The sequence below is a fragment of the Erythranthe guttata genome, chromosome 4 (assembly GCF_056151865.1).
Source record: "Erythranthe guttata isolate IM_541 chromosome 4, IM_541, whole genome shotgun sequence".
Lineage (NCBI taxonomy): Eukaryota > Viridiplantae > Streptophyta > Magnoliopsida > Lamiales > Phrymaceae > Erythranthe > Erythranthe guttata.
In genome coordinates this window covers 16,293,321-16,433,493 of record NC_142536.1, presented here as the reverse complement: position 1 = coordinate 16,433,493, position 140,173 = coordinate 16,293,321, and the positions used below count along the sequence as shown (strand labels likewise).

Here is a 140,173-nt window from a genome sequence, read left to right as displayed (position 1 = left end):
ATAAAAAAATTGAAAAACTAAAAATAATAAATAAATAACTATTTTTTAAAGTAGAAATAAAAAATAAACAATTTTTATTTAAATGAATCGAAAGAAAAAAACTGAACGTGGGTGTTTGCATATATTAATCTAATTGATATTAATTTTTAATATTTTTTATGAATATAATAGGGCTAAATAAGGTATTATGCTAAGTGGGGGTTATCCCTAATAGTAAATTTAAAAATGGATTTAAACCTCTAAGGGAATTGCATAAGGGGGTTATCTCATATAACCCCTTGTATTTTTTGAATTTTAATTTTGTATTTCAAATAAATAAAGGATGGAGATTGGATTGGTGTAAAGTCTTCCTCGATTTATCAAAAAAAAAAAGTCTTCCTCTTTCCTCTTCGTTTCTTGATTCCACCGCCATAGATTTAAATCTAGTGGAAAATCGGAGGGTTTCATCGCATAGCTCCTACAAGGCTACAAGTACTAATAATACTTCTCATCCAACATCACAGAGAAACCATGAAAAAGTCAGCTATGTTCAGTGTATTTTTAGAAAATTGCAAATTAGTCTCTGACTTAGAAAGAAAAGGACTTTTCTGAAACTTAAAGGGACTGAATTGAAAAAATTGAAAACTTTATTTGGGTCTTATTTTTTAAATTTATAATGTAAAGGGTATTTGGGTCTTTTCAAGTCAAAAAATCGAACCCCAGCCGCATATTTGGCGAGTGTATTCTCACGACCAACTCGTAGGGGTCATAATATCGTTGACTATGTAACACGGGGTATGTGCTAATTGTTTTAACAGAGAGAATTTTTTAACCATTAGAAATTAACACAAGGGTGCGGGATGCTAAAACCTCTAGAAATAAAGCCAACCTACTTTGCAGGGTCGAAAACTAGTTCAAATCCGTATTTGTATCTAAGATATGGTAGTAAGCTCTTTCTTGAATAATTTCGTAGACACCAAAACCATCGCCAGTTATTAAAAGTGTTTCCTTTCAATTTATTAAATTAAAGTGCATGATACATAATGAAAGTACACACGCCTAAAGTATTATAAATAGAAAGTATCGTACATACACACATAGATGTAATAAGACACAAGAGGACGAGAGTTCGCCATAAGTAGTTGAAAAGTGTGGGTACATAATATATATTAATACAATACGACGATGATTATTAAGACTCGATCGAAAGAGTTACGTAACGTTTCACATTTGGCAATCTCGCTTGTAAGGAATAGCAACAAGCGGCCTTCTTTTCCTCATGACAATACCATACTCCGCCGACATGTCAATCTCTCGGCCGGCAGGTAATTGCCACTGGAACGAATGAACGAGCGTAGCAAGTAAAAACATGACCATTTTCTCGCCGAGGGGAAGGCCGGGGCACGCCCTTCTCCCCGATCCAAACGGGAGATACTCAAAGTTGTGCCCGATATAACTAAACTTTTTTCCATCTTCATTATTCAGAAACCTATCGGGCCGAAATTCGAAAGGAGTGTCCCACACATTGGGGTCCGTGTAGACGGACCACATGTTCAAGAAGATTCTAGAGCCTTTTGGGATTGTGTATCCTCCGATAGTGCAAGACTCGGCCGGACACCTTGGTACGAGGTGAGGAAGCGGAGGATGCAGGCGGAAAGTTTCCTTTACGGCAGCTTCGAGATAGTGGAGTTTGGGCAAGTGGGATTCTTCGACAACGTTGTTCGCTCCTACGACGTCTGTTAGTTCTCGCTGCACCTTTTTCATTACGTCGGGATTGCGCAAAAGCTCGGTCATCACCCATTCAGCAATTGTTGTTGTGGTGTCGGTGCCCCCAAGAATAACATCCTGTATTGCATGGTGATGGATAGAGTTTTGGTTCTTGAGTTAAATAAATAAATAATGACAATTTTCTTCAAAAAATTAGCAAAAATCCCCATGTATTTATTAGTAAAAGCGATGTTCCTCATTTTTATTGTGTGAAATGACATAATTGCCCTCAACTTCTTTTTTTCATTTTTTGCATTTTCTTTGATTCAAATTTATTAAGTTATAAATATTTAAAAAGCAATATTTGGTACTTATAAAAATATGAAATAACGAAATACATACTATTTCATAAATATTATGTATTTTTCATAAACTTACGATTCAGTCCCTTGACTTATTTGATTAAGTTTTTCAAAACTTCAATTTGGTCCCCTAATTTTTTGCAGAAACCCCCAGCGTAGTTTGGTCCTTTTACAACCGGTCAATGGAGAAAACGTAAATGGGTCAAGTATGCTGTCTAAATCTAAATACAAGGTTTTTTTTGGGTAATTTGACAAGGGAAAAACGCTCAGTTGTAATTTCACAGGGGTAGTAAATGTAATAAGCTCTAAAAAGGTTTTGTAAGAAACTAGATAAATTACCAGTAAGATGGACCTTATTTGAGTTGGACCAAATAACGAGTTTCCCCCAATTTTCTGGTCCTTGAGCTCTAAAAGAATTCCCACAAAGTCCTTTCTTCTTTGATCTTCTTCACCACCTCCACATGCAGCCATGGTCTTGATTCTTTCATCTATAATAGAATCAAGAATCTGTTCCAACGCCGACACAACATCCCTCATCTCTCTAGCGATCCCCTGAACATCAAACTTTGCCAAACCTGGAAAAAAATCGGAGATATTAGGTTTTCCGAACAAATCCACGACTTTCGCCACCGCTTCTTGAATCTCAGCTCCCATGTATTTCCCACCACCCGAAATCAACCTCAGTATCACACGAGACTCTGTCCGGAATATCAATTCGCCGATCTCAACAGGCTGGCCGATCATAGTGCTCAGACTCTCGACAGCCTTCGCCACCTCCTCCCTGCGGAGCCAGGACGAAGCGAGGAGGTTGCCGGCGCTCAGCAGCTCCCTCACGAACAGCTTCCGCATGTCGTGCCAGTAGGGCCCGCTGGGGGCCCACAGAATGTCGAGCCCGCCCGTTGCGACCAGGGCCGCAATGGGCGGGTCCCGGTTCGCGAACACCGTGTCGTGGTCGCGGACCACCTGCTTTATCAGCGAGGGGCAAGTGACCACGATGTAGAGCTTGCTGCCGAGCCAGAGCCTGTAAATGGGGCCGTACTTGTGCGCCAGTTCTGTGAACTGGAGGTGCAAGTCGGCCTTCATAAATGGGAGGTACCCCACGATCGGGAGCCCACGTGGCCCTGGTGGAAGTGGCGGCGGCGGCGGCATTGAGTTTTTAAACACCCATGAATACCAAAAGATAGACGCGGCAAGAAAGAAGACGGCCGTGAGAGCAAAAAGTACAAGATCATTATTCATTTTGGTTTGGTAGCTAAAGATAGATAGATGCATGCAAATTGTATTTCATGAAAGCTCCCGAAAGCTGCTTTATATATACGTGCAGGCAGTGGCGGATCTAGCTATGGTCTAGGGTGTGCAGTTGCACACCCTTGATGTTAAACAAATAATACAGTTATACATAAGTTGACAAGAAAAGCTGTTGGTTGAGTTGGCAAGGATGTTCCTTCTTTTGTCAATAGGTCCCGGGTTCGAACCCCAGCCTCTAAAAATTTGATTTTTTTTCAAATCTTTACATTTTTCACCCTTTTTCTCTTTAAATATTTACACAATTCACCTAAAATTTTTATTTTTCACCCTTTTTCTCTTTAAATATTTACACAATTCACCTAAAATTTTTAAATTGTAAATTTTTGGTCCACTATTTTTATAAAGTGATAATTAATTTTTTTATTCTACAATTTAGCACCCCCTTGGCAAAAATCCTGGATCCGCCACTGCGTGCAGGGGAAATTTTATGCTACAATCGGTTATTTAGACCCGATAATGTTTAATTGTAGATCGACACATAATCACACACACTCGTCTGTATGTGTGTAGTGTGCTTAGTGAGAGGCTATTTAACTCCATCCATGGTTAACAATCATCCAGTGTAAATAACCCGATGTAGTATCTACCTTCCCATACGTGCAGGATGAAGACCACAAGATTGATACCAAAAAACGTGGGGGAGATATATGTCCTTTTCTTTTCTTATTATTATGTGGCGTAGGAAGTTGATTATAGATTAAATTTTACATCAAAAAATAAGACAAGGTTCTTTATACCTCGTGTTCATGTCCACCTAACTGTGCCGATTCCGAGATAGGCGAAGTAGGCGACTGTCTAGGACCACCAGAATTATATATATATATATATATATATATATATATATATATATATATATATATATATATATATATATATATATATATATATATATATATATATATATATATATATATATATATATATATATATATAAATTATTGTTTAAAATACATATAATATCAACTATTGTTACTTCCTTTTAGAATTTCTCTCTAATCATAAGGCACCTATGCTGCACGTACACTTCTAAAAGGTGAAGAGTCCCCGTATCCGATACCTGGATACCCGGACACATCCAGACACTTTTCGGACACCCGTGTCGGGCCGTGTCGTAATTTCGCTAAAAGTAGGACACCCGTGTCGGGCAGTATCCACAATTTAAAAAAAGTTAGGACACTTCTCTGACGTTTTAAGAGATAACCCTAATAAAAAAATGCGCATTTTCTTTTCTCTGTAATACACATTTCCTCTATTTTCTTTGTAAGTTCACCCAAAACTCCAAAAGTCTAGCATGCGACGGCGACCAAGAACACGAGCATCAAGGGCGAGCGGTTCTCTTATGCGATGACGACTTATACATATTTTCTACAATTTATAAATGTACCCCTATATTTTTATTATTTATAAATATATCCTTATATTTTTTATATTTACGCGTATCCCCCGCGTGTCCGTATCCTAATTTTTTGGAAATGCCGTATCACCGTGTCCGTATCCTCGTATCGCCGTGTCCACGTATCCGTGTCCGTGTAGCATAGTAAGGCACTTATAATTATTAAATTTATAATGTGTCAGTTAGTTATTTGAATTCCTAAAATAAAAATCTCAATTCATTAATTAGTGTTTCACGAGAATTTTGATCATCCGAATCTGGCATGAAAAAAATGATTATACTAATTTCATAAGTAGATATCAAGAAGAGTGATTAGTTAGTGTTTCAATTAGGGGTGGTGAACGAGTCGAGCTGACTCGTGAGCTCGATGAGTCGGTTCAAAAAAAGTTCGAATTCGAACTCGAACTCGAGTTTTTCGAGCTCGAGATCGAGCTTTATGACGAGCCGAGCTCGAGCCATTTTTAGTTGTTCATGAGCCCATGAGCCAGCTCGCGATCCTTTTTTATTAATTTTTTTAATTAATTTTCTATATATTATTTTCTATTTAAATAATGTATAATAATATGAACATATTATATAAATAAATATAAATAAAATATAAATAAAAAATATATATAAACAATTTATTGTTTATTTATTATTTTTTTTTGAATAAATTTTAATAATAGTAAAATAATAACTAAAAAAATATTAAAAACAAAAAAAAACAAAATGAGCTTGGGCTCGAGCTCGACAAAATGGCACGAGCTAGAGCTCGAGCCAAAAAAGAACGAGCTCGACGAGCTCGAGCCTCCCAAAAAAGGCGAGCTCGCCACATTCACACGCCAAGTTTCAATGATCGAATGTGTATATATTTAAAGTTCAGATTCCAAATTATAATAAGAACTAAATTAAAAATATACACATTAAAGTTCAGATTCCAAATAATAAATCCACGGTCCACCTAATCTATCTGGGTCCATTTGGATGGAGGGATTTGGGGAGGGATTTGATTTGGGGAATGGATTTGAAATGACTCCAACACTATTGCTCCAAAACCAACTAAAAAGGAGGGGTGGGGATTTGAAATCCATCTCCAAATCCCTCAATCCAAACAAGTCCGAGGGATTTGTTATTATGGATTTGAAATCCCTCCCCCAAATCCCTCCATCCAAATGCACCCTCTAATTTTTCACATCCATATACACCTACATTAAATTTTTAATCCATTATAAAAAAAAAAATCATACTAATATTGTGAAATCATACTAAAAAATGTTTTGGAGATGGTCCCTAGGACTATGCTGGCTCCGCCACAAGGCACTGCCCCTGAACCTTCGTTAACTTTTAGCAATCCTCATACTAAAGCCTAATTCCCTTAGTGGTTATATTATTATTTTACGAAAATAAACTAACATATAGTTTGTCATATTTTTTGATAGAGTTTTATTGTAAAAAGACCCATTTTTTAAGCGTCTTCAAATCTCGCCTAGAACCTCTAAAATTTCACCAACCTATCTGCTACCTAATTCTAATAAATTAAAAAATCCACCAAATAGGTTGATATGAGTATGGACCATTTTGGTAAGTATCAATCCATATCGTTGATGACCATTTTCTGAAAATCACCAGCCAACACAAAGCTACACCACTTATATATCTAACTTAAATAGTTAGCCTAGTATAGAAATGACCATCGATTCGATTAGAACTGGAACCAGAACACAAAACGAATTGGGGTCCATGTTTTTTTAACTGAATCGGAACCGGTTTGACCGGAACCGGAACCGGAAAAATTGGTTCGGTTTCGGTTCCCCATTTTTATCACCACTAACCGCCGGCTAAAACCGGTCTAACCGGGTTTTTTTTTTACATTAAATATTAATTATAACTACAGCTAATTCTTTTCTTATCCTTTTTTAAACCCTTTTAATTTCTTTCCTTTTTTTAATTTTTAAAATTACAACTAATTCTTTCAAATTTTCTAAAAGTACAAAAATATATTTTTAAGTATTTAAAACAAATAAGTATTTTTGAAAAAACTTAACATATTATTTTAAAAAAAAATTAAGTTTTTTAAGTATCTTTTCCACTGTTTTTTTTTATTAACTATTTTTTAAAATACTTTTAAGTTAAATATAATAATAAAAAAATAGTAAATAACATTTTTTTAAGATCCGGCCGGTTCTATGGTTAGAATCGGGAACCATCTGGAACCGAGTCGTAAGGAACCGGAAATATTCGGTTCGGTTTCTGTTCCTTCAAAATTGGAACCCGGTGGTTTAGTACCGGAACTGAAACCGAACCGAACCGTGGTCATGTATAGCCTGTGATTTATGTCTCGTGTATGATTTGCAAACTATTATATAAGAGTGTAGGTTTACCCAATGCACCTACATAGTTGGCTGCGGTTCATTAATTCAAAAGGAAAAAAGAAAAAAAAAATACTTCATACCAAGGGCATGACCACTAAATGCTTGAATCCAGAACTCGAATTCAAATTTATTTATCTAACGTTTTCTAAATAGAAGCCGTCACACATAATTATGTCTAATAAAATTTAACACTTATACTTGATTGCAGGTTGCTTTGTTACAAAAAAACTAAAAATAAAAAATAAATAACCATTTTTTTTTTTTGAGCTAGACTTGAAACGTGAGATTGAATAAGAATCGGCTATTTATGCATGCATTATTTGGTTGATAGTGGATTTGGCCATGCTCGTCAAAATAATCTCATAGGATATCAGAGACTACTGTTCCAGTTCCATTGCAATACCGCGCGGAGATCTTGTGGAAAAAACAGTTAGTTAAAACAAACGCTAATATCATTTAGAATTCGTTGGAAAATACATTATATATAGTAGAATCACAGGACAATTATAATGCGCAAAATATCATTATAATTACAAAAATGTAATACTGTGTTATTATTATCTAAAGATATGTTTATCACACGCATCCGTTCAAGATTTATATATCCTAGATTTTTTCCTAGAACAAGGGCGCGATAATGCAACTGTCGTTCTGGCCGATTTCGTATCCTATACGATCATACATATCCTAGAGAAATAAATTGGCACTCCTAGAAAATCACGATCGAATTGCAAATCATATAATTAATTAGCTGGAGTTTGCTAACTTAAATGAGATGATACAGATTAAACCAATCCAATTAAAGTTGTTTCGGCTGATTCCCTTGTATAGAATTAAGATTCTGTCAACTTATTTTGATCATAGAATATCGAAAATTAGCTTCGAGTCCTATTTTCCATGTTCTTTTTTTTTTTCTTTTTTTTTTTTTATCATCTTCTCCAGGGCCACAAGTTTCAGGATTGCCTCTCATTGTCTCAGACAATTACGTTGTAGACAAGTATGGCATTGACAGAGTGTTATTTGGTGTATGTTGTCACACAGAGAGAGAGAGAGAGAGAGAGAGAGAGAGACCACCTAACATATTTTGTAATGAACATGTATGCTATTTTCATAAATAGGCAAATGCCGGAATTCCAGTCTCAGGTTTTCAACATTTTCTTGCAAGGAGATGAAACGAGAGGTTAATAACCAATCAACTACTTTATGTTAGGAATTTTACCACAAAATATTTGTCCTAATAATTAATATGTATATATATATTAGGTAGATGTTGTTGTTAGGAAAATGGCTACTTCATATGATCATGGCTCAATGTAGACACGGCCACGGGCCGGTTCCGGGTCGGTTCATACCTGTTCACGGTTCAATTTTTCCAGAACCGGAACCGGCCCGTAATATGCATGGTTTGGCGGGCCGGGTCGGCCCGCCGGTTCAATCCGGTTCCGGGCCATTCCGGGCCGGTTCACGGGTCTGCCCGGAAAATTTGATTTACATATATATATTTAAAAAAAAAATACTTAATGGATAAATAAATTAAAATAATTACTTTTAAATAGGAAAAAAACAAAAGGAAATAAATAAAATGACTTTAACTTAATTTTATAGGAAAAAATGGGGTGTAAGGGTATTCATAATAAAAAATGGGGGGAAAAAATTCAAAAAATAGCAAATAACGACCGGGTTCACCGGCCATTTTTTGTTTTTTTTTTTTGATTTTTTTTTAAATTTGGGTGAACCGCCGGGCCGGCCCGGCGGTTCACGGTTCACCAATTCATAGAACCGGGCCCGTCCCGGGACGACGGGCCAGTTCACGGGTCCCGAGCCAGTTCACCGGTCAACGGGTTGGGCCGGTTCGTCAACGGGCCGGTTCGGGCCCAAAATCGGCCCGTGGCCATGTCTAGCTCAATGTTTATGTATAAGTTTGTTCAAATATAAGAACATGATTACCATTAATTAATAGATATTCCTAGAACTAAAACACATTCTTTTGTTTTGATTTAGGGTAAACAACATTTAACCCCATATGGTTTACAATTAATCTTTCGCAAATGACTCCATCGTGCTCGTAATATCAGTACATAACTTCCTTGTGGTTTATGGAGAAAGTAGTTTCTATTAGTTTTCCGCTAAACTTAAGCGCGTGTATCAAACTTAAATTGGGTCATTTGCAAAAATAGAAGGGAAAATGAAGGCATACGAGGTCATCTGCAAAAAAACACTTTGACGTTTAATACATGGGATTAAGTTTAACGGAAAAATTAACGGAAGCTACCGCGTAAACCACAAGGAGTTATTTGCTCATATTGCAAACACAAATGAGTCATCTACAAAACCTTGTATAAGTGCTATATATTTACCCTTTGATTTACTTAAAAAAATCGTTAGTTAATAGATATATGTTAACAAATCTTTTATTTTTGACAAAATGATCACCATTAATCCTGTCAACACATAATCTTATATGTTTAACTGGTTAACCGTTAATTACCATCGAGCGACGCGAATCGATCGTCTGACTACTGTTGATCATTGTTGATCGCACTAGTAAAAAAATAACTTTTTACTACAATTTTTTTGTTACAGTAAAAAGCCGTAACAAAACGTACCTTATAGAATGGGACAATCATGGAGTTGTAGTAAATACTAGGATTTACCGTAGTAACAAGGTATTTGCTACGGTCATTTACTGTAGCAAAGTTTCTATCACACCCGTATATGCTACGGAACAAATTCTTAGCAAATGCATAGCAAAAGTCTTTTTAGCACAAATTTGATACATTTTATCACGAATAATGGTCGTAGAAAACCAATTTTCAACTACTAGTGCCGACCATTTGACCTATCGACATTGACCAGTAGGTGTGGTGTAGTATTGTTTGGGTTGGTTGCGGTTTTGACTTTCGACAATAAAATTACGTATTCTTACCACATGTTTTATGTTTATCGCATACTTCCTATCACATTGGTTGAGTGACAATTTGAACCAGGATAACATTATAATTAGTAACAACACTCCAAAATTTTCATTATAAATGCATATGGTCCAGACAAAAAATAGTTTTGCAAATAAACTCATCCTCATATCTTTTATTTAAAATCTCCCTCATAATATATTTTTTATCAATTCCATCCATTATATTCTAACTTCATCAATATTGTACATTGACCCGGATTTGAACAAATATATCACATTAACACACAATTTCATAATTTTTGAAAAATAAGATTCCATCATTGACCGCGGCGCATCTCCATCATTGACTTTTTTTTAACTTTTTTTTCCTCTCTAAATTACTATGTTAACAACAAAATTATTGTCTAAGACAATAATATTGAATGCCAAAACAGTAATATTAATAATATCATTGTCCCGAACAGTAATACTACTAATATCTCAAATAGTAATATTACTGCAGAAGACAGTAATATTACGGTTGAAGGAAAGAAAATTGCAGGCCAGGACGATAACATTAATTAATACAGTGAAATTGATGTCCATGACAGCTGAAGTACTATATTTACTGCAGTATTACTGTTTGAGACGGTAATATTGCAGGCCAAGACAGTAATATTAATGAAAATAGTTTTTTTTTTAAAGAAAAAGTAAAAACAAAACAAAACAAAAAGTCAATGCCGGAGAGACCGACGATCAACAACGGCAAACCTGCTCGAAAAAAAAAGCAGAAAAAAAAGTTTTCAAAAAAAAAAAGTCAATGTCTGAGATCGGCAGTCAACGACGGCTGACCGGCAGTCAAAATTGGTTAGTTGGTGAAATTAGCCTAAAATGGGATGTAAATCATGAAATCGGAGTTGAATTAGGGTTTCCAGGGATTGGGAGTAATTTGGATATATACACAATAGTTTTCCTTATTTGCAAATAAGTTTAAATGATGTGGATTTATTTGCAAGACAAAAAAGTAGGATATCCTATTTTTAAATAAGTGCTTTTGTCATGTGCCTATTTGCCATTTGCTCTTATAAATTCTAGATGACGATTGCGAAAAATAAGATCTAAACTCACATAAGGATTCATATATTCTCTCTTTTCTCCAATGTTTTCAGAACCGGACCGGCTATAGAATCGGACGACTATTTGGGTCATGGGTTTATGGGGTCGAACCGGTTCAACACGGTTTTTGATGTTTTTTATTATACCATTATTTTATTAATTTTAATTTATTATTATTTTTATTAATCTCCCACTTATTAATTATTTTCACTTTTATCTACTTCACCTCACCTTTTACTATATATACTCTATATTTTTTCATTTTTTATTCTTTAAATCCGGCAATCGGCTACCCCTATTCGATCACTCATGATCATATCCGACAATCTTTCGACCACTTATGACTAGATCCGACCGCCCACTACTAAGCCTGTGAAGGTTCGTTCAAATCTAGCTACAACTAGCCAACTCAACGGTGATCGAGACGTTTTAGCCAAAAATCGGGTTATTTGACTGACTCGTCGGTTCTCGAGTTTTACCCGATCGAACCGGATTTTGGTCATTTGACCCCAATTTTAGATTTTTCCGGTTTTAGATGTTAGACCGGACAACTTTATTGACAGGTCAACATCGAACCAGTCCGGTTCTAACAACATTGCTTTTCTCGGTGAATTTCGAATATTTATTTGTTCTACGAAATTCATTCAAGATGACTAATCCTTTCGTACACCAATCGTATTTGAGTCCAAAACCAAAAAAAAAAAAAAAAATTATCTCTAGGAACAAAACTCATAAGAAAAATCAAAAGTTTAATTATCCCACCAAAAAGTGTAATTACAATTTACACAAACCATAAAACATCTCTTCTTGGCAATTCATACCGGATTCCCAAATTTACCCTTTCTTGTTTCTCTTATACAATCTAAAATTGTGTATTAATGTTTTCACTATATATGATTTACGGTAAATTACGGCCAACTCCCGAGGAAAGGTCAAATTATGAAAAAAATCTTTTTTGTCTGAATAAATACAACAACCACTCAATTATGTATTTTGACACGTTAACCTTTACAGTGTCGAATTTACCAATTGAATGAGAGGTTTTTCGTAAAAAATACATAGTTAAAGGGGATAGTTATAATTACCCAAACATGAGGGGGTGTTTTGTAATTTAACCTCACCTCAGGAGTTGATTGTAATTTACCCTATGATATATGCATAAGAAGGTAGGAAGATTGGCGGCTACTTCGACCCGACACCCGATAATAAACATCGAGTGGGCCTTCTGATGACATGTACGTATACTTCTCAGTATTTTTCTAAAATCGCTACATATTAACCCAAATGGAAATATATAATAAATAATTAAATATAACACGTGTGAATAGAAGACCCACCCAGTATTTATGATTGAAAGAACCGAAGTTTGGCATACACTAAGAGGATATAAATTCTCAAAGAAACTGATCACTCTCCATTCATCCCATTTCATTTTTATACATAATTATAATTTATAATATTGGCTGATATTATATCTGCACGTGCGATGTATAACAACTCCGCCGCCGTGCTCGCCGTTGCATGGGTTATGCTGCTATTATTCATAGTCAAGAAATCATATAGAAGAAAGAATATTCCGGCATTGCCACCAGGTCCAAGGGGGTGGCCCCTCGTCGGAAACCTCCTCTCCCTCGACACCGAACTCCACACTTACTTGGCAACCCTCGCACAAAAATACGGCCCGATTTACAAACTAAAACTCGGCCGGAAAACCGGCATCGTCATCAGCTCCCCTTCCATCGCAAAGGAAGTGCTCAAGGATCAAGACACCACCTTCGCCAATCGCGACGTGCCGGTGGCCGGCAAAGAAGCCTTCTACGGCGGCGTCAACATCGTCTGGAACCCGTACGGCGCCGAGTGGCGGATGCTGCGTAAAGTCGCCGTCCGGGAGATGCTGGGCGGCGCCACTTTGGACTCCATGTACCAACTCCGGCGAAGGGAGCTCCGGCGGACGGTTAGGTACCTGTACGGCAAGGCGGGGTCCCCGGTGGACGTGGGCGAGCAGATGTTCGTGACTGTGCTGAACGTGATCACGAGCATGCTGTGGGGCGGTACGGTGGTGGCCGCCGCCGGGGATGGCGGCGACGGCGGCCGACTTGGAATGGAGTTCAAGGAGGTGGTGGGTGAGATGACGGAGTTGATGGGGGTGCCGAATATCTCCGATTTCTATCCGGGTTTGGAGAGATTCGATTTGCAGGGAATCGGGAAGAAGATGAAACGGCTGGCTCGCAGATTCGACAGGATTTTCGAGACAATTATTCATCAAAGATTGAAAATGAATGCAGAAGATACAGTAAATGAAAGCAAGGAAGATTTTCTGCAGTTTCTATTGCAGATGAAAGAAGATGGAGGAGATGCCAAGACTCCTTTTAACAAGTCCCATCTCAAAGCTCTACTCATGGTATGTATTTCATATATAACACCCGGTTAACTCCGGGTCAAAATCCCGTTCACCGGCCCGTTGACAATGGGCCGGTTTCGGGTATGGGTCCGACTCCGGCCTGTGTCTAGTATGCCCATCATGGACTATTGGAAATTGCCCGGAGTTTCGATCGGAAATTTTTTCTTCCCATTTTGCAATTATATTTTCGTTCCAACTTTTCGACTTTTTTTTAATAGATTCTTTTTGTCGAAATTGGGGTACATATGAGATTTCAATTTTTGATCTGATTTTAATTTTCATTTTTGAAATAATATTTTCCATTCTGAAGCCCAGAATTTCCGTTATTTTTTTTTTTTCCTGAAATTTTGTGGGTCTTAATTGGGGTACATATGAGATTCCAATTTTCAATTTGATTTTACTTTCTGAAAATAAATCCGAAAGTTTCAAAAAAAAATTTATTATTATTATTATTATTATTATTATTATTATTATTATTATTATTATTATTATTATTATTATTATTATTATTATTATTATTATTATTATTATTATTATTATTATTATTATTATTATTATTATTATTATGCATTCTACATACACGTGAATAAATAAATGAAATATATACGATCTTCGCCTGCGATCCGAAAATTTTCAATTCAGGAACAAATTTTTTCATCCCAAATTACGAAATTCCAATTTCCCGGTTTTGTAAAACTTTTTGAAACAAAATTGTAATTAGTTATTGACTTCCGAAATGTATGGATTTTTTTTCGAAAGTGCTATTCCAATCCGACATGTTCAATTTCCACCCCTCTATATATAAAATTCATCATATGAAAAAAAAAATGTGTTGCTAATTTCTGTACCCAGGATATGGTGGTCGGTGGAACCGAGACGACAGCCAACATGGTGGAATATGCTTTGTCGGAGATGATGAACAAGCCCGAAATCCTCATCAAAGCACAGAATGAACTGGAGACAATAGTAGGCAAAGACAACATAGTAGAGGAATCCCACATGAAAAAGCTCCCGTATTTACACACCGTCATGAAAGAGGTGTTGCGTTTGCACCCGGCACTTCCACTTCTCGTCCCCCACTGCCCCAGCGCCACGTGCAATGTGGCCGGATACACGATTCCCAAAGGGGCCCGCATTTTCGTCAACGTGTGGGCCATCCACCGGGACCCGTCCGTGTGGGAAAATCCACTGGATTTTCGCCCGGAGAGGTTTTCGGATGGGGAATGGGATTATAGTGGGAACGACTTCAATTATTTCCCGTTCGGTTCCGGGAGGAGGATGTGCGCCGCGGTAGGTATGGCCGAGAGGATGTTTATGTATTCACTTGCTTCTTTGGTTCACTCTTTCGATTGGAGTTTGTGCGTCGGAGATAATTTGGACTTGTCCGAAAAGTACGGGATTGTAATGAAGAAGAGAGTACCGCTAGTTGCGATTCCAACTCCAAGGTTATCTAATCCAGGTCTCTACGAGTAACATTGCTCAATGATTGTTCGTTCGTGCTATATAAAATAATATTGTATTTCAATAGTTGTGGTTTTTACAAGAAATTATATATAATCAAAATAAATGTAAAATATAAGTCAATATTTATGGAGATTTATATGTAAATAGAAACAATGTTACTATTTGCACACCATCTATAGATAAATTGCTTTTTTTTTTTTGGAAAAACAACAACACCTTCATTGATAATTTGATACTATTGAGAGTCAGACATTACAATATCCAAAATAGCAGCAAGAAAAACATTTGTTGAGAAAGTAAACATAGATGATAATCTAGCGATCTCATGAGTGCCACAATTACCTTCCCTTTTAACATGATAAACTTTAAATTTCTCGAATTGAGCAACTAACATTTTGATGTCAGCTATGAGATTTCCATACATGGTTATCAGATCGTAAAAATATCTCGTATTGTTTTGCTCCACATCTCATACCGTATCGTTATCGTATCGTAAGATATTTAACCAACTATTAAAATAGTAAAAAATATATATCTATATTATAAAAATATTACAAACATGTAAAATGTAATATAACTACTTATTTCGAAATAGATATAAACTCGAGTTTCAACATCATATTATAAAATATGACAAAAATATAATTATTTATCAAATAACATCATCTAAGAGGGTGTTTGGCTAGGCTTATAAGATGTTAGCAATAACTTATAAGATGTTTAAGAGCTTATAAGCGATTCTAGTGTATTAGGTAATTTTTTTTTTAAAATGTCTTAAAAATTCAAAATATTATAAGCTGGTGGAGATCAAATATTTTCTTTTTAAAGGTACATTTACCCCATCTGTTTATTTAAGATTTTATAATGAGTAAAAATAATTTGTAAGATCATTATCCAAACACTTGAAAAAAATAATTTTAAAAGTAAGATGTAACAACTTATCAGCTCTTAAAACAGCTTATCAGATGTAAGAGCTTATCATTTGTTCAAAAGAAACTTAGCCAAATGGGCCCTAAGTACAAATTCAAATAACTAATTTCTAAAATATTCTATCTCTCATAATTTTGAAGATCAATGTCACTTAAATCATCCTCATCTACCAATTTTAAATGATTCATCATCATCAATCGCAAAACCCAGTAAAAGAGTCTTAAATTGGTCTTGATTCATCATCATCAATCGCAAAACCTAGTAAAAGAGTCTTGAATTGGTTTTGAATTGTAAGTATCCATATATATTGAATAAGGGATGTGATATTATGAAGATTGGTGAAGAAATTTGAAGAGAAAAGTGTGACATATGATTGAGATATTGAAGAAATTTATTCAAAACCGTTTTTTAGAGAAGTTGATTGCGTTTTTTTTTAATTGTCGACTAATATCGTATCATATTGATACGGCGATACGTTACGATATCTCGCGATATTTGACGGTATTTATAATCAATAAGCGATACAGAACCCGAGTTGTATCGTTTTGATTGGAACCATACCGTATCGCAATATATATCGCGGTATATCGCGAGATTAACTACCATGTTTCCATACACTATAAGAAAAATGACTTTTAACAATATCCCTTTAACAATGTTCAGTAAAAGCGTGTTGTGCTACTACGTATTTGACAACATGCTATTAATGAGCGTTGTCGTTTGTGTCCGGTAAAATTATTTTACAACACTCGTATTTTGCGCCTTATTATATATGTATACCACAACATGCGGATACATCTTGTAACTGTGTCGTTTGAAAACGTTAGACGACAACACTCTGTTCCCTGTGGTAAAACATAGTTGCACAAGCCTCTCAGCGTGTGGTCAATAAGGTTACCTATAACAACTTACACTGAATGTTGTTACATGATATTAAGAAAATAAAATATGCGCGAAATTATGTTTCCTTCTTTACAGCTATTTTTTTGTGACGTTTCATATTTTCTCTCATTCTTCTCAATTTTGTTTTCTCTCTGTCCCGATTCTTCTTTCATCTCCCATAGTGGGAGTTGTCTCGTCGCGGGGTAATAGAGTTGATCGAGTTATCTCCTCGTGGGAGTTGTTATTTATTGACACTGTCAATGATTTGACGCGTTACTTGTATGTGTTTACATATAACCTTGTGCGTGATATATATATATATATATATATATATATATATATATATATATATATATATATATATATATATATATATATATATATATATATATATATATATATATATATATATATATATATATATATATATATATATATCTATCTTATTAATAAAAGTAAGGTTGTTCTGGTGAAACCCTAGGGTTTTTTTTCCCGCTCATTTTATGGTTATATTTGTTATTTAATTATTTTTTTACTTTTATTTTTGTCATTTAATTATTTTTTACTTTTATTATTTTATTATTACAATTTTCATTTAATTAGTTCTAAGCTTTAATGTGTCTAATATTTTTTGGTTGTTTATTATTTTACCTCTTCTTCCCCATGACTTCCACTTTTCATCTCTCTCCTCTCCACTTCATCTCCTTCACGATTCTCTCCCTCCCACACCCCCCCCCCCTCTTTTTTTTTTTTTTTCTTTACTTCTTTACAAATCTAGCATCTATATCCATATTCTTCATTTTTGTGTAAAATTTTGTTTCCCCCTTTCATTATTTCACAATTTCTTCTTTCCCAAATTTGGCAACCCACCATTCTTATTCCACCACCACCACCGAATCCGGCCAACCCCAACCAACTCCGCCAAAATCTGCGCAAATCCAGCCACACATAACTAATCCCACGGCGATTTGTGCTCCACCCACTCCACTTCATCTTACGGCTCTTCATACTCCGAATTATCCACATCTTTTCTTCACACCGAATCTATGTATCCATCTTCAAGTCAAGTTCTCTTTCTCCAGATTTCTACTCCAAATCTACATCTCTCTAAAATCCTACCCGCCTCTCCTACTTCTTTTCTCATATTTTTCTCCCTAAATCTAACTATGCATACATATTTTGAATCTCTTCAATCTCAAATTTTCTGGATTTAATTCGATCCAATAAATTTCATCCGTTTTTTCTCAATTTTATGTGATTTGTCGAAACGGGGTATGATGAATGTGTTAATGTTTATATATCTGGAGTTTTCCGGAGGTTTGTTTAGTTTTTTATTTTTCTCCATTCTAAAAACAATAGGGGCAGAGATCGTTCCACTGCGCTAGATATCATCTCCATTCGTCGGATAATTTAAATTCAATATTTTTTTAACATTTTTTTGTGTTCTTTATCAGAATACAATTCTTTTTTTTTTAATATTTTTTGCCGGATTAATGTACAATTCCTCTTTCTTTGTTTGATTCTTCCAAAGTATTAGATTAATTCCTTTATATATATATATATATATATATATATATATATATATATATATATATATATATATTGTTTGTGGTCTTTATCACAATTTAATTCCTTTTTTTATATTTTTTTTGTTCTTTATAATAATTCTTTTTATAATAATTTAATTTTTTTTAATCTTATTAATCAAAGTAAGGCTGCTCATGTTAAACCCTAGGAAATTTTTCCCATTGATAGTCATAATTTTCATTTATTTATTTAATTTAATTTAATATAATCAAAGTTAATAAATCCACTATCCACGTATCTTATTAATAAAAGTAAGGTTGCTTCCGCTATAAATTATAATTGTCATTTATTTAATTAACTAATTTTATTGTTTTATTATATTTATTATAATCAAGTATAATAAGTCTGTCAAGACTTGATGGCCCCAAATCTACATATATTTTCTTACTCAAATTATCATTTTACTTAATATTAATTTGATAGAAAAATTATTTAATTGTTTAGATAAACATTTGGTTCTTATTTTATTACTAAAAATAATATTTTCCCACTAAAATTGTCGTTTTACTTAATATTAATTTGATGGGAAAATTATTTATTTTTTTAGAAAAACATTTGGTTCTTACCACTCATTTGATAGTTATAAATTATAATTGTCATTTATTTGATTAATTAATTTTATTGTTATACTATATTTAATATAATCAAGTTTAATAAATCCGTTTAGTATCCAGACTTTTTCGCCCCAATTTTACTTATCTTTTCCCACCAAAATTGTCATTTTTACTTAATATTAATTTGATGGAAAAATTATTTAATTGTTTAGAAAAATATTTGGTTCTTATCTTATTAATAAAAGTAAAATTGCTCCTGATAAACTCTTAAGATTTAATGGCATCATTGATTTACAGTAAATTTACTGAAGCCTATTATGGGTGATGAAGAAGAATATTCGTTAAACTTCAACATTAATTGAGATAAGATAAATATACAACCATATTACATAAAAAATATAAAGTTAAATTAATAAATATGGCAAAAAAAATTTATGGATGGGGAATTATCATGAATATATATAGCAAAATATCAAAATGAATTGAAACTTAATTTTGTCGTTTAAATTGAACTTTACTTTTTATTAATTTTACTTCAATCCCGTGCATCGCACGGGCCAAAAATCTAGTATATATAAAGAGAGATGTATATATTTTCTGTTGGGTTGGTCTTTGTAATTTGTTGACTTTGTAGCTAAAACCTTAAAAGAGTTATTTGTGTATTTTCAGCTTTGTATGTTAAAGTGATTTGTGAGGCTTCGTATTGGTCTTAAAAAATGGACAAAAAATGGCTGAAAATTTACAGGCTAAACTTTCTCATAACTTTGAAGCATGTAATTTTGATTTAAGTTTGATTTTTTTTTTTACTTTAATGCTTATTACTATATACATGGGAAGAAATATCAGGAGGGAGCACATAATTTTGTCAATGAGGCTAGTTCGTGCAAGAGTAGGAGATACATATATGATTGTGTGTCCTTGTTTTAAATGTCGAAACCTACAACACCACCACTTTAATATTGGTTACAACATAGTCATAAAAGGCTTTGATCCTCACTACAAGATTTGGTTTCTTCGCGGCGAAAGACCATCTGACTCAATTTAATATGGTGATATAGAAATGCCTGAGATGCATAGAATGTACAAAGACTTGTATTTTCAAAAAGATGAGGTTTATGAGGAACCAAAGATGAGGTCAAATTGAGGTTAGATTAAATTAAACGATGAAATTTGAGCATATTAAAATGTGAATGACTAGTTTAGTCTTTTACAAACCTCTGGACCATGTGTGGACTTTTTTGTAAAAGAGTTTATTGTCTGGATCCTTTTATGAATAAGTACCCATTGATGGGCATATTTGTAAAGTGACCATATATAAAAGAGTTTTCCTTATATGTGCAAATAAGTTTCAATGAGGTGGATTTATTTGCAATGCAAAAAAGTTGAATGTCCATTTTTTTAATTTATAAGTTCTCTTGTCATGGGCCTATTTGCCATGAGTAAACTGCAAAAAGTACCCCTGTGTAATCTCAAACGTAACTAACAAAAACCCCCGTTATAAATTAGCAAAAACTCCCCTATCAATTTTTTTTAAATAGCAGAATCAACCCATTGTGATTTCAGTAGTTGACCAACGATAAAATGACAAATATACTCTTCAATAAAAAAATATAAATTAGAATAACATCAAAATATAGGCCAAATTGAATAAAATACAAATTTAGGGGTCGAATTACAATTTATGCTAAATTTCTAAAACTTAATTTGAGGACTTGACACCACCAAATTAGTTTTGTCCATAACGAATTTAAACACCCGGTTAGATATATTTGCCTTCTTTTTTCTCTTTTGTTGAGGAAAATAATTGGAGATTATTAGGGTTGCATAGCCATTAGGGGTAGAAGAACATCACCTTCCAAAATGTTCGAAATAGATATCGCAACTAACCTATGACCTAGGCGCGTTGCCTTTCCTTGGCAGACAAGAAAGCAGTCATCAATCTATTCTCCACCACATTTTGTGATCAACTTTGGGTACGTGTTTTTTCTTCAGCCTAATGGGTATAGTAAGAAAGCATGATATTATTTGACCTAATTAGTTTGAATTTTCTTCCAAACGCTCTCTAGATCAAACTCGTCAAAAGTGGTCAGATTAGCATAGTGTAGTTTATTACATCTGGTGCAGTCCGCGTGTTGTTGCATGAAAGTTGAGATTTACCTAGTCCCACTGGCCGAGCTTCTAAGGGGTGGGGGGGGGCTGTTGCGCCCACAAGAAAAAAAAAAAATTTTTTTAGCTATTTTGACCTAATATTTTTTGAATATTACTTTTGACCCCCCCAAAGATTTTGTAAATATGTTTCTTAACCCTTACTTTTTTGTTTATTCTCCATAATTTTATATAAATTATAGATATGTGTCGTAATTTTTTTCGCAGTATAAACCTATTTTTTCAATGTCTTGTGAACCTAAATTTTTTTTCGAGCCGCTGCCCCGAACCCCGAAATTTTAGTTAGCCCCCCCTACTTTCTAATCCTGGTTCCGCCCCTGCCTAGTCCACCTATAAGCTGGTTAATTTATTACATAAAAAGAATGGTTTTTTTTTTTTTTTAAGAAATCCCACATTTGCCTACTATTTGTCTCTACATGTCACTCTCACTCGGGGACTAAAGATCAAAAAAGGAAAGAAAAAACATTAATGCATGCCCACATAATTAAATAAATTCAATTCCACCAAATAGGTTGTTATTCATGAGAGCAACTATGGACCATTTTGGTTAAGTATAGATCCATATCTTTCATGACAGTTTCCTACAAAATCACCTGCCCACACAAATTGCTTGAATCCAAATGACCCGAATTTAAATTCATTTGTTTTACGTTTTCTAAATAGAGGTTGTCACATAAGATTTATGCCTAGTATAACTTATCACTTATACTTGATTGCGGGTTGCTTCGTTATCTAAAGCATGGCATTGAATAAGAATCGGCTATTTATGCAGTATGTTATTTGATTGATAGTGGACTCGGTCATGTTAGGCGGCGGCGGCGGCGGCGGCGGCGGCGGGGAGAAGATTGCTGGAGAAAACAAAGAAAAAAAAGAAGAAAACATAGAAGAGAGAAATCAGAGAAGAAGAGAAGAGAGAAACGAGAAAGCGGCAGGAATGAAAAATAAAAAATAATATTAGGGTTTTGAAAGGGTATAATAGACAATTAAGAATAATTTTGGAATTATGAAAATATCACATGGTGAAATATTAACTAAGGGGGTATTCTCTAATTATTTTTGGGAGGGCACTAGGCCAAAACGCAACGAATTATATCTACTCGCGACGTTTTTTCGTCGCCAAATTAGTCAAAAATCGACGCCAAACGCACCGTTGTAAAGTCAGCGACGAAAATACATTTGCGACGCCAAGTTTGGCGACGAAAACAGAAATTCGTCGCAGAAACCGTATTTTCTGAAAGATTTTATTTTTTTATTGTTCGCGAAGGATAATTCTATTTCGTCGCAAATTGTTGCTACGAAATTGTATATTCCGCCGCAAGTTCTCTGAATTTTTTGGCGACTAAACAGTGTTTTCGTCGCCCGGCTTTAATTATTTTGGCGACGTTAACGGAATTATAATTCGTCTCAAGTATTCGTTTTTGTTTGCGACGATTTGATATTAGTCGCAAACTTTTTTTTAATTAATTAATTTATTTATTTTAATAATTTTCTATTACAAAATTAAATCAGATGTTTAAAAAAATAATATTAAATCAAAAATATTAAAAATTAAATATCAAAATACAACACAAACATCAATTCAAAAATTACATAAAAACTTGAAAGCATAAATGTATTAGTTCAAGAGGCTCACTAACTTCATCTCGTTTTTATACTCCACTATCATTAGGACGAGTCGACGTTGAGGATTGTAATTCTTGTTGTTTAAAACACTCGAGCAAGGTGTTTAAAATATCTCAGGTTTCCTGCAATTGCTCTTCTAATCGATCCACTTTTTCATCTTTAACTTGCATTTGTTCTTGCATTGTTTCTCGGGTTTCCTGCAATTGTTGTTCCAATCGATTCACTTGTTCGTCTTTCATTTGCATTTGTTATTGCATTGACTTCATTTGAATCTCCACGTCTGATGGTGTTGAAGAAAATTTCGACTTTCTAATCCTTGTGCTTGTACTTTTAATTCCAAGGCCTTTAGTCTTTCCCATCACCTTTTCAATTGCAGTCGAGTTGGCCGTGCTTTCGTCACTTCCATCACACATGGTCTCATCATAAACTTGCTCCAAATCAGCCTGAAAATGATTATGGACAAAAATTCGACAGCAGAACATCTAATATGAGCATACCCAAAAAAAATCCTTATCTGTACACAACAACTTGACATATTCAAAAAAAAAATCCATATCCGCACATCTCAACTTCGTACTTAATTAACATATCAAACAATTAACATGATAAACTAAAATATCCATATAATAAACCACAACAGCGTACCCATATTCATAAATAAAAACCACATCCATATCCATATATCCCAACGAAACATATAAAGAATTAACATACTACCGATTGAAGAATATAATTGCATTTTACTTACCGAAATGAGAAGTTGTTCAGGAGTTGTTGTCCCGTTATACGGCTCTGTCTCTCCTTCCTCACAAATAGATGGTCCGGTTTCCCTCAACGCATCAATGCCCATGTAGACTTTCTTATACATATCAAACACCGTAGGATTCTTTCCAAACTTTTTAAACTGAAAAATAGATTATACATTAAGTAGGTATTATATATAGGTGGTGTTTGCAAATGATTATTTAAAAGCAGAAGTTAGTGATTGTGATTTAAGTAAGTTTTAAGTGTTTATTTCTAAAAGTTGGGGGGTGTTTGCAAATATTTCGGAAAATGAACTAAAATTGAAAAAGCAGGGTTAGGGGTGCTTTTAAAAAAATAGCTTAAAGCAGATTATTTTAAGAGAAGCAAAAGCAAAAGTTGATTTTGCAAACACCTAAAAACAGATTATGAGCAAAAAAAACCGCATAATCACTTTCAAAAAGCGTTTGCAAACACCACCATAAACTTAAATAAATTAAAATTATAGATTAAGCCACTTACATGACTATAGGACCAACTATTGATACTTGTTCGACCCCAATGGTGGTCTATCGACACTTTCTTTCTCGAGTCCTTGCATTTAGTTGATTTGGACTGTGAAAAATATTGCACAAATTAATACACATAAATATATGAAAATATAATCATAAATTAAAAGCATAAAATTTACCTTCCCATCATCCCTCGGAGTAGAAATAGAGTGAAACTGATCACATAGCCTTTCCCAAGTTTGAGCGCTAATCCTATTCGGACGATTTGCCTTAGCAGCTGCAAGGTTTGGCGCTTTATCAAAAATCGCCTTCAATCTTTTATTTTTGGCATCTTTCCAACGACAATTGGTCGCCTCGTTGAACCATTTCTCTGTAGCCTCATTTTTCAGGAAGTTTCAAGGTTCCCTAAAAGGCATACAAAAAATTCAATAATTAATTTATAACACAATAATTAAAATAACTAAAATAAATAAATAAAATTAAACTTTCAAATACCTTAAATTATTTTCACAATCCTTCGACACGACCCTCTTTCTTGTGCTTAGGCCATGAAATAGACGGATCAAAATTGCCCCAATGTGTAACATCGTTACTAATTGCGACCGCCAACTTGTACCTCCCGGGTGCAACGGGAATACCCATACCGTCAAACTCCAAATCAACTATATCGGTACTTGTAGACTCAGCACCTATAGGCTCAACAGAAATATCCTCCTCCGACATTGCTCGCTTGAGAAAGAAAATAAGATACACATATACAGAAATGTATACAGAAATATATTCAGAAATATATACATAAATAAATTGAAGACAATAATAAATTATGTCACTAACATAAGTAGATTATAAATATGACAAATAAAATGATAACATTAAAAGAAGTAGATTACAATCCAAACAAGATAATTAACAAGACTTCAAAAAAATAGTTGAGCAACAAATAGAATTAGTCACTCTTCCATATCATCTATAGCATTTATGTCATTATTTATAGGAAGGATCTCATAACATTCATCTTCAACTACATTGAGATCATCAGGAGTCAAAGCAAAGTTGTCTCTTGGTTTAATAACAATAGGAACCATCCATGGCCTATCACGTGGATACTCAACGTAAAAAGCTTGCAATACTGGACATCCCAGAACAAAAGGACTTGCTTTTATATATGGCTTTGTTAAGTTCACAAGTATAAAGCCCAAACCGTCCCTCTTGTTCATGCGAATATTAGCCCAATCACATTCGAATAAAACTACCTTCTTTGTACCTACGACGAATGAAAGTTCAAAATATCTTTTATTAAGCCATTGTACCCTACATGTACTTCTTTCGGAGATTTATCCTTGGAGTTCGCGAAAGTAGTTGTCTTTGTTTTGACAAAAACACCACTATTTTGAGTTGAAAGAGACTCTTCAGATCACTTTGTGCGGAACATAAACCCTTGCACTTCAAATCTCTTGAAAGTCTTCACTCTAAATTGAAGAGAACAAGCTAAAGCTTTGATATCGTCTCTCAGTTCACTCTTTCCTTACACCTATGTAGTCACCAATTATTCATTTTTACGTTTTAAAAATATTTGCAAACTAAGTTCAAGTCAAATCAAACACTTACGTAGGATTGGAACCAATGACGAAATTCTTTGTCTTGTAATTGCTGATTGCGCCACTAGTAAGCAGGGTCACTTGTCGAGATTTTGTTCATAATGGTCTCGAAGTGCTCCCTAAAATAATTTGTGTTTTTTATTGGATGAAAATCAAATGAAAATAGTGGTAGCTTCAAGATTTTATAAGTAACTTACTCAATGTACGGTTGAATTTAATTCGAGTTAAAAAGACAATAGTTGTGAGCCTTTTCCATTTCATCATAAGTAAGGGTTCTGTACTTAGATCACACTTCATTGCCTTGTCTATCATCGACAGAAATGTTTGTAGATGAACTTTATGTGTACAATGAGCAAAATTTCAAGCACTCCTCAGTCATGTAGCATTCAGCAATTGAACCCTCGGGGCACTTTTTATTTCAGACAAATGACTTTAAGTGACCCAAGTATCTGAGATTGAAATAAATATTTATTCAAAATACAATGCAACTATTTCAATACTTTAGATAAAGACATTAGATTTTTAAATAAATTATATACCTCTCTATCGGATACATCCATCTATAATTCACCCAATCCAACAACCATTGCTTCATGAGCTAGATAAACCGGCAAATGCATCATAACAACAAAGAATGCCAGAGGAAACAATTTCTCAAGATCACACAAAATTTTCACAATGTCGGAGTGCAGTTTTCTAAAATCTTCAGTTGAGTTAGTTTTGGAACACAATTCGCGAAAAAAACTGCACAACTGGATTATGTTACTAGCCAACTTTTTTGGTAAGTCCACGTTACGGATTGCCAATGGAACCAACTGTTGCATTAGTACGTGGTAGTCATGGATTTTTAATCCCCCTATTTTGTCTTCACCAAAACAACAGGCTATATTAGATGTATAGCCGTTAGGAACCTTAACATTTGCTATAACATCACAAACGACCTTCTTAGATTGGGAAGACAACTTGTGATACTTTCCTAATTTTGGAACGAGATTGGGAAATCGAGGACCGAACTTGCCTGACGGTGGCTTTTTAATTTTTCCAATGTCCTCCTTAGCATTGTCAAACCCGCCATTTTTGCCAAGAATATTTAATAACCACCTAAGCAATAATTCACCGACATTTTTCTCAATATGCATGACATCAAGATTGTGTCGAATGAGATTATCTTTCCAGTACGGCAATTCAAAGAATATGCTCCGTTTTCTCCATTGGGAAGCTCGAATCACTGTTTGGCCTACGCCAAATGTAACATTTATACCCTCCATTTTTTATAACACCTCATCTCCTGAAGGTGGAGGTGGAGCCCCTTCTTCAGAAAAACGACTATGACCCATATAACACTGTTTGTTAGACTTGTACAAACGTTCAGACACAGTATTTTCGGCACAACTTGGGCAAGCAAGATAGCCACTTGTGCTCCACCCCGACAATTTACCAAGCGCGGGGAAGTCATTGATAGTCCACAAAAGTGCGGCTCGCATATTAAAATATTGATTGGTGTACGCATCAAAAATTGTTATCCTAGAACCCCACAACTCATTAAGCTCGTCAATCAACGGCTGCAGATAAACATCAATGCCATCTTTCGGGCCTTTAGGACCATAAATAAGCAATGACATCATCGCATGCACATATTTGGTGGTAAGTTGTAAACCATTAGAATTACAGGCCATGTGCTATGCTTGCTGCTCAATGAGCCAAAGAGATTAAAACCGTCAGTAGCCAAGCCAAGCCTTACATTTCGAGGGTCCAAAGAGAATGACTCGTGCTTCTTGTCAAACTTTTTCGAACCATCAGAATCAGCAGGGTGCCTGAGAACGCATCGTTACATCGAGACTCAGCGTGCCATCTCATGTTAATTGCTGATTTTTCACATATAAATAGCCGCTTGAGCCTCGGAATCAATGGAAAGTGTCGCAAAACTTTTTCGGTACCCTTTTGCGCTGAGCGGTTGAAGAACTCGGCTGTTTTTCTACTAGATTCTTCCATCTTGAAGCATTACACACTTTGCATGCATTTAAGTTCAAGTCATCCTTCCAAAACAACATGCATTCATTCTCACACGCATCAATCTTCACGTAACCACACCCCAATTTACCGATGAGCTTCTTAACTTCATAAAAAGAGTCGGGTATATTTAAAAAATCAAGTTTTCTCATTAACTGAAGGGTTTCAGTAAATATATTATCACTCATCTTTCCACGAGACTTAATTTTGTAGAACTCCATGATAAAGGAAAGTTTAGGATATACACGGCATCCATCATAAACGGGGATGTACCACTCTTCAATGAGTTTACGAAAATCATTAGTTTCGGGGGTGGGTTCTTCGTGCAGATCTTCTTGATCGTGATGAAGACACACATGCAGTAAGTCTTCCATGTTATCACGTACATCAACAGGTTCATTTAAAATTGCAACTTCGGGAATTTCTGTATGATTAGTATTGTTCATTCCTCGCCACTGTATTCTTCTTCGGACTCTCAATGCAGAGTCCACCGGTGTTGCCCATAAAGTTTATCCCAACCCCTCCAAAGTAAATGTTTATGCAGGAATTCACAATCCCCCCATTTACGACACTTACAGTCTCTACATGGGCATCTTATTTTATTATCAACGCCACATTTAGCGAAGGCAAAATCCATAAATTCCACACAACCATTTTGATATACTTCTAACCGACGATCGTCTAATAAAACCCAACTCCTATATTTTGGCATGCTTTACTTAACAAGTATACGTAGAAATTGGGAAGGGTCACAATTATTGAAATAATAATTATTCTATCAAGTCAAAGTTACATTAATAAACTAAAACTAAATTAAGGTGGTAGTCGCAACGGGAAAGCTTTCAATTTTTTAAGTTGTGTTTGAATTTAATTTGAATTTGGTAAGCCTATCATACTTTAACTAAATCGGACACAAATTAGAGCACAAATCAGAGTTGTTGTCGATTATTTTTATTTTTACAGTTTAACATTTTCTTCTAATCGAACACAAATACGAGTTTGAGCTAAGTATATAAGCGTTTCCATAACACAAATACGAATTTAAGTTTGGTTCGTACTGTTAACAAAGTGAGTTTCAATAATCATTTGAAACTCAGTAGTTCAATAATCATTCGAAACTTAGCTTTGAGGTAATTAAGGTTATATTTTGAAAAAAAAAAAAAAAAAAACCTTGAATATTAACACTCTTGTAAAAATTATTGCAAAATTATATCAATCCTTAAATATTAACACTCTTGTAAAAATTATTAACATACAAAGATTTAAAAAAGAGCAAAATTACCTTGAAATTCTTGACGGAGGAGGAATGGCGGCAGAGGTCTGGCGGCGACGGAAGAGGGCTGACGGCGACGGCAAGGGTTTGCGGCAGACTTCTGACGGTGGAGGGCTGACGGGATCGGCGGTGAACAGAGTGCGATGGAGATTGGGGGCGCGATTAGGATTCACGGAGGAGGGCTAACGCCGGTGGGCTGACGGGGAGCAGCGGGAAGCAGACGGCGGACAACAGACGGTGGTGGGCTGATCGGAGGAAGAGAGAGAGAGAGAGAAATGTAGAGAGAGAGAAGAAAGAGGCAGAAGCAAAGCGAACGAATTAGGGTCTGTGGAAAATAATTAATCTAAACTTTGCGACGCTTCTTAAGTTACGTCGCAACATAAATTAATTTTTTTTTAAAGGAACCTTAGCGACGAATTACGATTTACGTCGCCAATAAATCCAGGAAAAAAAATTGAAAATATCTACTGCGACGGTTTCTATAATCCGTCACAACAAAAGATACTTTTTTTTTAAATAAAACTATGGCGACCTTTTACTTCATTTCGTCGCCATATATTAATTATTATTATTAAATAATTGGGCATGTCTAGCGACGTTTCTACGACACCGTCGCAACGTATATTATTTTTCCTTTTTTAAAAGAATCTTTGCGACGTATTACACTGTGTCGTCGCGAGGTTGCAAATATAAAATTCCAAAATATGTAAATCTTGCGACGAAAGATATTGTTCGTCGCAAAAAAGGTATTTTTCTTTTTTCATACGCGCGACGTTAATAAATGTTGTGTCGCGAGTTAGCGACGATTGCTGAAAATCGTTGCTAGGGTTTTTTACTAAACCGGGGTTTTCCACAGACATCGATGATTTTAGCTCACAAACGTCGCAAACCGGTGACGAATACAAAACCGTCGCGAAAAAAAAAACGTCGTCAGTCTTGCATTTTGGCCTAGTGGGGAGTGTTTCTTTTAACTATATTTCCTAGATGGGGGTGTTCTCTAATTTTCCCTAAATTTAAATGAGTATACTTTAAATTTTCTATTTTGACGTATGTATTAATTAATTAAAGGGTTAATGGCAAAGAAGCCCATGACAATTGCACATAATTAAAAAATGGACATCCAACTTTTTTGTCTATCAAATATTTCAAATTTATTTGCAAATAAGAAAAATCCATTTATATATACCAAAATTACCCTCAATTCCTTGAAACCCAATTCAACTCCAATTTCATGATGATTTACACCCCAATTTAGCCCAATTAACCAATTTTGACCATAATTTCAATTTTGACCCCAATTTTGACCCGCCACCACTGGAGACCGTCGCCGTTGACCGCCGGTCTCTGGTGTTCAGTTTTTTTTTTTGAAAATTTTTTAGTAGGTCAACCATTGTTGACCGCCGGGTCTCCGACGTTGACTTTTTTTTTCTTAAAAAATATTTTAATCAATATTACTATATTGGCTGCTAAATTATTGTCTCCAGCAATTATTTAACTATCGGAGACTGCAGTTTAACTGTTAATTGACTTCTTTTTTTTCTTAAAAACATTATTTTAATTAATATTACTGTCTTGGCTGCTAAATTAATGTCTCCAACAGTACTATTATTGCATTAGACAATAATATTACGGTCGAAGACAGCAAAATTGTAGGCCAAGACGATAAAATTAAATAATACAGTAAAATTAATGTCTCAGGCAGTTAAATTACTATCTCCGGCAGTAATATATAGTATGCTAAGACAATAATATCAATTAAAATATTTTTTTTAAGAAAAGACAAGTTTTTGCAAAAAAGAAAAATTCAAGGCCGAAGACCAGTGGTCATCAACGATTGACCTGCCGGGAAAAAAAAAGTCAACGCCGCATTTTGGTAATTGGTGAAATTGGGCTAAATTGTGGTGTAAATCGTGAAATTGGAGTTGAATTAGGGTTTCAAGTTATTGGGGGTAATTTGGTATGTATGTATATATATATATATATATATATATATATATATATATATATATATATATATATATATATATATATATATATATATATATATTGATGATGCTAAAATATAGCTCACCTTGGGTGGTGTAGAAAATGAACTGGGAGAGCAAAGCAGATCAGTAGCTTGACAACTTGATGATCCTGAGGTCCCTGCAAAATGAGCACACATGAACTAAGCCGGGGGTTGATCCGGCGGAAACCCCTCCGACGCTCAAGTCAGACGTGCTGATCATAGAAATAGTCCAGAGAATACAATTAGTAGTATTTCTCAGATAATAGGACGTACCTTAATAAAATGAGTAAAACCTCTATTTATAGCTTAGTTGAGATTGTCGGGCCCAAACCTTACTTGAAGGTGATTGGGCCTCGATGATAGTGGTCTTCGACATTGGGCTCGTGGCCCAGTAGGTAAATAATTTGTAGGCCCATTGGGTTGGACCAATTAGGCATATCATTAAGCCCCCCACTCTCGAGTCGATGTGGGGGCCATATTGGAATGGGTGACAGATCGTGTCGAGAGTAAAAATTGTAGTGGTCGACGGTGTGCGAAAACGCGTTGGAGCGTGTGTCGGAGGGGCGTGAATGCGCGTTGGCGCGTAGCGCAACAAAGTTGTCGCTATATAAGTTATTTGAGTCGTCGGTGTTGTCCCGCGACGATGTAGTAGCGAATTATCTCCTCGTGGGAGTTGTCTCGCGATAATGGGGTAGCACGGATCAAGTAGTCTCCTCGTGGGAGTTGCCTCGTCGTGGGGTAATAGAGTTGATCGAGTTATCTCCTCGTGGGAGTTGTTTCGGGATAATGTAGTAGCACGGAGCTAGTATTCTCCTCGTGGGAGTTGTTATTTATTGACATTGTCAATGTTTTGACGCGTTGCTTGTATGTGTTTACATATAGCCTTGTGCGTGATGTACTTGAGGAGGGGATCAGGCTCTCAAGAGTTTTTTTATGGGGATCATGCCCCTTGTTAGACCTCGTGGGTCGTAAGTATGTTTGGACCGTGGCCACGTTTTAATGAAGGACGCGTCGAAAACAAGTAGATAAATTTTGAGTAATCAAGCTGGCCAGGCTATATAGATTCTCATAATATCTCTAAGTGTTTCTAGGGTTGTAATCGTGCTAACTTGAGCTTGCGATTATGTAGTGCATTGCGAGCGAGTTGTCTCTTCGAGAGACTTGTCTTGCAGCGAAGTTGTAGGAGCATTGGATGACGCGCGATTGAGGCGCGTGCGGATTGAGGTTGCTCTGAGCGAGTTGTCTCCTCGTGGGAGTTGTTTCGCAGCGAGTTTTATTATCGAGCGAGGTGGTTGCACGTGGGAGTTGCCTTGCAACGGATTTGTAGTATCGAGCGAGTTGGCTCCTCGTGGGAGTTGTCTCACTGCGGGTTGTGGTACCGAGCAAGTTGGCTCCTCGTGGGAGTTGTCTCGCTGCGGGTTTGTAGTACCGAGTGAGTTGGCTCCTCATGGGAGTTTCCTCGCTGCGGGTCGTAGGATGGAGCGAGTGGTCTCCTCGTAGGAGTTATCTCGTTGTGGGTTCGTAGACCCGAGGGAGTTGACTCCTCGTGGGATTTGCCTCGCAACGGGTTATATGACTGAGCGAGTTATCTCCTTGTGGGAGTTGTCTTGCTGCCGGTTGTAGTACCGAGCGAGTTGGCTCCTCGTGGGAGTTGTCTCGCTGCGGGTTGTAGGACAGAGCGAGTTATCTCCTCGTGGGAGTTGTCTCGCTACGAGTTGTAGTTCCGAGCGAGTTGGTTTCTCGTGGGAGTTGTCTCGCAACGGGTGTGTAGGGCCGAGCGAGTTGGCTCCTCGTGGGAGTTGTCTCGCTACGGGTTGTTAGGACCGAGCGAGTTGTCTCCTCGTGGGAGTTATCTTGCTACGAGTTGTAGGACCGAGCGAGTTGTCTCCTCGTGGGAGTTATCTCGTTGTGGGTTGTAGGACCGAGCGAGTTGTCTCCTCGTGGGAGTTGCCTCGCTGTGTGTTGTAGGATAGAGCGAGTTGTCTCCTCGTGGGAGTTGTCTCGCAAGCCCCCCACTCTCTAGACGATGTGGGAGCCAAGTCGAAAGGGGTACCGGATCGTATTGAGAGTAGATAGGTTTTGTAGTCTTGCGTTAATCGTTGGCATGGCGTGGAGAAATATTTTTTTTTTTTAATATTTTCCATTTGATAGCGAACGCAATTTGGTAGGTGCGTTAAAGAGATCGCGCAATTTGGTGCAGCGCGTTGAAATTCTCGTGTGATTTGGTGAAGCGAGTCAAAATCTACACGTAATTTGGTGGAGGGCGGTGAAAGTTCTGCGCGATTTAATGAGTGGAAAGTGGGCGCGCGCGAATTTATGTAGTACGGGGAGGCGCGCGCGATGTGATATTTAGCTGATGCATGACATCATGGAGGAGGGTGATGTGATGGGTGGCATCACCCACGTGCTGCTCCACTCTTTAATTTATTTATTTTTGTTTTTTTTTTTTTTTATTTACTGGCGCGCGCGCCCCGAGGCAGGAAAAGCAGCCCATGTGGGGCTGGCGCGCCTTGGATGGCGCGCGGCTTAGGCGGCTTGGGCGGCTTGGCTGGTTTTTTTTTTTTTTTTTTTTTTTTACTGAAGCGCGCGCGCGTCAGCGCGTGTGCGCCACGCGCGCGTGCGTTGCACGCGCGTATCTTGCTCTTTTTTTTCTTCTTCTTGTTCTTGTATTTTTTCTTCTCTTTTTTCATCTTCTTCTTTTTTCTTCTTCTCTGTTTTCATCTTCTACTTTTTTGATCTTCTTCTTTTTTCTTCTTATTTCTTTTTCTTATTTCTTTTTTCTTCAACTTCTTCTTTTTTCTTCTTCTTCGTTTTTTTTCTTTTTTTTTTTTTTTTTGGTTGATATTCACCCCCTTGGGGATGTTCTATTTTTTGAGTAGGGAGATTATCCTCGTTCCTTGAGATGGGATGTACACCCCCTTGGGGATGTTCTATTTTTTGAGTAGGGAGATTATCCTCGTTCCTTAAGATGGGATGTGCACCCCCTTGGGGATGTTCTATTTTTTGAGTAGGGAGATTATCCTCGTTCCTTGAGATGGGATGTGCACCCCCTTGGGGATGTTCTATTTTTTGAGTAGGGAGATTATCCTCGTTCCTTGAGGTGGGATGTGCACCCCCTTGGGGATGTTCTATTTTTTGAGTAGAGAGATTATCCTCGTTCCTTGAGATGGGATGTGCGCCCCTTTGGGGATGAGGCGATCACGAACCACTGGGGCGAGATGCCCAACCTTGGCGATATATGGTGCCACTGATTCAGTGGCAGCACGAGTTGAATCTTCCGTGATCATACGTTGAAGCGCATCCTCGGTTATTTGAACCATTTGAGGAGCAGGGAGTGGTGGATCGGCGAGTGGTGGGTCCCGAGGGGGGATCACCTGAACCTCGCGAGGCGGATCCATGGGATGTGGAGCCTCCACAAGGTGGGAGGTCGTTAGCTGTGTCATTTTCTCTCCGAGCAGACGCCTCAGGAGGATCTTGTTGGCTACGTGATCTGGTTTGCATCGTTCCCACAGACGGCGCCAAAATGATGATGCTAAAATATAGCTCACCTTGGGTGGTGTAGAAAATGAACTGGGAGAGCAAAGCAGATCAGTAGCTTGACAACTTGATGATCCTGAGGTCCCTGCAAAATGAGCACACATGAACTAAGCCGGGGTTGATCCGGCGGAAACCCCTCCGACGCTCAAGTCAGACGTGCTGATCATAGAAATAGTCCAGAGAATACAATTAGTAGCATTGCTCACATAATAGGACGTACCTTAATAAAATGAGTAAAACCTCTATTTATAGCTTAGTTGAGATTGTCGGGCCCAAACCTTACTTGAAGGTGATTGGGCCTCGGTGATAGTGGTCTTCGACATTGGGCTCGTGGCCCAGTAGGTAAATAATTTGTAGGCCCATTGGGTTGGGCCAATTAGGCATATCATATATATATATATATATATATATATATATATATATATATATATATATATATATATATATATATATATATATATATATATATATATATATATATATATATATATATATATAATATATATAAGAGTTTTCCCTATTTGCAAATAAGTTTGAATGAGGTGGATTTATTTAGATGATAAAAAAGTTGGGTGTCCATTTTTTAATTTAGTTTTCTTTGTTAAGATGTGAAGCCCAGGATTCAATGAAAATTCGCAAGAGGTTATAGATTAGCCGGTTTTTATTTTATTAACATGCTTTGATTAGATTCGTTTAAAGCGGAATAAATCTAATCTAGCAACTTACAGTTTACGCGAGCAGATTTGTTTCTATCTTCGGCGCACGAACGAGGATCCACGTCAAGCCTTCAACCTTCGTAAAAGCTGCTGTCCACAATTTCCAGTCATCTTCCTTCACCGATATCTCCGCGACCGTTGATCCGATCAAGAAACCCTTCGGACAGATTGTAGATCTAAGGGTTAATAAGCTACTGTATAAATTTCGAGCCTATCCGACTAACGGTTGATTTATGGTGATTTTATTCGCAGGACTGCTCAGAAAATTCGGGAATTATAGTTTGCTCTAAAAACCTATAGTCTTCTATTGTATATCCCGGATTAATAATTCTTCTACAAGGGTGGACTTGTACTTGAAGAAATCTAAATCTATAATCGAGAAACTTAGAGAGAAAAGAAGAAGAGAAATTTTTTCTCTTCCCCGTAACGTGAATAGGCGTATAGCCAAAAAACTTATATATTGTCATCAACCTAATCTCTATTATATATAGCACAAGGAATTAGAGTCCCACATAAATAGGATTACATGGAAACAAATCCCACTCCTTCTATAACTCTATATAGTCGAAAATTGCAGTCCTATGGGAACTTAATTTTCGGCTATATTAATTCCAATATATAATATTGGTTGAACTTTATTTTCTCGATTAATTAGAAAATCCATTGGGCTACAATAGGGACTATAGGAGAAAATATAAATCGGGCAACTAATAATTAATTAAATCCAAACTCTTAAAAGAATTCATTTAATTAATCATTAAATAATTATTTATTTTCCACTACCAGATAATTATTGAACTCCCGTTTATATTCTCAAATATTACATTCGAGCTCCGGTCGATCATTACTTAGATTCTCCCCACATTAAGAAATCTTATAACCACCAAATAATTTATTCACTGCTAAATAAATTAAATGGTTTCTTTTCATGAGTCTTACCCGCTTAACTTATTTGAGTATGCCGGATACGAAATCCACCTGGTCAGGACTTGGCATAAACAAATCTTATAAGCTACTCAAGGGTTATTATCAATCTCATATTTCAGAGATGTGGATTCCTTTCGATAATTAATTTCCACCTATTAATTCTTAATGTCTCTACCCAACGCACCGGGGGCCATTTGACTCAATATAGGGATCTCTCCCATTGTGACATCAAAGTAGAGATCATCAATTAAATATGTACGTTAATTATCTAGGGATTAAGAGAGTAAGTAATTTATTGTCAACTAGAAATAATATAGTTTCATTTTGAACAGTGATGAAACAATTATTTCACTTTGTCCAGTTCAACACATGCCGGGTGTGCTAGCACAATAAGTCAAAACAATAACTACAAAAGTCATTCGTTGTTTACTGTGATCAAGACCAATCACTTAAATATTGAGCTACAATCTTTTACCAATGGTTAGTCCATTTCCATCTAGATTGTGAACGTTTATCTTTATATTCTAAACGAACTTTCAGAATGATCTTTCTGTGCGCCGTAGCACACCATTTCGAATACTATTAGAATATTAGACTTATGCTTTTAATAAATTGACAAACAACCAATTAAATGCATTGAATACCCTAGTGCAGATTCTCATAAAATGATAGTATACAATTTTATTAATTCGATAATAAAATTATGAAACTAAAAGCGAGACTTTTAGTCTACTATCCTAACATTCTTATCATGGATATATTTGCCATTTGCCAATTTTATTAGCAGTTAGGTTCTTCTTTTTCAAAGTTTCGGCTAAAGCCCCTCACTCGTTGTTTTGACAAAATTACCCCCGCATTTCTCAGTTAAAACTCAAAAGTCACTCGGCCTAGCAAGCTTAACTATTGAAGAAAAAATATACCCTCTAAAATTTCATTCACATATCTTATATATAAAAGAAAGAAACGCTGGGCAACCCTAAAAAACCCTAATGATATTTTTGTAATTATTATGTCTAATATTTTTTCTGTACTAATTTTCAACAATTATCAATCTCCTATTTTACATCAATATATCTCAAATCTTAATAGATAAATATAGAAATTCGATTTGTTAAATCTAAATCTATATATTTGGATTATAAATCTTAATATGTAAGATTTAAAAAGACGAATGTTATATAAAATATGAATAATACTACATTATTAAATTTTACTATGTTAATGTACTATATATTTTTATTATGTATTAATTTTTTATTTATTTTTTTCACTTTGGAAATAATATCCCGTGCATCGCACGGGGAAAAATGCTAGTATGTATAACAATAAATTTACAATATTCAAGTGTGTGTAAGTGCAAACCCTTGCACTTAATGTCTAATGGACCTATCTCAAATGACCCTTGAATATATAAGTTTGATATAATGTTGTTGATGACATGTAATTAGAATATAGTATTAATCATCACCCATGTATAATTTCACAAAGAAAACTGTATCATGTAATAAGGAATAATTGCATTCTAATCCCTCTTGTTCCCACAATATTCACTTTCAGTCCTCCTTATGCAGGAAAATCTTCAATTTCAGCCATCATTTGATATCATGTTCGAAGCACGTGATTGTTACGGTTAACCGAGTAACTGCTAGGGAGGAAAGCGACGGGGGAGATTGTGATAAGTTGTAACATTAGGGCTCTTTTGGTTGGATGGATGGGATTGATTAATTTTGTTGGATTATACAAGATTGCACTGTTCATGATTATATAATAACAAATATTTTGTATTTGGTTTGTTGGATAACTTTAACTAGGATAAACGTGACATTTAGTTAGGTTTGCAGGATTGGGATTAATAAGTTATGAAATTACAAAATACCTCTTATAACACTTTAAATATCAGTATCCTCACAACAACAATAAAAAAAATTAAAGTAATTCAACATCAAAATATATTATCAATTAAACGAACTAACTCAATATTTGTATTTCAATGAACATACAATAGAATCTAATATAATATTTGTAAAATGAAATGGAGTTTACAAAATAATTTATTGCACAATAGATAATGGGACTTTTTTAATTAATTATTCATTTATAGTCATTTTTATGGTAAATAATAGCACAATTAAGCCCCTTCTCGTCATTTCACGTTTTACTCCAATGAATGATTACACAATCAGACCTCATGGGGTAGGATAATTTATCAGCCAATTGCATGATTAGATACCGGGCTTTTAATCTATCACGGATTCTTGTCCAACGAACCAAATGTCTGATTAGGGGTGATTATTCTGTCTATCACCCTTATCATCCAAACCAAAAGGGGCCTTAGAGTGTTTTTTTGTTGACTGTGAGTCTGCGATAATGAATGGGGTATTGTAAAAATAATAACAACATGAGAGACTAAATATAATTATTCCCATAATTATATTCTCACTATATATGATTAATGGTTTATTTGAGATAACCCCTTAGTGACTTACATAATGTGAACTCAGTTGTTGTAAGTTTCATTTGATATAAACTCAAATAATTAGGTTATACGATTTTCAAACTCTAACTAGGGTTTGTTTTATCTTATTTATTTTGATTATTATTTTTTTATTTTTTTATTATTAAATTTTATTTTATTTTTTTAAATTTAAATTTTTTTCTTTCGACGATGGCCTGGGTGGTCGAAGCTCCGGTTAGCTAACTTCAACAATAGTTGATATTCCATTTTATTTTTATCTGTTTTTAATTTCATTTTTCCAACGGCAGGTCGTCAGAGCTCCAGTTAGTTGACTCAGCATTAGTTAACTTAAACATTAGTTGACATTACATTTTTTTTATTTTTTATTTTTTCTTTTTTTAATTTGTTTTATCTAGTGGCAGGTCGGATCGTTGGAGCTCTGATTAGTTAATTGCATTAGTTTACTTCAACATTAGTTGACGTCCAACTTTTTTTTTTCGTTAATGGGACGTTGGAGGTCAATTGGCTGACTATGCATTAGTTGTGTTCGCATTAGCTGACATCCGACCTTTTTTTTTTTTTTTTATCTTTGAACTCTTTTTTCGACTCCGGGTAGTTAGGGCTTCGATTAGCTGACTAAGCATGAGCTGACACTCGACTGTTTAGTGTTGACTAATCGTAGCTTCGATGATCCACCATCGTAGGAAAAAAAAAAAGTCAATGTCAACTAATGTTGAGTCAGCTAATTAACCGGAGATCCGACTACCGGCGCCGGAGGAAAAAAACAAAAAGAAGAATAAAAAAGACATGTCAACTGATGTTAAAGTTAACTCATATTGAGTCGGCTAATCAGAGTTCCGACGACTCACCACCGAAAAAGCAAAATTAAAAGGCAAAAACAGAAAAGAAATAAAAAAGGAATTTCAACTAATGTTGAAGTTAACTAATGTCGGGTCAGCTACCCGGAGTTCTGAAAACCCGGCCACCGCAAAAAAAAAAAAAAAAAAAAAAAAAAAAAAGTCGGGTCGAACCATACCTAGTGGCAGGGTGGGATGGGGCCGGGTGGGTTGGGCTTATTTCAGATAAAAATATGTAGGGTTATTTTGAAAATTTATGGTCAAATCTCATTATTAGTCCCTCATATCTAAGTTTTATCCCACTATAGTCCCTCATCTCTCAAATGCACCGCTGTAGTCCTCCATCTCTCAAACCCATCTCAATGTCATCCTTTGTATTGACATTTCCGTTAACTATTGACGGAGATTAACAACAATCAATGACATTTTCCAATAAAGAAGATCAATGTTGGCAAGTTACTTTTTATCCAAAAAAAATTAAATAAATAAATAAAATTGGCAAATTACTATTATGGTTATTTGTCTGTTTATTCTTAATGGTAAAACAATTGAAAATAAAAGGAAAAAACTCACTAACCCACCAAAATTCATAATATTCCTCTAATTCAAGTTAAAGAATTGGGTTTTCAATATTATTATTATTATTTTGTTTTTTAAGATTTGAAATCAATTTCGAACCTCTTAATTTGTGTAGCAAAACTTGGATTTTTAAACTTACTTATATTAAGTTTTTCTTCAACTTTGTTATCTTAGTTTTTAATTTCTTTTGATTTTTCAAGTAGTATTATTTAGTTGATTTTTGTTTTGTCTATTTCTTTCATACATATTTTATATGAGAAAAGCTAAATATAAATTTTATATATTTGAACTAAGAATGTGTTTAGCTAAGCTTATTTTAAACAGCTGATAAGCTCTTACGTCTGATAAGATGTTTTTAGAGATGATAAGCTGTTACATCTTATTATTATGATTAAATTTTAGAGTGTTTGGATAATGAGCGTATTTCCTATTTTTACTCATTTTAAGATCTTAAATAAAAAGGTGGAGTAGAGGTATTTTTTCTAAAAGATCTTATTTGCTTTCCAACAGCTTATTTTAACAAAAATTAAGATCTTTTTAAGAAAATCACCAAACACTTTGAAAAATATATTATCCCTATTATTAATTATTTATTGTGACTTTCGGTTAGCATTTAACGGAAGTATAAAACCAAGGACAACATTGATACACTCATAAAAGATGAGGGAATTTGAAGGTACATTTGAGAGATGAGGGACTATAGTGAGATAAAACCTAGACATGAGGGACTAACAATGAGATTTGGCCAAAATTTATATTTCTGTAGGCTTATTTGAAATGAAAGTTAAATGACATTTGATTTATAATAAAATTTTATTTCATGGACCTAGCTCAAATTCATCATAATTAAATATATTCTTATATTTAATTTGAACAAATATATATCGAAATATAAAAATTTAGCCAGGAACATCATCGTTGTTCTTCGAGTAGCCATTTACCTAATAAAACTAGCTACTTAGCTAGATACAAAACATAGCATTTTCCTAACATGCATAGACATACTTATTAGAACAATATTTTGTGGTGATATTTCCAGCTTCAAATAATGGAAGGGTTATTGACCTCTCATTTAATCAATTAATCTCCATGCAATAGAATGCTAATAAATTGAGATTGGGCTATTTTTTAAAATAGCGCAGCATATATGTTATTCACAAAGAAATTTGAAAAAAAGAAAAAATAACATATATGTTCATTACAAATATGTTATGCATCGGTGAAACTGGAATTTCATTATTATTTTTAGGGTTTTTTTTTCCTGACGAAACCAGAAGATAGGAAAAAAAATAAAGAACTTATGATTTTTTTATTTTTTTTTGAAAAAGTGGTTGGACTAAATAGTAATAATCCTAAATAATAATAATTGGATGGACTTAATAAATATGTATACATAAAAGTGTAAAACAAGGTTGTGTGTGTGCCATAATTTGCCAATTGTTTGTAGAGTTATTTATGGAATTAATATCTATCTTCACTTTGATGTATATGTTTGTTGGATGTATATTAGTACCTGGAATAACTAAGCAACATTTATTGATATCTTATACATTTGCTTTCAGGCTTAATTTTGTTTTGCCCCTAAAAAAATTAATAGCACTTGTGACTCTTGAAATTAAAGGTAATAAATCATTCACATTAATTGCACCCGAGTGGGATTTTAAGGTTAATAAGAATAATTTCATCTTTTAGTAGTTCCTACTGGAAACTTTATTTCGTGTCATAAAATATAATTCCAATAGCATAATTATCATAAGCAAATTACGAATATTGGATAGGTATCTTTAATTGATTGGAATTTGTAAAAGAAAAAAATTGTATGAGAAAATAGTTGAATAATTTTGTGAACCTAATTAGGTGAATCTACTGGCGATAATAGACATTTCTCTAACTTGAACTATAATATTCAAGACTATTAATGGTAAACTAAGGGGTATTCTTTCCTTGTTAGGCCAAACAAGGTTTTAACGATGCCCCTGTGATCTTCAAAGTTATCAATGAAATATTTTTTTTGGCAAAAAAAAATGTTTTAATATTTTTATAATTAATTTTTGTTGTAACGTTTTTAGGCAATAATTATGAAATTATTATTTATGTGTGGTTTTATTATATTTATAATAATTTAAGTTGATTTTCATGGGAAAAAATGAATTTCATTCATGTTTCAATATTTTTTTGAGTAAATTACACACACACCTCTGAGGTATGCTAAAATAACTTTAAAGTCATTGTGGTATCGATAATTACATTTACCCCCTGAACCATTGTTAAAAACTCTAATGGGAGAATGCATTGACGACGTTATTCGGATAGAGTTCTAACGAACTATTAGTTTCGAGAAGTGATGGAGACAACATAGAGCTAGGGGTGATTTAACAAATGTTGGGGGAAACATGTCACCGGCTAGCTCTATATCGTCTTCACCGCTTACTGAAATTAATAGTGCGTTAGAACTCTATCGGAATAACGTATCCAATGCATTATCCCGTTAGAGTTTCTAACAATGTTTCAAGGGGGTGATTATAATTACCAACACCACATAGACCTTAAAGTTATTTTGGCATACCTCAGGGGTGTAGGTGTAGTTTACCCTTTTTTTTTAATTTATCATAATCTTTAGGGTAAATTACACCTACAACCTTGAGGTATGTTAAAATAACTTTAAGGTACTCGTAGTACTGATAATTACAATCACCCCCCTGAAACATTGTTAGAAACCATAACGGAATAATGCAATTGATAAGTTATTTTGTTAGGGTTCTAGCCGGCTATTAGTTTCAGACAGTGGTGGAAACAACATAAAACTAGGGGTTGACATGACTCTCCTAACATTTCTTAAATTCTTATTATTGTATATACGATTCATAAATTTTCGTCTATGATAGCATTAACGGCCCCGTGAGAAACAAACATTGGGTATATTGGTACCCATAACATGAAAGCTTGGCTCCGGTAATTATTTCAGGGGTGTGGCTGTAATTACCGATATCACAAGTACCTTAAAGTTATTTTAGCATAAGTCAGGGGGTGTAGGCGTAATTTACCCTAATTTTTAAATTGTATAGTGCAATAAAATTAATTAAATTTTAAATCGAATCTATAATGAAATTTTTGGAATAAGAACTTAAATTACAATTATCATTAAATTTATAATTTTGTGATATATTTAGTGAAATTCAATGGGAGATCAAAGTAAATCATATTCTTTATAAATGACAAAATGGTGAAATATTAACATTTATTATTTGGTGTAATTTTTGATGGAAGTAGTGGGACGTGGAAGACTAAATACACTATTTTATTATACCAACAATAGATAAATTCGTAAAACGGTGTGCTACGAATGGGGGGTAACCAAATGGAGTCGCCATGCCACGTGGCCAGTGGCGAATCCAGGAATTCGGTGCAGGGGGGCTTCAATTTTCGGGGGTTCGGGGGCAGCGCCCACGAGATTTTTTTAGGATTTTTTTGAAAATAGGAAAAGGAGAAACGAAAAAAGAAAAAAAAATTAGAGTTTTTTTTGTATTAATTTGAATTTTGGGTGGGCTAATTAATAAAATTTGGGAATTTTTTGTATTAATTTGAATTTTGGGTAGACTAATTAATAAAATATGGGGCTTCTTTTGCATTAATTGAAATTTTGGATGGGCTAGTTAATAAAATTTGGGTGGGCTAAACAAAAATATAGTATAATATAAGGGCAAATTAAAAAAATGAGGGTGGACTTGAGTCCACCCTTGCCCAAGGGTGGACTCGCCCATGCACATGGCGATATACCCTATTTTATTTACACTCTTTAAAATAGCCCTATTTTGTTTACTAATTTTAAAAACTACCTTAGAAAAATAACTGCCCCCATTTTTCTCACCATCAAAAATAAAATTTAATTAATGAAAAAATAGTGTTAAAAGGATGGGAGATGCCCTTATTATACAAAGACAGTATATATTATATATACATTAATACATATACAGGAGTAGAAAAAAGGAAAAATGAAGGGGGCCATGGCCCCTCTCGCCCTACTGACTTCTCCACTGACAAAACATTCTATGTTACCTAAATATACATTTTAAGATGACAACGTCCACCAAATAATACCTTGTTAGTGCCATAACGTGTTTAGTACGTAACTGAATCCAGAGATTTCATGCATATTTAATTTTGTGGATTGAGTAATACGTACTCTCAATTTTCAAATTTGTATCTATCTCTATAAGTATCATGCATATTACGAAGAAAGTATTTAGTAAATAAAACAAGTTGATAATTAAGATAATGGAATCTCTTTCTTCTTCCTCCTTTCATGCAATAATATTTCCTCGAAATAATATTAATGGTAAGAAGAGCCCTCAAACATTTACAACCGTCGTCAAATCAGCCAAGCCTCTGGCAATGCCGGCGCCGGAAAAGCTCTTCCGCCGCCGGAAATACTCACCGCTGCCTCCCATGAAAATTAACTTGATTGAAAGAATCTTCAAATCCATGGATGATTTCATCTCCACGTTCCTGGAGGACTCAGCCCTACACCCCTCCATCGACCCGAAGAAGGTACTCGCCGGAAACTTCGCGCCGGTGGCTGAGCTTCCGCCCACCGCCTGTGAGACGGTGGAAGGGTACCTTCCGACGTGCCTAGACGGCGCGTACATCCGCGTGGGGCCCAACCCTCAGTTCACCCCTCCCGGCTGCCCTTACCACCTACTCGACGGCGACGGGATGCTCCACTCGGTCAGAATCTCCGGCGGGAAGGCCACTTTCTGCAGCCGCTACGTCAAGACTTACAAGTACCAGGTGGAGAAGAAAATGGGGTACCCCATTTTCCCGAGCGTGTTCTCTGCTTCCGCCGCGCGGTTTCTACTCGCCGCAGCGCGGGTTCTCGCCGGGCAGTTCGACCCTGTGGCCAACGGCTTTGGGCAGGCCAACACGAGTCTGGCCTTTTTCTGCGGGAGGCTGTACGCTCTGTGCGAGTCCGATTTTCCCTACGCCGTGGAACTCACTTCCGGCGGCGACTTGGTCACCCTCGGCCGACAGGTTTTCCACGGCGATCCGTTCACGAGCATGACGGCTCATCCGAAGGTCGATCCGGCCACCGGAGAGGTCTTCGCCTTCCGGTACAACATACTCCGGCGCCCTTTCATGACGGTGTTCAGAATCAGCCCCGAGGGGAGGAAGCAGAAGGAGGTGCCGATATTCTCCTTAAACAGTGCTTCGTTCGTTCACGATTTCGCCGTCACGCAAAACTACGCCGTATTCCCGGACACTCAGATTGTGATGGAGCCGATGGAGATTTTCCGGGGGAAATCTCCGGTGGGAGTCGATCCACGTAAGATGCCGAGGATTGGAGTCATGCCTAGGTACGCGGACGACGAGTCGGAGATGACGTGGATCGAGGTCCCGGGCCTGAACATTCTCCACGTGGTGAATGCATGGGAAGAAGACGACGGAGACAAAATCGTTATGGTTGCGTCCAACACTTTGACGGTGGAGCACGCCATGGATCAAATGGAAACGAGACAGCTGTCGTTGGAGAAGATTACGATTGACGCCAAGGCAAAGAAGGTGGTGGCTAGGTTTCCGGTTTCCGACAAGAACCTTGACTTGGGAGTCATCAATCCTCAATACGCCCAAAAGAAGAACAGGTATAGCTATTTATATATATATAGCTATTATATATATAACTGTACGTATATAATGCATTATCCCATTAGACTTTCTAACTATGTTTCAGCATATATATCTTTGGGGGTGTGAGTGTAATTTTCCATATATATATATATATATATATATATATATATATATATATATATATATATATATATATATATATATATATATATATATATATATAAAGTATAGTACATGCACTCCTTAATTCAAATGCATGCATCATGCACCGGCGAAAAGTAACATATATATACAACAGGTATATATACGCAACTGTGACGGACCAGTTGCCTAAAGCAGCGGGGGTGATGAAAATAGACCTATCGATTTCGTCGGGGTCTGATGGTAATAGTGATGATAGTATAGTGGCCAGCCGATTATACGGGCCGGGCTGTTACGGAGGTGAACCTTATTTTGTTGCCAGGGAGCCCGATAATCCGGCTGCCGAGGAGGATGACGGATATCTAGTGACATATGTGCACGATGAGAACACCGATGAATCGTGGTTTTTGGTTATGAATGCCAAATCCCCGAATCTTGAAATTGTTGCTAAAGTTAGGTTGCCTGGTCGGGTGCCCTATGGCTTCCACGGCTTATTTGTCTCCGAAAATAACCTTAAACCGTAAGACGACTGTCTTATAAATAAATGTCTAGGTAAATTATTTTTATTAATCGACTTTTGTGTAAGTACTTCTGTAGGGTTACTAAAATTGAAGTATCGTTTAATGTTTCTGCTCACGTCATGTATTAAATACAAAGAATGAATAAATATGTATGAATTTTAGAAACGCACACATGCATTGCAATTCTCTCAAGAACATCTAATGTTGCAGCTAGTTTTCCCGAAAAATAAGAGAAATAATCTGAGATTATATGGGGAGGTAGATGTTACACCTGGTTATTTACACTAAACACGCATACGCAAGGGCGGGTCTAGGGGCTTTTTAATGGGAACTAAAATATGGGTCTTAATTGAGAAAAGGAAAAATATGTACAAAATTCAAATCTTGGAGGGCAAAGTCTATAAATTAACATATAAATACCAAAAAAAATTAATTTAAAAAATGATAGTAAAAAAAAAATCCATTTACATACATGTGTGTTTGTGGGTTATGTATAGATTTACTGTTTAAATCCACCAAATATGAATAATCGGTGTAATATCTAATTTTCAAGATTATACTTACAAGAATTTGAGTGCCCACTTGTCAATATGCAATTTGTTATAAATCTTACTAGTAGTCGTCTCCCTTTGACTCATTAAATATTCTAAATTACATTTAAATTTGGTCTCCTTTTAATCTCTTATCTATAAATTGTCTTATCTATTTTAGTCTTAATCACTAAGATTTTGTCATATAATAAATATACTAAGAAAAAAAAAGCAAAAGTTAGTTAACTTTGACGATTTCTTTCAGAGTGGATGAATTATTTTATAGTTATGTTTACTTAATCATAAGCAAATTAGTAAATACTAAAAGGACATCTTTGGTGAAACTGTAAGTGGCCTTGACTGTTGTGGTGAGGTGAACGTGTTCTTTGAATTTCCCCAGGTTTTATGTGATCATTCTCATTCTTCTGCCGTATCTTTAGATTGGGCTACCTGTTTTGCCAATATTACTTTATTTAGTAAATTTTAATTTTTTAACAGTTGATAATTTTTAGCCATTTTTCAGGTTGTACTTTTTTGCGTGAAACTCTTTATGTATTCATAATAATATCCATCCATTTACTGAATAAGCGCAATAATATCCAACAATAAGCGCAATGATATCCAACAACTCACTCCAACTGCAGTGCTTATTTGAATTTAAAAGCATCTCAAACGAGTTGTTTCAAATGTTAAACTTTGTAGAAAATTAATAAATTTCGGCCAAAATCAAAGCTCGAACAATTTGCTATACGTAGGGTGAACATAAATCCACCAAACTCGACCCGCTCGTCCGACCTGGGCTGACTTGCACGCAACCCGAAGATTGATAAAATGGACACCCGAATGGTATGGGTCGGGTGCCGGGTTTGAGAGTTATAACCCGCAACCCTCCCGCGCCCGTCACACATTTATATATTAAAACCTCAATTTCAAGGAAGCTTCAAAACAATTGCCATTTTATTTCCCCTAAAAATTGACTTTGTGTTGACCCAGTTATTGATGTTGGCCAAGTTTCTCCAGAAGAGTGTTTGTAGAGAAAAGAAAAACGAGAGAGAGAGACGTGAAAGTGAAATGCTTATTTTCTGTTGGTATCGTGTATTTGTTCAACCTGCCCGCCATCCGCCCGCCACCCGCCACACCCGAACAACTCGATCCATACTGTTTGTGTGAATAAACGAGCAGGTGCAGTTGGCAAATTTTGTCAACTCGTCGATGTCGGGTTGAGTTAAATTATTTTCCAAACCCGCGCGTGTTCACTCCTAAATATAGATCCATTTATATTAGATTTTATGCGAATAAATTCAATTTATAATGTAATTAGTTCCAATTTTCATTAAGTACATTGTTCTTATTGTGGCAAAATTACCCCTAATATTATGCAAAATTAAGTACATTGTTCTTATTGTGGCAAAGTTACCCCTAATATTATATTAGCCCATGTAATAGAATAACTATTTTCATATAAATATTTTGTAAATTCATTTTGAAATTTTGCAATTTTAAAAAAATAATTATTTCCATTTAAATATTAACTATAAGGGTATTTATATTAGTATACTAATAATTTAATTTAATTTATATTAATTTATTGGTCAAGGGTATTGACCTATACTTATATTATCTAACAAAATGAATTCTAACTTATATAAGTTCTAAAGAAGGCAAACTTGAGCATGAACTAATTAAAAAATTCAATAAAGTGTACTCTATGTTGCACGGACACTTCTAGAAGATGAAGAGTCTCAGTATCCGACACATGGACACTCGAGCATGCCCGGACACGGCTTGGACACCCATGTCGAATCGTGTTTTAATTTCGCCAAAAGTAGAACACTCGTGTTGGGCAGTGTCAGGAATTATAAAAAAGTTGGGACACAACTCTTATGTTTTAAGAGAAAGCCCTAATAAAAAAAATACGCATTTTCTTTTCGCTGTAATACACATTTCCTCTATCTTCTTTGAGAGTCCACTCAAAAGTCCAAAACTTTAGTGGCGACGGCGAGTGGCTATTGGCAATGGCGACCAAGAACACGAGCAACAAGGGCGAGCGGTTCTCTTATCGATTTGGCGACATATAAATATTTTCTTACAATTTATAAATGTACCCCTATATTTTTTATATTTACACGTATCTATGCGTGTCAGTATCCTAGTTTTTTGGAAATACCATATCGTCGTGTCCTGTATCTTGTCCGTGCAGCATAGAGTGTATTATTAAAGTTTAAAGTAGCTTTATTAACACTTAGTTTTTGGACAACTTGTGTGGAAAATTGCAAAATTTTAACATTAAAAAGAGATGTTAGGAACACTCTAATCAATATACAAACTAGTTTTAATGTGGACATCTTATATCTTAAGAAAATAGAGAGGTTGGTAAAATGTTTAAAAGTTTAAGATGAGATTGAGATGGTCCAACTCAGAAAATAAATATTTTGCAAAAACTTTTTTCCTAGAAGAATTGATAAAAGAAAAGGTAAAAATGGTTTCTAGAATATTAAAATATTAATCAGTGGTAAAAATGTCAGAAGTAACCGAGTTTTTTTTCCCGAAAAACAAAAAGCAGTCAAACAGCCCAAATAAAAAAATAAAATAAAAAAATTAGAAAACGCATCCGATTGAAAAGTTGGGTTCGGAAGCAGCGATTCCACTTTTTCCTGGAGGGGCGGCTGCCCCCGAACCCTCACATGGATACGCCCGTGATTAGGAGTATATCCAAAAGGTTTAAATGGCCTCGTTTAATTTATATTCTCAATGCCACTGTCAATACATGATGATTGGGATCCCAATAAATTAATTAAGGCCTCGACCAATAAAAATAATATGCTATACAATATACATGTACGTATACAAAGTGTTTGGATATTATTTATTGTTTTCAAGAAATTGATATAGTTTCTTATTATTGCAAGTTTAGTTACGATGAATAAGTGAAATAAAGAAAAAAAAGATTGTATAATAGGAGTCACCAAATTATGCTATTTCATGATATTGAAATTTCAACTATTTATTTATTTATTTATATTATGCTTTTGAAGTAGGTGACATATATATATTTTCAAGCACATGGCTTAAGTTGGAGCAATTCTATGCGGTTGGTGTCTTGGTGATATGCTTACAAAGAGGATCATAATTAATGGAATATTAGTTGTTCTTTATTTTAATTTGTTTCAAAATATAATGTTTAAATTTTCTATAAGTTGAATCTTATTGTCTGATTTAGGCACTGTTTGCAAGAGCTTTTAAAAATAGTTTTTGACTTATAATCTACTTTTAAATATTTGCAAAATCAACTTTTATTTTTGCTTCTTTTAAAATAAATTGTTTTCAGCTATAACTATAATAGCACTCATGAACCTGCTTTTCCGTTTCAAGTTGGTTCTTCAGCATATTTGCAAATACTTCTCACTTCTAAAAAATAAGCACTTAATATTAACTTAATTTAGGGTAAATTACAAACACCCCCCTGAGGTATGGTCAAATTACAAAAACCCCCCTCTTGTTTGGATAATTACATCTACCCCCCTCAACTATGATTTTTTCTTACACCTCCACCCTTATGGTGCCAAATTCAACATAATCATCTAGATTCCGTGAAATGTGCTCTAGTTTGTACTCGTTTTGTGTAAAAATACAGTTTCCGATGCACCACAAACTGATATATACAAGCTAAAAATCACATATTATGATCATCTTGCTTCATAATGTAGAGTTTGAATTGGATAAAACGGGTACAAAAGTGATAATATTTCATATAATCTCGAAGATTCCACTAAATTTGAGGAGTTGAGGGGGTGGCTGTAATTACCCAAACAAGAGGGGTGTTTTTGTAATTTGATCATACCTCAGGGGGTGTTTGTAATTTATCCCTTAATTTATAATCACTAATTTCTGCATTTAAATATTTTCTTTGCAGACACCACCTTAATGGTCTTACAAAGTTTAAAATTCATATTCATCGTCGAGTGATCATAAAAATAAATCTCATTTTGTAAAACAATTGATAAAGCTTATTTATTGCAATGAATATATAAAAGAGTCCAATCTAATTGATTGGGTTAGCACTAATCTAACATCTTTAATAGTAATCATGCATGCTTAATCATAAAACAAACACCTTTAATAGAGGATTCTAACGCAAGTAGAACAACAAATAAGCACCATTACATCATTGCCATCACTATTTCCTGCAATTAATTACTCATGCCACATTAGTTACCACGCTCGTATAATTACTTGCACCTTCTTTGGTTGCACGAGATAAATGAATTATATTATATATACTGAAATTACTCTGAATTATTTTCTGTAATCTTTCGCAGTGATGCAGTTTTTCGATAATATCCCTAAAATCTACGATAATTGCACCATATTTTGTGACAGTTTAGGAATAATTTTGTTAGCCACGTAGGGGAGATTCGGATACAAGTGTCCCACAACCGAACCTTGTAGGCACTTGTGTGTGCTGAATGCACTATAAGGCTAATTTTGCGTCTTTTCTGACACCAATTAATTTCAGCACAACCGGTAACTTCTTAATATTTGATTAATGTTTAACTACCAATGAGAGTCTGAATAATGCAACGAATACATGGAAGAATCATACCTATTAAACAAATCAACCACCAAGAATGTCAAACCTAATTCTCATTTCAACCACCCTGTTTATTTGTTCTTTATAGTTATAGGTATTTGTACTTTTTGAATACATAATTTAACACTTTAATTAATTATTACAGGTATTTTGTTAACTAAAGTATAGAGAAATTTGATATTTTAAAGTATACATTGGTCAAAAGAGGGAAAAGTTATTCAAAACGGTGTCGTTTCGTAGATAACCAAATCTCTCTATATATAATCTTTTTACGAAGGCAGGGGAAAAAGTACAGAGAAGTCATTAAAGCTAGCTACTGGTGGTTCCCAACCACCGCAATGCTGCCGGAGATCCCGCCGGCGCCACCACCTGGAAGTTAACTCTGCGCTCCGATGTACATTTTCCATCAGTGATATATCTTAGTTGTTAACAATGTCGGGTTTGAACTCCGGCAAGCAGGCGAAGGCACGCGCCCTGAAGCACCGCGTGCTCACTTGCCTCCACAAGCTCTCCGACAGGGACACACACTCCGCCGCCGCGTCGGAGCTCGATTCAATCGCTAAAACCCTATCCGCCGCCGCTCTGCCGCCGTTCGTCTCGTCGATCGCGGCCACCGACTCCTCCGACAAGTCGCCGGTCCGGCGGCAGTGCCTCCGCCTCGTCTCCGTACTCTCCGAGCACCACGGGAACTCCCTCTCCCCACACCACTCCAAGCTCCTGTCCGCCGTCGTCCGCCGCCTCCGCGACCCCGATTCCTCCGTCCGCGCCGCCTGCGTCGCCGCCTCCCTGTCACTCTCCTCAAACCTAACATCCCTTCCATTCACTTCAATATCCAAACCCTTCCTCGATTCCCTCTTCTCCGAGCAGGACCCCAACGCCCAAAACGGCGCCGCATTGTGCTCGGCGGCGATAATCGAAGGATCGAAGAATCCAGACGCGGCAGCTCTGAGAAGACTGTTGCCGAGGCTCGAAAAGCTGGCGAAAAGCGAGGGTTTCAAGGCCAAACCCGCGCTTTTGTCTCTGATCGGAAGTGCCGTGGGGGTGAAGGGAGTACTCAATAATGGTGGGAAAAATGTGATCGGAAATTCGATCGCGTGTTTGATGGAGTTCTTGAGCAGTGAAGATTGGGCTTCGAGGAAGGCCGCCGCTGCAGCCTTGACAAATATCGCCGCCGCCGGAGAAAATGATGCCCTGTCGGAGCACAAAGCCTCGTGCCTGAAAACGTTCGAGGCAAAGAGATTTGACAAGGTATATATGTTAACTTCTAGTTTCTTGATATATATGTTATATGTATGTGTGTGTATGTATGTATACATACAATGTGTGTTTGTATGTGTGTGTGTGTGTGATGAAATGGGGTTGATGTAATTAATCAGGTGAAGGCAACAAGAGAGACGATGAATAAGATGATCGAGGCGTGGAAGGAGATTCCGGATCTACCTCAGCTGCTTTCCACTCCACCCGAATCAGAGGAATCGTCTCAAGGTATTTTTTTTTTTTTTAAACCGAAGTGTTTTAAATTCATGATCTAAATAATTGCAGCTTATATTTCCTCGTAATATCGATTTAAAAAGGTTCGATTGTTCCTTGCTTGAGTTTCGAACATTGATAAATTAATGTCTATGAAATTGTCGATCATTGATTTGTGTTATAGTTATAGTTTAGACTCGTTCAGGTGTAGTTTGGTCCTTCGCCTAGAAATTGGAACGGAATTTCTGAATTCCGTCGATTCCGATCCTGGAATTTTTTTCATTCTGAATTTCGAAAATTCTGTTTTTCCTCTTCTTTTTTTTTTCTTTTGCACAAGAATTGGAATATATATGACATTATGATTTCCGATCCGATTTTAATTTCATAAAGTAATTCCGAAAATTCCGATTGTTTTTTAAATTATAGGTGAATGAAAAATGGACTTTCCAAAGTCCGTAGATTCCAATCCGGAAGTTCCCAATGTTGGAACAAGTTTTTTTTTTCATTCCAATTTCCGAAAATGGAATTAATAATTCACTGTCGAAAAATATTGGAATTTTTCGGAAAGTACTCATTATGATCCGATCAGATCCGATTCCACCCCCTGTTTGGTCGTCCTCCATTTCTGTCCAATCAATTCATCAACTTTCAACTAAAATATTACTTCAAGTACAATGTAAGATTTGAAAATTCATCATAAGCATCTTTTCTTGTTCATTTTGCTCGTATTTCTATCTCAAGTAGGGTAAGTTTTGTTCCAACTTCGTTTTCCGTTTGGTACAGAAAATGGTAGCAACGAACGTGACCCACAATTTACTGATCAACCAACGAAAAGAACTCCTCTCGGTCCAAACGAAAACAAAGTAGGTCCAGGAATATTCCGGAAGCTAGACCCGAAGAAGCCCTCCATCTTAAACGAAGAAATCACCGCTCATAGTCGTTTAAATAAATACGAACAGGATTTGAAAAAACCAGATATCAAACGAGCCCTTTTCAACGATGTGAAGCACAAGAAGCTCGGTTTGTTTAAAGGCGGTTCTCGAGTTGTTCCATGTGGTGATGACGGTGTTGTCTTTAGTAATGAAACTGGAGATAACTGTAGGAACCGGAACCAGAGAGAGTGCGAAGACCTATCTCTGATCCGAAAGCAACTTCTTCAGATCGAAAATCAGCAATCGAGCTTATTCGATCTTCTCCAGGTATTCATCTTTCTTCAACGAATTATATACTTTCGCTGCAATATATTTATATAACTGATGGAAGTATTTTCGTGTAGAGATTTATCGGGAGCTCGCAGAACAGTATGAATTCCCTTGAGGCACGTGTTCATGGTCTCGAACTTGCTTTGGACGAAATATCGTTCGATTTGGCTCTTTCGAATGGAAGGGTGTCTCGTAATAGTAGCTGTGCAGGATCAATGTGTTGCAAAGTACCTGGTACAGAGTATTTGAGCTCGAAGCTATGGAGAAAAGCAGAAGCTCGATATTCAGCTTCTCGTTTTCCTGCCTCTGGTGATAATATTGAAGGGTCTTTGTCGGAAAAACGGAAGCATCTGCTTCGAGGTGGCCGTGGGCTAATAATGAACCCGTTGGCGAAAAATTCTACTGGATTTCCGGATGTTCTCTCGGGTGGAGTTGTGTATAGTAGTGTCGTTTGATGTATGCATTTTGCTTATATATACCTGTCATATAATCAAGAAACCTCCTTTTTCGCATTTTTTCCCTTTTTTTTTTGTTACCAATTTTCTTTTTATTATTTGTTGACTTTGAAATTTCATATGATAGCTTAGGATGTGTAATGATGGCAGTAACATGCCTTAAATGATGAAGGGTTTGAACCCTTTTAATATATAAATGTGTTCATTTGCATCTCCCCATGTGTGATTTTCATAATCATTTTGGTGGTAGACCATTGTAGAATGACCAGCATGTGATGATATAAATTGACGATTTATTCGACGATTTAAAACGAGGCTCCACAAATCGAAACAAATCATACAATTTTGATAACCATGATCATTCGATTTAGCGACAAGTGTTAGCACTAAAATTTCATGTTCCAAGTAAAGCTGGAAGAAAATTAGCCAAGTGTTAACTTTATCATGAAGTTATTTGATTTACTTTGCAGACAATAAAATAGAACAGAAACGCAGCCACACGTCACTTTGCATCGTGATAAAGTGTTTTTTTCCTCAGAGTAACATGAACATAAATATCAATTTGTATAAAACTTTCACGCATTATCTTGAAAAATAATTGCGTAATTCATATGATAATGGTTCGAATTTGCTGTTACATGCTTTTAGTCTAACTCGATTCATACCATCTCAGATTCAAGCAACTTAACCACACGTAGAGTAGACAGCGTTATTCCATAGTTCGTATCTTCAAATGAATCAAAATTACTGGTATAGGACTAGTAAAATCGAGTCTCAAAATCATTCTGCATTTTGATTAGAGGAGCCCTCCTTCTCAGCCTTCTGCAAAATACGAGCATAGATACAAACTCATTTTGACAATCACACAAAAAGATGAATAAAAAATGTACGCCAAAATAACGGCGGATAAATAAATGGTTTCAAATAATAGTCATATCGATAAAAATCCTGTCTATTAGTTCCAAGAAGGATAAACAGAAGTTGAAGTTTCTTCAACTAATGGCACGAAAAAGCGTGCTCTATTGCGATGGACAATGGCAAAGGCAGCAAAAAACACGAACACACACAGACACACACACATATATCTTCGGCAAAGGATTCTCTATATGTAATAGAAGATGAAGTGTGTTCAACAATCCATAAGCTACAACAAGCCTTTAAAAAACACATGTACGAGAAAATTATCCTATGGGGGCCTCGTTTGCGAATGTTTGATGGGATTGATAAGATTGATTAAATTGGTTAGGATTACATTGTCAAGATAATATAATATGTGATTATCCTATGTTTGAAATTTGTGATTATACAATCCTTGTATTGACTAGTGTCCATACGACTGTGTTTGTACTAAATATCCTTCTCTTGAAACCTAAACTCACAACATTTAATAAACCATGATTACATTGTCAATCAAGCCCTATCCTAAGTCCGAAACGAGACCTGGGAAATTAGTTTGTCGTGATACACCCATCATCCAACGGATGGTTTGGAGGATTCAAACTATTGAATGACCATCTCAACCAAAAGCTTAAGCTTCAACATGGTATCAGAGTCAGGCCAAATAAAAGGTCCTGAGTTCGAATCCTACAGCCACCCATTTAAAAATATTTCAAATGCAAGGCTTCAAATGTAATTCACCTGCGTATTGGAGATATTAATATTAAATGATATATTTCACTAACAACTTAAGCTTTTGGTTGAAATGGTCATTTAACACAAACCAAGAAACTCAATCAACCACAACTCCTATTCGACGGAGGCCTGAAAATGCACATCAAATAAAATCTAAAAGGTATAGCAAAGGCGGTAGCAAACTCGTCACGTAGCTAAACATTACTACCTTAAACACAATCGAAAATTGTATGATTTAACACCACAAATCACAATAACGTTGATTTCTATAATCAATTGTTTCACTTAAATTATCAATAGATAGATTAGTAATTTAGTATTAAAAAAATAATTTTTTTGGCATTCCAAACCAATAGGATTTCCCATTTCGCCTGTGCAAAAAGAAGAAGAAATCATAAAAGACATGTCTTTTATCACTCAGATACTGAAATGAAGAAAAACGAATCTGGAATTGAAAGAATCAAATGGGAATATTTAAGGAATAAAAAGGGCGGCGCGTGTTACCGTTTGAGCGGAGTGCCAAGCGAGGCCGCGGTAGACGTTGAAGGAGAAAGTAGCGGTTAGATATATGGTGGCGACGCCGAGCCCCGCCGTGAACGCTTTGAACGCCAAATCCCCAATTCTTCTCGCCGCCGTCATTTATCTTCAGCACTTCCACTCTTGGCTAGCTTGATTGGAGATTCCTTCTAGCTTCGAAACTCGATGAATTCAGGAAAATATGTGGCTAAATTTCTGTCAAATTTAGGGCAAATTGCAAAATGCATAAAAACCTGATATAAAACTCGGTTTAGAAGGGGAATTTACGATCGGTTGAGATGGACACTTTTACCATTATGCCCTTACGTATATTGCAACTGTTTTTCTTATTTCCTTCACTTCTATTTTGGACTTTAATTTTATTAAACTATTTTATATTTTGGGTACAAAAGTATCTTTCAAATATATACTCCATAAATTAATTTACTTAATAAAAAAAACAATATTCCATACAATAATACTTCTTTTAAGAAAATATTCTATACAATAATTTATTAATTATGGGGTTATTTTACATACTCCCTAGCCACCAAATAAACTAGGGATAAACTCAAGCTCAAATCATCATTTGACATACTCCTGGAGAAGCAAAAGTACTATACTACCCTTATATGCAATTTTCGACCAAACTGCATTCAGCTTTTGTGGTCCTGCATTTATCATTTTCGTTGATTTATTTATTATTATTTCTCTCTCTTTTTTTTAATAAACATGTTATATATATATATATATATATATATATATATATATATATATATATATATATATATATATATATATATATATATATATATATATATATATATATATATATATATATATATATATATATATATATATATATATATATATATATATATAATTTTTTTTTAATTTTTTTAATTTTTTAATTTTTTAATTTTCTTATTTTTTTTAATTTTCAAATCAATATGTTTATTGTATTGAAAATAACTACATGTAACTGTAGTAACTATAGTAATGTGTAGTTATGTTCTTTTTTTTAGCCCATATTTTTAGTCGATCAATTATATACACACACGAATACTGGTTAATACAAAAGAAATTCATAAACCCCAACAACAAAAATTTACAAATTTCAATATTTATATTATAAATCACCTCAAAACCAATAAAATACAACAGATCGAGAGAAATAAATCTGAAAATATAAAAATGAAAATTCAAAAATAAAATAAAATATATAAATATATAAATAAATCTGAAAATATAAAAATGAATGAAATTGACATCAAAATATAGATCCCGACGAGAGGAATCCAACGGTGAGTAGCCCGCCAAATTCCGACTGACGAAAAACAAATTACACCTCTTGTATGAACACCGTCGTCGAAATATGCCAACTAAAAAAAATGCAGAAACATATCTAGAACTCCAAACTGAATGAAATACCCACCAAAAGAAGAAGCTCGACGAGAGGAATCCAACGATAGTTGAACCATCGAATTCCGACCACCGGAGAGAGAGTTATGACTCCGAGAAGCAAAATCGCCGGTTAGAGACCTTGGGGGGTGGGATTTGGTCTGGGAATTGAAAGAGGAAGATAAACACCGATATGTGTTGGGCTAGGATTTAAAACTGATTTAAAAGGGTATTTTGGGTACTTCAAGTGGGCTAGGGGTAGGGGTATGTCAAATTACTATCCAAATGGAGGGGATTTGCACTAGGGTGTAAACAACATGGTAGTTAGTTCCATATATTTTCGAAATGAGGGGGTCCTCTAAAATAATTCCTAAAATTATATGAAATTTATTTTCAATTCTTCATTAACGTTATATGAAATCTATGTTATATTGTATATGAAAAATATAAATACCGAATGATCAAGTAATTAAAAATCTTAGAAAAGATCATTTGTATCAAAAAAATTATGTGCATTTTTTGGTTATAAGAAAATCTATATTTCAAGTTGTTTTTCCATGTGTTCTTATTTATTGCGTTTTGTCAAACTCTTTCTTTGGATTTTCTTGCATTTTCCTGCAAAAAAACTAAAAAAAAATTAGGAAAATATAGTGAAAATTTCCATTATGTCCGGATTTGGAACATGAGATTATAAACTAATGTAATATTCGAAATTTTCGAAATTCCACCGATTCGGAGGCATTCCGAAATCGGATGAATTTTGGCATTCCAATCTTTTTAGAATGGGAATCGGAACTCATCTTTTACTTCTGAAAAAAAAAATTGGAAATTTTTCATAAAAGCCGTTTCCGATCCATTCCCTCTGATTTCCACCCCTAATCTAAACAATTAGAGCACAAAAATCCAATGCAACTTTTCACTAATTATAAAGTGTTTTTTAAATTTTAAATTCCAAAGAACTTTTTAAACACCAACTCTCAAATTCAGACAGAAAGCTACAAAGAAATAGGAACATCCATGTAAATAGGATTTACACACAGATGAACAATAACCTAAATAACTGGATTTAAAACTATCAGAGCATAAACGTCGATAACTGTATGAAATTTTTTAAGATTAATCAGCAAAAATAATCTGCTGTACTTTGATTAAATTACAGTTATATTTAGTTATTTACCAAGTAACTAACACCTTCTCTTTTACTCCAAAAAAAAAAAAAAAAAAAAAAAAAACTAAATCTACCACCTTCTCTCACAGCTGAAATAACAGGCATTTTCTTTTTCTCCAGGTCACCATTCTCTAAATCTCGAATACGAAGATCCCCCATTCAATGCCACCACTTCTTCTCCGACAAAGATATAAGCTGCAGATTCGAAAAGCCAGTGAAAAATAAAGACCATTAAGTATATAACTCGACAAAAATAAGGTGTATAACAAAGACAGTAAAAAGATAAAATGGTTTGCCAAAAGGTACCGATCGATATTTATATTACAGCAACATATGAACATCAAAAGATGGTTAAGGATTCAAGAGAGTTTAAAAGAATCATATTTCACATGCAAATACGGGCAAGAACTAAGACAATAAAAATGGTAAAGAATTTTGCAAACGGCATGAGCTAGACGAGATATAAGAAACTCCAAACTAAGCTCATCGAAAAACAAAACTCGAGCAAACCGAAAATCAAAACGATAACGATAACTCATGAAACCAAGTGAAAAATGGTTGCTTCTTAATTACCTAAAAATAAATGCTTGGGATTTACATATAAGCGTGATTAAGGTAATTGTCAAAGTAAGGGCATCAAAGAACATAGGAACTCAAGGGAAAATTACGGCCACACCCCTGAGGAAAGGTTAAATTACGAAAAAAAACCCTCTTGTTTGTGTAATTACAACCACCCCTTCAACTATGTACTGTCTTACAAAAAAAACCATCATTCAGTAGGTAATTTGACACCATAAGGGTGGATGTGGTTGTAATTACCCAAACATGAGGGAGGTTTTTTGTAATTTGACCTTGCCTCGGAGGGGTGGCCGTAATTCAAATAACCACCACATCTCATAGCATATGGTAAAAAAAGAAAAAAACACGTGTGGAAACATGCTACAACATTATATAAAAGAAATTCAAGAAAACCGATGCAGCATCAATAAGTTGTCAATATATTCCGAAATTAAGAAGTTGCAGAGTTTAAAATAGTACATTACCATGTGTTATACATCACGAATTGCAAGAAAACTCCGCATGTTATTGATATTTGCAAAAACTCCCCTTTAATGCATTTTTTTAGCACACAACCCCCCTAAATGGTGAGTTTTTTAAGGGGTCGTTTGCTAAAAAAAATGAATCACGGGGGTTTTATTTTTGCTATTAAAAATAACACGAGGAGTTCTCTAACAATTAGAGTAAACTGAAAAAGGTAGTAAATGATATAAACCCGAAAAAGAATGATACCTAAAAAAAAGGTAAGATCTGATTTGAACCAATGCTGCAAATATAGTCCATCGACTAGTTCCGGAAATCAGATTAAATTGAAGCTTTTTCGTAAATCTTCTTGCGTTCAATGTTAGCATTAAACGCATTAAAATATTTCCAAGACCATGCAATTGCTAATGTAATGCAAAATTATCAAGTTCATCAACAAAAAATATTCATCTACACATGGCAATCAAGCACAACTACCATACACAATAAAAGTCATAAAATGAAACATGCATACAAAACATAGGGTCTGTTTGGCTGAAAAGGAAACTGATTATGCATGCATAAACGAATCAAGAAAAAAGAAAATGCAAGTTCGTTCATTCACCAACCTGTCGAGCAACTTGTGCCAAACGCCTACTCTCTCGCGAAGACTCCGTCAACAAGCTCGGATTCGATTGCTCCAAATTCTGATCGCCGTTTTTCGCGTCTCCCGTTTTCTCTTCCTCCTCGTCCTCAAGAGAGCCCTTTACTTCGATTTCGCTCAAAGCTTGCCTCTTCCTCTTCCTTTGAAACGTGTATTTGAAAGCTCTTTCTCTCGGCGGTTCGTCGCAAATCTCTTTGATCGACTCCATTTTATAATCTGGCGAGCACAAACTTTCTGAAGCTTCGTTGGAAATCTCTAAAGGCATCGTTTTTTCGATCGACGCTTCGTCCTTTAAAGGATTCTCGTCGGAAGGAGAATTGCCTTCGGTCGAAATAGCTATCGAGGGCACAATAGTCCTTCTCCTTCGAGCAGCTCTCTTCCTTTTAATGGGAAAAGATTGGAACCTTCCGATCTTCATATCGGCCGGTGGTAGTGCTTTCGAGGCATCTTTCGCCACGTCAGCTTCTAAAACCTTCCTTTCGCAAGCACGGATTCTATGCGTAAATCCGTTTCTATCTTTGCCTCTCGATATTATATTGGGCAAATATCGATTATCTACGTACACATCAGAAGATCTGTTTGGTGGGAGGAATATTCTTTCGTTCGCTCGGCGCAGATTCTCGTTCTTTACCCTGTCCAGCTCAGCATGTGCTTGTCCCAACTCTTGTCTGAGATCACTTACGATATCTTCGGCTTCCTCGAGCTGGGCTTCGAGCTCTTCAATCTTCTTCTGCTTAGCTAGTGATGCTGCTTCCGCTTCACTCATCTGCCAACATTTTTTTTAAATGATTTTCCATGAAATAAACAAATAATAGCCAATAATTAAATCGAACAAAAAGAACGAACACATTTATTGATCCTTTTTTCCCCCACGTGTCGTGCCGCCGAAGAATTAAAACAATTACATTAAATAAGCACATGCCAACTTTAGCGTGTAATGCATTCGCTTAACAGATAATTGACCATAGATAGACAAACCGTCGACAAATCAAGAAAGAAAACAAACAAAAATAGCGGTTATTTCTAGCATGATTTTTAACAAAAACCCGTCAAAGAATCCCGCCAATCTTGGTGTTCCAAAATATTTGCTGCGTGCCATTACAACATTTTAAACGCAACATGTGTCCGGATTTTACCAACTAAAAGCCTAACCTAGGTTATGTAATAAAAACCTCTTGGCATAAACAAGAGCCAACGAAACCATACGAGAAAAGGGACCCTATTTCAAACAGGACAAAGGCTCGATTTACCTAATCTTATGTCCTCATTACACGAAAATCAATCGATCAATCAGGAAAACAAGAACACGAACTGATACTGAAACTTGAAACTAAAATTCAAATGTGCTTTCACCTGAGAATCCATCATTTTCTTGAGGCGCATCAGCATTCGCACCCCGTCCTCTTTCGCTGCCGCCAGCTCGTGCTGCCACCTCGCCGACTTTCTCTCCGACGACAGAACCCTCGCGGCGGCCTCCTTAGATGTGCTCAGTATTACATCAGCATATGCCTTCTTCAACGCAGTCAATTTCTGCATTTGCAGAAAACAATTAATTATCTATAGAAAAAATAATCCCACCCATTCGTGTCAAACTAAAACAAGAAATCGCAGAGAATCAAGAATCACGGTTCGAGATTTCCAAGAATCATAAACAAAAATTAGCCCATTTGAGAAAAAAAAACCCATTCAAAAAAACATGAAAAAGAACACAAAGATCGATCAAAAAAACAAAATTTAATTGAATGAAAAGGGAAAGAACCACTTCGAAACATCAAATGAAGTTGAAAAGAAGACCAAACCAGACCGCCATTTTTTTTTCAGACAACACACGAACCCTCGTAACTCCCCAAAAACCATCAAAAGACGAAACGAAAGGGCGAAAAAGAAAACAAGATCAAAATCCGAAACCCAAGAAGAAAGAATGCAAGAACACGAAAAAAATGAACGGTTTGGGGGGTGGGGTGGGGGGTGGGGGATCAGTTAGGTAGTTGGTGGTGCTGTCGAAGAAAAAAAAAAAACGGGTTCCGCCGCCGCGGAGACGACGGTCCAGGTTGCCGGAATATTCCTCAAAAGGGCGGCGGAATTTACCTCGTCGGCGTCCATTACTCCGATTCCTTTTGGTTTGAAGTTTTTCGGACCGAAGAGTTTCTTCGTGTGTTTTGTTTTTTGTATTTTTTAATTTTTGTTTTCTCGGCAGAGCTGTCTGTTATGAACTGAAACTTCTGACATGTGAAGTTACGTATTTGCCCCTGGAGGAGGTTCGTATTTATGGAGACGCCAGGCAAGCGACAATCGGGGGTGGTCCCCACCGGCGCCGCGAGCGCGTGACATGGCGCTTCTGGTTTACCTAGATTGTTACACGTGGCACCGCGCATGGCAGTGACTTTTGGTGGGTAAAAAAGATTCCCCAGTATTTCTGTTTTCTTTTACCAATATATATTAATTTTGTTCTCACTCATTATTCATTACATATACCAACTAATTTAATTATATTATATTATATTTTATAGACTAATTTATTGATTAGTTAGTAATATCAATGGTTATGTTTGTTAAGCTTTCCAAATTCTTTCCACACTTTCCCCAAAATGAAAATTATCTTTCTACACTATTTTCAAAAACTTTCCCCAAAACAAATTCAAATATTTCTCTCTCTAACAAACATGATTTGACCGCTACAGTGAAAATTGTCTTCACTAAAATACAAAATCAAATCACTTTATTTTTTAAATTCTTCTTCCAAAATACATTTTTCCAACACCTTTCAGACATGATTTGACTTGCTACAGTTCAAATTGTCTCCTCCCAAAACACAAACAAACTTTATTTAATTTTCAAATTCTTCCCCCAAAATATCTTTCCCCAAAATAAAATGGAAATGGAAGCCCAAAAGCTTACCAAACACAGCCAAATGTTTTCAGAATTGGACCGGCTGTAGAATCGGAAGACCATTTGAGTCATGGGTTTATATGGGTTTTTCGGGCGGCCCGGCGGTTCACCAGGATTTTAAAAAAAATCAAAAAAATTCAAAAAAAAAAAAAAAAAAAAGCGGCCCGTGAACCGGCCGTTATTTGCTATTTTTTGAATCCCCCCCCTCATTTTTTCTTATAAATACCCTCACACCCCATTTTTTCATATAAATTAAGTTAAAGTCATTTTATTTATTTCCTTTTATTTATTTTCCTATTATTATTATTATTATTATTATTATTATTATTATTATTATTATTATTATTATTATTATTATTATTATTATTATTATTATTATTATTATTATTATTATTATTATTATTATTATTATTATTATTATTATTATTATTATTATTATTATTATTATTATTATTATTATTATTATTATTATTATTATTATTATTATTATTATTATTATTATTATTATTATTATTATTATTATTATTATTATTATTATTATTATTATTATTATTATTATTATTATTATTATTATTATTATTATTATTATTATTATTATTATTATTATTATTATTATTATTATTATTATTATTATTATTATTATTATTATTATTATTATTATTATTATTATTATTATTATTATTATTATTATTATTATTATTATTATTATTATTGTTATTATTATTGTTATTATTATGGTTATTATTATTATTATTATTATTATGGTTATTATTATTGTTATTATTATTATTATTATTTTCTCCTATTTTCCAGCCTTTTTTTTTCTATAAAAAAATTTGTTTCATTTATTTAACGATCAATTTCATACTATGACAATTAAATTTTTAAAGTTTTTTTTAATGAGTTTGTATTATTAAATTCGTATAAATGTTGGTGTTGTTATCGATATCATTATTAAATTTATTATAATTGTTATTAGCCTGTATTAAACTAATCATCATTTACATTTGAAATGCTATCCCGTGGGAAAATTCTAGTTTGGTTAAAAACACGATTTTCTAAATAATTTTGTTTTTATTTAAAGTAATTTAAATATACATACAATTGTTCTAGTCATTGTGTTAAATCTTTTGTTAATATGTTATTTGGTACAATTTAAAGATACTTGTCCTTTGAGTTAAAAAACATTCAATTTATTTTATCTTTAATTATACATTTCACAAAATGAAACGAAATATACTCGTTCGCACGGGCGGTACTAGCAAGGGGCAGGGGGCTGTTTACCTCCAAGAATTTTTTTTAGGTATTTGGTATTATATTTTTTGAATTTTACTTTTGGCCCCCTTCCCCCAAAGTTTTTGTAGATATGTGTTTTAACCCATTATTTTTTTTATTTCTTCTCCATAATCTTATATAAATTAGGGTAAATTACAAACACCCCCCTGAGGTATGGTTAAATTACAAAACCCCCCCTCTTGTTTGGATAATTACATCTACCCCCTCAACTATGATTTTTTCTTACCTTTATGGTGCCAAATTCAATATAGTCATCTAGATTCCGTGAAATGTGCTCTAGTTTGTACTCTTTGTGTAAAAAATACAGTTTTCGATGCACCACAAACTGATATATACAAGCTAAAAATCACATATTATGGTCATCTTGCTTCATAATGTAGAGTTTGAATGGGATAAAACGGGTACAAAAGTGATAATATTCCATATAATCTCGAAGATTCCACTAAATTTGATGAGTTGAGGGGGGTGGTTGTAATTATCCAAACAAGAGGGGTGTTTTTGTAATTTGGTCATACCTCAGGGGGGTGTTTGTAATTTACCCTATAAATTATGATAAATATATCGTATTTAATATAAAATATAAAATAAGATGCTTAAAACTTGTATTATTTTAAATAAAATTCATGAATATTACTTATTTTTGAATTTTTTTTATCAATGCCTTGAGATCGTGCAATGAATTCATGAAATATTAAGTGCAATACATTATTAGAATAATTTGAATTAATTTAGAATTTTCTGTGATGATTAAAATATGATATAACTATAATATATATGATATTTTAATTAAAAATTAGTAATATAAACTTATTTTTGGCTATGTTTTGTGAACCTAAATTTTTTTTCGGGCCGCTGCCCCGAACCCTAAAATTTGAATTTAGCCCCCCAACATTTTGATCCGGTTCCACCCCTGCTCGTTCGGTTGGTAAGATTAATCATGTTTAATTAAAGTAGTTAAAATAAATTATTATACCTTATTTGATGTTTGATTAATGTATTAATTTTTCTTGAAAAAAAAACCCCTTTTTTATCTACACTTGTTGGTTTTTTTTTTTTTTCAAATTTTTTTTAATATATAATCTTTACTGTTTCTATAATAAATTCCAATTTTACCCTTTAAACGGAAAAAGAAAAAGAAAACTGAATAATAAAATAATAAAATATAATAATAAAAGCGAGGAAAATGTGAGCTAAGCCAGTTGTTATCCAATTTTCCTCGTAATTAACCCGTTTGTCCAAACACGACCTTAGTTATTCTTAAAACTCCCTTTCGCTCTGTCACTTTCTGCTTCTCCCGCCGCTAATCGCGCATATTCCCTCACGCGCCGCCACCCAAGATCAACGAATCCTCTTTCAATTGCGTGACCGCTTCAACTTCAACCGTCAATTCTCCGGCCAAATTAAGTGGAAAAGCCCCATTTCCAGGTTTTTTTTTTTCAACTAATTATCAAAAACCCCGTAGTTAGATCACAGGAATTATACCCAATGCTTGTTAGTTTTTTTAATTATTCATCCCCTCGAGTCTAACTATTGTCGAAATTATTATTTTTATCAAGGGTAAAATTGTTGTGTATGTGCTGTACAATGCAATCATATTGTTGTGTATTATTGAGTTTGATAGTTCATATGAATTCGTGTATGTTTATCTTTTTTAATTTTAATTTTTTTTGGTTCTGAGAGGAAGATTGATAGTTGGGTTTATCTATGATTCAAATGTCAAGCTTGTCGCCTGAAAAATTGTAAATTAATTTTGGGAAGGTGTGGGGTTTTTCAGATTCTATTGTTTGGGAGAATTTTATTGTTATTTTTAATCTGCTAGAATATTATCCAGGAGATATTGTTTATCCTGCTCGCACATTTATGCTTGAGTCGCGGTTTGCGGAGAGAGGATCGTAAAGTGTTCATTTCGTTATATCTTCCACAAATATTACATTAAGGGTCTGTTTGGTTATGAGGTAAATTGTTTTGGGGAAAAAGGTGAAAATATTTCGTGAAGTTAAAACAAGAAAAATGCATTTTACTAAAATAAAAGTGAGGAAAACTACACGCAAAACGCTAGCAGTTTTGTATCTTCGTCAATTTCGATTTTTCTCCGTCCTAGAAAACCCCCAATTACGGAAGTAGTTCACCTCCATGACAGAATCTCAACAAACACGTCTGCTTAGGTAAAGCAATGATTTTCCACTAAATCAATTTCATCACCATTTTCCTAAGAAATCAAACATAGTAGCGGTTTTCAAATTCTTTATTTTCATTAGCCTCATTTCAATGTCCTTGAACCAAACAGAGCCTAGTTGTTTAGTAGGACTTGCAAAATCACATCTTACCTAATTGTGCTGCAGTGAATCTTTTGTTAGACAAAGATATCCACTTTCGACGATTCCAGTTTTCACTGCTGCAGTTTCAAGAATGCAGCTCATTATCTATTATAAATTGCTATAGAAAATATAGTAATATCAGCCGGAATTGCCAATCTAAAATGTCCGACTTTGTGTTACATTGCATTTTATTACACCTTTTCCGTCGTAATAAATAATTTGCGATGGTCATAAACTCTTGTATAAGGTCTACTTTACTGTTCTGCATAGATTTAACGAATTATTCAACTCCTTTAGCTTCCTTGTATAAATAGTGACGTAAGCGTTGTATTTCGTGGTGTAGAATTTCTCTGGCGAAGGGGCTGCTAAAGCAAAGAATCTACAATTAGTCGAAAAAGCAAATGCTTTAATTTCTTTCCCTTTTGAAAACCAAAATTCGACCCCTATAAAAATTTCCGTTTGTGAAATCGAAGGGATGCAAGTTTACAGCGTGTATAAATGTCAGTTATACTCGAGCGTCTGAAATTAATGATACATGGATTTCATAAATCATCATCAATGAGCCCGAAGAGATTGGACGGTCCAGATGATGCGAAGCCCTTGCCTTACCTAAACCTTTCTCAGCCCGACACTCTTAAAAATAACCGTGAAGTATTTGTACTGCCGATGTTGGAGGCTGTACACGAGGTTTCCATTTATATTCACCGATTTCACAACCTTGACTTGTTTCAACAAGGGTGAGAGTACTATTATAACTTCTCGTATCACTATTTTCCGTTCTTTTTTTTTTTTTTTTTGGTAAAGTACTTAACTTGTTTCTTGTGTAATTTTAAATTTTTTCAGATGGTATCAACTTAAGATTACGATTAGGTGGGAGGATGGTGATTCTGGTTCGTTTGGAACGCCAGCTAGAGTTGTTCAATATGAAGGTAATTATCCTAGTATTTTACGAATTGCGCAGAAGTGAATAATAATTTTTTGTAATTCTTTGATGCCGTTTTCTCTAGTTCTTACAGAAAGATTACACTTTTAACAAGACGGACTGACTTAGTTTCTGTTTCCCTAGCAGCTCCTGATTTGGGTTCGGAGGATATATATGGGGTCTGGAGAATTGACGACGTAGACCATAGCTTTTCAACACAGCCTTTTCGAATCAGATATGCAAGACAGGATATTCTTTTGGCAATGATGGTCTCTTTCAATTTATCTCTTAATAAATTTGAGGTAATTTCCTCATTTTTCTTGGACGTGTGAACATGCAACTTATATATATATATATATATCATTTGAATTGGTATTTGAATTCCCAGAATCCATCCACTTCTGCTGTTATTCTGAAGTTTGAGCTGTTGTACGCTCCCGTTTTGGAGAATAGGTTAGTGGGCATAATCCGAGTTTCCAATTCTTTTTCCTTGTATAATGTTTGATGATTTCAATGAAATGAATGTACCTATTTCTGTTAAAGCTCGATCTTAGTAATTTTAGTGCCTTTTCTAGGTATAGTGTTCAGGCTTGTTTGGATACATGCCCATCTGCAATCCACGAATTTCGTCTCTCTCCTAAAGCTCTTTTGGGTTTGCACGCCTATTGTCCCGTTCATTTTGATGCTTTCCATGCTGTCGTGGTCGATACAAGTGTACACGTCAGCATGCTGAAAAGTGGGGTCCGCATTTCCTCTGTGAAGGCACTCAGGTTTGTTTCTCTTTCTTGAAATATGATATGACTTGCACATGATTATTTAATTGTTTTTGTTTTTCATTAGTGATGATAGGTAAGTAACAAATGTATATTGTCTTCTTTTAGTGATCCTCGAGCTAGCGACGATGATTTTGTTGGAGAGAATGATAAATCAAAGCAAGTAAGTTCTCTTCTGAATTTCTATTTTACGAATTTGAATTATTCTGATATTATTAGATACAATCACTGCTTCCCTTTTCTTTTCGACTGTTTTCGATAAAACTCCTTTCCCAATGTGGTCAAAACTAAATGTTCTCGCCTTTTGTGACATCATATTTATAATCGTAAAATTGAGATAATAATTTCCCGGCAAGGATAGGTCTTTCTAATTTGATATGTTTTTTTAACAGGTTATGCTTGTGAAAGCATTATCTAGTGCTCGAGACATACTTGTGGAAGAGCTACAAAAGCTGAGCAAGGGTATCAATCAACCAATTGATATGAAAGATATTGCTTCCGATAAATTGGCTGGTTTCAGTCCAAGATCAGATGAGGGTATTTCCGATATTTCACCATCGAAGGTCAGTAGATGATTTAAGGCTAAGAAATTTGTTACTATGATTCTCTCTCAGACTATTTTGTTTATTCTGTTTGCTTTTATTACTCGAACAGAAACCAAACGGTGAAGTTGATTCTCAACATGATGGTTCTCTCCATTTATTGTCCGAGGATAATCTACACAAGTCGTTCGATTTGATTGGCGGTCAAGTGTTTTACTTATGGAGTACATTTCTAAATTTTCACAGGTTTTTTTTTTCCCTTTATAATTATTTATCGGCACGTTATTGTATTATATTTTCTGATAGTAGGTTGTAAATAAAAGTTGAAACAGAGATTTTTTCCGTCTCAGGGCTAACAAAACGAAGATTCTTGAATTTCTTTGCAATCAGTGGGCTGTCGATCGGAAAGCTGAATGGTCAATCTGGATGGTTCATACCAAGGTTGAGATGCCCCATCCTTATATAAGCGGTGTGGTCGATGATTCCTCTAACCATGGTTTACGGGGTAGAGGATTCAATCTACGAAAGTTAACAGCCGATGTAATTTCTTCCATCACTTATTACTCCATTATTTATTTATCTTCAGCATTTTTTTTCCATATTAACTGCAGAATCCATTTCTTGTTGATTTTTTTTTTGTTTTCGTTGTCTTTAGCCTGCACAGACCGCAGCTATGCGAGCAGAGCTTCATAGGAGAAGTATCGCCCAAATGAGGGTGAGCTTCTTTCACCCCCCACCCCTCAAATTGAAATCATGTTGCATATGAATATGGGTAGAAATTGGACGGATCAGATATGAGTCGGAAAAAAATCCAATTTTTTGGGAAGTGGAAAATTATTTCCAGTTTCCATCGGAATATTTTGGAAGAATCGGAAATCGGAATTTCGAAAGAATAAAAAAAAACTTGTTCCAAAATTTGAAAATTTTGGATCGGAATCGGCAAAATTCGGAATTTTTTAAATTTTTTAGTCACCTATGATATAAAATACTTATATCTGTATGAAGTGTAATTTTTCAAAAAAACAAAAAATCGGAATTTGTTGAAATATTTCCGAAATTAAAATTGGATCGGAAATCGGAATCTAATACGTATGCCAATTCCATTAAAAAAATGAAAATCGGAAATCGAAATTTTCAGTATTCGGAATGAAAAACATTGCTTGAAAAGCGGAAATTTTTGGATTGGTTTCCGCTCCTAGAAAAGTAGGGGACGATCAGGAGTTTAAACTTATCTCACTCCCGATTTTTTGATTTTTTGCAGATAAACAATCGTTTTATTCAAGACTTGCATATATTTGGAGACCCATCGAGCATCCCTATTGTAATTGTGGAACGAGTTGTCAATGCACCTGTACGTACAACCAGTGGGAATTCTTACTTTAGCCAGCTGGACCAGAAAGATATACAAAACGTGATAGCTGACGTGGACTCTAAACCCTCAAACAAGTTATCTGGCGAAACTCGTCAAAATGGTCGTGTTCTGAAGATTGTAGTCTTTGTCCATGGATTCCAGGCATGTTTTATAAGATGGCTAACTAAAACTCTAATTACCTTATATTTCTACCATCATGTTGATTGTAGCTTGCATTTAATTTATTACGAATACACCCCCCCCGAGGTACGAATAAATTATGAAAACCCCTCTCGTTTGCGCTATTAAATCTACACCTAGGTATGTCATCGCTAACATTTTCCTCCTTACGGCTTCAACAATTACACAATCTTTTAGATTCCAAGAATAATCGTGCCAAAAAATCCAATTCTACCCCTGCAATTATCAGGTGTGTAATTGTAAGATTTTTTTTGTTTATTAGGGATTAATTTTAATATTTTTAGAGAATGTAAAATTAGCCTTACCTAAGGGTTGTGTTCATAATTTACTCTCAATGTATCGGTTTAGAATTTCGTACTTGCTACAGTGGGCTGATTCTCTAGGAAATCGAGATAAAAATCTAACAAATCCTTCTTTATTATTCTTTGTTAATTGTAATGTGCATATTTTCTTATGAATGTAATATCCATATTACCTTTGGAATTTGGTACACGTGGGACATAATTAATACTAAAACGTTGATTTTTATGGTGTTCATATATACATGTGGGGCATTAATCTCAATTCATTAATATACATGTATCTATGAACGTAATTAATCATTAATATGCTCATATCGACGGCATTCTTGCCCATTCACATCATCCAGGTGTACAAAGACAATATTTTTTTTTTAATTGCAATAATTTGCTAAAACGTGCAGGGACATCATCTGGACTTACGGCTTGTCCGAAACCAATGGCTTCTAATAGACCCAAAAGCGGAGTGTCTTATGTCAGAAGCGAATGAAGAGAAAACGTCTGGCGACTTTAGAGAAATGGGACAAAGGCTCGCAAAAGAAGTCGTTTCTTTCGTTAAAAAGAAAATGGACAAGGCTTCTCGATCCGGGGTCTTGAGAACAATTAAGCTCAGTTTTGTCGGACATTCAATCGGAAACATCATTTTACGAACTGCACTAACAGGTTTAGTGTAGTATCTTGTATCTTTGTGCTATTAATTTGCTCGTTAATAATTTTGTCTAATTTTTGTTATCTTGTACTTTTTTCAGACAGCATTATGGAACCGTATCTGAGATATCTGCATACGTATCTGTCAGTGTCGGGCCCACATCTAGGTTATCTTTATAGTTCGAACTCGTTGTTTAATGGGGGTTTGTGGGTGCTGAAGAAGCTCAAGGGTACTCAGTGTATTCATCAGCTGACGTTTACTGATGATCCTGATCTGCACAATACTTTCTTGTACAACTTGTGTAAGGTACTACTACTAATTAAACTCTTATCTTCCAATTTAGGTATATTATTTTTCTATGTTAGATTCTTTCGATTCTTAAATGTGCTGGATTGAGAAATATTTGCTGGGATAAGCAATTGAAAAGAAAAAACGACTTTGCTGCCGTTTTAGATATCTTTTAACATCGTATGTATCCGTTATTATTTCTCGGTTGATGATTTTCTTTTTTATGACTATTTTTTCAGCAAAAAACATTGGAGAATTTCAGAAATATTATTCTGTTATCTTCACCCCAGGTAGTCCACCTCCTACTTTGCGGTTTCGTTTTTAATTCTTTGATGTTTTTTCCTTCAACTTCTAAGTATTATTATGTGGAATTATTTTTACTTTATTTTTTTTTTTTAAACGTAAAAGAGAAATTTTTTGTCGGCCCACAGAATTAAAAGCTCCGTATTTATGCGTAATAATTAACCCGTAATGGTTCGTGATCTTATGGTCTATGTTTTCTTTCCTAAATTGTGTAAGATGACAAGAATGCCCCAGGACATATATATACTAAAAATCTGTCTCTACCTAGTATTCCGTCTAGGAGTGGAAATCAGATTTTGATTGGATCGGAATTAGCACTTTCGCAAAAAATCCAAAAAATGGCAAAGTAAAAAAACTAGTTCCAATTCCATTCCAAAACAATCCGAAAAAAACGGGAATCGGGATTTCGAAAATTGGACTTGTTCCAAAATTGGAAATTTTTCGAATCTGGATCGCTGGAATCCGGAATTTCCATTTTTTTAGTCACCTATATTGTAAATTACATAATAATATTGGTATTATAAGTGTAACTTTCGGATATAAATTAGAATTTCCGGAAAGTGTAATCGGGTCGGAATCAGCGGAAATTCGGAAATTCTATTTCGATATCAACCCTAGTGCCACCTGTCATAGTCTCTCGTATATATAATCAACATATGAAACCATTGTCTACTTTAATACATGCACACATTACTACTTGGAATGGGATTTTCTTTATTTTTTTTTTAATTTTTTCGGTAATGATAGCTTATTGATTTTGTATTGCGCAGGATGGCTATGTACCATACCATTCCGCTAGAATCGAAACATGTCACGCATCTTCATCAGACACCTCGAAAAAGGGCAAAGTATTTCTCGAGATGCTAAACGAATGCTTGGACCAAATACGCGCACCTTCCTCCGAACACCGTGTGTTCATGCGTTGCGACATCAATTTCGACATTTCATTACAAGGAAGAAACCTCAACACCATCATCGGACGAGCTGCGCATATCGAGTTCCTCGAATCAGACATCTTTGCAAAGTTCATAATGTGGTCCTTCCCAGATTTGTTCCGCTGATTTGCAGGATTATTAATAACGATTTTCTCCTGTCTGAATGGAAATCTATGCTCAAATGATCGAGACTGCATTAAAGCGCCATCCAGCCTCCATTTTTTTTTACGTGAGGGCCCTCGGTATTTTCAGGTAGTGTATATTATTTTCTGTAACATCTTATATATTATTATTATATTAAAATCCTTAGATTTGTTTAGATTAATCTCGACCATTAATTGTATCATAGACTAGAACTCGTGAGGACGATATTTACGTAAAGCTCTATTACGTAAGGGGGTTTTCTGTACCATAATACGGCTAGTAGTCGGTTGATGTGCAGTATTATTATTATTATTTTTTATTTTATTTTTTTTCTGGACAGAATATCCTTTTCTTTGTAATGAAATTAGTCAGTTGCAGTTCGACAATTCGTCATTTGAACTTGTGATTTAGCTCTAGTAGTCGGAATTTTGCACTGTGAAATGAGGTGGCAAAGTTAAATTTAATTTTATGTGGCAGTGTGGTTTGAGTTATTACATATGGTTTCATGTTGTACGATAGAATTCTAAGATTGTTGTAATGTAAATCACGGTACCGTACGTGGGGTGAAGTATGGTGGATCGGGTCTGAATTAGCCCTTTCGGATTTTTTTTCTTCTTTTTTCTCCGGAAGTGAAATTAAAATTCCAATTTTATTCCAAAAAAAAATTCGGAAATCAGAAATCGGAATTTCTGTGTTTGGAATGAAGATATTTGTTCCATTTGCTGGATTATCTGTAGTTAAGGTTGGGGACCAAATGGAATATACCTAGTCAAAAAAGTTTAATCCAATTGCAATTTGCAGCAAAATGACACGTGGCAGGTAGACAAAAAAGTGTCGAATTTTGGTAGAACCTGCGATTCTGCGCTTTCAATCTATATAAAAAGAATTAATGTATACTGTATTAGTGTATTTAGCACATACATTAGATATTAATTTTGGGACTGGATTGGACTAAAAAAAGTTAAAAGGATATGTAAATCAACAATCGTGCAAATATGGTGGGCTTTCTTGGGATTTTACGAAATATAAAAAAATGAAAAGAGAGTGTTGTGGATTATTAGAAAGCTAACTTTCACTAAAAGCAAAATCATACTTAGGTGTGGTGTTTGCAAAAGATTATTCAAAAACAAAAGTTACTGATTGTGAATTAAGCTGATATTAAGTGCATATTTTTAAAAGTTTGAGCGTTTGCAAATTAGTTGGGAAATCAACTTAAATTGAAAAGTCAGGTATATAGATGCCTGAAAATTTACAGTTTAATACAGCTTATTCAAAGATAAGCTAAAGTAAAAACTCGTTTTACAAAAACCTAAAACCAAATTATGTAAAAAAAAAAAAAAACTTATAAATTATTTCTGAAAGCTTTTGCAAAAACCACCTTAGTGTTGCTTTTTCCGCCGAACACAGAAACTGAAAGCAATGCTTCCAAGCATTTTTCCGCTTGCTTCTAATTTGTTTTGGAAGAAAAAAATTGACAATAAATGTAATATTTATTTATATTTTGAGAGAAAATAGAAAACACTGTAGCATAAATTTTGAAGAAAAAACTTAATAAACGTAAAATCATTTTAGTAAAAAGGTGAGAAGAATATGAAACATTACCAAACATTGACGATCGAATTTTACGCTTTACTTTGTGATGAGACAATTTTGAAAAACTTAACGAATATAAATTCAATTTGAAGGAAAAAATGGAAAGAATATGAAAACGTTACCAAACATTGACGAATTGTTGAAATTTGATGGGAATATTTGAACTTATGGAGAAGCACTTTGTGAGGCAAAAGCTATTTGAGAGGTCATCTCAACAAAATTCATGCTTTCCTTTTCACAATTTTAGTTGAAACCATAAATCTAATATGGAGAGAATTCAATCAATTCATTGAACCTTGTCTATTTTCAAATTTCATTTCTTTTTTTTTTTTTTGATAATTAATTTCATTTCATATACTATTAATTTTATACTCGCATTAACGGCCTCTTTATAAATTCTTTTAATGCAATCGGCAACCAAATTTAAAATTCTGACTCAGCTAGTAGTTATTAGGACACAAATTACAAAAATGCTACTCAATTTAAAATGAAAAAAAAAATAACACGAACATAATTACAAAATAATAGTAATAAATATATCATCGGAATTTCGCAATGACAAATAAAATAGAAAAAAAAAACTATTGAAAAAATGACAATTAATTTGAAACTAAGTGAGTGTTACCACCTTTCTTCTTCATTGAAAAAAATATTGGATTGGAAAGTTGACAAATGTAATTAAAATAACTCTTAGTGGTACCAAAAAAGTATTATTAGAGAATTGAGAAAGAAGAATAGATGGATTTGTGGGGCAAAAAGTGTTGACAATGTGCCTTCACCAGATGCACCCCACCTCAATTAATCTTATATTATATAAATAGATATATTTTTTGATAAGTAGATAATCTTATATATATATATATATATATATATATATATATATATTAAGTATATATATATGTTGATAACCCCCAATTCTCGCCCCCCTATTTTCTACGCTTTATTTTTGGCCCCTTTTAATCTGAAACGGCGCCGTTTCGTTTCAATCCACCAATCACCGTGCAGCTTTCTTTTCTTTTTCCTTTTCTTTCAGAAAATGCACGATCGACCTACTTCTTTTCCTTTTTTTTTTTTTTTCCCCTTTTTCCCTTCTCTCCTTTCTGCCGCCGCAAATGCTGACTGCCCCACCGCTCTTCTTCTCCACTCAGGGGCCTTCCTCTTTCTTCCTTGCCACACAACCATGGCAGCGGGAATCGTTCCCCCCCCCCCCCCCCCCCCCCCCCACCTCCACGCGCGTTCGCCGCCCACCGCCTCTGCCGCCAACGTCTCTTCCCACCGCACCTTTCCTCCACCTGCTCCGCCGCGCCTCCCTTCTCCCCGGAAATTCCGATGTTCCTTCCGGATCCGCCGTCAATCTCAAGAATTCCCAGGTAGCCATCCACCCCCGCAGCTACTTTCCTCCCTCTCTTCCCTCCGCCTTCCTCTTCAAGACCTCCCTGATCGCCGCCCTCCTCAGCTATTTTTTTATGATTGAATATTGCTTAAATTTTAATTTTAAGCAATATCAGTGTCTTTAATTTTACAAGTCCAGGTCGAATCATGCGTATTTCCTCCAGCGATCAACCCTCCCGGTTCCACCAAGACCTTCTTCCTCGGCGGCGCAGGTTAGTTCTCTCGTTTATCTGCTGAAGCAGTAGTGCAATTTCAAAATCAGCGCCGCTGATATGGTTATTGATAACATGCGCAGGGGTGAGAGGGATGGAGATCGAGGGGAGGTTCATCAAATTCACTGCAATTGGGGTTTACCTAGAAGATAACGTTGTACAGTCACTCGCCGTTAAGTGGAATGGCAAGACCGCCGACGAATTGACGGATTCCCTCGACTTCTTCGGAGACATCGTCACTGGTAAGGATTCAATTTTCAGTTTTTTTTTTTTTTTTTTTTGTTTCTTTTAAGAAAAAGTTATTAATCCCTAATTGTTAATTTTTAGATGCCTTTGAGAAATTCACAAACGTGACAACGATACTGCCATTAACTGGCAAACAATACTCCGAGAAGGTAGCAGAAAACTGCGTCGCCTACTGGAAAAAAGTAGAGAAATACACCGATGCAGAGTCTGCCGCAATCGAAAAGTTCCTCCAAGTATTTAGCGACGAAAACTTCCCTCCTGGAAGCTCTATCCTCTTCACTCAATCACCGGAGGGCTCATCAACGGTGATCACACGTTTCTTGGGCAATTAAGATGATGAACGATGACTTGCTTTTTTCGCCTCTATTAATCGACTCCTTTACTGTGTGTTGTTGATCTGCAGATTAGCTTCTCCAAAGATGATTCGACCCCTGAGCGCGGTCATAGAGAACAAACAACTCTTGGAAGCAGTGCTTGAGTCGATTATCGGTAGGCACGGTGTATCCCCTTCAGCAAAACAGAGTTTGGCTGCAAGAATATCGGATTTGCTGCTGAAGCCGAATGAACCCGAGAAAGTTGCTGCTGCTACTGCAAAACCTCAGGAAAACTAGGCCAGGCTCGTCATGTTCTATTATTATATTAGTTCATTTCTCAGGACTAAAGAAAGTATATCCTCTGCAATTCATGGGCTTTAAAGATGAGAAGAGACTGTTAAAAGCTGAAAGCATTTGTATCAAATATGCTTCAACGAATGTTGAAGAAAAGGCTTAATTCTTGGCTACACAGCATCAGTTGTGGTCAGTTCTTGCATTTAATTTATTCTCCTTCTTTTTTACCTAATTACTTCAACAAGTCATGCATTCATTTAGTTTGATTTAATGATTTTGCATCTTTTATAGATTATTGAACAAAGTTCCAGCAAGTTGTATCCACCTAAATAAACTATCAAGAAATTAAGATTAGCTTCTCATTATTGTGTTTCCTCTTTGAAGTAGGTAATAACAATAGCAACAAGGAAGAAGTTTCAGAGGCTTCAGCTGCTGGAGCTGCTGTTTCTTCTACGATTCGGCATAACCCGCTTGGTTAGTTCTTCGAGATTTATGGAAAATTAATTTAATTTCTTTCCATCATTAATATGCTTATTTTTGGCTTTCTGTAACCTGTTTTGCATTGTATTTCCGTTTTAATTTGGAAGAATCTGAAAAAGAATATTAATTCTGAAATTAAAGAAATCTCCTTCTCCTTCACCGTTGCCTGCATTATTTTCTCTTATTTTTTATTCGTATGAATCAACCGGGCACCGCGCCTTGCGCGGTGCTCCATCACTAGTATATATATATATATATATATATATATATACCATGTGGATTAAGTGTGAACAAAATGTTAAATATTCTCAAATCATAATATTTTGAAATAAAATTCCCACTTTCAATTTATTTGAATTATTTGAAAAAAAAATATTTCTTTGGATTTTCTTTTGGGCCATAGGAAATAATAGATGTTTTCGGGTCGAAAATATTGTTTATTTTTATTTTTTAATTTGTTTTGGAAAATGACTAGAAAAGCATCTTAGGAAAAGACACTTCCATAAGTTGGAAGATTTCAAATAAGGACTAAAAGATAAGGTTAAGAGCATGATGACATAATCTTTAAATTAATCATAAATCAACATCATCAAATCAATATATTAGCATTACATATTCTTGATAGGCTACTATTATTATATAAGATCATGGAAAATTATGTTATGATATTTGGTAGACCTAATTAACATTACTAGTGATCACAATAAATGCAATTAAACAAAAATAATATATGAGAATCAAACCTATACATCAATACATGTCTACTAGTAATAAAACACACACACACACACATATATATATATATATATATATATATATATATATATATATATATATATATATATATATAGAGAGAGAGAGAGAGAGAGAGGGATGTTACATGATCATTAAGTCAACTTATAAAAGCTTGAGCTTGAGTTCGAGCCATTTTTTAGTTATTCATGTTGCTCTCAAGTTGGCTGGCTCTTTAGTTTTAATTTTTCTTTATCATATATATAATAATATGTATAAATTTAAAGGTTAATATTTTCTTACACCCATATATTAATTTTGCAATGTTATTAGGGATGTAAATGATCGTTAAGTCAGCTCATGTGATTACAGAGCCGACTTGATAAAAGCTTGATCTTGAGTTCGAGCCAATTTTTAATTGTTCATGTTGCTCACAAGTTGACTGATCGACTTTCTTTCTAATTTTTATCATAGATATAATAATATGTATTCATACAGAATATTACAAATATATATATAAAAAAAATTCAGTTCATTTCTTGGAGGTTTATTAGGATATAAATAATTTTACAATAATAACAACATATTATTGTAAATATTCTATTAGTCCGTCAGTCATTGAGTGTATCAATTTGCTAATATTAAATGGTTTAAATATTAAATTTATCTCTTAAAGCCACAAAAAAAAAATGACCTAATTATCAATGATTAATTAAATAATACTAACGGAAAAGAGGTTATCCTTAATCATGTCCGAAAGGTTGAAGATTAGTTAATTAATTATCTTACAAATTACAAATCACATCTTCTAATTGTTACTGTTAGAGACAAAATTGTCAGTTAATTATATTAGTATAATCCTTAAATTCGTTTACATGTGATAACACTTTTATTTTTCTTTAATAAATAATTTTAATTTCGTATCAAGTTGCAACTAATCAGTTTGATTAAATTATAATCATCGTACCACATTGGCTGCAGTGCCTAGAATCAAGTCATGTAGTCACGTTACTTAGTTTTTTTTTCCCCTAATGGTGTATTAAACTTTAATTACGCTTTATTTAGACGAACGTTAGGTATACGTAGAAAATGAGTTTTTGAACGCAGGATAAATTTCACTTTGCACCCTTGAATTATAAGCATTTAGCACAATGCACCATTGAAATAAGAAAATGGCATTTTGTACACCAAGTTGTCATATTCTATTTCAAAATTTTGACACGGTTTTTTTAAAGAAATTTATTCACTTGTTAATAACGGAATTTATTCTCTTATAAGCAAACTATGATTCTGATGAAAATTACCGCGTGTGATATCTTGAAAATAAATTTTCCGGTGAAAAATTATACCGGAATGTAGGTGAGGGTGGACATTGAAATTAGCTATGAAAACCGAGGATGCAAAATAATTTTATTTTGTTTCAAGGGTGCATTGTCCCAAATACATATTATTTAAGGGTGCAAAGTAAAATTATCATTTGAACGCACTATGTTTTAGTTTATATTATTTTAATTAAAAATGTGTAAATTTATATTTTAAATTGATGTAGCATATATAACTTCATATATAAATGACTAAGTTATCCATTTTATATATGATTAATTTACAAATAATATCCTGGATGTCAGACTACTAAAAGGAAATCCAACTAAATTTATATACTAAGCCCGTTTGGTTGGCAAGATAAGATTAGTCTAGATAAAATTAAATAGTTTAATAAAACCCAATTATTTTATTGGAGCTTGCGACGTCCAACAAAAAAACACACTAGAAGGCAAGATAAGGCATGATTACATAATTTTGGCGGGTCGAACCGACAATTTATTATGGATACCAAACATCAAATTAAGTCCAACTATTTAGTTAATCTAAACTTATCTTGGCAACCAAACGGGGCCTAAAAGTACAATTAATGTAGGAGATGAAAATTTGTTTTATTACATTATTGATGATCATTGCCTCAAATATGAAGTATGTGAAAATAGCCTCTCTTGTTTAGTTTCTTATAGTCTTGGCATAAATAATTGAACTTTAAGACCAAAGGTGATTGGTGCCCATAAATTAACAAATGCTAATACTTCTTCCGTTTGTAAATAGTTGCCGTTTTTTCACATTTGCACATATCTTACAAAAAACTTAGTAAAAATTTCTTGATTTTAGAAAAAAAAATAGATATTATTAGACTAAAATACCCTTATTTACTAATTAATGCAGATAACATATTGGAGAGTTAATAAGAGCATAATTAAAAAACTATGCAATTATTACAATATTAACATTCTAAAGTTACAAATAATATGGAACAAAATGATAGATATTATAATTTTATTGATCCACTTAAAAAGAAATCAACCTTGAAACGTTGTGTTTGTTTGTTAGCTAAATAATAATTAACATGTCCTTACCATCTCTTGTAAATTGTGAAGCAAATGTACTAAACTTAAATAAAATAATTTCTAATTTCTTATTTTTTAATTTTTAATTTTTAATTCAAGATGTAAGCAACTTGCAGAAGTAGGGAAGCCCAAAACTCGAAAATTGTCTGGATTTATGACAACTTACTACAATACAAAAATTATTAAAATTAATTAACTTTGTCCGGACGAAAATTATCCAACGTTCAAGTCAGTTTCTAAATTTAAAATTTAGAGAAAACTTAAAAACATATTATAATGTGATTAGACTATCATTTCGACTATAAGACATTAATTAAAAAAAAAACACTACTTTTTTATTATTATAAAATAACAAGGATATATTTATCCTGATAACATTTCAAAAGCAAAAAGAAAAGTAAATGATTTATTACATCATAATAAAGGATATATTATAATATTATAATATTATAATAAAATTTAATAGTGATATTAAATTACAGTAACAACCTCAATATTCATATATACAAATATGATTATACAAACTGACAAAAGATTATATAAATTTATTTATCGTAATATGAAATTGGTTGTTAAACAAACGATGCAATTAATAAAGCAAAAATTAATAAAAGAAAAAAGAGATTGATTACAAAATATCACTATTAAATTTTTAAAGAAAACAAATAAATAAATAAAATATTTACGAAGATTTTATTAATAAAGAAAGCGGAATATGAAAGAAAGCAACAAAGTAACAAACTGTTTCTTTGAGATAAGAAAGGAATTAAAAAAATAAAAAAAAAGAAGATAATTAGTAGAAAAAAAAAAATTACAAAAATTGTTACTATAGTTGCTCTATCGTTGACTTCTTTTATATATAGGATTTAATTAGTATAAATATGTAGTAAAAATCTACACTTTATTTTCGGGTTGACTTTATTATTTACTTGATAATTAACCAGGTAAATATATATCCATAATCAGTTGATCCACATCTATTGTTCCATACATATATAATATTTTTTTTTTTATAATACATAATTTTCTTAAGCTTCAATGTAATAACAAATACACGTGGCGCCTATTCGTTGAGACACGTTACATCTAAAGTCAACAGCCTCTTTCTGGTGAAAAATACTAACTCCGAAAATTCGGATAAACAATGTGCCAATCAGAATTCAAAACGTGTCCACTCCGCTCCCCTGAGAAATTGTTGTGAAATATCTTTTACTTTTTTTTTTTTTGTTTAATTATTATTATTATTTATTTATCTGTTTTATTTCTTTTTCTTTTTTTCTTTCTATTTTGTGATTATGGAAATTATTCATGGGTAAATTACAAACACCCCCTGAGGTATGGTCAAATTACAAAAATCCCCCTCTTGTTTGGATAATTACATCTACCCCCTCAACTATGATTTTTTCTTAGACCTCCACCTCTATGGTGCCAAATTCAACATAGTCATCTAGATTCTGTGAAATGTGATCTAGTTTGTACTCTTTTTGTGTAAAAAATACAGTTTCCGATGCACCACAAACTGATATATACAAGCTAAAAATCACATATTATGATCATCTTGCTTCATAATGTAGAGTTTGAATGTGATAAAACGGGTACAAAAGTGATAATATTCCATATAATCTCGAACATTCCACTAAATTTGATGAGTTGATGGGTGGTTGTAATTATTCAAACAAGAGGGGTGTTTTTGTAATTTGACCATACATCTGGGGGTGTTTGTAATTTACCCATTATTCATTTATGACCATAGTCCCAAATTAATAATATTACTCAAAATCAACTAGTAGAGTACTATTCATGGAAATTTTTAAGGGGTCATTAGCAATACACCCCTCGTATAGATAAAAACTAGTGATATGTCCATACCATAATTCTTTCTTTGTGAAAACCCCCTAGAATATTTAATTTCATTTTTACCCCTCTAGTAAGTCACGTTTATTTTTTATATTTATCCAATATTTTGAAATCCCTAATAATTAGGCACCTAATCCTCCTAATTAGGTTTAATTATTTACTTTTCCTAATAAAACTGCTTCTAAATAAAATAAATTAAAAAAAAAAACAACTGCATCGTCTTGAATAACACACAGAGATTTGGTTTTCTCCCAAATCAAAAACCGGCAAAAAAAATCGAAACTCTCTCTTCCAATCTGCAGTCACATTCCAAAATCGAAGATATTTGATACAAAATCGTCCACACACTTTATCCATTAATAGTCGTATTCTGTAGTAGCTGTGTTTCGGTAGTGATAAACCAGTGAAGTTGAGTTGCGTAGTCACATTCGAATCTGGTTTCTAAAATGAAGAAGAAAGCGTCACAGAATACTATATGACTACTATGTGACTACTATGTGACTACTATGTGACTACTTCTGATGAATAAATCTGCACTACCTGTAAATACAAATCACATGATATTATGTGAATTCAATTCAACCACAACAAACACATTGAAACTTACACTAACATATCAAGTAACACAAAAAAAAAAAAATTACAATAAAATTACACTAGCGTATCAATTAACACAAAACGAACAAAAAATTTGCAGAGTAGTCATGACTCTGTGTAAAAAGGTATAAAATTTTCAATCAGTAACATTCATTTACACCAATTAAGACGACCCAAAAAAGAAACAATGAAATTTCGGTTCTAAATACACATACACACATATCTGAATACACACACTACAACCCGCCACAATTACGAAACCAACAAAATTAAAGCGGAACCTCTGACCTTCAACACAGTTTAACTCCGGCAACGATCGCAGAATGGTTGAACGGCGACGATGTCTCTATTCTCACCTAATCTCGACTGAAATCACGCCTGTATATCAAGGAGAATTACATCCGCCTATAATAAAGGGAAACGGTTATGGAAAGATATCGTGATTAAATATTTGATTTATTATAAAAAACTATTAATAAGGGTACTTATGTCTTATTATGTTTAATTGAGGGGGTTTCACTAATTAAGTTTGGGATGTGGGTTTTTGCAAAAGTCTTAAAAGTCAATTGGGTTTTACTCATAATATTTTCCATTTGAGGGGGGTATTGCATATTTCCCCAATTTTTAATTCGAATTCGGACGGACCAAGATCGGTTAATTAATTTAAATTCTATTCCACGATTAAATTATTCATCGATACAATTCGTAATTTCATCGACTTATCAATTTTGTTATATAATCATTTAACAAAAGCTCAACTTTAATCTATTGAAAGTGAACCAAGTATTGTATACTATAGTAACAAGTGATGGCTCTGCCTTTATCTACTAGACCTTATTTCTAATTAATTTCGCATGCATTAAATTACGGTACAATTGCTTTCGTGCAATAAATTGGAATAATGAAATTAAATCTATAATTAAACAAAATATTAAATTATTGAATTAATAATTTGAGTCGAGATAAAAAAAAAATATTATTTAAGCAAATAACTTATCGAGTATTAATTTATCGATGTCTTGTTGTGCGGTTATCTCTACATCGTTTTAATTCAATCTGAATCACACCGCTTTAATTATTTTATCTCGGTATTATTTTTGGTTGGAAAAAAAATCTAAAGAAAAAAAATATAAAAAAGGAAAATCAATAGTCCATAAATTCACACGAGTAAAAAGGAAAAAGGAGATAAATTTTCAACGGAACAGCTCATTATTACCTTATCTTATCATCATATTTAATTATCTTGCAATCTAATTTATTGAAAATATTATCTTCAAATTTTGGGAGATTTTCCTTATTTATTTTATTATTATTATTAATTAATAAATTAAATTAAATTAAATTTCCAGCACACAATTGTACGGCCGTCACGTTTCCATAAGGCAATTTTTCTCGTATAAAACTGACCTCTCTCTATCCACCACCATTCATTCGTTTCAATTTTTCTCTCTCTCCTCTCTCTCTCTCTCTCTCTAAATTTTTTATGTTGTTCTGCGGAGAATCGCCGTCCGACGCCGCGAGCGGCGGCGGAAACGGCTCAATTGACGGTGGTGAATGTGGTGAAGGTGAGATTATGTTGTTTGGGGTGAGAGTGCAAGTTGATCCTATGAGGAAGAGCGTTAGTATGAATAATCTGTCGGAGTACGAGCCTGTTAGTAATACTTCTAATCTGAGCGAGAAGAGCGGTGATGAGTTGCCGAAGGCGGCGGATGATGGTGGTGTAGTTGTCGGATACGCCTCCGCCGATGACGCCCGCCGCCGGCCGGCCAACGTTGAGCGTAAGCGAGGTTAGATCTCCGGTCATCTCCTTTTTGCTTTAGTAATTTCCCCAAATTTGTTGGTGAATTGAAAATTGCTTTTTTTGGTTTGACTCTCTGATTTCTGTAATTCAAGTTCTGATCATGGAGTTTTTTGTTCTCTCTCTCTCTCTCTCTCACATCTGGTTTACAAAGATGAAACATACGAATTTTCGTGGTGCGAATTTTACTGTTTGGATAATTTTGATTTTGCTTGTGTGAAAATCTTTCCATCTTTGAAGAATTTATGTCATACACAGTGTTGATTTGATTTTTATATTTACTTTATTTATTTTTTCTGAAAAGAAAAAGAAAACAAAACAGTGAAACTATGCTCAGAGAAAGAAAGACAATCGGATTTATTCATATCATCATTCTAATTCTTTTTCCTGATTAATTTTATTATTGTTGTTTTTGATTGGTTAATTAAATTCTGATACACTTTCAAATTGTTTTTCGATTTATTTTCAGGAGTTCCATGGACAGAGGAAGAGCATAAATTATTCCTGCTTGGACTGCAAAAGGTTGGTAAAGGTGATTGGAGAGGAATCTCGAGAAATTACGTCAAGACTCGCACGCCGACTCAAGTGGCCAGCCATGCTCAGAAATACTTCCTCCGCCGGAGTAATATCAACCGCCGCCGCCGCCGCTCTAGCCTCTTCGACATCACCACCGACTCGGTAAATCTCTTACTTGGTTGTCGATATTATATATTTATCGGCTTTTCTTGTGTAGTATGATTAGATCTTGTATTTTTGTTGGTTCTTGAATCTGAAATCGTTTTGTAAAAAAGCAATGTGGTTTGCCGATTTTGCGGCTAATGTTTTGACCAAAATACACAATGAATAACATATCAAGATTCTGTTTAATCTGGTGTAAACTAACGATTTCGGGATTTTTTTATTTTGGTGATTAGGTAAATGCAGTGCCAATGGAAGAGTCAAGAAACCACCATCAAAGCGGCCCATCTCAGCCACTTCCTCAGCCAACCACCTCTATGCCGCCACCGCCACCTGTAACTTCCGGAATGAGAGGATATTCAATTATGCATTTCCCTGTGATTGTTACCCCTGTTCTAGTACCAATGCAAGGCGAAAATCCGATGACAAACGCAGCTTTTGGTCGGAATATTCCAATGAACAATTCATCGTCAATGTTCGTTCATCAAGTTCCGGTTCTTCATATGCCACCTTCATCGACAATGATTGATCTTAACTTAAATCAACAGTTGCCATCTGAGACATCACCATTGTCTTTGAGGCTGTCGTTGTCATCATCGGGGCAGGTGATTTCAAGTGTTTCTTGAGGAAGAAATGATTGAAAAACAGAAAAAAAAAAAAAAAAAACAGAATAAAACTGAAACCAAAGATGGTTCATTTTGATGATTAGAAAGTTTTTTTATTTTTATTTTTATTTTTTTAATAATAAAATAGAGGTGTTTGATTAAGAATAGATAGCACAAGTAGCTTGACTAGAAATTCCATCTATGCATTGTAAATCTTTGTTGTCTCGTCCTTGTTACTATTGCTAATATTTAAGATTCTTTGTTTTTTTCTCATTTTATTGTTGTTCAAAATGAAATAGAGAACAATTAACTATACCATTTTCGTTTATGTTTCATGAATTCGATTTGCTACTCCGTTTTTTTTCGCTTTATAACTCTCGGTAATTCTGTATGTGTACTGAGTAGCGAAATTTCGGTAATTTGGTAATTATCTAACCGAACCGTATAACTGGGTTTGTTATGTTAGTTACTTTGGTAGTATTTTATTTAAGGCCTCGTTTGGTTGGGAGATTATTCATTATTAACTAAACAATAGGACTTTGTTTGATGTTTGACATTTACAATAATTTGTTAGGTCAACCCGCAAATATGACATGTTTTTGTCCGACTTTCCAAGATTCAATAATACATATTATATTATTTAATCTTATATTGACTAATCTTATCTTGTCAACCAAACACGGTGTTAGCGGACAGCCCATGGGATAATGTGTATTGTAATGGCAAGTTGGGTTGAGAATGTTGGGAGGTTTACATCATTTTGGTGACATTCATAACAACTTACATTATCCAAAGATAAATAACTTTCTAAGCAGTTAATGCTTTTTCAGATTTTCAATTGCTGATCCTTAGCACCTGTTTGGATGAGTTATTAAATGAGTTTGGTGTGATAGAATTTGACCTAATTCACGTGGTCATCTTATCTCCATTGGGACTTGCTTCTGAAAAAAAATTCTATCCAAAATTCTTCCTTTAAACTCTTTTGACCCTTTTTTCTCAATTCAAGATAATATTTGAACCTTCGAATATCAAAAGTGAATAACCGTACAAATACGGAAAGCTAACTTTGTTCGATTAAACAACGGGGTCGACCACGAGAGCAAGCTGCACATGCGACCGCTTAGGACACTCAAACTAGAAGGGCCCCGAAAAAAAATGTAGTTTATATCCAATATTGATAATTAAAAATATCTTGAAATTTCTAGAAAATCGTCGCGATCCAATTTTAAATTCGAAAACCGAGAAGTAAATTTCATAAGTTCTCGTCACAAAAGTTGGCATTTCATCTAGTTTGTTATTTTAGAAATTTAAAAAAGAAAATAATATTGTAATGAGGGTTTAGGCATATTATAATATCTCTACAAAATATAATCACTTTTATTTCGTATAAACTTCTAACGTCATTAAATTTCTCATGAAGTCGAAACGTATTTGCATCAATACTTGAGATGTGTTAAAGTAACATTGTTAGTTTAATAATAGATTATATAAGACGGTTGTCGAAAAAATAGCAATAATTTTTAAACAACAAAAAATGACATGGTGTCACGGTCCGCCTATTTTGTGGATCACGTTTTATGATATTTGGCAAAGAGGTTCTAATGTAAATAAAAAAAGATAAAAAATAGCCCAAAGAAGCTTGTAGGTTAACTAAAATATGAAATGTTCGGTAGAACCACTCTCTAAAAAGTTGTAGGTAGAAACTTGTCACCAAATTGTAAAGATTTCTAAGAGCTTTCTAAACATCTTGGTTATACTTACATTCTAAAATGTAACTAGAATATGATATTCTCTATAAAATCACTTTCAACCCTAGTACTAAATCAATTACACCCTCAAATAAGGAGGCGTAGTGCTATATATACGAGTCAAATTTCATTTGTAGTCCAATCAAGCAACTTATAAACACAATAATCCAGAAGTTTGGAACATTAAAACAACATATTTGTGAACAATGGGAAATATTTAAATTATTTATAAGAATGAGTTTTAACCTTCTATTAGTTTGGAAAAATAAAATTTCAAGAAAATAAAATATTAATTTATAAATAAACGGATTATGTGACTATGTATTCTTGGAAAAATGAAATTTCAAGAAAATAAAATATTAATTTATAAATAAAATCTGCTTTTCATTTTAATGAGACGATGGATATTTGATTAAGTATAGCATAAAACAAATCATAACAACTAAATAAAATAGAAAATAAAAAAATTAAATTTTTGCCCCCAAAACTTGGCCAAGCAAGAACATTCCACCATCTTACTGATTTGTGCTTATGCTTTATGAATGGGAGAAAAAATATAAATATATTCTGCCAATGTGAAACACAACAACACAAGCCCTATCTCTCTCCCATGCAACAAACCTATACGAATTGGCAAAGGATGAACAATATACAAATACAAAAAATCAAAGTGCCTCACTCAACCAAAGACAAGGGCCGAAGAAAAAAATTATAACCCCTTCTTTTCTGTGTCACTCAACACTATGATACAGGGACAATGTTCACCTCAAGTGGCCTCAAAGCCCCTTGAACAATATCTTGAACCGATCCATTTCTTCTGCAAACCTCCGACAATTCTTCGATCGGAATCATCACACCGTTAACGGGCCCACCAGAAGCTGCTTCGGACAGAGCATGCAAGAATCTCGACCGTTCGATCTCTGTAACAGCGTTTGGTGGAATTAAGCAGAGGCTGTCCTTTGCCCACTCTAAAGCCTTCACACCGTAGGCTCGTGTAAGAGCTAACAGTGCATATGTTACCTAGATGAGAAATGGAAAATAAGCTTAATTTAAATAAAAAAGTGGCAACAATAATATGTATGCAAAAAGTATTTGGAAATTTGTAGGGAATCAAGTGGATAACCGTTTCTAGTCGAGAACTTGGAAGTGCTCCTGTTAGAGCAGCTATGAGAATTCTGGTGAGCACAGCACCTCTAGGGATGATGATATTGTCCCGTATAGATGCATAAGGCTTCCCCTGGCTAGTGTTTGCAACATCGAAAACATCTGATAAAAAATTCAATATGGATTTCGAGGCTTCCCTGCAGTGGAACGGCAAGCATTGTATCTCATCAAGATCATGCTGGTTTATTGTGTGTGTGTGTGTGTTGTGTGTGTGTGTGTGTGTTGTGTGTGTGTGTGTGTGTGAGAGAGAGAGAGAGAGAGAGATGACCTGTGTGGTACGGTGAAGCCAATCATCGAACAATCCACTAAACAAGGAAATACAGGAGACGGAAAAAATAATTGGGGACAATAACGTATACACCTTGACGCCAACAAGAAACAATCATCTACCAAATCGGGCCTGGCAGTGAAGTCCTGTGAGACGGAAATAATATCAGAAAAAATAATAATGTAACAGGATTTCAAGAAACGAGTTCCCAATTTGTTAATTGTATGACCACACCTGAGCCTTCGTAAGCATAAACGTTGTATGGTTGAAGAGAGATTCAATCAGGATTTTCAAATAGTTTGTACAAGATGGATCTGACCCAAATATCTACAAAACAGAGTTTCGATTAAGCTTAAGATACAAAAGCTGAATAATAATATAAAAGCTCAAGGAAAATACGAAACCTTGATAACTTCACTAGAGAGATAGAGGAAACAAGGCTGCTGTTGCTGTTTGTATAATACTTGTATCTCCTCGAGCATTACACCAACTGTAACTCCCATAAAAGTTTTAGAGGTCCTCACCTAGAAAAACACCAATTATTATAGGGAGAAGAACTGCCCAAGTAAGAAGCAAAACTAGCAAAGAGAAATAAATAGGAGCCAGATTTTCAAATGCATGACTTCCACGGAGACATAGTCCACAAAATATGAGAGGGCAACAGATTATCAAAATTACTTTGGCCTTGTTTGGGAATGGTTGTTAATAAAAGGGTTTGAGTTTGGATTAAATATATTTCATACGTTTGACTAAAATCCAGACTTGTTTCTTATCATGGGCTTGAAACCTAAACCCCAAACATTTGACAAACCTTGATTATATTGTCCATAAAATCCTATTCTAATTCCCAAAACGAGGCCAGAGAAGATAATCTGAAATCACTTGCACTGTTTATCGACGCAAAACATCTGAATAACCAACAAATGACGGTCATTGTCAGCAAACTTACAGCATTTTTGCACGCTCGGCAAAGTGATTCCATAGTCCGCATGTCCCACAAACGACTGCAGCACAAGTATAATGAGCTCAAGCTTTTTACAACGGTTCGACGATAAAATAGAAACTAAAATAAAATATATTACAGAAGCAGATCTAGAGAGCACTGACGTATCAAAAATTGCTTTGAATATCGGCCAGAGTCTTTGAACAGCATCAGCAACTGCCTCCGGATGATTTACATATCTGAAATGTTTTCAAATTGCATAACCATGATTACTTTTCCTGGCGAAAAGGCGTGACTGAACAGAGAAAGATAAATGGCATTACCTAAATATATTTGCAAGTCGATCTATATGAACAGTTAGATCACGAGCAGGTCTCTGCCCGAGCACTACAGGACCTTGACTGATGATGTCCTGTTGGTTGACCACATGAAATAAATACTTATTTGATTCCAAAAAGAAAAGGTCGAATTTCACGACGATAAAACTAACCTGTAAAGGAGTGACAGCGGGTGAGCACAATGCCTCTAGGCCTTTCTTAGCATGCTCTGAAGGAAGTTCTGTGATAACCACACTGTGGGGAAATATCCCAACAAGTCAATATAATATCAATCTGAAGAATTTCTCTAGGATTGTAAAATCAATATTACCTTAGTGCCTCGACTAAATTTAACGAGTCATCGGCAGAAACCTTGAAGGAGCCTTCTCCAATCACTGCCCTTTGGTATATTTGGAAGAGACCATCCAAGGAACCGCAAAGCTTTTTCTTGCAGTCTATAGTCGAAATAAATTATATTAACTGAACTTTCGGAATTGAGATACATTTACTGATCAAGTATAAGTGCAGCTGTTGCGAAGGTAGCCGCAGATACAAGTACAGAACCAAGTTGAGGTGAAAAATCAAACAAATGGGTGAAAAGTATCAGCGCACAGAAAAATAATTGACTTTTTAAGAACGCCAAATTATTTGACACTCTACAATCTCATGTATGGTACTACCATTTATGCAGAACCACACTCTTAAAGTTATAAAACACTGTAATTCTGCAGCAAAATTTCCACCCACTTAATGAGGGGTGGAATATGAACGAGGACAATTATGACATCAATAACATAATAAGAAAAATGACCACAAAAAATGAAATGAAGTCAATTGTTGTTGAGTTCACAAAGATTACATTTGAGCTCGAAAAGTAGTACAACTTTGACTTGATAATAACAAAAAATAAGAACTACGCCAACAAAATACTTACCATCACATATATGACGAAATGCCAAAGCAGCTGCTGCTGCAGTTTCCTCTGAAATACTCATGCCGCTAACAAGAATATCTATGAGTGGCGGCAAAAATGAAAGTCCACTTGGTGCACCATCAAGCCATTTTGCATAAGCTCCAATGACTAAGCACACTAAAGAAAGAGAATAAAGTCAGGGGAGATGGTTAACCATCTTAAGGAAAATGGTGAAACACAATAATCTCGTAGAATGTTACGTGTTAATTTAACAAGGGAGATGAAAGGGGCTTCATGGTTTCGAAACACAGATACCTGTCTGTAGCAGCTGTGGTTGATGAGGAAGTTTTGGAAGCAAAGACATAATCTGACCAAATTAAACATTTGTGAGGTTGTTCTGAATTGAGCAATTCAATACATAATAAAAAATAGTTGAACAAAAAATATAAGCTCCTCCCTCTGTGATAACTGAAAAAAATCTTAGATTGTTCTGGACAAATACAAGTATAATAGGAAAATGCAAAGCAGGGCTGGCATCACAAAGATCTTTCCTAACAGATAGGAGAATGTTTCGAACCTGAGGCATAACTTCTCCGTCAACAGTAGGTACGAAATCTGATATTGCTCGGATGCTATACAAAGCAGCTTCTGCTGGACGCCAATCTGTTTGTCCGCAGTTACTAACAGCCTATGGTGTCAAAAGGGAAAAAGTAAATACATGGCTGACAACTTAATAAACCAACAAGATTTTGGATGCGGAATAATCACAGATTTTTTTTTTTTTGGGGGGGGGGGGGGGGGCGCAAGTGCACGTGCACAAATAACTAGAAGCCTTTAGATTAATAACTAACAAAATGAAGAATTATACAGCATCAAAGAGATAACACACACCTCAACAAGCTTCATGTAAAGAATTCTTAGTGTAGCATCACCACCTAAGACTAGAGCTGCATCAATAAGGACATCTGCAACAGCTGCATATAAGAGAGAAACTTAGTCAGATATCCACAAAACTATAGGATCATATAAGAGACCAACCTAAGCAATGTTGAGAAAACTGACACCACAAACTTTTATATTGTCAACTTATTACAGAAGAACCGAAAAGCATATATGTCCTAAGACATAGCATATTCCTAATGCATATGCAACAAATGAAGAACTAGCTTGCTGTCAGCTAAAACTCAGAAGACATTGTCTATACCTTAATATGTGGATCTATATCTCCGACCAACTTAAAGTTAATGCGTGAATCTATGGGACACAGTATGTTTTCATCAAGAAGAGCAAAGATAGATTGATAAATCTAAATATGATAGAGCAAATATATTTAATTCTGGAAAAATATTTTATTTAAGGATTTTGTCTTTCTTTTTATAATGCTTTTCTGACAACTATTACAAATCATAATGTCCAGAAGACGAAGGCAAAAGATGAAGGCCAGCATATATTTCTCTGTCTATTTATCTGCAGAGCAAACACTGGATGCTACTACTGTGCTGATGTTAGCATAATTTCTCTCCAGTGGTGGTTGTCCTAATTTGCTTTAGGACAAGTACAGATTGCATCTCATTATTCATGATGAATGATGGATCAGATGAAAAGAAAACGACAAAAAATTGATATAGAGCTCGGATTTCCTATGCTTGTCCCCAGCCAAAATCAGAATTTATTCTCTACGTATATTTGCTGAGATGAGAGAAGGTTATTTTCTTGGGAAGTACTACAACAAACAGAAGGCCAATGACATCAACAGAAGGCGATGAGAAAACAAAAATGAATAATTTAAACATAAACTGCGACCACTTAAGAAACAATTGAATCACTCAGCAGACAAAAAAATTCAAATGAAATTGCAGAAAGTACCATATCTGGTCTGCTTAAAATCTTTCTGATCTTCTCTTGAAAGATCTGCATAATCTTGGGGATATCCAACTTTGACGCTAACCTGATTTAAAAATAATGGAGAGGCTATTAAAATCCAGGCAGTTACTAAAGATAACTTTACTTTGATTTACACTAGTATGCAAAATCAGAAATTTAGGGAAGTTGTGCATTACGAGTGAGGTGATCAGAATCAGAAGATATCATTATGATATCAAACATAGAGACTATACAACTGACAGATTTTTTTGGATCCTGAAAATCCACTTCTGTAAAATGAAAGATCATAGAAGACCATTACTGTTTTGACCGGTATACAGAACTGTCTATAATTTTATGTATATTTAATTTACAATACATCAAAGTAACATTGTTGTTGGTTTTTTCTTGCCCAATGTTGAGTCTAACACTTGACGCAACCCTCTACCAACAGCATTTAATACAATCATCTTTCCCTTTTCCATATATGCATATCTACATAAACCAATCATTTAACCCTCTAGCCTCTTCTATTTAACATAAGTACTTTCAGTTCTCTGCAAAATGGAAAGAAATTCCTTACCCTCCTTTTAAATCTTTGAAGTATTTTTCTCTCAAGATAAGAGGAAAGTAGCAACTAAGACATTTTGGCAACCATCACCTGATGCTCTAACTTCGATTTGGAACAAGATCATTTTGGGTCTATACCACGAAAAGTTTCTTTTGAAGATTGGAAAGAGACTGCACCAGTTTCCATCTCTTTTAGAAGAGCTTTTAATTGAAAAAAGAGAAAAGTCTCACCAAGGAAACAAGTGATTCGTATGATGAACGGAAAACTTGCAACAGGCGGGATCTCTCAGCTTCAACAGATGCTTCACTACCGTATGCTACATAAGAATTCCTGATCCATTAGAAATGTCAAAGTCAAAAGTTGGTTCAGCACACACGCAAAAATTAGAAATCAAAATTGTTTCACCTCTCAATTAACATAAGTTGAAGACTATGCCAGAAGTTAAAGGTCATTGAAGCAATATCAAATTCTGGATGTGACGCAACTTCGAGTAATGCTTGCACAATCAACATTGATTCATCAGAACCTGAAAACATAAGTCATTTATCTTAAGTTAACCTTGGTAGTGACAATACAGCAAACACTAACCCAAATCACATTCATGTTCATATGTATATAAAGTGGATCTGTTAAATACATACTAGATAGAAACACGTATATCCAAGTATGTATGCAAACAATTAATTTGAGCATATATAATACTCTCCTTATGTACTACAGCAACAAAGAGAAGTAAAACCTTCAAGACGTAAGAAATTGCATACCATTTGCTATTAATTCAACATATGCATCCCCCATGTCAGCAAATAAGCGAGCAATGGCCTTCACATCCTCCTCGTCCTGAGTCGAATGTAAATAAATGTCGAATACGAAAAGCAATTACAACAGCTCAGGAAAAATATAATAATTAGACAAAGAAGAAGGGATCTTGTAACACTGTTAGAAAGTGTCTCAAATATCTATAACAAATAGAACCAAGCTAGATTTGAAAATGATGTATTCGGTCGGGATAACAAAAAGACTCATCCCTTCAACATAGCTGAAGTCCACCCAGAACAGCCAGTATTCGTATCTAGTGCAAGTCAGACAAGTGTTACGCCATACATGTCAATCAAATTGCAAATATTTACATCCTATTTAATACTCCATGAAAAAAATCTTGCATATATTTATTCTAGTGCCAATTAAGCTCGAAATGTTTGTCCCAATGATTATCTTTTAGTTCCACTTCAAAAGAAATTGCCATTACCGATCACAAGGTGCTCGGAATTTGAGAAGACCTGTTTCACTAATTATTTCAACACTCTGCACGAGAGAAATATGTCTGCTAGGCAACTATGTCCCATTAGCAAGTTAATCATTTCTAAAAAGAAGTGCACACTAGATAGTCCACATGAAGCTTTGAAGTGCTGCTATCCATGACCAGTGTTTGAAACTGTGAATAACAGTAGAGTGCCAAGGAGGATAACAAAGAGTTCACTGTTTCATACATCATCACCCCATGAGTCAAGCTAAATGGTCATGTCTCCCAATTGTAGGATTATAGCCCATATTTGCTAACAATGGTCCCTCACTGCAGCCCATTTTCTTGATTAGCATAAGAAAAAAAGTCATTTCCCTTGTCAACACTAATTATAAATTTGCAACTAATTATGCTAAGACTAATCTGAAGATCTTTTCAGACCAGTCAAAATAAACACATTCAACTGATATTTAATACAAAATTCCCATTCAACTGAACGGGCTCCTCATATTAGAAGTATTAATAACCAAAACCAAAAATTCAATATGCAGTTGTCAATAATAGTTTAAGAAACATAAGTAGCATGACACTTACAAAAATCAGAACAGGGAAATATTCTTGGAAAAGAATTATAAAAATCTAAATAAAAATAATACCTTGGAAGGATCTCGAAGCTGTGCTTTAAGATTCATAATCCGAGGGACAATTGCTTGAATTAAGGGCATCTGAGACGCAACTTCATCAGGGTTTCTAACTGCTGTATAGTGTATTAATTCAGAAATGACTGCATAAAAACATTAAAAAGGTAAGGATTCTGAGATTTCAAAAAGCTCCTCTCAATCAGAATGGACTCATTAACAGCAAGAAAAAATTAAATGCAACAGTTAACAAGTTGGTGGACTAAGAACTGAGAGGGGGAGAGAGCTGGAATAATAGATGTCGCATCATGCTGCCCATGCACTTCTATTAGATTAGAGTGGTAACATTGTGAAGGAGAAAAACCTCAAAAGTCTTTAAATCCATATCACTAAATTTTGCTGTTATTTCTATTCCACATAGCCAATGCAACCACATAATTTAGATGTAATAACCATACACATTAAGGCTATCCAAGCATCATGTCTGCAAACTTGAACAGCTTATTTGATTTCATTTAACCACCTAAATTGGTAGCTGTTTATACCTTGTCAAGTCTGAATACAAATTGTTACCCATCTTTATCCAAAAGATTCACACACATGGCTCAAATCCAAGATCTTATAGTTTATTTTAAATTAAGACCGTTAATCATTTTTCGTTTTAGTTATCCATCACTTAAGATTTTAAGTTTTGGAATACTTAATTAATCTATCAATTATTACTCAATAACTATAAGATCTTCTGAAGTAACAAAGTAAAAAGAGACAAATTGAGTAATCCGTGACAGTTCAAAGTAACCAATTGCTTCTGAAGAGACCTAAAAAGATGAATTGCAAGATAATATAACTTAAGAGAAAGAAGGATTAACACGTCTTTCACAAACCATTAACAGCTGCCTCAGAAAGTATATCACTATTCAAGCTTGAGAGAGCTGAAAGCACTAATGGATGTGAAGCAAGGGCTGAAGCTGGAATCCTGAAACCAATAAAGTCCGTAGAAGAGATGAGAACATGATATAAAATTAATGGGGCACGGGCACATAAAAAAATACAAGGATATGGAAAACTCTCTCAAATATAAAATATACAGCTGCATCCTGGGTCTTTCCCCCAAAAACGGGAAAACACAACATGCGGAATGAAAGTGCAAACAGAACTCTTGTAGGGTCCACAGAGAAAAGAAAGTACCTATGCCTTAACCGTAGCCAAGAAGCAAAACCCTCAAGAACCTGCCGATTTATAAGAACTTAGAAAGGTAAACAAAATGCAACATCAAATCCTTGGACAACCAAGTTGATTTAAAATAAAAAACATATATAGTAAGACTGAGTTGAAATACCTAATCAATTTGAAATCATTGTACAACAATCAGTTTCAATTTCAAACAAACCAGTAAATGTCAAGTACCAAGACAAATGCAAAAGATGATGGATGAATACCTACTTATTAGAGTAAAAAGGTAAAGAGCGAAAATATGTTGGAGAAATGCCAAGTTGTAAAAATAGAAAAAATAACTTAGGCAAAATGCGAAAATATGTTGGAAAAACCTAGTTATAAGAATAGAAAATAAATGACTCTTAGGCAGAAGAATAAAGGAGAATGCCTACACGCATCACTAACAAACCAACCCCGCAAGTCTCCTTCGGAGAAAAAAGCGTGAAAGGACGCTTCGTTTATGATCTCGACATAGTAGATTTAACTACAGTCAAATGCAAAAGCATATCAAAAGAGGTAATTCTACTACGCATCAACTTAACAAAGTGGATCATTCTACTAATTATCTACAATTTGAACCCAATCCATAAGATAATTGAATGTCTTAAGAATTTTTAAATATCATAATTAACAATGAACTATGGACTATGGACTTCCGTGGGGATATCATCAATAACAACATATACCTGCTCCGACAGTTCATTCACATTCAAGCAAGCAGTTAAGACATTAAGTGCAATCTCCATCCCTGAAGCAAGTTCATCTTCAAAATTGCGGCGCCTATCAGGACGCACTGCTATTTTGTAGTTGAACACTTCCTGTTTCAAAGAAAATTGTTGTTACCAATTCTTAAAAACCCATTCTAAGGGAAATAATAAGACTCAAATGAATTGTTTATCGGTTCAGGAAACAACAATAATTACATAATATCATTGTAACAAACAACAAACGCATGGACGGAGAAACTAGGATTAATTTAAGATTTAGGAATATTCGGTATTTGGCAATGATATTTTCATGTGTACAGATACATTAGCGTATACATGCTTAAAAAAATATATGCATCTTACACAAGAAATACACACTAAACAAATACATCATAAAGACACCAGCAGTTAATGTCAAAAAACTTAAACATAAATTTCCTGAACAATTTTATAACTATATAGTAGGCTGCTAAAATAATCTTGAGCAGAGTATTTGCAGAAGCAAAGTTCTTTGGTGTTCATCAAGATGAGCAAGAGAGTTCTAAACGCCGAGATAAGAGGAATTTTGAAGCTTGTGGCCATTTTTGGCTGTACTGAACTGATCGATCTAATAAAATCTCAAAAGAACCTGAAAAATAGCCAAGCTAGGAAGCTTTGCTCAGACCATAACCAAAGAATCTAATAAAAGCTGCATAATCAATATCTACACACTTCAAGTAAACTTTAAACAGTCTAATAAAAGCTGCTTAATCCGAACAAATGTCAAAGTTCCACCAAGCATGCTTCCATATTGTAATTGTGGTGAGCGAGTGAGAGGTGCAGAAAATAAATGAGCCATAAAAATCAGGTTTCTATATACCTCAGGCAAGACTCTGAGAAGTTCGAGAAAACTTGGTATAAATTCAGGATGCGAACTCATCTCATCTCTTATCCAAGTGACAATACCACCATCTCCCCAGTCTTCTGCTGGTACATGGACAGCCAATGCAGCCACTGCAAGGCTAATCTATACATCGCCACATTTAGTGTTCTGTCTTACGACATACAGATATCAATTCAAATGATCTAGCTTTACCTGAGTTCTAACTTTAGGAGGTCCTTTGTGAAATGATTTGAGCAAGGTCTGCATCAAGAATAAATACATAAAATTACATGCAACAGAACCAAGCATTTAAATGACTCTCATGCGACAGAACATCCATTCTCGAGGACTCATAAAGCAAAAACAACACAAATACAAAAATGCAAATTAACTGTAAAATGTTCTATGGAAAGGATCCAAAAAAGAACAAACGACGAAGAATAACTGCTCCATGCACAAGAATGAATCACAAATGACATCTTTATCAGAAAGCACAAACCTGTGTAATCTATAAAACATATCCATTATCATCTCTAAGAAACATTGAGCACATTTATCCATAGAACAATCTATAAATGAATCCCAAAATTATCAATAGAAAACATAAAACACATTTTCCTGAGATTATAGTCAGATAATCCTGCATACAAGCACTTGTAATCTATGTATAACTAGCTAATGAACGATATTAAAGGAATGAAGAGTAGAAGGATGCAAAAACAAGTAGTTCCTAAGCAAATAAGAAACCGTTCAACTCTTCCGCCAATTTCGAGCTTAAGTACAAGGTTCTTAAATGACTCACCAACATGTTACATAAGATCAACAAAAAAATAAAACCACAATAAATTTGATGATTTTGTATCAATGGTATTTCAATTAAACATGCGTGATATCATGAAGATGATAAAAAATAAAAAACTAGCAATGCACAGAAAACTGAACCACAGCCCAAACTACAGAATCTCACAAGTTCCTTACATTTAAGGAAACCCGTAATGGACGAAAAGCTTCGGAAGGTAATTCTTCAAAATCACGTTGCACCTGTTTCCACCATTAAAAGATGCTTAACAATTCATCTTGGCATATCGTTAATGATATTTAAAACCTGAAAATATAAGGAGAAAGTAGAATCTTCATCCCCCACTCCCCAACCCAGAAAAAAATAATAATTTGGATAAGCACCTTGCTTCTGAGGGTCTGAGAGCAGAAAATCAAAGTTTCTATATTGCTAGCAGTATCATGAAGCAAATTATCTGCCACCTGGCCACAACAAACACATAATCAGCATATTCATGACAAAAAATCAGGCAACAGTTGATGTTGTCTGTTAAAGTAACAGGAAAAGAACAGAGAAGAGACGAGTCCTCTCAAGTTTTAAGTCACCTCATAGGAATACATTAGCATAGAGGAGAGGTAAATGGGAAGCAGATCATAGCAGTATCTATACTTTTTCCTCTTTCTTACGATACCATTAGTATTTTTCAGGTTTAAAAATATTGATAGGTTAAGCCCAAAAAATAAAATGGGTAAATTAATCCAACCAGTGAAATATTCATCTCCATTTACCAGTGACAGAGACTGCATCCATGTTCTCTGTCTAAATCTCTTTATATGAACAAGATCTTTCTTTATTAAGTGGCCAGCAGGAAACTGTTATATCGCCTGACAGTAACATCTTAATGCTGTATAGGATCAGATAACGAGTGACACATACCAATTCTACGTTCAAAATAATTTTAAACAATAGAACGCAAGCAGGGAAACTGTTTTACAGCCTGGAACAACACCCGAGGTGGTAAATCAATACTATCTCAAACAGCAAATCTCATGTTTCCAAAAGTTAGATATTTCAGCATAAGCTGAAACAGACTGCATATTCCTTGCATAAATTTGTATCCGGATAGCTTCCTCTAAATGAAATATGGACTGTACAGATATTTTTCTCGGTCAGCTAATCAATACTTACTTTGGTGTTCTACAGTTTTAACTTCCTGCTCCAATAATTTAATCTTTTGGTAGCAATCTATTCAAGCCGAAGCCATTTCACATATTTAAGTTTGCTTCAACGATAAGAAGTTTACTTGAAATATGCGAAGAACCACAATAGTAATTACCGGTGATTTACTGCACTGGCTTCAACCAAACAAAGCAATGGTAAAAAAAAACACCACATAACAACATTCTCAAATGAGTTTGGGAAAAAAATCACCAGCAAAAAATAGAAAATTTAAGAGGGTGGAAAGATAGCTAATATGTGAAAAATGCTTCATCACATGCTCATTATGTGAAATCGGATGCATAATATTGATTAGAAATTTAGATCAAAGCATTAGAACCAGAATAATAGGCCAATGCATTCTGAGGGGTTCAGAAAGACCAAATCCTATTAAAACTCCACAAAACTGAAACTTTATAATGCAGTTCCATTAAGCTACAATGATTTCTAGCCAGTAACTCACGTACATAAGTCACAGACTTTGAAACCCCTATAGTTAAACAGTAGACGACACAAAAGCAGGTTATTTATTCGACCCCTTCTCCCAAAAGAAAATAAAAAATCCACATTTCATTTGCCACAGAAAACCAGAATGCGATTGCCAAAATCACATCCAGAATGAGTGTGGCATATCACGTTGGGCACCAATTCGAAATCATCAACATCATATATTTAAGTGTGTGTTGGAACTTTCACTACTGTATATCAAGCCGACATTCATGCTGGAAAAGTGAAGCTCCGTTCTAGAGTCAAGAATACTAACTAGTAATAAAACTACAGCAATTCATCAAATTCAGAAAAATCGCAAAATCCTCCATTCTTTTACCCCCATTTTTTTTTCCAAATAAAAACATGAGCATCCAATTAAAAATCTCACCTTTCCTATAAAACCCCATAAAATTCAACTAATCCCAATCCAACTCCTACAGCAATTTAAAAATTGACTGTTCCGATCAACACTTCAAACCCTCATTACAACTAACAAACGGAAATACACACACACACACACACACACACACACACACACACATATATATAATCCTTAAAAATCGGCAATCTTAGAATTGAACAGCGAGAATCACACCTGCCAAGCGTCAATCGTACGCTGGAAATCCTGAAGCCATCGATCAGCTTGCATCCGAACGGCGTCGTCGGGGTGGTGGTAGAGCGCGTTTAGGGCTTCTTTGACAGTGTTCTGCAGCTCCATCTTCTTCTCGAAATTCTCCCGAAATCAATTGATTGGCGGATAAAGATAGACAAACTTTTACTGTATTTATACAAATTATATAAATATATATATATACGACTGATGTTTGTTTATGTAGTCTGCTAAATGTTCTTTGAATTTGTATGCCTGTATGTCACACCAAAATGTTGTGAATATATCTATCTAATGTATATATATCTGTGTGTACTTGTGTGTAATTGGCTGTGTGGGTAAATTTGTAATTTCTGAACTCGTGTTGGGCTGGGTTGGGGGTTGGGGGATGGGAGGGGGGGGGCGGCTTTTGATTGGATGTATTATTTGACTGTGAATTTGGTCTTTTTCCATAGTGTTTTTTTTTTTTTTTTTTTAATAAATTTTTTTAATGTAATTTACAGAAATGAAATTACTTTTAATTATTTATTTATTCTAATATTAAATTGGTCAATTCGGTGTTAACTATGATTGATTCCTCCATACGATCCCTAAACCAACAATAACTTAATGTAATTCTTTGGGGTGTATGGAATTGTGAGTGAAGTTGAAAATAAATGTTTATATACAAAAGTTATGATTTATTTACAAATCCTTTAAAAGAAAATTATTATTATTATTATTATTATTATTATTATTATTATTATTATTATTATTAGGGTAAATCCACTTTGCCCGTCGTACTCTCAATTCCATCGTTTACCCCTTGTACTTGTAAAATTTTCCAGTACAGTTCTCTCCGTCAACTTTTTTTAATTTTGACTCTAACACAGTTTGGTCAAGAGTCAAAATATTGAGAGTTGGAGAGGGTAAAGTGATTCTCGGTTATGAACTGTGCCAGAGGCGTTAAGTATAAATCCTAAAGAAATGCAAAAAATAAACTTGTAAATCTTATTTTATATTTGACATTCATGAATTTTCATTTCCGTGTTAAAGTTAGAAATAATCAAATATTTAAATTCATAACTTCAATAAATTTTAGGTTGCGGCTATATATGCGAGACTAAAACCACTTGTGCAAGACCAAATTAAAATTTTCAATGTATATATACTATAATACCCTTACTTGTTAAAAAATAGAAAATTCCAAATGTGCAAGACCAAAAATTCAAAAACACAAAAAATCCTATCACAAGACCACAAAACCAACTCTCATCTTCCTCATCTTCCAAAACCCACAAGACTTTTCTCCTTCCTCCTCCATAAACACACATAACCTAAACATTCAAAATCATCAAAACTCAACAAATCTTACAAAGATGGCAAGTATGGATTCAGAAGACATCAAAACAGAAGATTCTATGGTGGAAGAACCCAAGAAGGTATGCATTTATGAGTTTTTTTTAGCTAGAATATCGTTTTTCCAAAAAAAATCCCTCGCAAACGAATTCGACATGTACAGGTCGAATTTTATGGGTAAAAATCGACATTTAGATGTCGATTTTGAGGCATACAATTCGACATTTGGCAATGTCGAATTTGTGCTATAAATTCGACATGTCAATGTCGATTTTTACCCATAAAATTCGACGCGTAAGTGTCAATTTGTAGCACAGTTTTTCGACACATTGGTGTCGATTTTTACCAGTTTCAAATTTAATTTGTTTTTCCTCTTTTTTTGTAAGGTTGAACAAAATGAGGAAAGTGGGCGTAGGTGGTGGAACTTGGGCAGGCGGAACTTTGACGGCGGAGAAGGTGGGCGTAGGTGGAGAAGGTGTGCGTATGTAGGGTTTGAGGAGGGGGCTGTTTGTTTTTTTAATTCAAGCATTTTTTTTCCCTCATTATTTGTATTTGGTCTTGCATGAAAAAAAAAACCAATTTAATTTATGGGTATATTTTTTTATCTTAATAAAATAGAATCTTTTGTAATTTTTTTTTAATTTGGTCTTGCACAAGTGGAATTAGTATTGCATATAGCCGCAACCTAAATTTTATTTTATTTTGTAAATATAATTTTTTTCAATAATCGAATGTAATTTTTATTTTTTCATATTTTGTGTGCTCAAAATTAGGTTGGAGATCGAAGAAAAGAAAAAAAAAACAATTTGTTATTCTGCACTCTGAATAATAAAATTGCATTTATTATTTAATTCAAAGTGCAATGTGAATGATTTATTGTGCATCGAGAATGCAAAATGCTATTATTATTTTTCAAGAGTGCAACGACTGCAAAAAGCTCCATTTGAGGGGTGCAAAATGAGATTAAGCCTAATTAATTATATATTTTAAATGGTGTAAAAATGCTTATATTTGAAGGGCGTAAAAATGAGTTTATTGCAAATACTACCCCTGTGTTATCTCGAATTGGCAAATACCCCTCTGCGAAAAAAAAACTCACCAACAGCCCCTTGTGTTAACATTTTCGAAGCACACTGCACCCTTTGTGATTTTAGGCTTTGACTGAAGGTAAAGTGACAAAAATACCCTTGTGAATTTTCAGCAATTAATAAAATATATTATAATTTTATAAATATTATATAGTTTTTTATTTTGTAAATACTAAAAATAAAAAATATATTTAAACGAGAATGAAATATATATTATAACATTAAAAGTTTTAATATGTTTTCTATTTTTTTTTTTAGTTTTAATTATATATTAAATAAAGAAAAGAAAAGAAAAAAAAAAAAAAAAAACGTTCTTCTTCCCCACCCTTCCACCCAACTCTCAGCACTCATCCACCATATCTCCACCGGGTTGCCGGCTCCGCCGCAGCTCACCACCATCTCACCTCTCCTTCACCAACACCACCATCTTCTCTAGATCTATCGCCCACCAATAAATTTTAATTTATTGAAACTTTAGTTTCCACCAACAAATTACTTTACACGAGCCTCAAACCTTCTCCCAATCTCTTGTTTTGACGGCGGTGGTGGCGATAAGAAAGAACAAGAGAAGAGAAAAGAACCAAAAGACGCAATTTTGACCTAGCAAGTTCAGCCGTTGTCAAAGTCGTCGCCGTCGAGAGAAATTGCTTGGAAATTTTAGATAACCATTGCTGTAATTGGGGCTTAATTAGCCTCGAGTTGTACGGATTCGGGTCTGGTATGGGAATCGTAGAAGATGAGTTGGTGTTGCTGAACTTCTCCTCTTGTTAGGGTTGGGATTTGGGGGTGGGGAACGGGGAAGAAGACGATGTTCTGTCTTCTTCTTTTTTTTTTTTTTTTTTTTTTCTTATAATATTTTTCTGTATTATTATTTTATTTTGCAATTCTTGAAATTACAATTTGGTCCTATAAATTTAGGTTATTCATAATTTAACCAACAAGATTATTTTTTATTTTATAAAGGGGTATTTATGACATTTCACCCTAAAAATACCATTAAAAATCGCACAACCCGCGAGTGAGTGACACGATTTGCGTCCAGGGGTGTCGATGCCTTGACTTTGTTAACACAAGGGGGTGTTGGTGAGTTTTTTTTTCACAGGGGGGTATCTGGCAATTAGAGATTACACAGGGGTGGTATTTGCAATTACCTCGCGTAAAAACAGACAAGTACAGACTACAGAGGACATGCATCGGCATGTCAAAGCTTCAACTCTTAAACGCCTTACAACACACTGAAAAATGCCACACAGACCGATTGAAATTGAAAAGGAAGAGAAGAAGAAGAAGAAGAAAATCAGAAAATGGCGGCAGCTTCAGAAAGCGATCGTTCATCACCAAGCATCTTCATACCTGACGAATGGTCTAACACAGCCGACGCCATAGCCAATTGCTCCGTTGCTTCCCCAATTTCTTTTGTATGTGGCCCCAAAAATAGCGGGAAAACCACCTTCTCTCGTCACCTACTCAATGTTCTTCTCCAGAGGTACGGACGGCATTCATTTTTTTTTTTAATTTATGGTGAATTTCGAATTTTTGGACGTTTGTGAGATATATGCTTGAAATACTTATTTTTCTGTTTTTTTTTTTTTTTTGTGTGTTTAGGTTTTCTGTAGTTAGTGTGGATAAATTTGTGATGTAGGCTAAATTTTACTTGCAGAGCATTATGATATACAATATGTCAGTGTGGGCAATTGTCTTGTCGAAATTCGAACTTTTTTAATCTAGCACTGTATTTGATATGTCTGCAGTTAATCGTTTGATCGAACTATTGAATCGACAACCGATTTGTTTAGCCTAGTGGTATTCGTTTGGGTGCGTTTGTTGTAATGGCTGTTAATATTAATGAATGCCACTTTCTTTATAAAAAAATGGAAAATCGAACAAATCATGAAAGTTGTTCACAGGGTTTATATGTTTAAACCAGCTTTTGTAGGTGTTCGATCTATTTTATTTGAGATTTTCACTCCTCTAAGAATTGTAGTTTTTTCGTGTGACACTAAACACTATTATATCTATTAGTGTTTTAGTGTGTGTGTGTGTGTGTGTGTGTGTGTGTGTGTGTGTGTGTGTGTGTGTGTGTGTGTGTGTGTGTGTGTGTGTGTGTGTGTTTAACCACATATAACTATGATCTATTTATTTAAGGCACAAAAAAGTGGCGTACCTCGACACTGATGTTGGGCAGACGGAGTTTACTCCACCTGGTCTGCTATCACTAACTATTGTCGACAAGATAACGCCAGGTACATTGTTTTTGCTGTTTTGAGTAAGGTTATTGCATTGTTTGTTACTCTTAGGATTTATATTTTTGCGTTGTAGTGATTTTATTTTCCGATAACGTTTTTCATGTTTCGATATGTAGATTTGACTATTCCATGCTTGAAAACACCTGAGAGGTACGGAATATTTTTATTTTATTTCAATTATTTTGTGTTGAGTGTTGAACCTTTTTTTTATCACGCAAACATGAACAATTAGAAGAAGCATAAGGTACAGCTGATTATGTAAATTTGCGTGATAACTTTTGCGAGTTAGATGTGCAGTGTGCGCTATTGCCTTGATATGTATGCTTTATTGAGTTGTACTGTTGATGGAGTGTTTCGATTAGTTGTACTTTATTTCGGGAAGAATTAATGTTATATAGTTGAAAAAAGTAATAATGTGTTCATTGATTTAGTCTATGATATGCCGTTGAATCATATTCTCGAAATTGTTTATGTTTATCCATTTCAACTTGTCAAGTGTATTGAATAAACCTCGATTGAGCTATTTGCTTTCTGATTATTATTCAGATGCTTTTTCTTTGGCGACATCTCCTCAAAACGGGACCCCGTTATCTATTTGTCTTACATATCGGCCCTCTATGACTACTATCTGAAAGAGTATTCCATGGATAACAAGACAAAATTCCAGGGTACTACTACTAGCTTGCCACTTGTCGTAAATACCCCTGGCTGGGTAAAAGGTTCGTTTATTGTTGTTCCTTCTCTTTGGTTTTGTAAACTTCAATAAGAATTTAAATTTCAGATACAACTTAACATGTAGTAGTACACAATATACTATTATCCTTACATATCGTCGTGTTTTAGGTATTGGCTATGAACTACTGGTCGGCATGCTAAAACATATGTCTCCTACACACGTGGTCAAGATTCGGATATCCTCTGAAAGCAAGAACTTGCCTCCGGGGGCATTTTGGTCAAATGAGGTCAATAATGATTCTGTGTGCGTCATCGAGATCAATGCTGCTCGTCAGGACCATTTAAAGAGATCGTATGATTTTTACTTTTTTTTTATTTATCAAAAATCTTATTTGATATCTATAATAAAAAAGACTCCGTTTTTCCAGGGTTCTGGTACAAAAGGATGCACGACTTTTACGAGATATGCGTCTAATGTCTTACTTCAGACAATGCTTACCTAGCGATATGACTATCTCCACGCTGAAGGAACTTACTCGTGAATTATGTGCTCTCAAACCTTATGAAGTTAATATATCGAGTGTCGAAATTAAGCACCTTAACAACCAGGTAGACTCGGCTGCTCGGATATTCCCTTGCTTACTACAGCTATTGATATTATTTCTACAAATTCATGTGTAAAAAAAAGTTTATTTCTTGAGATTACAATATCTTTTTGCTAGGTAGCGGTGTCTGAAATATTCCGCAGTTTGAATGCAACTATCATTGGACTGGCAGTCAGTTCAGTGTCTGAGAAATGGCCTCAATGTGTCGGTTTGGGTTAGTAAATCGAACTTTACGCTCGACTTTTTTTAAGCTTTATACCATAATGCGAAATTCGTTGCACTATTTGTTTGTAACATTTAATCCATAAATCGCGTGCAAAAGCTGATTTTTTTTTTTTTTACGTTTATCTGTTATCAACAAGGGATTGTGAGAGCTGTAAACGGCCCTTCCAAAGGGGTAATCTATGTTTTAACTCCGGTTCCACAGAAGGTTCTAGAAGATGTGGACCTATTACTCATGGGATCTATTCAAACTCCTACTGCTCTACTGCTGGTACACACATCCTCTCTTTCAACATTTTATTACTCTTTCTTGCATATTTCAATTTGATGTGTGACCCTTTTTTTTTTTTTTTTTTTTTTTTTTTCAGGCACCGGGTTGTATTTCTCCGTACATGTCGGCAAATGTAGTCCCTTATATTTAAGAGATTGAAGTGATGAGCATTTTCCATTTCTTGAAATTGAGGATATTATCCGTTTCTGGTACTTACTAATAGGCTACCTTTTATTGCATTTTCATGGTTAGAAAAGATAATATACTATTTGATTTGCATATGTTTATGCATTTTAAACGTATTAATATGTTATGGAGAACGACTTTTGACAATGTGCCTTATGTGAGGAACAACTAATTTTATGTAGTACTTTTGTTGTAACCTATTTTATGTGAGAAAACTACTGTTACTATTTGACTAAGTTCAATAACAAATTTCCAATATCTTAACCAAAGATGGGGTAAATGTTTGACCAAGGTCAAAACAAATTTTGAATATGCAACGAGATGGGGTAAATATTTGACTAAAGGTCAAATAGTCAAAAACAAATTTCCGGATATGCTAACAAGATTGTGGTAAATGTTTGACTACGGTCAAAAATAAATTTCCAATATATTTGGGTAAATGTTTGACCAAGGCCAATTTTTTTTTTCTTTTCGAATATTGTAATTATCTTTAATTTTTCGAACCCCAATATCAAAAAAAAAAAAAAAAAATCAATGACCTACAAAACGGCGTCGTTTGGTTAATTTTTATCTTCCTTTGGTTGTCAACGGTAGGCCGTTAACTCAGGTAATAATGGAGCGACCATCAATCCTAAACGAACACCACCACCCTTCACTTTAATTAATTCATGCAACCTCTCTCATAATCTTCTTCTCTCTTCTTTCTCTCTCCTACCTATAGACACATCCATAGCAAGACAGTAACATAAGACACAAAAAGGAGAGTTAATTAGTTTCTCTCTCTGTGTGTGTCGTTGTGTGTGTGTGTGTGTGTGAAAGAGAAAGAGAGACACAGAGAGAGAGAAACAAAGAGATACAGAGAGAGAGAGAGAGAGCATGATATAGTGTTATTATTATTGCCTTCTCTCTCTCTAAAACGTACACAAACAAATTAAATTCATCCCTCCATCTCCATTTCACACAGTGTGTGGTGTTTTTTTCTTGATCATCATATATAACTCATATAATTAAGCACATGCCGCCATGGGGAAATCATTCAAGAACTTCCTCGACCAATTAAACCTCGGCAAATTCCCACAATTCGTAATCTTCGCGGTCCTTGAATGGACGATGATCCTTCTCTTATTCGCGGACGGGCTCATCGCTTTCGTCTCCAACGAGTTCGCAAAGTTCTTCGGCCTCGAGACCCCGTGCCTGCTCTGCACGAGGATCGACCACATCCTCGTCAAGCGCAACTCGAGCTTCTACTACAACGACTCCATATGCGGGGCCCACAAGAAGGACGTGTCCTCCCTCGCCTATTGCCGCATCCACGACAAGTTGTCCGATATCCGCAACATGTGCCAGGGTTGCCTCCTCTCGTTCGCCACAGAAAAAGATGCCGACTGCGACAAGTACAAGTCCCTTGTCGGGATTTTGCACAAGGATTTCGACTGCTTCGTCGATGACGAGGATCGGAAGAAATCGAGCGCGGTGAAGAAGGTGGATGGCGGTGGTGGCGGTGGTGGTGGTGGCGGCGATGATGAGGATGATCCGAGGTGCTCGTGTTGTGGGGAGATTGTGAAATTGAAATTGTCGTCGAAATACATTAGGAGTTTGTCGATGAAAGCGCCCGTGTCGTCTCCACGAGCGTCGTGGTTGGCGAACGGGCGGAATAATGTGGAGTCGCCGCAGACTAGGTATGCGGAGCTTAAGTTTATGTCCGAAACGGGACGGGATGTTTCCGAGGTTGATGCTTCGAATAATGCATATAATCACGGTGAGTATGAAAAACAATCTTTTAGACGACGTAATTTTTTTCCAAACTTTGTTTTTGATTTAAAAGAATGAATTTGTGAAGATAGAAACTTATATGTAAAATGCATACTATATAGGTAAAGAGGCTATCAAATCCCTAAACGCGCCATCGTTGCCGTACTCGAAGGACATAAACGAGGACGCCTGTAGAACCCCGATTTTCGCGAGGAGGAACAAATTCTTCCCGATGCCGTTGAATTCCGCTCCGGTGAGCCCTAGAGTGTGGCTCAACAACGGCCTCCGAAAACTCTCCGTCGAAAGAGGCGGCGGCGGCGACATGATCGGGGACCCCACCAACAACAACAACGAAGACGACGACATGGCGAATTCCAATCCGCTAAACGAGGTGGATTTCGAAATCTTGAACCGTCTGAAGAAACAGGTCCGCTTGGACAACAAGTCGTTGATGGCCCTGTACATGGAGCTGGACGAGGAGCGGAGCGCGTCCAACGTGGCGGCCAACAATGCCATGGCCATGATTACTCGTCTGCAGGCGGAGAAGGCGGCCGTGCAAATGGAGGCGCTGCAGTACCAGAGGATGATGGAGGAGCAGGCGGAGTATGACGAGGAGGCGATCCAAGTCATGCGGGACGAGCTCTCGAGGAGGGACGAGGACGTGGCGGCTTTGGAGTACGAACTCGAGGTGTACCGAGAGAAGTACGGGGTCGTCGTCAATAAAATCGGTGGCGAGATTTGCGAAGTAGCGGATGAAGATAGTTACTACTACCAAGACGGAAATAATCACGAAGAAACGTCGTTGTTCGATTTCGAGGGCGAAAAGTCTCATCTTCTAGGAGTTTTGAATGATCTTGAGAAGAAATTGAATGTGGATGAAGGATCAATAATCATGCATGAAGATGAAGGTAGAGGTATTTCAATTGCTTATTAAAACTAAATATTTCTACCGGGGTTTATTGCATTTAATACCCTTGTGTTTTTTGTAACTGCTAAAGAAACCCCTACGATTCAATTTTATTATCAAACTACCCCTAAAAATGAATTATTTAGGGGGTTGTATGCTAAAAAAATGCACTAAAGGCATTTTTAGTAATTATGTATAATACATGAGTACTAAATGCAATAAACTAATTACTTAAAAGTATTAATGTTTTCTCATGTTGTAGGAAAACAAGATAATAAGGCTACTATTACAAGAGAAGTATCTTTGATTAAGGAGAGATTGAGAGCCCTTGAAGAAGATAGTGGCTTCTTACAGCACGCTGCGATGACGATGCAACGAGGCGAAAACGGAACTAAACTATTGACGGAGATAGCTCAACATCTACGGAAAGTTAGACACTCCGTAAAATCATCATCGGACGACATAGATGAATGAGCCTTTTGTTATGCATATATATATAGGTGATTTTTCTTTTTTGAAAGATCTCTTCTTTTATTTTATTTTATTTTCGTTCTCTTTTTCCGTCCCACATGGAAATGCGTGGATCGATAATAAGCCGGTCGGAGAAATAACCGCGTGAATTAAAACGAGCGGCCAATCTTTTCAGTCGTCTATGTAAAACTTTGAAGCTGATATTTTATCGCGCTTTAGTAGGTATATGTCGTAAGGCGTGTCGAGAAATATTATTTGTAGTTTTTCTTGCATAATTTTCTAATTATACAATTTACCAAGTCCATATAAATATGGCAATTTTATTTCTTAACTAATCAGATGGATGAAAAGCCAAACAATATTGTGTCACATTTAAAAATGTCAACTTCAATATTTTCTTCAATTATTATGATTTTGTTTTTTAATAAACAGTTTTGTCCAAGTCAGCTAGCAAGAAATTTCCCATGTGATTGTCATTTTCATTTACTTTATCAACAAAATGAATACCATCACCCTTACGAGTGTAAACGAATTGAGTCGAGGTGTAACTGTTCAAAACTTCTTTGAATATTCATCGAGCTTTAAAGATCGTATTCGAACTTAATTTGTCTGTCATCCGATCGATTCGAGCTCAAACGAGCTTCAATAGAACCAAACACAAATTCAGCTGATGAATAGCTCCACAGTTAATTTTCTTGTATTAATATTTTTTTACTTCATTTGTTCCTAAATAGGGGACGTTTTTCACATTTGCACAAATCTTACGAAACTCAATAAATATGTCCTGATTTTAGAAAAATATACATTGTTAGACCAATGTACCCTTGCTTACTATTAGTTAATGCGGAGAGAGTGTTGGAGAATTAATAAGGGCATACTTGAAAAACATGTAATCAATCCAGCATTGAAGTTCTAAAGTGACAGATAATATATAACCCAATAATTATTCAAAAATGACAGATATTGTGAAACAAAGAGTGTATTTTCGTTCTAATCGAGCCAAGTTCTGGCCGAACTTCATATCTTGTAGACCAAGCACGTGTGCTCAAACGAGCATTCATTCTTTATCGATCATCGTCCATCGAGTAATTTGGTTCAATTCACATGCCTACTTCCACCCTTGCCCCCTCACTTTCTCCATAATCTCAATATGTGCACACAAACTACAAGAAATTTCAAATTTCTTTTCAAATCTTGAAACTTACATCCCATGTCATACATGTTAAATCTAAGGGCAAATTACAGCCACCACCCTAAGTTAAAGTTAAATTACGAAACCCCCCTCCTGTTTGGATAATTATAACCACCCTCAACCAACTATGTATTGTCTTACACGTCCACTCTTACAGTGTCAAATTACCAGCAGAAGGAGTGATGTTTTCGTAATTTAACATTACATCAGGGGTTGATCGTAATGTGCCCTAAATCTGAAATATCCATATTTACTTCCAACACAAGTACTATGACTTCGTCCATGTTAAATATCTTAATTCTAAAATCTCAATCACTTAACAAAAATTCAAAATTCCCAACAACTCCAAAACCAACTTCCTTATCTTATAATTTCTCATTTGATTTCTTCCACAAAGACTAAAAAAAAAAAAAAAAAAAAAAATCCCTATAAATCAATCATCAATAAACTCTCCTCCATTGCATCACAAATAATAATATCATGAGTTCATCAATGGCTTTTCCACCATTGATCCTTCTCCTAATACTTCTCTCTCCGTCGCCTTCTCTCTCATCGGACCCCGATCCATTACAGGACTTTTGCATAGCCGATTTACAATCGGCTTCCTCGATAAACGGCTTCCCATGCAAGGCGGGGCCCAACGTAACCTCCGAAGACTTCTTCTTCAGCGGGCTCGCCCGAGGTGGCAACACCAACAACACCTTCGGAAGCAGTGTGGTCCAAGGCAACGTTCTTTCGTTTCCGGGGCTAAACACACTAGGCCTTTCTATGAACCGGGTCGATATTGCCCCCGGGGGGATTAATCCTCCGCACCTGCACCCCCGGGCTACAGAATCGGGGGTGGTGGTGCGCGGTAAGCTTCTCGTGGGGATGATTACCACGGGGAATGTTTTCTACTCGAAGAATTTGACCGAGGGTGAGATGTTTGTGATTCCGAGGGGATTGGTGCACTTTCAGATGAACGTTGGCAACGAGTCGGCGCTTATTTTGACGGCTTTTAATAGCCATTTGCCGGGTGCCGTTGTTATTCCGTTTACTTTGTTCGGATCGAGGCCTTCGGTTCCCGATGAGGTTCTTACGAAGGCTTTTCAGGTTGATAAAAGTGTTGTTGATGGAATTAAATCCAACTTTGGTGGTTAATTAATTCATTAATTAATTTTGATCATTGTGTGATTATTTTATATAAGATCCTTTGTTATATTCTTTTTTATGTTTCGACGAAGCCATGTTTGTCGTTTTTTTCGTGCCGTTTTCTTGTATGTATTGCCCTGTAAACTGAATATTGTCTTAACCATAAGCAGCAATATTTTAGGAAAAATGTGTGTGTGTGTGTGTGTTGAAGTCAATGTTATAGTTGGTAAATATATTCAAGAAAAGCACTGATTCTTGCCCTTGATTAAGTAACTAGACCTAATATGTAGACATAGAAAAATGATTAGGTGAAGTATTGATTTTGTGGAAGTATTAGTCATAGGAATACATTTAATGGGGAAATTAGATGCTACTGGTTATTTATACCGAGTGAATTTGAATTTGATTAGTTGGTAGTTATTTAATCAAATCTACGGTTCAAATAAACTCGATACGGTGTAAATAATCAGATGTAGCATCTAACTTTCCATAGTAAATGGAGGGTGCTTCTTATCAAAGTCTAGGTTGTCTAGCTATAAAGTATTATAATAATGTATACCCCATAGTCTTGTTTGAAAATATGCAATTGTGAAGTACTATAAAACTATTCTCAAGTCTTGAACAAAGTAAACAACATGTATTCATGTAAGGGTGGAAATTGGACTCATCATATATGAATTAGAACTTTGGGGGAAAAATATAATTTCAATTTCTTTTGAAGTGAAAAGCTAACTTCAATTCAGGATGGAAAATAATGTACTGAAAAATCGGAAATTTTCGGAATCAGAATAATCGGCGTTTGGATATATATTATGTTCCAATTATCAATTTCCGACATTAAACATCGATCTATCGTAACATATATACTTTACATACACCACACAATTTGCAATCAACTTGACATGAATTATTTATAATAATGATCTCAAAATTAAAATCATCAAAATCCAGCAACATGAAAAGAAGAAAACCAAATGACCATTTCATCAGTGAACCACTCATCTCCCTTCCACGGCTGATCGCAATCACCGCCACGTGTACTCGTCGTGCAATCTTCTTCTTCTTCTTCTTCGTCTTCTTCTTCTTCTATGATTGAAACCCTACAAATGGGACACGTGTTCTTATAATGCGGCACAGCCAGCCATCTCTCCATGCACGTACTATGGAACTCGTGGCGACACATCAGCACCCTCGTCCCGGTTTTAATTTCCCCGCTCAATGCCGAGAGGCACACCGCACAGTCAGCCACCTCCGCCGGCGGCGGTGGTGGAGTGCTTGGTTTAGTATGTAAAATTGTAGCTTTGTTTGGGAAGAAGAGAGTGGTGAGAATGGAGGAGAGTACTGTGTTCTTGAAAGCCATTAGTGGTTGTTTACGAGTTTCATTAATGGTGTTATGTAGTGGTTTTTGTCGGAATACATATATATATACATATATATATATATATATATATATATATATATATATATATATATGGGGGTGATGGGGGGTCGATTTTTTGGTTTGTTAAACTAGTGATTTTTGCGTGTTTTGGAAGTGAGTTTGGTAGTTGGAATTATCTTCAAGATTAATATGTTTTTTTGTTGTTAATTAACAATATTTTATAAATAAATATATATATATATATATATATATATATATATATATATATATATATATATATATATATATATATATATATATATATATTTTTTATATGGGTAATTACTTTTATTACATTTAAAAAAAATTGTGAGTATTTTTGAAATTATTTTACGGATTCAATGGGTCTAACGAGTTAGGTCATTGAGTTTGAGTATAGTGGTTAGTGCTCGGTTAAATAATTACAACATCTACAAGAATCAGACCCTAACTCGTTTTTTTTTTTAAATTACGAAGAAAAAATATAATACTATTTAACTAAATTATGAAAATTAAATCCTATCTCATTTGTGAAATTAATAATTAATTTTTACTCACCTCAAATTAATGGTGTGCATATTTAATCATCTATTAATAAATCCAACCTTTGTGACTTGGATTGATAAGTAGTTGACTTTGACATTGCATCTTTAAACCAATTTTTTCTTGTTGCACCAGAAAGACGTTACTTAATTTAAATTTAGTACAAGAACAACCATAGGATCAGATTTCTTTTTCAGACAAGCAATACCAACCCATAATTATTATCATATCCAAGACATTCTTGTATGTATTCTTTTAAAATTTTAAAATATTTTAATATGATTTGAATGTAGTGTTGTTCGGGGTGGAAATCCCATGGCATGGATTGGAATTTTGCGGTCATTTTACAATTTTGTTTGGAAGTAAAAAATGGATTATAATTTTCGTTTCAAAATAATCGGAATGTGATTCTGAGTTCGGAACGCCTCGAAATTGGCAAAATTTCGGAAATTTTGAAAACTATATTAGTTTATAATCTCTTGTTCCAAATTCGGATTTAATAGAAATTTTCATAATATTTTTCTATTCTTTTCGAAGTTTTGCAGGAAAATGCAAGAAAAAAATCAAAAGAGAGTTCGACAAATTTCAATAAATAAAACCACATGTAAGAACAACAAATTAAAACATTTTCAAATAAAGAAAAATCCAATAGAGAGTTTCTTACCAATTACTCTTTTCTGAAGTTTTAATTTACTTGATCATTGGGTATTTATATTTTTCATATAAAATATAACGTAAGAATATATTATGGAATTACAAAATATATCTGATATGCCTAATTGGCCCAACCCAATGGACCTACAAATTATTTACCTACTGGGTCACGAGCCCAATATCGAAGACCACTATCACCGAGGCCCAATCACCTTCAAGCAAGGTTTGGGCCCGACAATCTCAACTAAGCTATAAATACACATTTGAACTCATTCCACGTCCTATTAACTGAGCAATACTATTAACTGTATTCTCTGGACTATTTCTACTATCAGCACGTCTGACTTGAGCGTCGGAGGGGTTTCCGCCGGATCAACCCCCGGTCTAGTTCACGTGTTCTATGATCGCAGGTACCTCAGGATCATCAAGTTGTCAAGCTACTGATCCGCTTTGCTCTCTCAGTTTATTTTCTACACTACCCCAGGTGATCTAAGTAATTAGCATCATCAATATCATAAAATTATATGAGTAAAAAGCAGTTTGCCCCCTAAACTATGGGCCGTTTTGCACTTTGCCCCCCAAACAAAATTTTTTTGCACGTTTTTACCTGAACTCGTTAATTCGTTGTACGGTGCCCCCTAAACTGAAATTTCCGGCAATTTCGATCGGAATGTTAAAACACGTGTGTTGCACGTGATATTTGCAGGGGTAAATTCGTCCCTTCACTTATATTCTATATATTAACTATGAATTAATCATTAAAAAAACAAAAAAAAAAAATAAAAAAAACAGAAAACAAAAAGAAAAAAAAAACAAAACAAAATAAAAACGAAGGTATCATCTTCTTATCCCGTCGCCCACCACCACTTCCAAATCCATCCCCAACCAGAAAATCTTTTTTCCCCCTGCTGCCGATTCGATCCGCCTCCATTCCTGCCATTCTCGCTATCCGTCACCACCTATTTTCTTGATGTTTTCCTTTATAGGTTTGATCCATGGCTGTGAGAAATAGGTCGAAATCTGTGGCACAATTGTTTCGGGGGAGAATGCTTCTCCGATAAAAAAATTGGGGGATTTCGGTAAATTTTTTGGGCTTGTTTTGATCGTAGTGAAACCTTGGGTGTGTTTTTAATGGTTTGATTTTATAGTTGTTGAAGAGTTTGTCGGCGGGCAACGAGCTTCTCTCCAATTGGCGACTGAAATCGAAGGTGAAATCGGTCGGCGTCGTCGAGTTCTTGCTCAATGTTCGCTGTAATTGGATGAGGCGGCAAAGCTTATTGCTGCTTTGGATGTTCTTGGTTATTCTTCCCTGCTCCGCCGTGGAAGTGGTGGAAGAAGGCGGAGATACGGGTAGGGATGAAAGAGGTTGTGCTGGGTTTCTTCGATGAATTTTTTCGACCCATTTTCGCGTCCATAAATCTACTCCTTCAGTTGTGTGTGAGAAAGATGAATATCACAGGGGAGAAAATCTGCGTCAAAAATGGAGGATGCAGGATGGCGTTGGGAGAGAAGAAGGGGAATGAAGAATACGATGAATTGACAAGTTTGCCCCTGCCAAACTCACGTGATTTGCACATGTCTAGTATTCCGACGGAAATCACCGGAAAATACCATTTTTGGGGCACCGTGCAACAAAAACACAAGTTTAGGTAAAAACGTGCAAAAAAAAATTGTTTGGGGGGCAAAGCGCAAAACGGGCATTAGTTTAGGAGGCAAACTGCTTTTTACTCAAATTATATTATACATTTCGGAATTTCCAATTTTATATACGACACCGATTCCGTTCCAAATAAATTTGGGAAACATGGAAATCAGAACTGAGGAGATCGGAATGAAAAATACGATTCCAATAATTCGGATTGCATTTTTCCCAAAAAAATACAAGCAAGGTTTGGGCCCGACAATCTCAACTAAGCTATAAATACACATTTGAACTCATTCCACGTCCTATTAACTGAGCAATACTATTAACTGTATTCTCTGGACTATTTCTACTATCAGCACGTCTGACTTGAGCGTCGGAGGGGTTTCCGCCGGATCAACCCCCGGTCTAGTTCACGTGTTCTATGATCGCAGGTACCTCAGGATCATCAAGTTGTCAAGCTACTGATCCGCTTTGCTCTCTCAGTTTATTTTCTACACTACCCCAGGTGATCTAAGTAATTAGCATCATCAATATCATAAAATTATATTATACATTTCGGAATTTCCGATTTTATATACGACACCGATTCCGTTCCAAATAAATTTGGGAAAAATGGAAATCAGAACTGAGGAGATCGGAATGAAAAATACGATTCCAATAATTCGGATTGCATTTTTCCCAAAAAAATAAAAAAAGAATGTCAAAATTTAATTGCACGCCCGGTGGGACTCGAACCCACAATCGCCTGATTAGAAGTCAGACGCCTTATCCATTAGGCCACGGGCGCTTTTTGTTTATCAGACCCACATACCTTAATTATTCAAACTACAAATAGATAATTCAATATTCAAAAAAGCATGGCATCGAAAAAAATAAATATATAATTGACGCTTTAGTCAGTTCAATCAATTCTTTTTAGTTTTTAGCGTATCATAAATATTTATTGAACAAATATATAGAAATAGTAGCACTAGGAAAACAACAAGGGTGCATTTGGATGGAGGGATTTGGGGGAGGGATTTCAAATCCATAATAACAAATCCCTCGGACTTGTTTGGATTGAGGGATTTGGAGATGGATTTCAAATCCCCACCCCTCCTTTTTAGTTGATTTTGGAGCAATAGTGATGGATTTCAAATGACTCCAAAATTGGAGTCATTTCAAATCCATTCCCCAAATCAAATCCCTCCCCAAATCCCTCAATCCAAATGGACCCCAATATTATGCATATAATATGAACATTGTGATAAGAAAATTAACTAAAATAACGTTATATTCTCTAATCGGACGATATTTTGTTCGAATCCCACAGGATGTGCATTATTAATATTTATTTATTTTCACACGATATACAATTATAAATATTTACTTGTTCACTACACAAGTGAAATTACTAGTCCGAAATAAAAGAGAGGGGTGAACTTTATCAACAAATGGATTTATTCGTATATTTCCATTGTTTAGGGGCTAATACGAGAATTTTACGGGCTTCAAGTCTTTTCAACAGTTTGACTTTGATTAATTAAGGTGAATTTAAATTTAATATTGTAACTTAAATTGATTATGAAATTATAGGCGGCCCATTATTTGGGGGTGATCCGTACTGGATATGTGCCTATTGAATTTTATAATTTTAAGAATATTTTTAAACTAGAACAAAATCCATTTTATATTTATACAAAATAAATAATTGGTTGAGTTCTTTCCAACTGTACTACGATTTAAATATTTTGTGTGTAAAATACTGAGCTAAATTTCAATATTCAGCTAAGTTTAGAGGGTTTTCAAATATATATAACTTGTAATCATATATATATATTGGATAAATTCTGTTCTCGTACAGTAGCGAAAGTGTAAATTTTTTCGATATCTTAGCTTAAACAAAATAGCCTTGATAGACTATATATATAACTGACATTTTCCTAAACAATTATTGTATGACATTTCTACCATTTAAGTAGATGGCATGGGAAGCATGATTAGGCCTTCTCTATATCATTAAGTTTCTGATTTTTTTTTTTAAATGTTTTTTTTTTTAACTTTTCTTTTTTTGATAAATACAACTTTGTGCTAGTTTATTTTATCAAATATTTTGGAAAATGTATATTATAGTGTTGCTAATTTCCCACTATCTATGTAGTGAAAAAAATAGTGCAAATATGAAATATATTAAAGAAAGTCAACTTTTGAACTTTAAAACCAAAAAAAAAAAAGTCAACTTTTGAACATAAATTGGAAATTGTACATATAAAACATTTATCTCATTAATTACTAGCTTTCTACCAAAATTATGATAGTAAGTACTGACAATAAATTGTACTAATAGGATTTTGTTTTTTTTTTCAAATAAATATAATACTTTATAAATGACTATTAAATTAAAATAAAGGTACCCCAAACAAATATGAATTCCGACCTCTAAATCGGACAACTTTTGAATTTTGATACCGCCTTCAAGTTTCAACGAAAGTTTAGTTTTTGTAGATCGAAATAGCAAAAAAAAGATTCAATGTATATTACTATTTATACTATGGTAATTTCATTAAATTTTTCATAAAATAATTAATTAATTCGTACTGAATATATATTCTTGACCATAAAATTAATTCCAAAACAATTTTTTTAGCTTTAAAGAATAAAGATTATGACTTATGTTGAAATGTATATAAACATCAATTAATTTTTATGTGGATCACTGTGCAGAATGCGCTATAACACTAAAATATGCATCTTTATTAATAATAAATATTTTTTAAGACATTTAAGTATTGACCGAATTTTACCGTTGATCTACACATGTAGATGAGTGTGTTTTTATGTATATGTTGTAAATATTCATCGAATATATTTCATCCCATGTAACAACATATTATGAATTTTAAAATTCGACAAATAATATTTTTTTTCCGAGCAAAAGAAAGGAAAACAAGTGTCATAATGGAATAAGGCCACGTTTTAGATATGGGGGTGGGAGTAATTGCTGGGGGACACGTGTTCGATATCCAATGGGCTCAAATTAATTTTATAGGTGTGGGCCCAAATGAAAGATTTAAAATTAATTTTCAAATATGTAACTCGAACGTAAATTACAATGAGAACCCTGTTTTCAGGTGGATGTAACTGAAAAACAGTACACAGTTTAGCATGCTTTCAATTAAACCTTTGACTTAATTTAACCACCCCCCACCCCCCTACCTCCCACCCCACCCCCCCACCCCCCACCCCACAAAAGAAAAGAAAATAAATAAATAAATAAAACATATTTCTTCTTTTGCTTATTAATTACCTACTAATTTTTTTTTTAATTTTTTTTGGTTTTTATAAGATTTCTTGACTAACACTTTTATAAAATATTTTCTTACAAGAAAATCTACTGCCATTTGTAGCATAATTTGTAGTTAAACCTCCACAAGTAAATACAGTCAGAATTAGAGAAATTCTATTAATTTATTGAAATATTAGATTATCGAGTTAATAATTTAGCATGTTCTCACTGAGTTGGGACTGAGAGAAATTATTATTTAAACAATGTTATTAATTTATCGATGTTCTATTGTAAATAAAGTCCACCATCGTGCAATACCTCGTAAATTACGGGAAATATGTAAACTAAATTAGGTTATTTATACGTGTGACGAATTCGACCTACTAAACTCTAGCACTAGTTTTATTTTATTTTATCAAATGTTGGCGAAGGGTTCGAACTCTACTTCTTAATGCTAAATATTAATTCGTACTTAAAAGTAAGGGCTAGAATCATTTTGCCCACCATATGTCGTTGCACATTGCCACTTGAACAAAATGAACGATTTTTTCTGAACTCGATTATTTGCATGTTAACTGTTTCCTTCCAAAATTTGTTCGGGACCCTAATTTTAAGGGGTACAAATGTCAATTAATATTAAGAACTTTTCATACCGGCGGAATATTCACGGAGGTACTACAGAACATGGCAAGCCTCTTTTAATGGGAAAATAAAATTTAATGATGATTCGGTTCATCCGACACGTACACGTCATGGACATCCGATCCCGCCTTTCTATGTTCAATAAATTTGTATTGAACTATTGAGAGTGAAGATATTCGACATAATGTCAATATTCCACACCAAAGTTTCCTTTTAGTTCAAAACGATCGGTATGTAGAATCATAACAAGGAATTTCCGAGATTCGCGCATAAATATTCACTTTTAATTATAAGAGAAGGTTCGAAAACGTATTTATTCCGACTCAGACGAGGAAATGCGAGCACAGATGTGTAACAAATGTCACTTCTACACTCCCACTTAATTTTTTTTATAAGAAAATTCACGGTCATTTAAAGTACAGTACCTCATAAATTACACAAGAAGCGTACCTCATAAATTACACAAGAAGCGTTCATTAGACTAACCATCTGTTGACAAATAATTTTTATTTTTTCTATTAAGTATTGGCGAATGATAAATATTAATTCACTACTAAAAAAATAAAGAAAAAAATATAATAAGGTTGTACATTTTCTGGATTGTCAGATAATCGTAATCTTATTATACGAGAGTGTAAGTTGACCCACCTATTTAGTTGGCTGCAGGTTCTTTCATCATCAAATAAAAAAAAAAAAAAAAATCGTAATCTCATGATTTATTACAAAATAAAATTACTATTACACTATACTTTATTTCAAAGAATGAAATATTGACAAAATAGGGAGTTAGTCAATAAATAATCCATTTACTTTCTCACTCCAAATTAAACACCAGTAAAGCACCAAACACCACCCCTCTCTCTCTCTCTCTCTCTCTCTCTCTCTCTCTCTTCTTTCTCTCTCTGCGTACACACACACACACACACACACACACGCAGAGAGACAATAACACCTACATGGATGGATACATATATATCACACCTCTGTCTCTCTCATGTGTTGCAGCAGGAAGCAACTATGTGTTGCTGACCTAACATTCTCTCCACAACCCCACTCTTTACCACCTTTCTCTGTGTGTTTTTTTTGTTCGAAAAAACCCCATTAAGTTTTTTTTTTGTGCGAAAACACCCTTTACTACAAGGTGTTCTTGATCTTGAAGGATATAAATAATCAAAAAAAATTAACAAAAGGATGAAAAGAGCAAATTTCGACCTGTTTTTGTCGTTTAGCCGGCAGAAATCAACCCGTGCGCTGATTGTGCTGGGTGTTCTGTACGTAATCTTCGTCACATTCGAAGCTCCATTCCTTCTTAAAAATGGCCTGAGCTCTCTCTCTCAAGAAGGCAGTTTGTTCACCACCACCGGAAACGGCTTTTCCAACTCCAATTACTTCGTTTTCGAACATTCCGGCGACGACGGAGACTCCTCCCTCCGCCGCCCCTTCGCCGCCGCCGATCACCAGTCGAACCCTTTGAGGCAAAACATCAAACACCTGGTGATCAAGTCGCGCCTCTCGGGTCTGAACCTCACCGCCGGCATCGCGAACGCGGTTTCCTCACCGGAGGAGGAGAACGGGATTATTCAGTCGGCGAAGGAGGCGCTTGCGCTCGGCAGAAAGCAGTGGCGGGAGCTCGAAATGATTGGGCGGAGCAACAACAGAACCACCACCAGCAACATAGTAATTAACGTTAATGGCAGTGGTGGTAATAATACTAATAACTACAACAAGAGCATCATTAATAATAATAATAATAATAATAATAAGAAGAAGATTAATAATAATAATGAGCACTGCCCGCATTCGATATCGATAACCGGAGACGAATTCTCCGGGCACGGCAAAGTAATGGTGCTGCCGTGCGGGCTGACGCTAGGGTCCCACGTGACGGTGGTGGGGAAGGCGAGGGGGGCCAACGTGGAGACGGACCCGAAGATATCGGATGAGGAGTATTTGATGGTTTCGCAGTTTATGGTGGAGCTGCAGGGGCTGAAGGCGGTGGAGGGGGAGGATCCACCTAGGATCTTGCACATTAATCCTAGGTTGAAGGGAGATTGGAGTGGCAAACCTGTAATTGAGCACAACTCTTGTTATCGGATGCAATGGGGGACTGCTTATCGCTGCGATGGTCGCAAATCTCCGCCCGACGACGAGACCGGTGAGTCGAATTCATTTGAATTATGTTTTTATGAATTTGATTTCATGTTTTCGTAAGTTGTAATAAGCGAAACATTTTCTTTTCGTCTCGTAATTTGACATCGATTTCACATTTGGACCTCCTTATTCACAAAAAAGACATATTTAGTCCATCGTGCATGTTTCAAAAATTCAACATTTTTAGTAATTTCCGTAATTTTTCCTTTAGTACTTACGTAATCAAGCGCGTGTTCATCGCTGCCTTAACTGATGGACTGGCGGTAAATTAACGGAAAAGACAAATAGTGTTAATTATTTAAACACGATCGACGAAATGCGTGTTTTTTTTTTAACATGGGGACCAAATGGGAAAGTGGTCCAAATTTGAGGGTCGAAAGGTGTAATTTGTAATGGTGGAGGGTTTTCGCAGCTGAAACGAACATTTGTCAAGAAATGCTAGAATAATTTCAAATTCGTTGTAGAAAATATAATTAATACTAGAATCGTCGTACAATAACGTGCATAAGTATTATTAACGTTAAAAAAAATGTAACACTAGGTTATTAATATGTAAACGGTACTAGTTTATGTTGTTCCGTCGAACCATGCTTCTACTATTCATTCATCTTGTACTCATACTTTGTCCTGTAATTCTTGATTGACGATTTATATATTGTGCGTCTCGTTTTATGCCGTTTTATTTATATGCAATTTGTTTAATACATTGCTTGCGATTGACTAATTATCTGTATTATGCATTTCTTTGTGACTTTTTGCAGTGGATGGATTCGTAAAATGTGAGAAGTGGATTAGAGACGATGATAACGCGACCGAGGAATCAAATGCCACTTGGTGGCTAAATCGATTAATCGGAAGAACCAAGAAAACAGCCACTTTCAATTGGCCGTTTCCTTTTGCCGAAGAAAAGTTATTTGTGCTGACACTAAACGCTGGTCTCGAGGGCTACCACATGAACGTCGATGGAAGGCACATTGCCTCATTTCCATATCGCACCGTATGTGTGTGTGTGTATATATATATATATATATATATATATATATATATATATATATATATATATATATATATATATATATATATATATATATATTTCTGTTTTTCTTTTTAAAATTTTTATTTTGATGTTTTGTTATATGTATTTAAGGGATTTACGCTCGAGGACGCTACTGGATTTGCTGTGAACGGGGACATAGACGTAATTTCCGTATTTGCCGGTTCGTTGCCCACGTCGAACCCTAGTTTAGGTCTTCAGACGCATCTCGATTTATCCGATAGATGGCGGGCCCCACCTATACCAGACGGGCCAGTCGAGCTTTTCATCGGTATTCTTTCGGCGGGAAACCACTTTGCCGAAAGGATGGCCGTGAGGAAATCTTGGATGCAGCACGAGCTAATCAAATCTTCTAAAGTCGTCGCTCGTTTTTTTGTTGCTCTGGTAAGTATAAAAAAATAAAAAATAATAATAAATTGGTTTATCGAAAAATAACGAAATGCTTCTTAAATTTGGACAGCATGGGAGAAAGGAAGTAAATGTGGAAGTGAAGAAAGAAGCCGAGTTTTTCGGAGATATTGTCGTAGTTCCGTATATGGACAATTACGACCTTGTCGTTTTGAAAACTGTTGCCATCTGTGAATACGGGGTGAGTTAGTGTATTTCTTTTTACGGATTCTTCGAGGATTATTAATTTTTCGCTGCCTAAGTTAATTAAATGTGGGTTTTGTTTAATTTGTCATAGGTTCGAAGTGTATCGGCTGATTATGTAATGAAAGGCGACGACGACACATTCGTCAGAGTAGATGCAATTGTTAAAGAAGCAAAGAAAGTGAACAAGAACAAGAGCTTGTATATTGGAAATATAAACTACCATCATAAGCCCCTACGCTCCGGTAAATGGGCCGTTACATACGAGGTACCGTCGATTTCTTTTTTTTTTTTTTTTTTTTTTTTCCGCCATTAATATTTTAGGTCCATGCATTAAATTGTAATATTACAAAATCATCAATCTCAAATTATTCTTATTTGGCATTTTAGGAATGGCCCGAAGAAGATTATCCACCCTATGCAAACGGGCCGGGCTATATAATCTCATCCGACATCGCGAAATTCATTATCTCCGACTTTGAGAATCGCAAGTTAAGGGTAAGTCCTAGCTTTATTTTATTTTATTTTAATAAATTACACGATAAAAAAGGCAACATTATTAATAATACTCGACAATTTGACTCGATTTTGCAGTTGTTCAAAATGGAAGACGTAAGCATGGGAATGTGGGTGGAGAAAGTGAATAAAACGAGGCCCGTAGAATACATACACAGCTTGAAATTCTGCCAATTCGGATGCATCGAAGATTATATCACCGCTCACTATCAATCGCCGAGGCAGATGCTCTGCCTTTGGAACAAACTGAGGCAACAAGGGAGGCCTTTATGTTGCAATATGAGGTGAAATTATCGAACAACATTTTTGCACCGACTTAGTATGAAGAAAATCGATTTGTTGTAAATCCTTCGACGGTGTTCTTCTTTTTTCGGGTTTCATACTCGAGCTGAGAAAAGAATGTGCAGTTAGTGGTATCTAGAGAATAATGGAGGAATCTTTGACAGGTTATGGTAAGAATTAAGAAATATGAGATGTAATAATAACATAGTTTTTTCTTCTATGTTACATTGTTGAATCTTTGTAGTAGAAGTGGTTTATCTTTGTTGTTTCTTAACTTAGGGTTCTATTGAAGTGGTTTTGTGAGTTAGTAAATGTACTTAAATTAGTCTCTATTTTTAAATTGGATAAAATGAACTTCACCCCCTAAAAAAATCACTTTTTGCACTCCCCCCTATAAATTGAAAAAAGAGACTCTCGACCCGCAAGGGTGGCCTAGCGGTTGGAGCAAGAGAGCTTGTGTCAATTGACCCAAGTTCGAATCCCCTTGCCAACGGTTGCTAGGTCGAGCTTGTCACACATGATTAGCCTAGTGTGGTTTACATCTCTCGTATGGTTTGCAAGCTATTATACGAGAGTGTAGGTTTACCCAGTGCACCTATATGGTTGGCTGCGGGTTCCTGCATTACCCAAAAAAAAAAAAAAAAAAAAAAAAAAAGAGACTCTCCCCCTTTAAAATTTTATTCTAGTTATACTTCGCCCCAAATTACAATTTTCAGCGTATTTTTAATCGAAATTGCTATGAATCTGTCCAATTGAAAGGCACAAATCACCGTTATAACTGCTATCTGAAGAAAACATTGGAAGTTCTCTCAATTTTGATATCACAATAGGCACAATTCGTTTTGGGATATCATAATTTTTTTTCTTCGAAAATTTGTGAAATGGATTTTGTTTTTCGTCTATTACAAAAGATAAAGATATTAGGGTTTGGACGAGAATAATAAAATGACCAATGGCAATTTTCATAAAAAAAAAAATATTACGCCGGAAATTGTGATTTGGGCAAAGTGCAACTGTGCAATTGGAATAAAAATTTGAAAGGGGAGAGTCTATTTTTTTTAATTTGTCGAGGGAAAATGCGAAAATTGAAAATTTCTAGGTGGCAATGTGCATTTTCCCCTTTCAAATTTCATTAATTAGTAGTTTTGCTTAAACAATAATTTTGGCTATTCCGACTTGGGGTCAATTTGGGTAGTTGATAATTCCCTAAATTTATGAAGTATTTCTAGAATTCATATACACCTTCTGAAATTATAAAGTATAAATTAATACAATATACATTTATGACTAATTTATGAAGATTTGATAAATAATAATTGAAGTCACTTTAAATCTAATCTTTGATTTTCTCGTAATTAAAAAAAAAAAAAAAAAAAGAGAAAAAGAAAATTTGATGCCATTGTTACTTTAAAAGTTTTATCTCAATGAGTAAAACTACCATTTTTCAGGTTAGTTGCATTTATCAGTTTCAATGGCATTATAATTATTTTCGAAATTTCTGCAGTTATTTCAAAAAAAGAAAAGAAAAAAGGATAATGAAAATAGATATGAACGCGAGGTTCATCGTTTACGATAATTCAAACATACGATTATATTTCCCACCGGTCTTCTTCATGTAATGATATTTCAAACATGTGATTAAATTTTGGATTTCCCAAGTGTCATCTTCATGTTATTGTTTCTCTACATTAGTAAATATTAATTCATATAGAATTTAATATTTCTCTAAATTAATAACTTAAAAAAAAAAAAGCTGCTGGGTTTTTACCCGTCGCAGTGATATTTCATTCATTTTAAACTTTGAGGTTTTTGAGAGAATATTGAAGTTTCAAAGTTTAAAATGAATGAAATATCGCTGCGACCGGTAAAAACCCAGCTGCTTTTTAAAAAAAAAAAAAAAACAGGGTTCAGTGTTCGAAAGCACGAAACTTGTGCATAGGTTTAGTGCTCTACAACACGAAACTATAAGAAAATGGGTTTAGTGCTTTAATACAATACGAAACTTGTGCATAGGTTTATTGCTCTACAACAGGAAACATTCAAAATCTTTGATGATTTCCTGCTCTAGAGCACGCAAGCTTTAAAAACATTAAAATTCTTGAAAATTCCGTGCTCGAGAGCACGGAAACTTCAAATTTCTTGAGGATTCCGTGCCATAGAACACGAAACCTCCTCAAATTCAATTTTTTTTCGATCTCCTAAACTTAATCTTAAACCTACATTTGTTAACTATTTCGTAAATAAATTGATTGAAACTAAGTAATTTAGAAGGAAAAAAATACCATAATCGAGAATCGTAAGTGACGGGTTGAATGCCGAAATTTTGGATGATTCTCGAATATTTGAGAGAGTTTGTGAAGACTAGAGAGAATTTTGAAGGGAAATTTTTAAAATGATTGAAATCCCAATGCGACTAGTAAAAACTCCGTTGCAAATATCAAGTCCCTATCATACACCTTTGCTTTTATTTTCCATCCAAAATTCAAGAAAAAAAATGTATTAAAAAAAAATCAAATTCGTTAATACATATTTTTTCACCTACTTTAGATCAACAAACAATCAATACACATCCATGCTAGTGTGTATATGAATACTAGATCGTTAGCGATCGATGCATGTATACATCTCCGAGTGTAGCACATATTTGAGGTGTAAGTTCAGTTTGCACCCCTGAATTATGGGGTATGTGCCAAAAACCTCCATGAGCTACAAAATGTTACAAAATAGTCCCTCCTTTTCCAATCCGTTTGTGTGTGATGATGTGGTGAGTTTACTTCTTTTTATATTCAACTAGTATCTCACCCGTGCGATGCACGGGATCAAATTTTAGATCAATAGAAATTATTCTAAAAAATCACCGAACTAAAAAAAGGTCGAGGATTTAAGTCGAATACGACCGAACAAAAAATAACAATTTCGTATTTCATATCATCATCAAAAAGTCTACATAAATATAAACTGGCAATCTTGTACAAACCATCCACGCCGAAATGCCACAACCAACTCCAAGTGGGGAATCGAATGCATGGACCACTCTTGTACATTAATCTAAATGTTGGTACAATATAACATGAAGCTACGGTCACGAACAATGAAAATACATTTAAATAAAATAATATAGTAAAAACTTTAATAAATTGATATATAATATGATATAATCCAAAACCAAAAAAATATCCATTCCATCTGATTTAACTACAAAACTTAAACAAAAATAATAATAAAATAAAATATAAAATAAATACTTGTGATATAAAATATACAATACCTCATCTGACCCAAATCGTAAAACTATCCACTCGAATCTTTAACATGAAATTTAGTTATCAAAGTGATATTTTATACATGCATTGAAATCGTTTACAACTCATCTAATACCTTGTGAGTAACCTACACATTTTGCATTGTTCATATTCTCTCAGTCATACACATTACTAAATAATAAATCACCTAAAAATGTAAAATAAATACAATTTATATAAAATTACCTAGATTAAAAAAAAAATCATTAGAGCGGCAGTAATGTACATTAGAGATGAATTTTTTTGTTATAAAATCACAAAATTTTGTGCTATACCTTCATAATCACTTATAAACCCTCCTAGTAGACAAAATTGTTAATAACATTATTCGCCTGATTCTAACTTGATAAATTTCTTTATGCTACCTATACTCTATTATCTGCATTATGATATATAATTGTCCATGCAACTTGTAATACTAATGTTGATACTAATACTAATACTAATACTAATATTATTACTAATACTAATCCTAATACTAATACTAATACTAATTATACTAATATTAATACTAATACCAATACTAATACTAATACTAATACTAATACTAATATTAATACTAATACTAATACTAATACTAATACTAATATTAATACTAATACTAATACTAATACTAATACTAATACTAATACTAATACTAATACTAATACTTTTTTTTTTTTTTTGAGAAAAACGACCCATATATTAACTCAATATGCCAAATCGGCTAAATGCGGAGGTAAAGAGTCACCCTCACAACAGTCAGAAGAATCAAAGGAAGCTAAATAATGAGCTAGACGGTTACAAGAACGTCGAACAAATTGAAATTTTAAATGCGAAACAGATGTTAACAGATTGAAGATTCCTTCCAAGTAGGCGCCGAAGGAATATGTGTGGAAGTCGCCCTCGTTAGCTGCGTCAATGATCGTCTTGCAGTCCCCTTCCAAGATGACCGAGCGCCATGTGTGCCGTGCTGCCAATTCTGCCGCAAGCATGGCTGCGTGCGCCTCACCATCGGCCACGCTAGGTCTACCCCTAATGCGCTTTGTCATCCATTTAATGCACATTCCTTGAGAGTCACGAGCCACAGCAGCAATGCGATAAAAGTCCGAACCTACCGGAAAGGCCGCATCGAAATTTACCTTATGTGAGTCTGGTGGCGGTGGAATCCAAACCTCCGTACGTTCTACACGACTTGACGGGGGAGAAGGTTGTAATTGTTGCCGATACACCGCCAAGAAATTGTCGCACCAACTCAGCACCTCCGAAAAATCAATAGTTAACTCACCATGTAATTTCCGATTGCGAATTTCCCAAAGTTTCCACGTAACAATGGTAGCCATCTCCAGTTTGTCCCTTCCTAGCATCTCACTCAAATGATTGAACCATTGCCATGTCGAGCAAGAGTCCGCGATCGGGCGTAATTTAAATACATCTCCACTCCAAACCTGCCGATTTCCCGTACACCCATGTACCGCATGTATGAGTGTTTCCACCCGTTCCCCGCAACGGAAACAAGACGGCGACGATGCGATCCTCCGTCTGAATAACGTAGCTGCAGTTGGAATAATATCGGAGCATGCTCGCCACCAAAACACCCGCACCTTTGGTGGGATTCGAAGTTCCCAAAGGAGTTTCCACCGCCTTCCAGGATTGTCCCCACTGCCCCCGCCGCTGCCCTGAATTCCTTCTCTCATCCCAAACCCCGAGTTTAGCAACATAAAGTAGCACGACCTCACCGAGAATCGCCCATTATGGGAGAACTTCCAGACCCACCTATCGCTCGCCGAAGGACAGCCCACCGGAGTAGAGAGAATTCTTTCATGGTCAATGAGCCAGAAAGTCTGCATAATCAACCCCACATTCCACTGCATGGTAGTATGGTCCAGCAAATCCCAGACCCGATCTGGAAAAGGTGTCGTCATCGGCCGTTTGGTAATGATTCGCGAGTTACCATCCTCTCTGAGCCATGCCTCCCCCCAAATAGAGGTATCCCGTCCGTTGCCAATCTTCCGACGAAGTCCCTGAATAAAACCATCACGAGCAAGCAAGAAGCTCCGCCAAGTCGCCGAAGGCCTGGAACCCAGTGTAGCGCGAAAAATATCCGATTGGGGAAAATAACGAGCCTTGAGTATTTGTGACAGTAGAGAGTTTGGAGATGTGAGAATTCTCCAAAGTTGTTTTGATAGCATCGCTAAGTTAAACCGTTTCAAATCCCGAAATCCCATCCCCCCGTCCCTCTTGCTGCGGCACATTTTGTCCCATGCAATCCAATTCATCCTCTTTTCCACTCCATTACCCCACCAGAATCTTCTAATGGCCGCCTCAAGGTCTGATAAGAGACCTGCCGGAAGCATAAAGCAGCTCATGATGAACGCCGGAATTGCTTGCAACACCGCTTTAATGAGTATCTCTTTGCCGGCCTGCGATAAGTGTTTTTCCCCCCAACCTTTAATTCGGCTCCAAAGTCGTTCCCGAAGATATGCAAAAACCTCCTTCCGGGTTCGCCCCATCGAAGCGGGCATACCCAAATATTTGTCGTGCCTGTCAATTACCTGGAATCCTAGAATCTGCTGAATACGATCCCTTTGCTCCAACGGGGTTTGTTGGCTAAAATTCATGTGTGTCTTCTCTTGGTTAATTTCAAGCCCGGATATCGCAGCGAAGCGCCTGAGCACACTCTTCAAACTTTCGGCATCTCCTTCCGATGCTCGGCAGAAGATAAGAGTATCATCTGCAAAGCATAAGTTGGTGATAACCGGTGCCATCGGGGCCACCTTAACTCCATGAAGTTCGCCCCTTGCTATCTCCTCCTGTATCATAAAGATGAGCACCTCTGCACAAAATAAAAAGAGATAGGGCGAAAGAGGATCACCCTGCCGTAATCCCCGAGAAGGGGAGACATAACCAAATTGCGAACCATTGAATAAAAATGAGTAGGAGACAGTTGATACACAAAGCAAAATAAGATCTATAAAATTAGGCAAGAAACCGATTTTGGTAAGGATCTTCCGAAGAAAAGTCCATTCAACTCGATCGTAAGCCTTGCTAATGTCAAGTTTAACGGCCATATGCTTATTCGTTCGATTAGGGCATGTTCGGATAAAATGATTCACTTCGTAGGCAACCAGAATATTGTCCGTGATAAGACGGTTCGGTACAAATGCCGATTGGGTGGGTGAGATGATAGAATTCAAAAGCGGTTTAAGTCTATTAGCAATCATTTTAGACCCAATCTTATAGATCACATTACAAAGACTAATAGGTCGATACTCAGTAATACGCTCAGGTTTCAATTTTTTTGGGATTAGCACAATGAAAGTGAAATTAAGACTATTGGGAAGGTGCCGATTATTCAAAAGGTTCAAAACACAGGAGGTAACATTAGAACCAATAATTTTCCAATATTTGTTAAAAAAGAAAACCGGAAGACCATCCGGACCAGGGGATTTAAGGGGAGACATTTGTGAAAGAGCTAAAGTTACCTCCAACGCCGTAAATGGCAGAGACAGCCTTTGGTTCGCCTCGCTCCCCACTCTTGGCTCAAATTCATTTAAGATCTCATCCATCTCTAGTTCCGACGGATTAGAAGAGCTGAAAATATGGTCAAAATATTGCTGAATAACCCTCTCAATTCCTGCCTCAGAACTCTGCCAATTACCGAACTGGTCGCGGATCTTGTCCACCCGATTTTGTTTTTTCCTGCTCGTCGCTCGGGCGTGGAAAAATTTAGTATTTCTATCCCCGTCTCTCATCCACTGAGCCTTACTTCTTTTCCTCCAGTACATGTCACGGTCCCCCATCAATTTCTCCAACTGACCTTGAAGTTCGCGATATTCAGCCCTAGTAGTCGTCGTTTGTCGCATGTCACGCAATTCATTAATTCTTTGGGTGATTTCTTGAATCTCTTTGTCGGGAGCCTTGACCACAGCTTTGCTCCATTGCATCAAAGCCATCCTACAATCCGTAGTACGCTGCAATAGCGTCGACACCTCATCTAACCCATGCCCCGATTCCCACGCTCGCTGAACAATCTTCTCGCAGTCACTCCTACTTGCCCACATTGCCTCGAAACGGAAGGGCCTCTTCCTCATAGGTCTTGTTCTAGGCTCCATCCCTTGTGGAATCAATAAGATTGGTGAGTGGTCTGATCCAGTGTGATCAAGATGTCGGACCACTGCATGGGGAAAAAGACCCGCCCACGACTCGTTCACACAAACCCTATCCAGACGGCTCCGAACAGTATGCGGATGTTCGCGATTGTTGGTCCAGGTAAATTGTTTGCCCTCCCATCCAATGTCCGACAGCCCGCAGTCGTCAAGAGATTCCCTAAAAATCTCCATGGAATGAGGCTCACGAGCTGGTCCTCCCATCTTCTCGGATGCATGAAGAATCTCGTTAAAATCACCCCCCACAATCCATGGTAACTGGTTTTGCCCTCCCAGTGTGCGAAGAAGTTCCCACGACAGACGTTTGCGTTGCTTCTCCGGAAAACCATAGAAGCCGGTTAGCCGCCATTTTTGAAAACTCACAAGGCATTCCACCGTCACGTCAATGAAATTCTGCGAATAGGCTCTCAAATCAACTGCCACATCTTTGCTCCAGAGTAATGCTAACCCCCCACCATTGGTCGTACGATCGCCAGCAAACCCAAATAGATTCCACCGTTGTTTTAACCTATCAATCAACTGTGGTGTCGCTCTGGTTTAGGAGAGAAACACCACCTGAGGGTTGTGAACTCGGAGAATCTCTCCGAGTGTATGAATTGTCAAAGGACCCCCAAGCCCTTGACAATTCCAAAATAGACAATTCATTGTTGTCGGCGGGACTGCTCCGCAGCCTCCGCCGTTGAGATAATGTCCTCGTCCATTAAGATCAAGCATGGTTTTTTGGGATCCCTGTTCACCTCCATATCCTCATTAGAGTCAGCTTTATTCTTCTTTCCCCGAGATGGAGCCGCCTTCTTCCTCCCATTAATTGTTTTAATCGCGTATATCGGCCTCTGTTCGGTCACCGGAGTATTCACCAGTTGTAGGTCCGCCAAGCCTGGCCGATAATTCTCCTTTCCTAATCCTTCCCGAACCAGCCCCCGAATCCCACAATTATGCCCCCCACCAGTACTATTCTCTCCCTCTGTCCTTGCCGAAGCCGAGTAACGCTCCGTTGACCAGTTGCGGTTGGTATTCACCACTCCCAATGGGAGCCCCGAGTTGAATTCATCCCTTCCCATCGCCGCCCGAAGCCAATTTCCATACTCGTACTTGCCCTCTGGTTCAACGAAGTTCTCATTGTATCGGAGTTCACATTTATTTTCATTATGGCCAATGATTCCGCAAAGAAAACACAAGTTGGGCATGCGCTCATAAGTAAAAAAAATCCACTGTTTTATCCCCGCTCCTGTATGCACGAACACCCCTCGTGGAATGCTTTCGTTCACGTCGAGGAGTACCTTGACTCTCAAGTAATCAGAAAAGTGACCCCCTTTACTCAGAAACACCTCTTCCACTTCCCCAATTTTTGATCCAATAGTTCTACCACTAGCCTCGGTTCGTTGCCCAATCGGAAGATTATGGAGTCTGACCACGATCGGCATAGCGTTTAATTCAATTGTTTTCGGATCCGACGACGGTAAAAGATCAGAGAATATTACGGCATTCCGATCAAGTAGCCATGGGCTGCCTCCCTTGGCATGTTGCAGATCCACCTTGTGGTGAAACGATATTGTGAAACGATTCCCGCCAAGCGGGCTAACTTCGCAGCCCCTGCCCGGATTCAAGAGACGGATGATATTGGACTTGATGGTGTGTCCTGAGATCTCTCTGTTTGTAACGACCCGACCAACTAGGGTTAGCGGCATAGCCGCAGAATCTGCCGCCGCATTATCCTGCCCGATTTCTACCTCCTCCGTCTCGCGCCCTTTGAGATTTACCACTGCCACCATGTCCTTGATAATCCCTTCCATGGCAACAGAGATGAGATCAGATCTTAAATGAACTAGAGGAGTGTCGGTAAGGCAAACCTATGGCGACACGAAAGAAAACGAGGGCTCAAATCGCACAAGTTAATGGAACCAGAGTAAAGGAGTGAATAAAAATATAGATAATAAAAGAAACAGACAAAACTTTTGAAGCCCTAGAGAAAACCCTAATTTATCCGGCAACCCTATATTTAACGAAATAGCACGAGCCGCCAACGACAGAAGACAATCGTCACGATTGAATCTGCACGACAAATACAACGGGATTAATATCAATAGCGAAAAGAAAGACAACACAAGGGAGAAAAGAAGAAAAAAAAATCAACGGCCTCCTAAGACGGAGAAATACGCTCCCATCAGGGAAATTTTATCTAATACTAATACTACTACTAATACTAATACTAATACAAATGCTAATGCTAATACTAATGCTAATTAATACTAATACTAATACTAATAGTATATTAATAACGATAATAGTGATACTGATATTGATACATATTATATTCACTAATATTAATACTAATACTAATACTAATACGAATGTGAATACTGATACTAACATTAATCATAATACTAATACTAATACTAATACTGATACTAATGTTAATGCTAATGCTAATGATAATGATAAAAATAATGCTAATGCTGATACCGATACCGTTACCGATACCGATACCGATACCGATACCGATACCGGTACCGATACTAATACTGATACTGATACTAATCCTTATATTCGTACTCAAAATAATACTTATAATCATACTCATACTTTATTATTAAACAAACCAAAATACTTAAGGACTACCATAAAGTGTGCATGTAGTACATGTAAATGGTAGAAAATATAAGATTTCAAAATTCAAAAATTTCAATTGGGCGGCAATAGCAAATCGATTTTCCTAAAAGCATTAACTCTGAATGGAAGGAGTATAAATTTACCTAAAAAATATATATTGTTATATAATTGGACATAAATGATTCAAATGTATGTCTCAATTAAAATTTTATTAACGTAAATATTTAAATTAAAAAATAATACAAAAAAAAAGACATTAAAAATTACGTTTCTCGGAACATTAAATTAAATAAGATAATATTTTTTGAATTTATAAAATATAAAATTCATAAAAGAATATGCATATACAAAAGTTAAGTAGGAAACAATTTAATTATACAAAAATAAAAGCTGACAAATAATCAATTGAGTAAAATGCATAAGCAATTTAGTTCAACTAAGCGATTTCAAAGTTTGACATAAGCATCTTGACACATGTCATTTGTTAAGGCAATATTTTTTTTAAAATATTTTATATAGATTAGTATAATATAAATCATGCCTATTGTCCTTTTTGGTTATATGCAAATTAAATTTCTCGAACGTAGCATTGTATTGCAATTCATTATTTATCATGCCTACAATAATTTTATAATAAAAGATCATTTATCAAAAAAATTATAATATTTAAAATCTCAATTAATCTAATTTCCTTTCTTAGAATATGAATATAAAACGCTATTTTATATTTAGCATTTCTTTTCCTTTTATGAGGAGAGTAATACAAAAGGTAATGATTGTTGTTTGATGATGTCACATGCTTATTTGAAAAATTAGCTTATTAAATAAACTCATGCTTTTTATTTATACCAAAACACATTATGCTATTCGGATCATGAAGGCAAGATTAAAACACTTCTAATTATAATCAATGATTTTTTTTTTTTTGCGTATTTATATAATTTATCAAGTCAACTAATTAAAACTTGATATTCATAAGTTCAAATAAATATATAAGATTGGGAGGACATATTAAAATAATCTATCCATTTAAGGTAATTAAAGAATATAATTTGAGGAAATAAAAAATTTAAAAAAACTCGTATAGTTTTGAAAATAAGATTTGAATATATCAAATTCATATCAATATTTTTGACAAAGTTAAAATAAATTAATATGTAAGTTGATTGGAATATATTGATAACAAACATGACAAAAATAAAGGAAACATAAAGTAGATAATGACGAGTGAATGTCAAACGAATGTAAGTAAATAGTAATTCTCATCGAAACATTATTAAGTGAATAAAGATACTAACAAATTTTATAATATAATATAGCATTTAATGTGATAGATTCTTTAAAATTGAATCATGTAGACAAAAAAATTGATGTATATACGAAACACTTGTCTTAATCGATTGGAATAATATATAATCTTAAAACTATTTACCATGAATAATCAAAGTGCGGCAAACACTTATATAAAATTTTGTAACCTACTAAAAAAATGGGAAGAAAAGCCTAATAGTAGCTTTGCAAAATTAAAGAATGGGCCAATGGCGTTCATACTTCATACAACTATAATGTTGCAGTCAAACTTCCTTGAATCCCATTTTGCATTTCTAATTTCTTTATAGTCTCATTTATTCCGTGAATTTGTATATGTACCTGTATGCTTTGTATTTTACACTCAAACAACGTAACTGGGTAATTCCACTATATATTTTTGCCTATTTTTCAATAGTTGCACAAGTGCACATGATTTGGCCTCAACTAAGTGGCTAAATTTTGTCACTTCTGTATAACAAAAAAAAAAATCATATATCAAATTGTGTTAATGATACAAATAAATAAATAGAAAATTAAAAAAAATTATAGAAAACTATATAATAAAATATTCGTATTATAAAAATTATTGAATGATAAAATAAATAATTGTAAATAAAAAATGTAAGCAAACCCGTTTCGATGAATTATGTATGATCGAAGTTGGATTCGTGAAAATACTCTGCAAGAAAAACATAAAACATATAACATGTTATTATTTAACTAAATAGAAATACCAAATGGAGTTAAAAATATATATAAAAAATTACGAAAACATAAACATATAAATACCAACAAAAAATAAGAGAATAAAAATGCACAAAAAATATAAACAAAAAAAAAAATCAAATTCAATGTAATGTACATTATACTATGTGTAGAAAAGGGTTGGGGTAGTGTGAATAAAATGAATGGGGGATTATATAGTTTTGATTATGATATATCGTTTAGGAAATTTTATGAATTCAAATTTCAAATTAATTGGTCATGGGCGGCAATAAAGGTGAAACGAAAAAGTAATAAAAAAATATGATCAAAAGTCCTCACATTTCGGATTTTAGTAATGGAATATTAACAAAATCATTACATACAATACATAACTGAATATACATATATCATATTGGTTCCAAAACTCAACTCAAATCAAAATCGGATACCATAACTGAATATACACATGCCCCATATGCCATTGATGAAAAAAAAAGTTACCAAAATTGGACAACTAAAAGAAATCATCATAAATAAGTAATCATTCAAAGTCTAAATTGGGAGAGTATTTTGGCAACATATTAAAAGGAAAACTTAAATATTCAAATTTTATAAAATTTGAAATCCGGATAATTGATTAATTTGTTACATTAAAATATAAAAATGCATAAGATAGTAGTAGAACTAATTTTATCAGAAATTAAATAAAAGAAAATTAATAGTATGTATATTTAAATAATTATTGCATTACAATA

General features: G+C 35.0%; 14 protein-coding genes, 1 long non-coding RNA gene, 1 other non-coding gene and 1 pseudogene across 19 annotated transcripts; 10 read left to right on the top strand and 7 right to left on the bottom strand.

Moving 5' to 3' along the window:
• Positions 1-971: 971 nt before the first annotated feature.
• Positions 972-3,919, bottom strand: LOC105966786 (flavonoid 3'-monooxygenase CYP75B137). The gene is made up of 3 exons (XM_088817016.1): positions 3,774-3,919; positions 2,388-3,372; positions 972-1,824 (listed from the first exon to the last, which is right to left on the bottom strand). Exons 2-3 carry the CDS (start codon positions 3,318-3,320, stop codon positions 1,204-1,206), a joined length of 1,554 nt encoding a protein of 517 aa, XP_088673142.1. The 5' UTR covers positions 3,321-3,372; positions 3,774-3,919; the 3' UTR covers positions 972-1,203.
• Positions 3,920-12,481: 8,562 nt separating this feature from the next.
• Positions 12,482-15,184, top strand: LOC105970224 (flavonoid 3'-monooxygenase CYP75B137). The gene is made up of 2 exons (XM_012995032.2): positions 12,482-13,513; positions 14,366-15,184. The coding sequence occupies exons 1-2, from the start codon at positions 12,599-12,601 to the stop codon at positions 14,984-14,986; spliced, it is 1,536 nt and encodes a 511-aa protein (XP_012850486.2). The 5' UTR covers positions 12,482-12,598; the 3' UTR covers positions 14,987-15,184.
• Positions 15,185-44,118: 28,934 nt separating this feature from the next.
• LOC105970223 (putative carotenoid cleavage dioxygenase 4, chloroplastic) lies at positions 44,119-46,385 on the top strand. Its single transcript, XM_088817015.1, has 2 exons — positions 44,119-45,568; positions 45,853-46,385. Exons 1-2 carry the CDS (start codon positions 44,208-44,210, stop codon positions 46,217-46,219), a joined length of 1,728 nt encoding a protein of 575 aa, XP_088673141.1. The 5' UTR covers positions 44,119-44,207; the 3' UTR covers positions 46,220-46,385.
• A 5,231-nt stretch (positions 46,386-51,616) lies between these two features.
• Positions 51,617-54,677, top strand: LOC105970225 (TORTIFOLIA1-like protein 4). Its single transcript, XM_012995033.2, has 4 exons — positions 51,617-52,585; positions 52,714-52,822; positions 53,591-54,006; positions 54,084-54,677. Exons 1-4 carry the CDS (start codon positions 51,770-51,772, stop codon positions 54,462-54,464), a joined length of 1,722 nt encoding a protein of 573 aa, XP_012850487.2. The 5' UTR covers positions 51,617-51,769; the 3' UTR covers positions 54,465-54,677.
• Positions 54,678-55,025: 348 nt separating this feature from the next.
• On the bottom strand, positions 55,026-56,929 carry LOC105970226 (uncharacterized). Its single transcript, XR_001173930.2, has 2 exons — positions 56,601-56,929; positions 55,026-55,286 (listed from the first exon to the last, which is right to left on the bottom strand). It is a non-coding gene; the product is annotated as an uncharacterized LOC105970226 (long non-coding RNA).
• Positions 56,930-59,088: 2,159 nt separating this feature from the next.
• On the bottom strand, positions 59,089-63,111 carry LOC105970228 (uncharacterized). Its single transcript, XM_012995035.2, has 4 exons — positions 62,954-63,111; positions 62,219-62,395; positions 60,831-61,631; positions 59,089-59,376 (listed from the first exon to the last, which is right to left on the bottom strand). The coding sequence occupies exons 1-4, from the start codon at positions 62,966-62,968 to the stop codon at positions 59,341-59,343; spliced, it is 1,029 nt and encodes a 342-aa protein (XP_012850489.2). The 5' UTR covers positions 62,969-63,111; the 3' UTR covers positions 59,089-59,340.
• A 3,124-nt stretch (positions 63,112-66,235) lies between these two features.
• On the top strand, positions 66,236-74,161 carry LOC105970227 (uncharacterized). 2 transcript variants are annotated; one of them, XM_012995034.2, is made up of 16 exons: positions 66,236-66,475; positions 67,712-68,105; positions 68,212-68,297; positions 68,438-68,592; positions 68,679-68,743; positions 68,866-69,060; positions 69,172-69,226; positions 69,456-69,626; positions 69,718-69,851; positions 69,956-70,145; positions 70,261-70,320; positions 70,867-71,118; positions 71,861-72,119; positions 72,206-72,411; positions 72,633-72,683; positions 73,467-74,161. In XM_012995034.2, the coding sequence occupies exons 2-16, from the start codon at positions 67,867-67,869 to the stop codon at positions 73,755-73,757; spliced, it is 2,409 nt and encodes an 802-aa protein (XP_012850488.2). In that variant the 5' UTR covers positions 66,236-66,475; positions 67,712-67,866; the 3' UTR covers positions 73,758-74,161. The 2 variants fall into 2 exon arrangements, with proteins under 2 accessions (XP_012850488.2, XP_088673140.1); XM_088817014.1 differs by having other exon boundaries at positions 66,238-66,475; positions 69,453-69,626.
• A 2,128-nt stretch (positions 74,162-76,289) lies between these two features.
• On the top strand, positions 76,290-78,465 carry LOC105961194 (chalcone--flavanone isomerase-like; annotated as a pseudogene). Its single transcript, XR_016030920.1, has 6 exons — positions 76,290-76,738; positions 76,900-76,972; positions 77,056-77,214; positions 77,300-77,523; positions 77,622-78,015; positions 78,214-78,465. The product of XR_016030920.1 is annotated as a chalcone--flavanone isomerase-like (transcript).
• A 6,833-nt stretch (positions 78,466-85,298) lies between these two features.
• LOC105972610 (transcription factor MYB1R1) lies at positions 85,299-87,282 on the top strand. The gene is made up of 3 exons (XM_012997576.2): positions 85,299-85,675; positions 86,156-86,364; positions 86,601-87,282. Exons 1-3 carry the CDS (start codon positions 85,372-85,374, stop codon positions 86,988-86,990), a joined length of 903 nt encoding a protein of 300 aa, XP_012853030.2. The 5' UTR covers positions 85,299-85,371; the 3' UTR covers positions 86,991-87,282.
• Positions 87,283-89,205: 1,923 nt separating this feature from the next.
• On the bottom strand, positions 89,206-102,706 carry MOS14 (ARM repeat superfamily protein). 2 transcript variants are annotated; one of them, XM_012997526.2, is made up of 27 exons: positions 102,502-102,706; positions 100,604-100,681; positions 100,400-100,462; positions 99,635-99,682; positions 99,419-99,565; positions 98,539-98,670; positions 97,826-97,866; positions 97,522-97,613; positions 96,656-96,783; positions 95,521-95,596; positions 95,162-95,282; positions 94,987-95,086; positions 94,189-94,270; positions 93,214-93,296; positions 92,900-93,010; positions 92,638-92,689; positions 92,344-92,499; positions 91,741-91,864; positions 91,583-91,664; positions 91,416-91,504; positions 91,257-91,331; positions 91,099-91,153; positions 90,554-90,673; positions 90,384-90,476; positions 90,150-90,295; positions 89,841-90,018; positions 89,206-89,737 (listed from the first exon to the last, which is right to left on the bottom strand). In XM_012997526.2, exons 1-27 carry the CDS (start codon positions 102,622-102,624, stop codon positions 89,459-89,461), a joined length of 2,874 nt encoding a protein of 957 aa, XP_012852980.2. In that variant the 5' UTR covers positions 102,625-102,706; the 3' UTR covers positions 89,206-89,458. The 2 variants fall into 2 exon arrangements, with proteins under 2 accessions (XP_012852980.2, XP_088673139.1); XM_088817013.1 differs by lacking the exons at positions 100,400-100,462; positions 100,604-100,681; positions 102,502-102,706 and having other exon boundaries at positions 99,419-99,560; positions 99,635-99,660.
• A 3,390-nt stretch (positions 102,707-106,096) lies between these two features.
• On the top strand, positions 106,097-109,416 carry LOC105972619 (polynucleotide 5'-hydroxyl-kinase NOL9). The gene is made up of 9 exons (XM_012997589.2): positions 106,097-106,428; positions 107,088-107,185; positions 107,305-107,338; positions 107,735-107,907; positions 108,032-108,215; positions 108,292-108,472; positions 108,586-108,682; positions 108,831-108,961; positions 109,059-109,416. The coding sequence occupies exons 1-9, from the start codon at positions 106,247-106,249 to the stop codon at positions 109,110-109,112; spliced, it is 1,134 nt and encodes a 377-aa protein (XP_012853043.2). The 5' UTR covers positions 106,097-106,246; the 3' UTR covers positions 109,113-109,416.
• Positions 109,417-109,788: 372 nt separating this feature from the next.
• LOC105972542 (putative myosin-binding protein 5) lies at positions 109,789-112,604 on the top strand. The gene is made up of 3 exons (XM_012997502.2): positions 109,789-110,906; positions 111,022-111,807; positions 112,069-112,604. The coding sequence occupies exons 1-3, from the start codon at positions 110,171-110,173 to the stop codon at positions 112,278-112,280; spliced, it is 1,734 nt and encodes a 577-aa protein (XP_012852956.2). The 5' UTR covers positions 109,789-110,170; the 3' UTR covers positions 112,281-112,604.
• Positions 112,605-113,789: 1,185 nt separating this feature from the next.
• On the top strand, positions 113,790-114,691 carry LOC105972539 (germin-like protein subfamily T member 1). The gene has a single exon (XM_012997499.2). The coding sequence runs from the start codon at positions 113,950-113,952 to the stop codon at positions 114,607-114,609; it is 660 nt and encodes a 219-aa protein (XP_012852953.2). The 5' UTR covers positions 113,790-113,949; the 3' UTR covers positions 114,610-114,691.
• An 849-nt stretch (positions 114,692-115,540) lies between these two features.
• On the bottom strand, positions 115,541-115,960 carry LOC148771276 (uncharacterized). Its single transcript, XM_088817568.1, has one exon. The coding sequence runs from the start codon at positions 115,958-115,960 to the stop codon at positions 115,541-115,543; it is 420 nt and encodes a 139-aa protein (XP_088673694.1).
• A 3,595-nt stretch (positions 115,961-119,555) lies between these two features.
• TRNAR-UCU (transfer RNA arginine (anticodon UCU)) lies at positions 119,556-119,628 on the bottom strand. The gene has a single exon. It is a non-coding gene; the product is annotated as a tRNA-Arg (tRNA).
• A 4,258-nt stretch (positions 119,629-123,886) lies between these two features.
• On the top strand, positions 123,887-127,654 carry LOC105972532 (hydroxyproline O-galactosyltransferase GALT6). Its single transcript, XM_088817012.1, has 7 exons — positions 123,887-124,903; positions 125,661-125,896; positions 126,047-126,337; positions 126,414-126,542; positions 126,639-126,812; positions 126,935-127,042; positions 127,139-127,654. The coding sequence occupies exons 1-7, from the start codon at positions 123,940-123,942 to the stop codon at positions 127,346-127,348; spliced, it is 2,112 nt and encodes a 703-aa protein (XP_088673138.1). The 5' UTR covers positions 123,887-123,939; the 3' UTR covers positions 127,349-127,654.
• A 3,679-nt stretch (positions 127,655-131,333) lies between these two features.
• LOC105952547 (uncharacterized) lies at positions 131,334-136,585 on the bottom strand. The gene is made up of 2 exons (XM_088817567.1): positions 135,453-136,585; positions 131,334-135,324 (listed from the first exon to the last, which is right to left on the bottom strand). Exons 1-2 carry the CDS (start codon positions 136,583-136,585, stop codon positions 131,334-131,336), a joined length of 5,124 nt encoding a protein of 1,707 aa, XP_088673693.1.
• Between the last annotated feature and the right edge of the window lie 3,588 nt (positions 136,586-140,173).

Coding starts and splice junctions, on each gene's coding strand:
- LOC105970227 (XM_088817014.1), top strand. CDS start 67,867: ATGTCAGTTATACTCGAGCGTCTGAAATTAATGATACATGGATTTCAT. Junction 68,298..68,437: donor TAGAGTTGTTCAATATGAAG/GTAATTATCCTA, acceptor TTTCCCTAGCAG/CTCCTGATTTGGGTTCGGAG. Junction 72,412..72,632: donor TCTTGTACAACTTGTGTAAG/GTACTACTACTA, acceptor CTATTTTTTCAG/CAAAAAACATTGGAGAATTT.
- LOC105952547 (XM_088817567.1), bottom strand. CDS start 136,585: ATGGAAGGGATTATCAAGGACATGGTGGCAGTGGTAAATCTCAAAGGG. Junction 135,325..135,452: donor ACGGCGGAGGCTGCGGAGCA/GTCCCGCCGACA, acceptor CTCCTAAACCAG/AGCGACACCACAGTTGATTG.
- LOC105972542 (XM_012997502.2), top strand. CDS start 110,171: ATGGGGAAATCATTCAAGAACTTCCTCGACCAATTAAACCTCGGCAAA. Junction 110,907..111,021: donor GAATAATGCATATAATCACG/GTGAGTATGAAA, acceptor CATACTATATAG/GTAAAGAGGCTATCAAATCC. Junction 111,808..112,068: donor AATCATGCATGAAGATGAAG/GTAGAGGTATTT, acceptor CTCATGTTGTAG/GAAAACAAGATAATAAGGCT.
- MOS14 (XM_012997526.2), bottom strand. CDS start 102,624: ATGGAGCTGCAGAACACTGTCAAAGAAGCCCTAAACGCGCTCTACCAC. Junction 99,566..99,634: donor CTCCTAAAGTTAGAACTCAG/GTAAAGCTAGAT, acceptor GGCGATGTATAG/ATTAGCCTTGCAGTGGCTGC. Junction 91,865..92,343: donor ATTTCGTCATATATGTGATG/GTAAGTATTTTG, acceptor TTTCGACTATAG/ACTGCAAGAAAAAGCTTTGC.
- LOC105972619 (XM_012997589.2), top strand. CDS start 106,247: ATGGCGGCAGCTTCAGAAAGCGATCGTTCATCACCAAGCATCTTCATA. Junction 108,216..108,291: donor CAGGACCATTTAAAGAGATC/GTATGATTTTTA, acceptor CCGTTTTTCCAG/GGTTCTGGTACAAAAGGATG. Junction 108,473..108,585: donor TTAAGCACCTTAACAACCAG/GTAGACTCGGCT, acceptor TCTTTTTGCTAG/GTAGCGGTGTCTGAAATATT.
- LOC105972532 (XM_088817012.1), top strand. CDS start 123,940: ATGAAAAGAGCAAATTTCGACCTGTTTTTGTCGTTTAGCCGGCAGAAA. Junction 124,904..125,660: donor TCCGCCCGACGACGAGACCG/GTGAGTCGAATT, acceptor GACTTTTTGCAG/TGGATGGATTCGTAAAATGT. Junction 125,897..126,046: donor CCTCATTTCCATATCGCACC/GTATGTGTGTGT, acceptor TATGTATTTAAG/GGATTTACGCTCGAGGACGC.
- LOC148771276 (XM_088817568.1), bottom strand. CDS start 115,960: ATGGCTTTCAAGAACACAGTACTCTCCTCCATTCTCACCACTCTCTTC.
- LOC105972539 (XM_012997499.2), top strand. CDS start 113,950: ATGAGTTCATCAATGGCTTTTCCACCATTGATCCTTCTCCTAATACTT.
- LOC105970225 (XM_012995033.2), top strand. CDS start 51,770: ATGTCGGGTTTGAACTCCGGCAAGCAGGCGAAGGCACGCGCCCTGAAG. Junction 52,586..52,713: donor AGGCAAAGAGATTTGACAAG/GTATATATGTTA, acceptor GTAATTAATCAG/GTGAAGGCAACAAGAGAGAC. Junction 54,007..54,083: donor GCTTATTCGATCTTCTCCAG/GTATTCATCTTT, acceptor ATTTTCGTGTAG/AGATTTATCGGGAGCTCGCA.
- LOC105972610 (XM_012997576.2), top strand. CDS start 85,372: ATGTTGTTCTGCGGAGAATCGCCGTCCGACGCCGCGAGCGGCGGCGGA. Junction 85,676..86,155: donor CAACGTTGAGCGTAAGCGAG/GTTAGATCTCCG, acceptor ATTTATTTTCAG/GAGTTCCATGGACAGAGGAA. Junction 86,365..86,600: donor TCGACATCACCACCGACTCG/GTAAATCTCTTA, acceptor TTTGGTGATTAG/GTAAATGCAGTGCCAATGGA.
- LOC105970223 (XM_088817015.1), top strand. CDS start 44,208: ATGGAATCTCTTTCTTCTTCCTCCTTTCATGCAATAATATTTCCTCGA. Junction 45,569..45,852: donor TACGCCCAAAAGAAGAACAG/GTATAGCTATTT, acceptor TATATACAACAG/GTATATATACGCAACTGTGA.
- LOC105966786 (XM_088817016.1), bottom strand. CDS start 3,320: ATGCATCTATCTATCTTTAGCTACCAAACCAAAATGAATAATGATCTT. Junction 1,825..2,387: donor AAATAAGGTCCATCTTACTG/GTAATTTATCTA, acceptor CATGCAATACAG/GATGTTATTCTTGGGGGCAC.
- LOC105970228 (XM_012995035.2), bottom strand. Junction 61,632..62,218: donor AGAAAATGATGGATTCTCAG/GTGAAAGCACAT, acceptor AAATGTTGGCAG/ATGAGTGAAGCGGAAGCAGC. Junction 59,377..60,830: donor TGGCACAAGTTGCTCGACAG/GTTGGTGAATGA, acceptor TCGAATCTGCAG/CTTATATCTTTGTCGGAGAA.
- LOC105970224 (XM_012995032.2), top strand. CDS start 12,599: ATGTATAACAACTCCGCCGCCGTGCTCGCCGTTGCATGGGTTATGCTG. Junction 13,514..14,365: donor ATCTCAAAGCTCTACTCATG/GTATGTATTTCA, acceptor TTCTGTACCCAG/GATATGGTGGTCGGTGGAAC.